General features: G+C 39.8%; 7 protein-coding genes and 2 long non-coding RNA genes across 13 annotated transcripts; 1 reads left to right on the top strand and 8 right to left on the bottom strand.

The window, feature by feature from the left end:
- Window positions 1-14022: 14022 nt before the first annotated feature.
- micall2a (mical-like 2a) lies at window positions 14023-25099 on the bottom strand. The gene is made up of 17 exons (XM_079641979.1): window positions 24702-25099; window positions 24256-24304; window positions 22957-23098; window positions 22647-22807; window positions 22363-22493; window positions 21760-22272; window positions 21031-21215; window positions 20144-20198; window positions 19491-19687; window positions 18446-18553; window positions 18208-18272; window positions 17901-18024; window positions 15544-15646; window positions 15272-15345; window positions 15084-15198; window positions 14935-14981; window positions 14023-14850 (listed from the first exon to the last, which is right to left on the bottom strand). Exons 1-17 carry the CDS (start codon window positions 24842-24844, stop codon window positions 14771-14773), a joined length of 2292 nt encoding a protein of 763 aa, XP_079498105.1. The 5' UTR covers window positions 24845-25099; the 3' UTR covers window positions 14023-14770.
- A 1845-nt stretch (window positions 25100-26944) lies between these two features.
- On the bottom strand, window positions 26945-29365 carry LOC307016061 (visual system homeobox 2). The gene is made up of 3 exons (XM_079645098.1): window positions 29095-29365; window positions 28657-28814; window positions 26945-28266 (listed from the first exon to the last, which is right to left on the bottom strand). Exons 1-3 carry the CDS (start codon window positions 29333-29335, stop codon window positions 27829-27831), a joined length of 837 nt encoding a protein of 278 aa, XP_079501224.1. The 5' UTR covers window positions 29336-29365; the 3' UTR covers window positions 26945-27828.
- An 11141-nt stretch (window positions 29366-40506) lies between these two features.
- Window positions 40507-43208, bottom strand: LOC307017244 (zinc finger MYM-type protein 1-like). The gene is made up of 2 exons (XM_079646804.1): window positions 42990-43208; window positions 40507-42899 (listed from the first exon to the last, which is right to left on the bottom strand). The coding sequence occupies exon 2, from the start codon at window positions 42588-42590 to the stop codon at window positions 41400-41402; it is 1191 nt and encodes a 396-aa protein (XP_079502930.1). The 5' UTR covers window positions 42591-42899; window positions 42990-43208; the 3' UTR covers window positions 40507-41399.
- A 202-nt stretch (window positions 43209-43410) lies between these two features.
- LOC307017198 lies at window positions 43411-44492 on the bottom strand. Its single transcript, XR_013802061.1, has 3 exons — window positions 43938-44492; window positions 43738-43839; window positions 43411-43612 (listed from the first exon to the last, which is right to left on the bottom strand). It is a non-coding gene; the product is annotated as an uncharacterized lncRNA (long non-coding RNA).
- A 5123-nt stretch (window positions 44493-49615) lies between these two features.
- ints1 (integrator complex subunit 1) lies at window positions 49616-87509 on the bottom strand. 4 transcript variants are annotated; one of them, XM_079641972.1, is made up of 48 exons: window positions 87491-87509; window positions 75218-75346; window positions 74462-74749; window positions 74158-74354; window positions 73928-74065; window positions 73682-73841; window positions 73490-73595; window positions 73141-73327; window positions 72757-72902; window positions 71915-72056; window positions 71600-71776; window positions 71409-71517; window positions 70009-70129; window positions 69832-69909; window positions 69567-69724; window positions 69241-69340; window positions 69069-69160; window positions 68911-68971; window positions 68631-68828; window positions 67481-67610; window positions 66917-67096; window positions 66564-66713; window positions 66296-66475; window positions 66087-66191; window positions 65400-65567; window positions 62338-62449; window positions 62098-62256; window positions 61859-62005; window positions 61658-61756; window positions 61290-61414; window positions 60809-61063; window positions 60564-60723; window positions 60346-60477; window positions 59679-59847; window positions 58504-58630; window positions 58278-58393; window positions 57715-57802; window positions 57347-57597; window positions 55849-55978; window positions 53098-53231; window positions 52809-53001; window positions 52582-52706; window positions 52350-52459; window positions 51563-51676; window positions 51404-51474; window positions 51224-51315; window positions 50771-50880; window positions 49616-50641 (listed from the first exon to the last, which is right to left on the bottom strand). In XM_079641972.1, the coding sequence occupies exons 2-48, from the start codon at window positions 75270-75272 to the stop codon at window positions 50526-50528; spliced, it is 6561 nt and encodes a 2186-aa protein (XP_079498098.1). In that variant the 5' UTR covers window positions 75273-75346; window positions 87491-87509; the 3' UTR covers window positions 49616-50525. The 4 variants fall into 4 exon arrangements, with proteins under 4 accessions (XP_079498098.1, XP_079498099.1, XP_079498100.1 ...); XM_079641973.1 differs by having other exon boundaries at window positions 58504-58627; XM_079641974.1 differs by having other exon boundaries at window positions 69241-69337.
- On the top strand, window positions 82113-94483 carry mafk (v-maf avian musculoaponeurotic fibrosarcoma oncogene homolog K). The gene is made up of 3 exons (XM_079641978.1): window positions 82113-82319; window positions 89559-89637; window positions 89717-94483. The coding sequence occupies exons 2-3, from the start codon at window positions 89593-89595 to the stop codon at window positions 90149-90151; spliced, it is 480 nt and encodes a 159-aa protein (XP_079498104.1). The 5' UTR covers window positions 82113-82319; window positions 89559-89592; the 3' UTR covers window positions 90152-94483.
- A 381-nt stretch (window positions 94484-94864) lies between these two features.
- On the bottom strand, window positions 94865-115157 carry tmem184a (transmembrane protein 184a). 2 transcript variants are annotated; one of them, XM_079646889.1, is made up of 9 exons: window positions 114684-115157; window positions 114248-114460; window positions 110271-110436; window positions 109426-109516; window positions 104656-104731; window positions 100526-100617; window positions 98949-99118; window positions 98671-98868; window positions 94865-96651 (listed from the first exon to the last, which is right to left on the bottom strand). In XM_079646889.1, the coding sequence occupies exons 2-9, from the start codon at window positions 114458-114460 to the stop codon at window positions 96422-96424; spliced, it is 1236 nt and encodes a 411-aa protein (XP_079503015.1). In that variant the 5' UTR covers window positions 114684-115157; the 3' UTR covers window positions 94865-96421. The 2 variants fall into 2 exon arrangements, with proteins under 2 accessions (XP_079503015.1, XP_079503014.1); XM_079646888.1 differs by having other exon boundaries at window positions 94865-96654; window positions 114684-115147.
- A 1243-nt stretch (window positions 115158-116400) lies between these two features.
- psmg3 (proteasome (prosome, macropain) assembly chaperone 3) lies at window positions 116401-119156 on the bottom strand. Its single transcript, XM_079645662.1, is given in 4 exon segments — window positions 116401-116791; window positions 116793-116930; window positions 118080-118308; window positions 119000-119156. Coding segments are annotated over 3 exon segments (381 nt in total). The 5' UTR covers window positions 118299-118308; window positions 119000-119156; the 3' UTR covers window positions 116401-116767.
- Window positions 119157-129693: 10537 nt separating this feature from the next.
- On the bottom strand, window positions 129694-135198 carry LOC307015495. The gene is made up of 4 exons (XR_013801554.1): window positions 134697-135198; window positions 134235-134326; window positions 133584-133776; window positions 129694-133412 (listed from the first exon to the last, which is right to left on the bottom strand). It is a non-coding gene; the product is annotated as an uncharacterized lncRNA (long non-coding RNA).
- Window positions 135199-144179: the final 8981 nt, after the last annotated feature.

The raw sequence follows: 144179 nt of genomic DNA, 5'->3' as shown, positions 1-144179 counted from the left end.
TGCATGTAATTTTAGATTATTTTGTATCATATTGGGGTTAAAAGAAAACACGAATATTTACCAAATTTCACATATTAATCTAATTTCAAAATAAAACACTCTTTTGTTCCTAAAATGAAACAAGGAAAAAGCTCCATATGTGTGCTAGTGAGTGGAGGTTGGTTAAAGTGATGGTAATGTAATGGGGCTTCTCACGCAGCGTTACCAGCCCATAGTCACTAAATTCTGCTCATTAAAATGACAAACCCAAACACAAAGTTACTCAGGCGTGATCTTCAGCTGTGTATGGCATCTGGCCCTGACGCACCTCCGCCCCCAACTCCCTAGAGAGCATCACACACAAACACACACGCACACACACACACATATGCGCATACACACACAAAGAGTAACCCCGATCACATTTTAAAACAATCAGCATTCCTTTCATTTCCAATTTAGTCACCTGCCACAGGCTCCTATTAGCATCCGCTATGATACAATATTAGAGGTTTTATAAATGAGGACGGGGCCTTCCTACCCCTTCAGTCTGAAGGAGTTTCTACATTTTCCCCAGTCAGCTTCTGCCTTCATCCGTCAGCCTCTTCCATCCTGATTATCAGGAGACACCAATTTCAAAGAGACATCTTAATAGTGATGTCAACGTATTAATTAGAAGTGTTAATGAGCTAAAAGCAACCCAAATTAAATTAATGCAGCACTAGACAGAGAGCGAAATTAGCTTCAATTTCTGTAAATGATTCTGAAGTGTGCACAACATATCAGCCTGTCTGAACACTCCCATCCCCCAAAGCTAATCAAGAGCTACATTGCAATTAGCTGCTTAATTAAAGCAACACTCTGTTCGGAAAATCCGGCACAATTAAGTAATGGCTGTTATAGCATGAAGACAGACTGTATTTTTCTCCTGGAGAAAAAAAATAAAAATAGAAAACAACATATTCTATCCCTAATGGCCTGCAGGGGATTGAGCCGGCCAAGATGTGCCAAGATGGAGAGGTTTCTATCTCACGCTTCAATGGGGATCTTTGCTCCAGCTGGAAGCCTTGTGAATCAATGACAGCCAGGCAGATCAAACTGCCGTGCCCAGGGTTGCTAAGACATCTGAATTGGCACGGATTCGGGTGACTGTGTCCTAATCACCAGTTCTGTTTTAGCAGCTCAATGGCTTCCAGTTGGACAGAGGAGCTCCAGACTATTGACACTTTGCACATATTTCGGCAGTGGACCTGTTACTGATCCCTGTGGCAGTGGACACTGTTGTCCTTCAGTCCCTGCTGGTGTGGTCCAAAATGTACCAGCCAGCAGGGATAAACAGTCTCAGAGCCAGAGGAAAATATTGTCTATATTTACATTTGTACATTGGACCTTTCTTTTTTTTTTACAATATTACAAATGTTAACATAAAACCAACACAAAGTAGATTTATAATTACTTGTTTTAATTTACAAATATACATTTCAGGAGATCAAAGAAGGCAAGAGGTGTGCTGAAAACTGATCCACCTTTTAACATTGAAAACTTCTTTGTAGCAGGAGGTATCATTAAACCAGGACTGTTTACAGATGTCAAACCTCATACTCACTTTTGGAACAATCTTACTATTAATATTGTAATATAGCTGAGAGTAGCTCATACATTCCCTTTATGCATCATATTGTGAGACAAAGGTTTCATTAACACACATTCAACACAATACAAGATTTTCAATACCCATGTATCATGGCACCATTGATACTTTTTTCAACCTAGGTATGTAGTATGGAATAGGTAAAGAGCTCATGTTTCATCAGTATTTTTTTTAACCCATGTTCTCTGTATATGTGTCAGTAACAGATAGTAATGTCCAAATTATTAGTTCTTTATTTTCCACTGAAGAGTAACAGCTTAAAGAGCCTTCTGAACAGAAACAAATCTAATTTCTGAGAAGACAAAACCAAACACTAGGTTTAAGTGAGGAGCCCCCTCTGCTACTCAGTTATTTTCTGTTTTTAAAAGTGCATGAATGAGTGGTGAGCTGTGATTAACAGCCGTCTCGGAGGCGGAGTCCAGGGACTGTGGTGTAAACGGTATCCTTCAGCAGGTGTAAGCCACAGCAGAGCATATGCTGCAGGTAACCAGGCTGGTTGGCTCTACAGAGACTCCTCTGTGAACCTTTCCCTGGGCCTGCTTCTGCTGGGAACCAGTGTCACTCACAAACACCATCTGCCAGGAAACACATCCGCCTGTTTAAAGCATTTATCGGCAGGTCAAGGAGTGGTGCCTTCCTCTTTAAAAAAAAAAACCTTAACACCTGCTGAAGTAAACAAAGGGAGAAGGTGCTATGCACTGCTTTTATTGCTTCTAATTTCTTCTTAAGGAATCAACCATGTAAACACAAAACAGTAAAAGCACCAGGCACAGGAGATGGCTCAGATCCCACAGTGCTCCAGGATACCTTTCCCTTTGCTGGAGAGAGGGGAAAAGACACCTGAAGTGTTTGACGCTAAATTAGCTTTTCAAAGACAATAATTAGACTTCTCCCCCTAAAGGTAAATTACCTGCTAACCAGCTGAACTGTGTTCTAATTATAGGATCCTGCCTCGGAGCCATTGCCAAGGATTCGTGTTTCTAGCAAGAAGATGTAAAACACATTTTCTTCTTTAAAAAAAACATGGCAAAGCCTACAGAATTCATTGTGGGAACCTGTTCGGTGCTCCGATTGCTCGGTAAGAAAGAGCTGAAAAACTGACAGATCACTTGCATAACTAACCTTTAGAGGATTTAAACAAGATAATTTCCTACAGCAAGCAGATGGCAGCTATCGTTCCTTATGTGCATTTCGACAGCGGAGGTTGACTGAGCAACACTGGATGGGTGACAACTAGGTACTTATCTGTGCTTTGCATATTTTGCAGTTGATGTCATGACACTGCAAATTGATTTGTAAGACACACAGTCAGTGAAAGGATATTGAATATTTACTCTCGCCATGTAATAAAACCTATCTTGGCTGTGATGGGGAGGGTTTCGTTGGCCTTTGGGTCGAGGTAATTTCTCATTGTTCTGCTGGGCTGAGTGCTGAGCCTCCCGCCAGGCGGCACTGTGGCTGTGGGTTGCTGCGAAGCCTCAGCAAAGGGCCACACATTTGAATTCATCACCCGTGCTGATAGCCTGCCACTAATTAATATGTAAATTTAACATTGTTTGTTTGCCGCTGTGTCAAACTTTGATGTGAGGAGCGGCTTCCAGGTTAACAGAGATTTAGAGGAGATTGAGGGCTGGAGACCTGCCACATATCGCGACCAGCCGTGATCTAATATTTTATTTAAATACATCGGCTAATACTGTATGTCTCCACAGCTTAGAACCTGGGAGACAGGCTAATGATATTTTATTAAGCCAGAGTAATTGAGGATCCCATCAAAATATGTAATTAAACACTTAAGCATAATTATCCAACACAGTAGGACCCCGAATGAATTAATTAAAAAAACGTCAATACATCAATTTATTTGAATTCCTTTGTCCCTTTTCCACTTGTAATAATTAACATTTTAATTGCCTTAATTTGTGATGAGTAAAAGAAATTCACTCTTTATTCGACACCAGCAATAAAGCACGAAATGTGAGCTCACTGGAATGTGCACAGGAAAATGATGATGAATGTTAGCCATGTACAGCCGGGAGAGGGAAAACTGTTAAAATGTTGTTTTTTTGTGCAGTTAAAGGGGGGGGGGGGGGGAGCGATGGGTTGTGTGTGTTTTAATATGTGTGTGGCTTTGCTTGCTCGCTTGCCTGGGTATATGTTCATTATCAGCAGGCTGCCTGGGTTTGATGCATACCTGGAGAGCAACTTAATATCCTCAGGCCACTACTACATGTCAGGCCATGAGAAAGATACACACACAAGACAGAGGAACATCCCTGGCCCCGGTGGAGCCATTTACCTTTCTCCAAGTAGGTTCAAGATATTAATTAAGATAAATCCACCTCAATTCACACATTCTGCCATCTGCCTATTTATCAGAATTATGTTAATCATTTCTGTAGGGCAGAAGAATTATTACCCATTTTGTACGTAATTTGCATTAACATTCCAAACTAAATGATTTTGCATTCTGCTCCATATGGACTTCGTACAACCATGACATCTTTTCAGCACACTGTAGTGAAATAAGTGACACATTCATAAACACATACAGAGCGCATGACAGCGCTTTCCCTCTGGTGCTCCCACAAACAATATGGAAATGTATCCATTCTAATCATACGCAGCCTCTCAGGATTTATTCGTCATGATGCACCTCGTGCGTTTGAACAGCTTTAAACAAAAACAATAATCTTATGATGATCCGTTCTGTCTCGGTGGCTGTGATTTGAAGTGATTCAAGTCTGGCTTTTTTTCTCTTTTTTTTTTTTTTTTGGCCAATAGATGAGCTAGTTAATTAAACTCTGAGGAGATAATTAAGATGAGACGGCTGCTTGAACCACTATGGTCATTCTGCCATTATGTGGGGCAGGCCGACAGGTGGCACAGGCCTGCATCAGGTGACAGCTCCGCCAACAGATCGCACCATATGATGGTATTTCATAGCATCCCTCCGGTGCAAGACACTCATGCAGGCACACATGTCATGCTGAATCTGTAGAACTTTAAACGTAGTCAGAAATAGATTTTAGCTTTAAGTTTGTGGCTGTGTTGCTGACGCTGGCTGAGGCACGCCGGGGTCAGTGTTGGGAGGTTAGAGGAGAGGGGCCGGGCTAAAACAGGGCAGACCAGACTCCTGCACAAGCGTTAAGCTAATGAGGGTGAGGACGGGGCCAGGCGATGCTATGTGATTAAATTTAGATCTGGAGGGAGATCTTGACCCATGGTGGCCTACGTCTAACTGACATTTACCCAAGAGAAACACACTGCAGCTGAGGCTTATTAACCTTTTATAGATCTAAGCACTGCCGCCCGTCATAATTGGCAATTGGATTATTAAATAGTCCAAATTCTGATGATGTGATAAAACAACGAGTACAATACCCAGGCTATTTAGAAAAAGTCCGGTCAGTGGCATTGTGTGCATCTGATCCATACGAGGTTCAATCTCCTGAAGGAAATTCCCTCAGTCAATTAAAGGATTTCAATTGGAGGTGTGTCATTAGGTTAACTGTGAATTACACTGTCAATAGTACAGACCTTGACTCAGTTCTTGGAGTTATAAGTCACAGCAGAAATCCATGCCATTATGGAAATTGTGTTGACCACTTCTAGCTGGATCTGCACGGAGGATTCTTTCCTGAGTCTTTCCTAAGTGCAACAACAATTAATTCCTCACTCCGGTTCATAATGCGATCTTCTCCCCATTTAAGACCAATTACAGTGACTTAATGTAATTAGCTGGATGATATAATAGACACAATTATAACTGTGAATATACTGCCTGTTTTGCCGATACATTCAGAATGATTTTCACACTAATTATTGAAATTAAGTGAATTGGAAAAGTGATGTGGCCATATACTGTAAGTGATGTTCCAACTATAAAGTATACTATGGCCTAGGCCTATTCAACACATATATTCCCCACTATATGAAACTGAAAACAAATACTCTTGGTGACCAAAACATATTAAATAATAAAATAAAATAAGGTAGCCCAACAAATTACTGTATAAAACATGCAGTCACAATCAAATCACTAATTGTTTTAATTGTGTCCTTTTTATTTATTATGGATAAACAACTTGCTTTTCAGAATAATTATTCATTCTTTTTTTTTTTATGGTATCACATTGCAAATATTTTGCCATTGTACAAATAATATTTCAACAATGATTTGTATTTCATAAAAAAAGGGGTGCCGTCTCTTTGGTATTATCACGTTCCACAAAAAATGATGCTTTTAGATTAGAAATATGCTCTTCAGGAGATTACAAGCTAATGGGCTATCAAATCAGTAAAGTTAAGTCCAACTCGAAATGGAGTTACAGTAACCTCCACTGTGAGTTGTATCGTTTGATTCTGTATCATATTATATATCAAAAGCAGATTATAATGTGCATGTGAAAGCATTCATGTCAGAGTAAATGAATATTTTATTCTGTATTGAAACGCCAGAGTAGTTTGTTGCTCTAGTTTTGCTGGAGGTAGAGACCTAATGTAGATGCAGCTTTTAATCATCCGTTTAACTGTGATTACCATGTGTTGATAAACTGCATATTTGCTCAATGAGTCTAATGTAAAATAAACAAGAACAAGTGTCTGAGCCAAATATCATCAGTGTAACACATTTTCCCAGCAGCTCTCAAACGTGCGTCTGTCCCGCAGCGCTGATGCCGATATTCACTCCGAAGAAGACGAACGCTTTTATAGACTTCTTACAGTCAGTTAAGATGTCCGACAAGCACTGGGAACATTAGTTCTGTGCCACAAGTCCCATACATCAACTGTCTTGTGACGAGTAAGGGAGGGGATCAACATATTCCAAATGAGCAGACATAATCCCACTGAATGTGGAGTTAAGCCATTTCATAATTAGCAGATTTTCTAATGTATGCCAGGCTTTAATGACCTTTGCAAATGAGAATGGTTGTTTGAATTTCCATCCTTCACATCGTTTTATCCCTGCCATATCTGCCTGATAGAATGAGTGCACCAGTTGATGATATGCATAAGCTTAATGAACAAGTGCACACACTTCTGAATGGAAACTGATGGGCTCAAGCCAGGGAGATTGGAAATGCATTTCCACACCTTGCATATCATCATCATGCCCATAAGTGGTGTCTCTCTGACCCGTTAACAATGCATTTCAAGCCTTTTCCTTCAATTAGGTGCACTTCTCACTCAGATTTCCATCATCAAAATACCATTAGCATAGTATAGTATAAAAATATACCAGACTTATATAGCTTCACAACCTTTTAACTATTCTAAATGACACATTTGTATTTGTTTAACAGTAGGGAGGAACAGAGTAGTGCCTTAGTAGCTAGTTAATATGTTGTTTAGGTGTTACTGTGTAGATTTGTAACCTGAAACTCAAAGATATCAAACTTTAGAGTGTCTTATATTTGTATATTGACAATGGATGACTAGAGTTTGTGTAATGTTAAAGTGGTTGATCTTAGTGATGAGCCGACCAATAAACCATCATCTATTCAAACACAACAGTTCAACCGAGCCTTTCAGCATCTTTCACATTGTTTTCATTTTCAGCCCACTACTTTAGTGTTTTGGTTCACTCTCACTGCTCTAAAGTGTCAATTTTCTTTACATAGAAGGCAATTTCTCCAGCAAAAATAGCTACTATGTTTACAATAAAAACGAAGTAAAGCATTTAGTAGCCAACTTTTTTCAAATAGTGGTGGAGAAAGAATATGGAGACAAATGCAAATTCTCCTGGATGTGTAAATAGGCAAGCGCTTGCTTAGAAGCTTGCCATATGCTTGAATTGCATATATTTGGCAGGGACTTTACTGAAAGCGGGTACATTCCCACCATAAGTTAACAACCCCACAATAAAGCATATACTGTAAGAAAAATATCTACTTAAAATAGGTACGCCTTGTTGTCACTACACCAAAGTTTCCCAATAAAACTGAGTTATTGCAGGTTTATGTAAACACTCATTACTGTTTATTGGACTTTGAAACACATATCAAAGCTGTAATGTTTGACCTTTTCCACATTAAAACATCAGCAAAGATAGTTGGATCACCTATCATTTAGTCATGGTTGTTTGCAGGCCACATCTCATAAACTCACCAGGTACACTAAATGGAAATTCCTTATATTGTATATTGTAACTCGGAAGTGATGATGTTTTGCCATGGCAGATGCAACCTTACACACCTTATCACAATGACTTGGTACAGTATAATTAGAGATCTGTAAATGAGCATATTGTTTATTGTTGGATAGTTTTGTGTTTAAGTCATACTTACACCTCGGGAAAGACACACATTACAGATGTGTCCAATTATACTACTGTAACTAAAAAGCAATGGCCCAGAGCAGCAACAAAGTTCCAAATACTAATATTAGAATTTCATATTCTGCTATAAATGTCGAAACAATTATTTGAACAAGGTTATATACAGACCTTTAGAAATTAACCATTTGTACTTGCCTACATTTGAGCAGAGATCCCACAGAGACATCAAAATACATAAATACAAAAACTCAAACCTGTTTAATTGGGAATCACGAAACAATTCCTTTAATTTTGTGTTAAACAGTCAGCAAAGGAGCCAGGAAGTGACAGCAACAGCAGTTTCTACACTGGATAGAGAAGATCATACAAGGTATTATAAAAAGTAAGTTTCATTAAATTCTACCAGTGATGTATTTAACTCTGCTCTTCCTAACTCTGCCGTCGTCAGTCGCCTGCTAAGAAGCCACGTGGCGGGCTCTGCGAAAAGCCACCAACATTTATCAAGGCTCTCTAATGCTATCAAACTCTAATCTGTCTGGGATTTCATGTGTGTTAACATAGCTACAAATGCAGAGATCAAACACTTCAACAGCACTACATAAATGTCTCAATATATTAACTAGACAATAAACAACCTTTTCAATTCCAGGGATTTGCATGAGAAACGTGAGCATTAGTGAACAGAGACAAGTCTTCTGGCTTTCTGCAGAGGGAAAGGATGGCTTCAAACATGATCCTTTGTGAGGCGGGATGGGAGACAGACACAAGCTCTACTGCTTTTGGCAGCTCTGAGCTCACAATGCCGTAGATTAGTAACAGCCTGACCACAGAGCTGAAATAAGCTAATTGCTTAATTAGCTGACCCAATTCTTTAAGCTTCTTTCAGCATATTAACAAGAGCTATGTAACAAATAGTTGTATTTCACAGAGGTGCTGTTTGTTTATGGAATTACAATAATGAGGATCACACACAAAACATACGGTCAATGGCATTCCTTTTATGGAATCGCTGCTTTAGAAAATCAAAGTATGATTTGATTTCAGAAACACTGAGGCGCTTTTATTTATATAAAACTCAATTCAGCCTTTGTCTTATCCACATGCAAATGATCCGGGTGCTTATTTGTCATCGACATCAATTTATATCTGCTATGTTTTTTGCGAGTAGAGTGTGTTTCTTGTACTTATGTTAAACAATTAAGCTGCTTCGGGGAATAGTTTGACCGCCCTCTCAATGTTTCTGGACATTTGAGCAACGAGGGACAAACGAGAGAAGGGAGGGAAAAAATTATGATTGAAATGGATTAATTTACATTTTCTGCATGCATACTTTACATACATGATCTTTGCTCAACACAGGGAGTTCTGGGCAAAAGAGCACTATTTGTATGAGATGAACTCATCTATATGCTAATTCATTGGCATGTAGACCTGCTTCATTTCTTCCATTCACGACTGTTTACCTATTAGCTCTTATAGATGCAAAGGGAATTGGAATATTAAAACCAAAAAGCTAAAGAATACAGAGCATTAGCAGTACATCACCTGTTATTATATTTATATTAGGGTGGCATTCCTGCCCTTTGTTTAAACTGAAGCAACAGCAACTTCCAAGACACTTATTACAAATAAAATAAGCCAGCCCTTTCACTTAAGTGAGACTTGTTGCCCTGGACAAAGACACACTGGGTTTCCAGAAGTCCTTCAAAGGACCAGAGCGGCTACACCCTGCTGAAAACCAGAAGAGCTCTCCGGGTTGAAATGAGCAATGATCTAACGCTCAAAGACGGAAAACAACTTTTAGCATTTCACAAGTCGATTTCTTGGTTTTTAGCTGCTATAATGATCCATGCCATTTTTCATGTTTTTGTCACATTCAAAAACATGAAATTACCAAGCACAAACCAGACTGGAATGTTCCTTACAAACATTAGCAATGGCTTCATAAGGAGATGCTTGACAGATCCAGTTACAAGCAATGCCTAAATGCTAATGTAATTTCATATGAACCAGGCTGAAAGAGATGCAATCAACCATCCCTGATTCAGACCACTGTTGTGTTTAAGGGGATGACAACCCCCTTTTCTTATTGTCTATGTAATTCACCAAAATTGCCACTTACAGCCGCTAAGAGCAGGATGTTTCATCTCCAAGCCTTCCTCTGGTCTTTGCTACTCATCCCATTTCTACTTCCTCCAAAAGTGCCACCCCTTCATTAACCTTGCCAGGCATGAGATAAGGGAGGCAGTGCATCAAAGCCGCCTGCCCACAGAGAGAACAGAGCCCTGCATGTCTCCACTACACAGCAGCCAACACACACACTGGCACATACACAAACCATCCAACATGTGGGAAAAAAGAGCTTTTGTGTTCCAAACTGTCATTCAGAAGCGTTTCACGTGCACAGGACATCATTATGTTTTAAATATAAATCAGAGTAGTGTGAAAACATTTGCTTTTTCCAAAGGATTTAATGATGTTTGATTAGGAATGAATACAAAATAATTGGTCTGGGTCAGACTCTTCATTGCCTCAGACCCAGCAGACACTTATTTATGGGTGTCACATAGCACTCTGGCAAGAGGAGTTCAGGTCCACAGCGCTGCCATCACTGTTCCCCCCCCCATACACTTAAAACCCTCCAAAATGAGAAAATTAACCAAGAAAAGGATCAAAGCCAACTCAGATGAGTAACAACTCCCGACTTCCTGAAAGCATGAAAGTAGATGGGTAGGAAATGTATTAACTGAGTCACAATATTGTTTTACTTACACCACATACAAATCTCTCTGGTGCATTTAATCCCTCTACCCACAGTTTCTCAGAAAGGAGGATATAAATTATTTTCCTTTGGTGGAAACTGCAAATCCCTGTCTGGATTCTGTTAAAAGGCTTAAAATGTCACTAAATGCCAAGGCTGAGACTCCTGCTAACACGTAGGTCTTTAAGACAAGATGTTAAAGCGTTGAAAGTTACCTGAAATTGATGAGGTTAATATTCTTATCGCAAACCGAGGCTTGTGTGAGAGTGGATATTGAAAATAGCCAGGTAACCCCTTCATATTAAAGGCTATCACAAGGATTAGCAGCATAAACACCAATTACACATTTAATTGTTTATCGTCAGTAGTATTTAGAAAACCTGCCACAGTACATAAATTAAAAGGATTGGGATGTCGAGGGGGGATTTGCCACAATATAGTATCATCATAAGAGGGTATTTCAGGGGAGGAGACAAGGAAATGTTGCTTAAATAAAGAGTCAAACCGCTGCATGCAGGCCTGGAAATGAGTCATTTACCATGAATATCCTTCTCTATCCCTTTACGGCCATAAGAATTTCCTAAACTACGTTATACTAGCATGGAAGGGGCTGTCACTGAAATTTGAAATAGAGGACAAAGGGCCACGGAGCAAATAGGTTTTTTTATCCACCATCCCTGTGAGTTCCCTGCCAATGTGAATCAGAGGTAAAATACAGTGCCTTAAGTCGACCTCTGAGGCAGCACAGAGGAGGGTAGAGTGAGACATTCTGCTATCCATTAAGACCTGCCTTATGTATGTATTGTGTTTTGAAGGAATTTTACTGATCCACAAAACCAGCAGGAAGGGATAAGAGTGAGTCCCTAAGACCATGTGGTAAGCAACTGCAGTGCAGAATCTCAAGCAAGTTGAAAGTTGCTGTGCCGTTAAGGAGAAAGTCTGGCAGAATCCTGCATGCCCGCTGATAACATGGTTGGATTAAGGATGTTTAAGGGAAGTGAAAATTATTCATTTGAGATGGATGAAAGCTGCACTTGTCAAGTCTACCAGTCATGCACTTTATACATTTCATTTCCACTAGCCAGCATGCATAATTTCCCCTCAATGCAAATTTCTACACACTGGAAATTGTGAGCATATTTACCCCGCTCCCTTAACACATTCTCTGACACAGAAAATGGATCATCTCTATTGAACAGGGAACAAAACAATGCAATTTTTGTTTGCAGAGGTGTGAGAATATAATTTTGTGAAGGAAGATAAAGTCACGAGACTCGGTAGAATACAAACAAAAGCTTACATTTTAAAAATACAAAAAAAGAGACAATGTAATGTTGCCCTGTGCTCATCAGAATGACATCTACGGATTATTTTTTTAGCACATGCACATTATCCTTTATGTTTTGAGTGTGATTACTGGTTTTAAGTCAAAGAAAGTCTCAGTGTTTGTCTAGGAGCCGTGTAACTGAGTATATATACTGTATATCTGTCTCTGTACAAATATTATGATCTCTCTGATGAGAATTAAGTCTCCAGCCTGGATCGCCAATAAATTAGAGGCACGCTTCTCGTTTACTCATCAGAGCTAATGAGCCTGATAAAATTACCTCGAGGATCATAATTACAGGCTAGTGGCAGAGACTCTGGCAGGGACTGGAATAAGACGACACACACACACACACACACACACACACACACACACACACACACACACACACACACACACACACACACACACACACACACACACACACACACACACACACACACACACACACACACACACACACACACACACACACACACACACACACACACTTTAGATTGCGTTGCAAGTGGCAGCGTACAACAGCTAACCTAAAGCACCACAAAGCACTCACGTCTTATTAGTAGAATAAAATCTATGTACACAAGCAAAGATAATACATTTTCTCTCAGGAAGTCTAAACAATTCAGCTGCTATATAAGCTTATTTTACTTAACCACAATTTTAAATACATGTACCGGATTATCATAATGTAAGGCGCCGAACAATATTACAATTTCCACCTTTCTGTCAGAGCATTTCAAACAGATTTTTACCACCGTTTCATAAAGATTAAGCACTTCATGGGTAATGGCATATTTTAATGAACGATGGCAGCCTGGACACAAGAGCTCACCTCAGAGGATTCCATTTCATCACACATTCACAGGATGAATTGTTTTACTTATGAATATTAATGTCCCTCTAATTTGAGGCTGTTGTTAATGCTTGTCGCTAGGAGCTTGGCAAATCAGGTCCCATTCCTGTTAAAACCATGTATTAGACACCCCCCTGACACTAAGCCTCGCCTTTGATTCTTAATTGCAGAAGTGCAAGCATTTGCAGTAGATGGGGCGCAAAGCTTTAATTAACTCCAATATCACACATTCAGTCTCGACTGTCACCCACATCACGCGTGGCATTTTTTGTACCAATATCATCCCCAACTCTGCTCAAGTAGAAAGATTGTGTTCCAAGTTCATGATCACAATTTCATGCATCTCAAATTGAGGGATGTGGAGTTTTAAGTAGCAGTAATATATTGATGGCAGTGAATTATCTTGATGTGCTAAAAAAAATAAAAAGCTTATTAAAAGCATACATTGATGCAGCTCTGTGATTGCCGCGCAGCTTTAATGCAAAGGAGCCGCAGCGTTGTTGCTTTCTCACTGAAAGCAGCGTCTGATCTTGGCAGTCGTTGAATCAACAGTCAATGCTGGAGCTTGTATGGGAAGTGGAGTGATAAAAAGTTCAAGGATGTGTTTAAATAGAGAGATGTGTGCCAAAGGAAGCTGTTAAGTAAATAATTCAACCTCACATACACACTAATCTTCAAAGGATTTATTGGACTACAGATTTCAAGTTTAAAAATATTATAAATAGAGTACATACCATTCAGTAACACTTAAAATGCTACATTACAGCTCATTCCTTACAAACACTGCAAATGCCATTTCCACACATGAGTGACTCCACACACGTTTGAACATTTTAATAGCTCAGGTACGGAGCATTTCTGATGCAGATATTAGTAAAGAGTAATGTTTAATTAAACCCGGTTTGAAGATAAAAAGCTCAATACAACCTATAGTTTATAAGCCTTCCCCGGCCATAAGCTACTGCTCTACCTAATCCTCTTTCACATAACATTATTGCATCAGCACAGCTGAACATTTTTGCAGCATTTATAAAATTAGCAAAGAAATTAACTGTCCGTACTGTGGCAAATTGGATTTCCAAGTTCTTGCCTAGTGATAGAGCATACCCAGGCTGCCACCTACAGTACAGAGAGGGAGAGGATGCTCTGCAACATGTGTGGCTCATAGCTTACACTCACACACATTTAGACACAACAGGCTTTCTCTCCTGCTAATACCCTAGTTAGTTAAAATCCATTATAAAATAAATATTAAAATAATTTATTTTGAATCAAGGCTGTTTTAGTATAACACATTTATCTATATTTGTATGTGAAACATCCAGTGTCCCCTCCCCTTAAATCATGATAGCTTATTTGTTTAACACCCAACATCAAATGTGTTTGCCCCAGTGCAAGTTAAAGTTAAACATTACAGATCATATTCCAATTATAGAATACATTAACAGAACATTTAACAAACATATTCATGACGAAATAAATGTTTTCGTGTGACACTCTCCTACTGAATCCTAATCAATACAAGGGAAACGCTCGCGGCTGTGTTTGCCACGTAATTAAACACCATTTTCTTTTGTGAAAAAAACTGTGAAAAACAATAATTGTGAAAAAACAGGACACCCGTTGTGAAAAAAAAGAAAATATTTGATCATAAGCCATTTACAAATTCTCACTTCATTCAAACAACAACAAACAAAAAACCAAAGGTGAAAATAAATATTATACCTGAACCTTTAATTTGAAATATTCTGAAACAACTACAAACATGATTTAATCCATAATTCCTCCTAATAGGACATCTGTTCATTTGCCTTCTTATGTACTGCAGTACTTAAATATAAAAACCTTAAAATTTTTGTTTTAAATATGATAATAATACAACAGTCAAATTCATTTAGTAAAAATTGCCGTGAGGATCATTCCACTCGTCTTTTAATTCTCCGCCTGAATAGTTTGGAGATGGAGGATTTCCTCTTATTTTTCGCTTTCTTTACTCCTAGTCACCAACAATAATGTATATTAGTGAAGAATTCAAAACAGAATGTAATTTAAATGAAGAAGTATCTAATGTAATACTTACCAAGATTTTGCATCATTTCATTCAGCTGCTGATCCTCCTCCACTTCCCTAAAATTCAAAAATAAAATTCATAGTTAAACATTTTGTGTTATATTTGCGCTGCATTACTGCACATGTTAAAAAATAATAATTAAAGACACATTGTGTTACCTCAGCCTGTCTTCATCCAGACCCTCCACTATTGCATTCCTGCCATCCACAATCTCTACCAGTCTCTGCATCAACTTCTTTTCCCGCTGTTGCTCTTCTCTGGATTTTAAATGATCTGTAATACAAACAGACTTTAGAGTAAGAAAAATAAAAACCTGATGTTGAGAAGTGAGTTCGAGATGTCTAACCTGGCTTCTCCAGCAGTCTGCGAAGTTCCCCCTCCACACCGGGCTGCTGCTGCTCCAGCTCCTGAGTCCTGGCTCTAAATATATGCATCAAGACATCATGAACGTATAAAAAGGTAAACCTAATTCCTAATCACATGCATCCCAAAACTGCAAATAATGAACGTGGACCCTTCCTAAAGCTTCTTTCAAATAGCAGAATGCCATCAGAAAATATTTCCAAAACGCTCTCCAATAGATTAATTTGCAACCAAAAACGGTTTGGAAGAACTCACTTGTATACAAGCTCCGACCCCTTCCTAATGTACATCTGCTTCTTTCGAATAAGGTTGAACCAGTCGACCATCAGGGGGTCCATCAATATGTCTCCCTCTCCCTCTGAAACACACAACATAAACAATGTTCAATTAAGAAATACACTGAGATACAGTATGTACATACATACACGTGATGAAACTATAACGCCAATATTCTAGACATTTCTGAAAAAGTGTATTAATCATCCACTTCAACAGGTTATTGCAACTCAAAGAGAGGGTTATGAGTTGATAGTGTACGATTCTACGGGGACAATTGAACTGAGAGGTTCCAGACTGTTCAGGCTGTGTAAAAGGCAAACTGTAGACAATTTATTTACAATATATATCTATCTTTGTTTAAAAAAAATATACAAAAAATTATTGTACATACCGGTAATTTTATTTAAAAAAAAACGTTTTAGTTACAAGTTACATAATAATACAACTAAGCACTAACTAAATAAAGATTTTAGTATCACTATACTGCAGCAGTCAATAATACACAGCCTTGCACATTAGGCTACCTTAAGACTAATACTTTACATTTAATGTAAACATTACAAAGATGTGCAACAGAACAAAGATATGTTCACAGTTTGAAATTGGCTTCATTTACTGTGTAGCTGACATCATCAGCCCCCCACCCCCCCTGTTGCATAGACTTAGCAATGAACACCCGGGGTGAATATTCCATTTTACTCTTGGTTTAATTTATCTTCTAAAATACCAAAATATGGCTATCCTCAACGAAATAATTTCTTAGTCGCTCAAAAACTAATATTATTTTGTTGACCAATCAATCCAAGTAGTTCAAATGTTTTAAATCTTTGAAATCCTGTGTTTACCAAAGATGTTTCTTGTAAAAAAAAAAGATAATTTAGCATAAGAAAAAAAGAATAGCAAAGGAATATTAGATGACTTAGACCCAAGGGACCAATTAGTTAACTAATCCAATAAGAGGGGCCCCTAACACTAAAACAATATTCAATAAGTTAGTTTTAAAGCAGAAACACAAAGATGATCCACCTCCAGTTTCTCAAATGTGAGGATTTCTGCATTTCTCAGTCAAACATGAAGATAAAGACTGATGATTTCACAAAACAAACCTTTGAAATGCCGCCTTAGGAAATTATATTTTCTCTTTATTTGACAGGTTTTGCAGTAAAATCCTGAATTAATTGATAGTTAAAATAATCATTACAGCCCTGGAATGAAATAGACAAGTCCCAGCATTCCCATATAATAAAATGACTCTTCACTTCAAAACGTGGTGTTAATATGCACGATTTAGCATGCAGGGGACGTAGAGCAACACGGAGGGAGTACATGTACAGATTTGTCTTCATCACTTATTTAATAATGATTTACAAAACTCCAATAACTTGTTAACTTGTTTTTTACCCCAGCACATTAAAGCTTTGACAAAGACAGTGATTTATATACATTTAAACATAAAAGGCTGTTTTAATATTTATTTTAATGGTTTAGGGATATTTTTGGTCTAGCTATTTTGTATGTTGTGCACTGCTTCACCAAGTCAGACTGGAACACCCTAAAAGGTGGATCAATAGTGAATATTTGCCAAACCAAATTAGTGATCCATCAAAACACACACCAAATAAGGACAGATCAGGACAAGACGGTCTACATGGTGCCATCACCAGAACAAACATGATTTGATTCCGAGTTGCACTGGAGTGCCAGGGTTTAGTTTTTACGACAAGTTGAGGAGTAAATGATCTCCTAGGTGGTGTGCAATTGGTGTCAAATCCTTGCCAAGTGATTGCATGCTCAGGTTTCCTGGGTGGAGAATAAGAGGGAAAAGTATGCAATAGAGCAAATATATATATTACTATACCCAAGTCATGTTGACCTTGAGCAAAGCAATCAGGCCCCCTACTCATACTACCTCAAAAAGAGAGGTAACCTCCCTGTGGGCTGTCTGCGCCTCTCACCTCATTTGGCTGCAGAAACAGTAATAGAAATGGCAGGTATATCCCCAGAACACACACATACAAGCTCCAGCTGATGGTGAGTGAAAGTGTGTGTGTTTCCTGCACGAAGAGATGCTCTCTGAAGCAGCGGTGGGATTCAGCAGTTTGCACAAATACAATAAAATATCACAGCTTGTGTCAAGGTTATTCACTGCAAGAGAGCAAAATTGACCACCGGCATCTTCCGAATAAGTGAGTTTCTGGGAGTGTTTATTTTTAAAATTGCACAGCTTGTTTCTGACACGTCATCATTCAATTTTGCGGGCAGGTCTAAACAAGGAAAAGGAAGGACGTGGGGAAAAAAGGAGTCGCAGAGGAAGAGTGACAGGAATAAAGTACCTTCCTCACAGCTGCGGAGATTCTTTTCCAGCTCCACGCCCTCCTCCTCCAACAGAGCCAAGTTTCTCTCAATATCATCCAGGTCCCTCTCAATCTGCTCCACTGGAACATGATAAGACTTCACCTGATATAAAACAAAAGAACTTAAGTGTCTCAGTGAAAGTACAGATAATTTTAAATTTGAAAATTCCGACTTTGGACACTTAAACGTAAAGAAGGTCATCCATTTTTTAACTGGGAATATAATGAAAGCATATTTGTAGAGCTGTTAATTAATCTCTTAAGAGACTTAATGGAGGGAACTTACAGAGGGTGACCTCATTTCAGTCCTGGAGGCGTTGGTGGGTGACAAATACTTTCCCTTTTTAGCACCTAAGAGGTAGATAAAATAGGATTAGATAGTCCTTTCATGGCAGCTATTCAGAAAAGCATTGTCACATATGACTTCACCTGATTTATTTTCAGGGGAAAATTACTGCTCATATGAAATCAACAAGATGGCGGTGGACATGTATGTGAAGCTTTAATGAAGGCTGGAAACCAACCTGGAGGATTACTGTGATTGGCTGGAGTCGTCGTTGGAGACCTAACAGATTCCACAGCTGACCGTCTGGGTGGGGATTTTATAGGCGAGTGAGTCCCGTTTTTTAAATCTAAAATAAAAAGAACAAAATACTTTAAATGCTGTACCTCTGCAGATAGTTCATTCTGCTAATGCCTTTTTTCTGTATTTCCCCATAACAGAAACAATTATCAGACTTGTTTTTTCTTTGGCACCATTATCATGACTTTAAAAGAGTCTGTTGTTCCGAGTCCTGATTGAAACCAAAAGTTGAAGTTATTTTACTTACATCACATACTTAACGGGGCCCCATTATGCTTTTGGGGTTTTTCCCTTTCCTGTAGAGTGTTATATAGGTTTGTGTGCATGTAAATAATAGGCAAAGGCTAAAATCCACAAGTTCCCTTCAGAGGGAGTTTCTTTCCTGCCTGAAACACCTCCATTGACATCACTATGTAACACTCCTGCTTCTATTGGCTGACGCACAAACACATTGTACGTGTACGTGTGGCTAAGAGGCGGGACATCGCTAAGGGGTTGACCAATCACAACAGAGCCAGCCAGCTAACCAATCAGCAGACTGGGCTCTGGTTTCAGACAGAGGGTGAAAAGAGGTGCTGCAGCACAGGCAGTATGAGAAGAATAAAGAGCTTTTTGAACATTAAAGCACGTAAACATGTCACAGTAGAGACACTAAATACAAATATGAACCTGAAAACAAACATGATTGAGCCCCTTAAACTAACACTAGGTATGGCACCACTCTCATAGTGCATTTTCTCGCCACAGGAGGCAGTCGTTAGCTAAACAGCTAAACACATAATTCAACTTCACATATAAATATTGTAACATACCACAACCTAATTTTAATAATGGGAAATGCCTAGACAAACCAATATATACTATTGTATATCACACAATACACCTTATTGCCGATACCAAATAGCCCGGTAGACAAAGAGTACATTATGAGCGCAAAACCAATACAAACAACATTTCCATTATTAACATGTACAGAAGGAACTCACCAAGGTTTCCAGAACCAAGCTGGGGTTTCTGGGGTGATTCTTCTCTAAAGGGTGCGGGATCAAACAGAGGGACGCTGACTGGAGGTAGTGCAGGTAACAGAGCAGAGGGAGGCCTTGTAGGGCTGCTGGGGACGTTAGAGCAAGTGGTGGACAAGAATCCAGGTTTATGCTCAGTAAAGCCTTCAGCTTCAGCATCTCTGTAAGCAAAGAGAAAAGGCAATTCGCATTTAAAGTGTGTTAAAAAAGACATAATAAACACAGCTGTTAGATTCAAGACAACTATAGGCTGGACATAAAGAATGAAAATATGGGAAAAGCCTCACCTTTCGTTTTGTTATGAGAAAAGGATGAATGGAGGAATCATCAGCAGGGTTTAGAAATGAGAGAATCTAGTGTTAAGAGTGGGGAAGGTTCAGGCCTGGCACTCCCTGGGGCTTGTTAGGAGGGGGGAGAGAGCTAGCTGCTGCAGTCTGAGCCAGTCAACATTAAGAGAGACGGGAGAAGCTCGACGATTCTGCATTCTGGAGAGTGAATAAGCTCAATGGTCAGGGATGTTTCATAACAAGTCTTTCAAGCAGACTTTCTTCCACCTGTGTGACCTACCCATTTCCACTTAGTCATGAGGGAGTAATAAGATGATTGAGGACACTTACTTTGAAGCTAGCTCCATTTTCACAGGTTTGAGCCTCAATTGCGCCCAGACTGGATCTGCAGATTTAGATAAAAACTGTTTAAGTGAATGAGAATAAAAGCATGATAGCAAAAGAAAGCTTGTCAAAAGCTAATCTGTCACATGAACACTTGTTAAAGTCATTCCTAATTTCAAAGACATTTTATTTGACATCTGCTTTAGCAATGAAGTGTGCTCTCTAAGCAGTTCAAGTTCCTGTTCACAGTAAACAAAAGACTCCCTTGACTCTTCTCCATGTCACACCCGCATGAACAGCTCCTAATGAGCGCAGTTACCGGTTTCATTATCTAGTCTCTCACCACAATGATCCTCACCTGCCCATCTGTATTAAAAAGACAAATAATGTTATAATCTGTGAATCAGAGTAAAGGATAATAAACTATGTTGAATCTGAGAAGAGGTGTTCCTGATTTCCAAAACAAGTTGGAGTAATGTCCATCGTCCATATTAACAGGCAACATGATTACGTTCCATGAAAGGGAGACTTCTCTCAAAGATTTGACGACTATTTATATTAAAAATCAACAGTAATTGTCTTTCTGTCTGAAAAGCTACTTCTGTCAGGATGCTGCACCCATGCATGCATATCCGTCCAAAGAGAGTGACAGTTCAACTATGAAAGTTCATTAAAAGTGTGAGACAGAAATTAAAATGTCAGCACCCAGCATTGAGCCACCATCATGCTAAATTCACTGCCTGTATAAATAGGGCAAAGACGACAAAAGGACTTTGTTTTCTATGAATGCGTTCGGAGACAGACAGGGAGAATGAAGGTGGGGGTGGGGGTGAATATTGGCTGGATGTCAAATAATGGATCAGAACAAGTTAAATGAATTGAGTTGTGCTCGCCTTTGGCGGTTGTGTGTACAGTCGTTGGCCTCGTGTTGTCTTTGTTGATGGCCTTCAGACATGGCGGTTCGTTTTTGTTTGTCTGGCTGGTGGCGGGCTGTCCTGCCCGGTTTCCTGCTGGGTCTTGGCTGCATTCATCTTTTCTCAAACCGGGGCCCTCAGCCGGACTTGGCTCCTCTCCAAATCTGCAGAGAAGGGGAAGCCCTCACTGTCAGCCTTTGTAACAGAAGTTGTGAAGAAACCATACAGACAGTGGGAAAGACTAGAAAAGTCCTCATAAGGCTGTCAGGATATCAGATTTTCAGTACATAATTATTGGTGGTAAAATAAGTCATGATTCGAACTTAGGGTAAACATTTCATATGTCATTATCATTGAACTTTTTGGCATTTCTGTTGTATGTTGATAATATAGAGCACTAAGCTTTCATTTGTGTGTGGTTTGTCTCTTTTTTGGCAAATGAATTGAAAAATAGTGTAAGAAGACAGTTTGTAACCATATATCAAGAATGTATAGTGTTCAAAGAGAACAGTTACACTAATGGGTTTTAAAAAACAACAACCAGATGAATCCACAAGGACAAGATATTACCTTATGTGTATTATTAACATGATATCTATATTTCTTTTTTTGAATATGGAGATGGGTAAGCGTCAATACCGGTACATCTCAACACAAATTATTCCAAAGGAGAATATACTTATAAAGCATATGGATTGCAATTCTCACCTTCTCACGGCTGATCGGACGGTAAAGGGTCGTTTGTTGTTGTTGTTGCAGTTCTCCTCTGCCAACTTCTTTCCAATGTTTGTCCTGGCTGTGTTCTTTTCATCATCAGAGGTCAGTGGGACCTTTGGCCTTCCTGAGACACTTGAAGGGTCTGTCTGCTTCCTGTTCCCTGCTGAGGCCTCTGTGAGTGGCACTGCCGCCTGAAAGAACCTCTGCCGGGCCGTCTGCGTCCGATGGGCGGAGGCCGTCCAGGACTGGGAAGGCGGAGCCGGACTGACTACTGGCTTCAGGAGGATATTCAGTGGAGCTGACAACACAGAAGAGGGGCGTGGTGCAGGCTGGGTCTGACTGGCACTGTTTACCCACCCTGCTGAACCACTGGGTCTGTTTTTGATCCCGAGCTCAGAGGAGGGCGGTTTGCAACTGTTCTGGTGGGCGTTGCAGATGAAAGTGTCTGGATTCTTCCCGGGTTTGTACCCTCCTGCATGAAGCACGCTCGAGCATTCACCGCATCTAATAGAAGTTTTAAATAACATACAAAACATTAACACCATGAACAGCACATGACAGGAAAGCATCAATGAATACAGACTATATTCTTACTTGAAACAGCTTCTGTGATAGAGCTTGCCGTCCACAAAGTGCCTCTGAACCAGATGGACATGGCACTTGCACGCAACACATTTGCTAGTGAGAGTCCCATTTTTGTTAGCGTTCTCTGCCAGAACTGGCTTCTGTGAAAGAAATAAAAAAATAGAGGTTATGCTTTATTCCAAAAGGTATTACACTGACAATAAACCTCATTGTTCCTATGTATATCATCTAGGAAGTAATGGTTAAGACAACAACGATGTCCATCATTTCAAAATCTTTATTTGGACACTGACCTGAACAGCAGCTCTGGCCACCTTGGGGGAGGTCTGAGCCGTGGAAGGTAAACATTTCTCAGTGGCGGTTTTAGACACAAAGGTTTTGGAAACCACTGGCAGATTTTTCTTCTCTGATGGCTCCTCCTTGGAGCCCTCTGCTGGCCTTTTTACACCTCCCACTGAGGAGAAATAAAACACCACCAGTGTCACTCATCACAATTAAGCACAGGAGAGAAACAATATACTCAAGCCTAAAAAAAAATGTAAGAAAGGTCCTGATTTAAAGAAAATATGCATTGTCAGGACATGTAAGGCAGTTATGTCTCACTTGGAGGACGTCCTTTGAAGTAGTTGTAGTACTGGGAGACGTAGGTGAGAATACTCAGCCTGTCTGGGATCCTCAGAGCCACCATGTCCTCTGCGTCTAACAAAGCAGGAATCCCCAACTTCTCTTCTGCAATCTGAAAAGCCTTAACAGAAAAATACATAGTTTAACAAAGAGCCCTCAACTCCTGCCAAGATAAATCTTATGTATGATGCACTGTTTTGCCATTAGAAAACACAATATTCACTGGGCTCAGCATTACAATTACAGCATGTGTAAAAATGTCAGACAATACAATCTACTTGAAATAGAGTGGCCGTACTCAGCCCAGAGAGGTCTGCATAATGAATAGCGAACTTCCTGTGAGCTTGTAGGGATAAGAAAGGGGATGGAGGGAGTAGGATACCGGGCGGTGTTTGGGATCAGCCCGGACATGCTCATTACATTTAGAGCAAAGCCTGACTGAATACCAAGTCTGCTAATATGAAAGACGAGCACAAAAGATAAAGAATGTGAGACTGCTGCTTTTCCTACAAACACACGGTTCCTACACTCATAAAATAACCACCTGTTAGAAACATGACACTAGTCATGAAATATAGAAGAGTGTGAGTAACATTCACAGTGTCCTGTTTCGGCACACCTTCAACAGCTCATAACTAAAAACCTGATCAAACAATAACATGTTCACATCCTGTAAATGTTCTTCTTCATGGCTAACATTCAACAATCCAACAATAACAATGGCTTCAAGTTAACTGTCATCATATAGATCGAGTGGCAGAGGATAGGGAGCCTCATTCAAAATGAATAAACTGAAGAGCCTCTCCCCTTAGCTCAGGTTTTTTGCTGACACTGCCAGGATCATCCAAGACAACAAGGAAGTGCAAACTGTGGCACTGCGGGGCCTTGAACCCTCCAGAGGAAGCTGGTAAAATGGAAGAAGACTGAATTATGAAGGGGTCCGTCCCAGCGGTGCTGCTCGGGTCATGTTGGGGTTAACAAAAATAAATGAGGTCAAGTGGACAGAGGCAGAGTAAAGACTCAGAAAGTTGTATAGGGGTCTGAAAGTGATTGAAATGTACATTCCAACATGCAGCTTCTGCTTAAAGTGCTCTGCTGTTAAAATGTTGAACCAGCTAAATATTTAAACGTCTGCTGCATGAATGCCAAGTGGAGAGCAAACACGGTGAGTGTCTCTGCATGGGCCATTGGGGGTTAATGAAGTGGATGTGCTATATCAGATTTTGCAGCTTGAGTTTGAACTCAATGTGACAAAGGTTTAACAACTTGACATATTACCAGTCTGTTGTTCTCAAGCACATCCTCCTCTTTGAGTGAGTCATAGTCTCTGGAAGACAGAAATACAATAGACAAATAAATTAGACATGCTGTTGAAAATAATCGAATTCAACTTAAAGGGTTTTAGAAAGATGTGTGGAAAAGTACTTTAAAAATGTTCTAATCTCTTCTTTTTTTTATTTTACACATGATAGGTCACTTTAGGAATAACATTGAAAACAGCAGGAGGACATAAACCAACGATAGGATGACTTAAATTATAATCAGAATTTCTAAATTAAATTCACTTTTAGGTCAGTTCCATACACAAAAAAAATAGAAAACCCTTGTGGAAAACACTACAAGAAATAAAACATTTCCCCAGGCTTCCCTAGACCCAACAAAAGTAGCCTACTCAGCCAAACCCCGGCCGAATTTCACCCACTTTTTCGAGATGAAATACTCACATCAGGTCGGGTCTGTACTTGTGTATAAGCGCGCAGAAAGCCATTCCGTTCTTGAAGGAGGTAGTCATGTTGGTGATGGCCACATCTCGGTAACCATCACACTGCAGTTTACACCACTGCTCCAGAGCCTTGATGGCAGCCATGCTCCTAGCGACACACTGCTCTCTCGGTACAAAGTGTGCAACAGGCAGAGGCTCAGTGTGGAGGAGTCGGAGGAAAGAGAGGTACAAACAAATGTCTGTGTTCAGGCTTTGACCGTGAAGTACGGCGCTGCAGCTGCGTCCTGTTTCCTACTCCACCTGAATGACAGCCAGCGGGACGAGCTGCTCACTGTGTCGGCGCTCATTACGCTAATTGACCCTGACTGCTGATTCCACACTAACAACAGTGGAGCACAGCTCACACAGAGAGGTAAATAGCAGCACTGGTGTTCATAATTCATGCACTTTTTTGCAGGCTGTATTGACCCTGAATTAGTCCAAATAAAACTGTTTGTTTTTTTAAAACACTACCCATTTTTACAGAGGACAATTAGAGGTGTTGCACATTGTTTTGCAGTGTTTTCAGTGGTCATACAAATGGATACAAAATGTGCCTAACACATGTTTTATTATTCTGCATTTAGTTCCAGTGTACAACCTCAGTCCAGCCAAAGCTAGGGGACAAATAAAGGTTCATTCATGGATGCCACTTTAAATGTTTAGGACTAAACCCTTACATGTTGGGTTTAGTCAAACATAAAAACAGATCTAAATAATTTATAGCTTCTGGCAGTTAACTCCTCTCAGCTAAGAAAAGCATTTGGAGTTTTATCTATTATGTTTATTCATTTATTATAATTTGTAATTGATTAAATGCATAGGGAAGTATCCCCATGTTAAGAGTTTGATTGATGGGCCCACATAAGACATAATGGTTGGACTTACTATAGTATAAAGCTGACTAATGAGTCCCAGGGTTTTTTGAAACAGGATGTTGCTGAGTTGTTTTTATAAGGGCACTAGTGTTCTAAGGTTTTGAAGGTCTTTTGGAATCTCATCTTAGTACAAGTAATATTCTTTTAATTGAATGCTTCCTACAACTCATCATTGTCCCAGTAAAGGAGGAAAATGCTGCAGCATTTCTGAAGTAATTAAACAGCGGACTTGTTATCTCAGGCAGCATATATCAGGGTCAGTGTGCGGTATGAGGACCAGGAACAGAAGCTATGACATACATTTTTTCCCCCCCTCAGTCATCCTTGTGTGGGGCCTAATTGGGGACTAATTGAGGCCAACTATTGTCATAAAAGGACTCTGCCCTAATTAGCCCTTATTATGGTGTCCCACCATTTTTTAAGGGAAAACTTGTGACATGATTTCACAGTAACTTCCATGAAGTATAGTTATCATGAAGAATTATCCTCTAAAGTTTTTTTACAGAATTTTGGCGGAAGGTTTTAAGTCGTTCTACATAATCAAGGAATAAAACCACTTGTATACTATCTCTATGTGCTATTCTGAGCCATTTTGAAAAGCAGTTACATATTCAACCCTGCTCATTAGTGAGTTGAACTTGAGTCTTTGAAATGTGAGTGACCCACACTGACCTCATTCACTGCAACACATGAATTGTTTATTTGTTCAAAAAACTATGCAGAGTCACATACCTCTAAAAGTTTCATAAAGGTAAACACAACAAATAAGATACGCATTAGTTCGATTTTAAAGAAATTGTCTCATCTCTTCTATCCTGTCTGAGGACATCTTCATGCCCTCTAGGGGGCAGCGTTACAGCACCGTGAGATAACTGTCTCACAACCTGTGTTTCAAGCATTAACAATGCATGAAACGCAGGAAAATACTCTGTAGGACTTTAACTAGAGCTATACCAGGAGAATTGTTTTACAATGTGTGCATTCAGTACACACAGTCAATAAAAAGGACCGTTTAACATCAATGTATTGCATCTAAAACTATTCTATTCATTTGTTGAACTTGTTAATATAAAAAACGCTATCAGAAGATCAAAGATACAAAACAGTTTGAAGGAAATTGAAACTCTTGTGTATTACAAGTTTTAAAACCATGATCATCTCATCATCATGTGTTATGTACTAAGTAAAGCTATGACATACTGTACTTTACCACTCCCTTTTTTATTAGTTTAATATGTTTTCACTTATAATTCCCTTTCATATCCCTCCATAAAATGTGGCCTTCCGTTTTAAGATACTTAAAAAGGCTTTTGTAATCAGAAATTAACATGTTTTAGAAGTTTAGTTTATTGCACCATAACCAGATTGAGGAATTTGAAAAAACTGAACATTTTGTGATTTTACCATTTACAACAGCTTTGTGTAATTATAATTTCACACTGATATAGTATTTTTTGCATGTTTTGATTGTTAAAATGGGCCCTTATAATTAGCAGTCTTTATGAGTCTCTCACTTTCAATCAAAACAAAGTAAAAACAATATATTTTGTTTTTTTAAGAATAGAGTTCAACAATACAATTATTCTACATTGGACTCGCACATTATTTCATTTCTAAGTTATTTCCTTTGTTTCCTTTGAGGACGTGTGGCTGCTTGCAGACATCCTGCGTGTCTGTGAAGGGAAACCCGAGAGGTCAGGGATGAGAAGCTATTAGTGAAATCATTTAGAAATGATTTGACTGACTCAGATTTCAGCTGTGCCTCAACAGGCTGATGGTAAGATGGCAACATTTGTCATTTGTCACTGTAAGCTGTTCAATAATGACCTGTGTGGCATTCATTCAAAAGGTGACAACCTCAGTCACATTAATGAAATGTTAGAAAGTGCGTAGAGAAACGGCAATTGCATGTGAGAAAACCTGTTCTTAAAGTAGATATACAGTAGAGTTTTTACAGTTTTACTACTTAACCTTCAGAATGACTTTAAAAGTTTAATTAAATAAAAAGTTACAGGAAATGTAAAAAGATGAAATAGTGCAGAAAGAAACATACTTATTATTTGAAAGAAAATCATTAACATATAACATTTTATACTAAGGTTAATACTAAAGCTCCTCACCCAAATAGTTTACAAAGTAAGTTCCTGCGCATTAAGTGTCTATGCTGTTTTTTATCATTATTATCTGTACAAACAGGAAGAAGGAAAACTATCAATCACTGTGGACGGCATCATCTTCCTGTGTTTGGGACTGTGTGTCGCCTGCTGACATGTTTACAGAGCTGTGGATCTCGGCCTTGTGCTCTCTGGCTTTGGCCCTCAGCTTGGCGATGCTGCAGGAGCGGAGCTCGTCTGAGCTCGGCCCCCCCGGCCCCCCCGGCCCCTCCGGCCTCTCCCACTTCCCCGACCTCGGGGTCGCAGGCTTCAGACGAGCGCTCAGCGCTGCACTCGCAGCTTTTGTCCATGGATAGTTCTCTCCTTCCTGTCGTCTCTCCCAGGTTTCGTCGTCACAACTCTCATTCTGCCGCGTCAAACTCTTGCTGGCTTTCTCACACATTTCATCACTGTCTCTTTTTACAAAAGGCCCTGCGAGCTGGCCCTGGAGTTTCAGCTGCCGCCTCATCTTGGCACGGCGGTTTTGAAACCAAACCTGGAGACAAATGTAAAAATACTTAATAGATGTAATAGGGGGATAGAAATGTAAAAACAGTTTGTGTTGCACTGTTTAAAATCTGAACAAAAACATTTTGGATAATGCGTCAGCCTCTAAGTTCAAATTCAAGTTCATTTTAGGATGTTATCCTAATTTTATATAAATTGATTTAAAGTTAATTGACTTTTAGTTTAGTTTGCCGTAACTATCCCTCCCATCAGTAACTGCCGTGAAGACAAATCCTGTCATATATATAATTATTTGAATATTGTTTGTCACTACACAGAACTTGGTACTGCTGGACTGACAACATAGTCTGCAGGGCGTAAAAGATTCCTTTGCAAATAAAAATGAATAACAGTTGACTCAGTTCAGTGATCCAGTTACCTGCACTCTGGCCTCGATGAGGTCCAGTCTGAGGGCCAGGGCCTCCCTCATGAAGATGTCGGGGTAGTGGGTGGTCTCGAAGGCCTTCTCCAGCTCCTCCAGCTGCCAGCTGCTGTAGTTGGCCCGTGCACGCCGCTGCTTCACTGGCCTCTGTTCATCTGGAAAACACAGCGCGAGCACCAATTACACAATCGCCAACGGGTGACAAGGAACTAATGGCTCTAGATTGGATAATTAGCACAGCGATCATTAGGCCCGCTTTAACACTGCTTGATAATTGATTGTTAGTTACGAGCTGTTAGCCAATCTTTTGTAAACATTTACACTGCAATCAGATGGTGCTCACTGACTGTCTTAGAGACTGTAGACATGCTGTGCCAGTGTGGTTGCACGTGTCCAGAAGCATCAGCCTGCTTTATGGCCACACTTTGAACTCACCTATGCCCTCTGTCAGCGGCCCTATCCCGACCGCCTGAGTGGCCAGGAGGAAAGCTTCCTTGCATGGATCTGGCTGCAGATAATTCCTCAAGGATTCGTAGCTGATGAAGGGACCCGGGATCAGAAACTGATGAGGAGAGCCCAGCCTGGTTGGGAATGCAGGGAAGAAATGAGCTGCAGGTGAATGGAACAATGCAGGCAGGAGAGTAGATATTAGTTGTCCTGGGCCAAACATGTCCATGATGTTAAGAGTCCAATATTAAGTCCAATGTTAAGGGACAAGTTTAATCCTACAATGACGATGAAAAGTTGCTGAAATGCATCTCAACATCCATGAAGAAGAATAGAAAATGATTGTCCGCATGTATTTGCTGGTTGTTAAAGCCGCAGCATGTGTCTGAGGGGCAGGTATAAGGTGTTGCCAGAAGAGTAAAGGTAACACTTGAGTAGTGGAGGTGGTCTCACCTGTGCTACTCTTCCAAAACCTCCCCCTTGCCTCTCCCAGTCACATGACCTCCAAACAGAGAGCAGGGTTTGGTCTATAGAACGAAAATCCAACCTGTGATTCAGCTCTCAGTGCATTATCCGTACTACTGCATCCGTGTTTGTCGCATTAGTCATTTCTTTCCCAACAATCTGTTTTCTTAAATGAACTGATAGCGCATGGTTCCCCTGAAATGTTGCCCTCTTCTACAAGGTAAAAGTTGCAACATCAGTGGTGATGGACAGGAGCTCAGTGTGTATGGAAACTCATCTGTGAAAATGTGTCAACACATTTTGACACGTTCGCCTTAAAGATTTGCACAACTCTTTCCTAGCCGTTTTCACAGTCATCAAATATATTAAAAACAAATCCTAAAAAAGGAGACAAGTTGTTCAGACCTGTGGGACGAAATCAAACAGGACGCAGCAGACCCTGAACAGCTGTTTCTTGGATTAACACATTTGTCCTGACAAAGCAATCAAAGCTGAAGGCTGCATGTTTATTAAGCCCTCTTTGTACATTTTTGTTTACTCTGTTGGTAGTTATTTTATTCTTGTGTAAAGTGTAATTCTTTGTTGAGCATCTGACAGGCTGTGAAAATCACACTACCTACACTTTTATACAATATTAAATGATGTCTTTAAAAACACCTGTAGAATAACAAACAACTGAATTGTTGTGTTTTATTTCTATGGTAATATTACATTTGCATTTTAGACTTTTCATCCTGATAAGACTTGCTACCATTATACATTCACATTTGACTTGATGTATGGATTCTATGGAAGCCAACAGGTACGCAATCTTCGATTAGGAAAATAATAGCAACTTGAGAAATGGGTTAAAAACTATTGTAATACTTCATCAAAACTCTCACTCAAAGACTATACTGATCATTTACAGTGACATACAGTACATCAAATACTGTGTTGGATTATGGGCAAACTCACGAAAAAAGGCAAAATAATTGTGAAGTATTATAATGATCCAACCAGACCATCTTATCTTATCATATCATATAAAAATCAGGTTAGACCAAAAGCAAGAAGCCTTCTTGACGGTACCCATCGGTTGTTGTCAGTAATTGAGCATGTATCAATATGGTGGAAAGGATATTTTTGAATATGTGAAAAAGTTGTGTGACAACATACGGAGGTCAATTTATGGAATAATTGTAACACTGAATTTAAAATCAAAATTGTAAAAAGTGTACATTTGAGATAATGTACACTTTTCTCCTATAGCCTATTTTTTTACACAAGGAAACCATTTCACTTAGGCCAGAAATAGTCATTATAGCAATTGTAGATGATTATAAATGTGATAGTGATTTTGCTGTTGCTATCATAAAACAACATTTGTCAAGGTGTTGCATGGAAGCTAGTATCGTGACAACAATAATTCTTACCATCGACAGTAGTCAAAGTGTTACCAAACATTTAAGGGATTTTTCCATCTCGGATCAAAGCAAACACATTAACAGCGGAGACAGGAAGATTATTAACACTTCTTTCCTATGAGCAAGGCAGCTGTAGCTTAGTGTTGAAGGATCTCTGATGAGATGCCTGCACTGACTGTGTGAATTAAACACAGGTGTGTCAATTAATCCGACGATACATATCACCTAACAACACATCTCGCTAACTGCTCATCGTGGAGCTGTCAGTGTTGTCAGCGCTGAGCAGGCAGGCTGAGGGCTTTGATCAGGACGTATGCAGCCTGGTGAGTCAGGGGATGGTCATTCCTCTGCAACTCACCTGTGGCCCTTTCATCTGCACCTGCTCAAACACTGCATTAATGCCTTAGTGGAGGCAGTGAAGGGGGCAGGGTTGGTATTTCTGTTAAACTCATGTTGGGACGGAAATAATAGATTTAATTTAAATAAACTTCTCATCATGGGAATCTTCCATGTGTTATCCCATGTGACCAACAATCGATTTTCAGCATCTCTTCATAATGGTGCCATATCTTCTCTTTATGCAAGAGGGGGAATACCTTCCTCCAAGATTTGAAAGGACAAAAAGCGATGTGTTATAAATGCGTTATAACCCGTTTACATGTTAAGGAAACAAAAGCCTTAATAGTAAGAACTGTAAGAATCCTGCACCACAGTGGATTTAAACAAAACGTTGTTTTTTTTTAGCTAAATTATCTTTATATAAGGTTGCCACGTCCTGTCTACAGAAATACACTAAAATATACATTACTGAAAACAGTTACAAAAGTTAAGCTGTGGCAAAGTGCAAAAAAGCCTAAAGAAATCTCAGAATGACCCTAAAAACTGAAAAATATATATATATTTTTTAATTTATAAACGTGTAATATACTGTTGACATGTAGCCTACTTTAGGGTTAAGGAGGAGATAAAGCGATAATAATAAGAACTGTTTCCTGGTTTTTTTTCACATAAGGATGATTTGCAAACTCTCTCTAAAAAGTGTTTTAACCTAATATTGGCAGGAGGTGGTGATTATGCATTTTAATCTGTTCTTGTTTTGGAAAAATAGCAACTTTTTGCAAAATATTGTTTCTTCACTACTAATTAGGTAGTGTGTTTGTTCAGGACGAAGGTAGCAGACAGACAGGGATTGGAAGAAATTACTTCCTGGGTTTGCAAGTTCTGCGGGGAGAAGCAAAATAGATTTAGAGTGTCTAGTTTGAGCTGCGGCTAAACAAACACTATGTGTGGTGGGCCTGACGACTGAGTAGCCATCTCCGTTTGTCCCTGGCACACAGGTAGTTACAGGGATTTATTTTCTGTCTGAAAGTAGACCCCCTACTCCCTACCCCCAAAACTTCTGTGTTTGTCTGTGCCTGGGTCCTTTAATGCCCATTGATCCAGATAATCAGGGACAAGATTGTTGAAAAACCGGTGGGGGAGGTTCTGACAGTAGATGCTCAAAAGAGCTGCTTGTGGATAATTGGAGGAGGCATTAAGACAACAATAGTAATGGCTAATGCCAGGTCTTATTGGATTCTCAGGTATCTCCAGCTCCCCGGATGACATGCAACACTGGAGATCCTCAGCTGAAATGCCAATCATTGTATCATTAGCAGACCTTCAGCTGCAGGGACATTATCTATGGGTTTAAAAAGCCACCAATGGGACGCTCTTCAGATGGCTTTAGTTTCAGATGGACCTGTTTGAGCCTGCATTCCATCATGCAGGTTTAAGAACAGGGACATCTGAAATCCTCCTCAAATGTGTGTTTTGGGATCTGAGATCATTTAATGATTCTCAAATTTGGAAACACCTGAAATTCCAGGTCAGACAAAGTCATACACTGGATATTAGAAGGCAATTGCACATGTATCTCCTGAAGAGGCAACGTTGCTCTGTGCTAAACACGAGGATTGTGAAGTGGAAACGCAATCCTCCTGTTAAATTAGCCATACCTTTGTGGACTTAAAAGCACTTTCAATGAGTTAACATTTGAATTCAATGATGCCGGCTACCTTTCATTGACAGACATGGCTGTATTGGATTCACTTTCACTCTGCCCTCAGTGTGATGAGATACAATCCGACCTAATGGAAATTGTGAACACTTCACATTATTATGCTTTCTCATCCACTACAATGGCACTTGAGCTCATAAAGCGAGAGTTTTTGCCAAATGTCACGCCAAGATTGATGATTATCGTTTGTCACGGGAATATATCTATCTGGTGTGATTTGCAGGCTGGAACAGCAATGAGCAAAGATAAGATCAATATTTAATGAAAGTGTAAGTGAAGCTTAAGGGTTGTCACTTATGCCTCTGCTGTTAATGACATGTCACATTATCATACTTATCAGATTGGGTCAATCTTAACTGCAATTACGGAGCCTCATTTATTTTTAATTCGTCAAATGTTGAATCATTTCAGTCGTCCACTTCTATGCAAGCACACCGAGAATTCATCTGACTGCGTGCTTATGTATTTTAGTGTCTGCACAAACTTCAAACTAAAATCTATTAATGGGAGCGTGGACGGGTATAATTCAATCAACACACCTAAAATGTGTTTGTAACTTGGAAGATAGTGTGTGTCATGGCTGAGGAAGCCCCTATGCTCGGTGCCTCACTCTCCCTGGTAATAGTATCCCACAGTGGGCATGCTGATTGTTTTAGTCCTGGATCACCGATCATGGGACAAACCTGAGAGCCCAGCCTGCTTTTCATGTCAAAACCTTCAAGGGAAAGCGGCCACAATCCAAGAGCAATCACACTTGAGACATCAAAGTGCCACGGAGAAGAGAGGCGAGAGATGGTCCACATTTTTTCCACGCAAGCCAAGCGCAACTCATGCGTGGAGGAAGAGGAGATGATCTAAGGCGAGGGTGCCATTGAGAGGAAGACGGAGAGGAGACAGATGTGCAGGGGCAGGTAGCGGCACATCGGGGCCCCTCCTGCAGCTGAGAGACATCGAGAAGCCTCCGCCGGTCGCATTCCTGCTCGCTGCTCATTCACTGGCCACTTTCACACGGGCAGTAAGAGCTCTGACAACCGTGGGTCTTTGAAACAATATCTCACAATCTAACATTCTCATGGTTAGTGCTGGAAGAAGTATTCAAATCCTGTAGTCAAGTACAACGAATACAACAATGTAAATCAACTGAAAGTCCAACGTTTTATGTAAAAATGAGGAAAATAGGTATCGATTGTTATTTCTTAATTGTACCTAAATAATTAAAAGTGTCTTATGAAGAACAATTTCACTTCCGAGAGAGATACTAATGTGTAAATCTGAATCGTACTGTGTTAGTTGGTCAAGGTGGAGCTAATTTGACATCATTATATACAGTTTGGTTGTTTAATAAAATGGTTGCCAACCTAGGGGTCATGTTTCCTGCAAAGAATCACAAGCTAAACTTTAGGGGTCTTAAGAAGAGTTCCTGGGAATGCAATGCAGAGATGAACCATAAAGTTCTGCTCAAGAAACATGTATTATTATGTTTGGCTTATGAAATATTAAATGGGACCTATCATGCAAAATGCACTTTTTTACGTCTTTTATACATGGATATGTGTCCCCGGTGTGTCAGGGAACTCACCAAGTGTCAGAAAACCAACCTGATCCCACCAGAATGCGTGACTCCACCACGACTCCTTAACACCAGACCAGGCGTGGTGGAGTCACAAACTTTATTTACGTGTCTGCAACACGCAAACAACCCGAATGTAAAGTGAATGAGGCTCCTTTGTCGTGGTGCACACGCGCATTTCTACAACGTCCAGCAGTGAGCTTTTATTCTATAAAACTTTTTAAAATCTACTTTATAGCTTGTAGTAACTCACGGGAGGCTTCTTTTATTTTATTTGTATTCATAATAATTTGTATTTTTCTTCAGAATGTATTATGGCAACCCTGTCTCCTAAAAATTACGTTCCCACAGAACTAAACTGCATTCTGTTGGAGATTTGGAGGATGTTTAAAACCAACTTCGTCTCCGCGTGTCGTTTGATAAGCTGGGTAAATTCGTAAAAAGGAAGGGATTAAGAAACACCAGAATGCAAGTGAAACAATAATCTTGTTTTAATGATACAAGGTAACAATACAAATACAAAGGAATCACGAAGCACTCTGCAGAGTACTCCGGGCTCAGGTTCTACCACGTGTGAGACAGGTCTCAGGAACGGCCGGTCAAAAACAAGAGCGCGAACCAAAGGAAAACACAGTGTTTCATACTAAAAACACAGGAGGAGGAGGTGTACGTGCTTTCCCCCAGAGGTCATCTTATTGGCAGAGACCAACACATCGCCTGTCGCACCCAATCAGTGCGACACAGCAGAAGAAACCCGGAAACAAAAAGTCTCTTTCAGTTTGACGAAGACCAGACACCTTTTGGTGTCTGGTACGAACCTGCTCTAAACAACAAGTTTCCTTATCTTATTTCACATCTTGCAGCCAGCACACACACATCCCCTTTATGGCCCTTTGTCCCTGTGGCCATCTTCCCGCCTCAGGTTACCACACACAAGTTAAAAGTATGTTTTAAGATATAGTTGTTATAGTTGGCTAAATATACGTAATACATGTAAATCCCTTTCATATCAATAATAACAAAGAACACATTACCTATGCTCTTAAACAGTATTAGAGATGCTTTTCAAATAGTCAAACTTCACACAGGCCTAATATAGAGAACACACTCATTTGTCCTACCGCCTTTCCATTTGTTTGAGCTATTGTTCACATCCTTACTTCAAATAAAAGGTTTCACATTTCATATTTCCAGCTTCCTTTACACATACTGTTATTATTAATACAAAGTAATTAACCAGACACATCTATTGAAAACAAGTAGATTTCCCTGATAATTGACATGCTGAAAATGCTCTCTCGTCCCTATCATAAAAGCTGCTTCCATTTCATATAGAGTAATAAAACATGTTTAAGCTAATTTCTCCACAATGTTTGTAGCCATTTAGTACCCACACATGAAAGAATAAGAACAGAGGTATAGTTGAACAGTAATCATGTAGCACATATATTTACTGCAATGAAAACACACATATTTGCCCCAAGCATGTGTAACGCACCCTCTTCTTTTACGAGGGGCACATTCCAGAGTCTTGGAGCTATCCCCAAATTAGGATGTCCCCTGCTTGCATCCCTCTCTAAACACAAAGACTTCACCTCAATATATTGGGGAGGGAAAATATACTTTGTCCCTTCAAATTTAACACACATGAATATATATAAGGTGACATTAAAATGAATATACCAGATTTAACTTTCCTGCCATAACACGTTACTTTAATACTTCAAATAATTCAAATAATCCTTCAATTCTCAATTACGTTTAGCTAGAAACGTATTTTCTCCCACGTTACGTTCGTTATGAAAGTATCTCAAACACGTTTATTTCCTAAATAGGCTATCTTCTAGAAACATGTTTTCTCCCACATTACGTTTCTTATGAACGTATCTTAAATACGTTTATTTTCTACATATCTTTGCCATTTATTGTCTTGCTTATAATAATGATAATAGTCAATTATAAATATAATTTTAGAGCACACATTTGAAATCAGTAGGCGAGGCTGTAATTTCGCCAGCTGTTACTCTCATGAGCGAGGCAGAACATAATAGTTTTATCATGCCAAAAAGCTGCTGTGTCGTTTATTGCACCTCAAACATTAAAACAAATCCAGAGTTACGTGTTTCTTTACTTCCTCTAAGAAGAAAGGACAGTAACAGAAGAGCTCTGTGACGCCAGATGTGGTGTTGTTAATGTACGACGGAGTATTAAGGCCACACTTAGAAAAAAACCCCAGAGAGATTTTGAGAATAAAGTCGTAATAATACAAGAATAAAGTCATAGTTACGAGAATAAAGTCGTAATGTTACGAGAATAAAGTCAAAATGACGAGATTAAAGTCGTAGTTTCATAAGTGACTGGAGAAGGAGACAACAGGAGCGTCCTGCAATAAAATGAGGAATGTGGAGCATCTTGTGAAGCAGTACGAAATACTTAATCTTTTGGTAGTATTACAACTTTGAAAAGGTTGTGCAAGAAACGATGTCTATTATTTTGAAGAAAGAACCAAACGAACTTGGAGGAGATTGTCTCCTTTCTGCAGGAGGACATTTCTGGCCGACTACAAGGCTATCGTTGGTTACATCTACGAGCTGTTCAAAGGGCATTTGTTGTTTCACAAGAAACGATGAGACTTGTAATCAAGGCTTTGGATCCAGAAGGAGTCGAACGATAGCCTTATAGTGGAATCGGAATGAGCTCCCCATTGAAATCAGGACAGCAGAAAGATTACACATCTTCCGGCGCAGACTGAAAACTCATCTCTTTCGACTCCACTTCGAGCGAAATAATTACTAACAAAGAACTGCTAACAGAGCACTTATATACTAATAAAGGACTGGCTTATCTATAGCCAGTTGAGTAGCACTTGAAATGTTTTAGCTCTATGAAACCTGATGTACTTATATGATTCTGTTTTCTTCAAGTTTGTATCTTGTTGGTCGAACGCACTTATTGTAAGTCGCTTTGGATAAAAGCGTCAGCTAAATGTAATGTAATGTAATGTAGTCGGCCAGAAGCAGCCATTTCCTCCTGCAGAAAGGAGACAATCTCCTCCAAGTCCGCTTCTCAAGTCACTTATGAAACTACGACTTTAATCTCGTAATCATGACTTTATTCTTGTAACATTACGACTTTATTCTTGTAATGTTACGACTTTATTCTCGTAACTATGACTTTATTCTCGTAATATTACAACTTTATTCTCGTAACTATGACTTTATTCTCGTATTATTATGACTTTATTCTCGAAATCTCTCTGTTTTTTTTCCTTCCAAGTGTGGCCTTAATACTCCGTCGTATTAATGCGATATGATATCCGAAAAAAAAATCCGTTTAGGATGGCCGAAGACACTACACTACCCATAATCCCCAGCTATCGTTTGGGACTACAGTCCCGTTGACAAACCCCGTGATTAATATTCAAGCTCTGGGATTGGATGTTGGAGTGGCAGTGCGCCAAGGTTACGCCGAGCGTCAAGCTCTTTGAAATGGAACGAAACCACGGCAGACTATTCAAAACTGGACTCGAACGCCCCCCCAGAAATACACATGCTGGCTATTGTGTTTCGTAACATGTTCTCTATGGCATGTCTCTACTGGGAATTGTAGTTTTAAAAGACGTTTTCGTTTTTTCCAAAATTAAAAGTTGACAGTATTAAACTGTGTACTACAGCCCTGGAGGTTTAGGCGATAGGAAACACATTGGTGTGTACAAATTTAAAACATGTAATTACTAAATGGGTGAGAATCGCTTCTATCCATAATGGGCAGCATTTATATATACCCACATGACAGCTCATTGTTACTTTGTAATTCTACTCCACTACAATTCAGAGGTTAACCTGGTATTTTTACTCCACTACATTTATTTTAGTTACTTTGCATATTCTGATTAATGATGTGAAATATAAACAACCCTTAAAGCAGACTTTAGTTACACCTGAGTAAAATTCAGGGAAGGTGATTGTCAAGTGCCAACAATCAGGAGAAATATTTGATAGTTGGTGCTTGAGAACACTAAACATTTATCTGCAGATCTCTATAAAGTATATTAATTACTCGTTATTCTCTAATTATAGTTAATTAAAAACTGTATATAATTGCTATTTTGCACATCCCTTTCAAGATTTCTAAGGTTTATTGACATATCATATACAACTACGGTGTAGTTATGCAATGAATGAAAACATGGGTCACAGGTTCCTCAACAGTGCATTATAAGACATCTATCAATATGTGTGTACACCTCCACCATTAAACTGTCAAATGCTGCACATTTCTTATTCTATCTACATAAGAGTATAATTAATGTGTCATAAAAAAAAAATCCAGCTCCGTTAAAATAGACAAAACAGGTTTTGATCCCTCCTCCCGTGGCCTCCCTGCCACTTAATTCAGGAGTTTACTTGATTGACAGAAAAAACGACCTTTCGCTTTCCAGTCTGTTAACCCAGAATGCAAAGCGATACAAAATCAGTCAAGTGCCGGGAAAACTCAAATTAAGTTAAAGAGACAAACAAGAAACAACTAAATGAGTGCGGGACCGAAAAAAGCTAAAAACATACCACTTCCACCCAGAATGGGAGGAAGAATATTTTGTTGTGATGTCACATTCAAAGGTTATTTGCCTTATTTGTAAAGCAAGCGTCGCTCTGCCAAAGAAAGGTAACTTGGAGCAGTGGCGTTGCTGTGGGTGGGCCCGGGTGGGCCTGGGCCCACCCACATGCAAGTCTGGCCCACCCACAGCCAATCAGCGCTTCATAGCGCAGAGCTGGGAAGCCCAGAAGGAAGTGCCACAAACTGCAGTTCATCTAGTGGCCGACAGGGGATGGATGCAGAAAGGAGCAATTCCCATAGACCCCCATGTTAAAATGCCCAACTTTACAGCAGAAATAAACATGTTTCTAGCCTGGATCCAATAAAACTTATTCTGGATATAGTTAGATTCCACCTTCATGACAATGGAACAGGGAGTGCATTTTTTTACCTTGAGTTTTTATAGTAAGTAAAGTAACTTTTGCCGTGAGTGAATGAAAGTATTATTTCTTCTTGAAGTCTGCAGTTTAGCGTGTACACATTTGCTGAATATGAAAACACTCAGTGTGTGCCCATGTGCGACTGTCAAGGATAAACAACCTGTGGCCGCCGATATATATATATATATATATATATATATATATATATATATATATATATATATGTCATATGTATTATTGCTACACAAACATTACATTGCAGTTGTAGTGTCGCCAACTCCGTTTCTAATTATGCAAAAAGACAGCAACATTCGTCTTTTTGATCTTTCCAGACGAGAGATCTCTCTCCCCCGTCTGTGTGCGAGGGGGGGGGGGGCAGTTTACACACACGCTCTGCTACATGCATGCAACACACACACACACACACACACACGGAGGAGATGGCGGAGAGAACGCGCTCCGAGGTGTGGTTAAACTATAGCCGTGTCGATGTGGACAATGCTCATTACCAAAAGTGCAATAAGAGTTTAGCATGTAAGGGCGGTAACACAAGCAATCTGTCTAAACATTTAGCAAAAGTGCACCACATTCAGACGGAGGAATTCACCGGGTTCGACTGTCTTTCTAGCAGCTCTGTAGCCCCATCCACGAGTAACGTTTCCACGTCAGGTGTTATGTATGCTAGCAGCAAAACACGGAGTTAACTACATTATACAAACATGGGTTAATGATTAGAGGTAACAGAGTTATTTATTTTGTTAAAGTTTCAGCTATTCTGTTTACAGTTCTGTCGCGGAAATAATCTTTTGAATAATTTTTGACAAAACTGTTCTAAACACTCAAGAGTCCTTTAGCTCACCCAGGGGCGGACCTAGCACATTTGGTGCCCTAGGCGAGCTTCACCACTGCGCCCCCCCACAAAAAAATATCAAAACATCTTAACAGTTATACAGTAAAGTACTGCAGCTTTATTTATTACAAGCAAGAACAAGAGCTAAGAATAAATGTAAAGTGCACACTAAAGAATTAAAACAAATAAACAACTTAGCTAACAAACAATAATAATATCAATAACAAACAATAAAAGAATGTGCAAATTTGCTTTCAAAGAAAATTAAGAAGAAATGTAAAGTGCACACTAAAGAATTAAAACAAACAACTTAGCTAACAAACAATAATAATAATAACAATAACAAACAATAAAATAACGTGCACATTTGCTTTAAAAGAAAATTATGTATTGTAAAATATGTTACACATGTCAAATAATCAAAATATAATATGCTAAATAAACAAACAAATACATAAAAATTACAAATTCACTTTGTCTCAAGAACTATTTACATTCCACTCCCTATCATCACACAAGGTTGGCCTACATATTAGCTCCTACTGGTTTCCATTTACAGTGCAATCCTTCTGGCCTTCCTCGCTGCAAAGTCATCAATCACATCATCATATGAAATCTGACCACCAACCTCATGGTTAATACTGATTACAGCCAGACCACTGAGGCGTTCTTGAGCCATGGTGGACCTCAGGTATGTTTTCAAGAGTTTTAATTTGGAAAAACTCCTCTCGGCTGAAGCTACTGTTACTGGTAGCGTTGCACTGATCCGCAGAGCAATACACAACTTGGGATATATTTCGGTGAGCTGCTTTGTATGTATGAATTTCAACAACTCAAGAGTTGTCATGCTCTTTGATGGCAAGTCAGGTACATTTTCCAACTCCTGAGCCAGCTCCTTCCCATCCAAATCAGATTGCCCTCCATGGCTTAAGGTGTGTGCAAGTGCCTCTGCTTGCTTCATCAGCTCTTAGTGTGGCAGGTCTGGGAAGTTGTACAGAATGCCAAACTTGTCTTGCACATGTTCAAGAGTGGTAAACCTCTCCTTTTGTGCTGACACTGCAGCATCTACCACCACGTTAAAGAACGTTACCTCCAGATTTTGCAAGGCATTCCTCAATGGCTCATCAGGAGACTCATATGAGAAGTGCCTCTTTGTTGACTTCAGCCGCTTTTGCACAAGGACTGCATCCACATTCATGTCTTCACACATGTCCTTGGCTGATGTTTGTGCAGCCACAAAGCCTGTGGCTCTGTAGGATTTGAGAGCTTTTTCAGTCTTTTTCAGTAGACTTACTGCTACATCCACTTGCATTGTTTGGGACTGCAGGACTTTGCTCACCTGCTGAATTTGACTTAACATGTCATACCAGACCACTGTGCACAGTGAAAAGCGGAATGACCCCACTTCTTCTGCCAGAGACTGGGCTTCAATCCTGATGATTGGGTCTTTGGCCTGGTTTCTCACCTCAAGCAGTGCCTCTCTCACAGCTGCGGCTTCATATCGCAGAGGCTCCACAGCTTTCACTCTGCTCTCCCATCTGGTTTCTGACCACATTTTGAGTGAAAGGTTGACGTGTTTCTTGAGGATGGCCCATCTCTGTGTAGAGGCAGAAAACAGGCAGTATAGCTTCTGCACAATGCCAAAAAATGATATGGCATCTTTGGAGCTTTTGGCAGCATCAGCAATGACCAAATTGAGTGTATGTGCCCCACAAGGCACAAACAAAGCTCTTGGGTTCAACTGCAGTAGCCTGGCCTGTACTCCCTTGTTCTTCCCTCTCATATTTGCGCCGTTGTCATATGACTGTCCTCTGCAGTCATCAAAGGCAATCTGCAACTCCTCCAGCCTCTTCAAAATCAGGGCGGACAAACTTTCACCAGTGGACTCCTCTGCTACTAGGAATCCCATGAAGTGCTCTTTAATCTGGGGGTCTTCTTCCAGTGTCACAATTCTGATGACTACTGACAGCTGTTCAGTGTGGCTAACATCCGGGGTGCAATCTAAAATGAGGGAAAAGTACTTGCATTTCTTTATTTCTTGCACTATTGTTGATATAATCTTTCCACTGATGCATTCAATCAACTCATTCTGAATGGTTTTGCCCAAGTAGCTGTGGTGGGATGTTTGACTTTTAATCTTGTGGATGTGGTCTTTCATCACTGGGTCAAACTGCGCCAAAAGCTCAACCTCTTTCAAAAAGTTTCCATTTGAAGGAGAGTATTTCTGTCTTTCCTCTCAATGCCATATTTCGCCCTGCCAGAGACTGTACAATAGCAACCAGTCGTGTCAGCACTGCTCTCCACCGACTCTTCTCTGCCTCAAGGAGGGCCTGCTCTTGTTTGTCTATTGTTGTACCTTGTTTTAATCGAACTGCCAATTCTTTCCATGACGCCAAATTGTTCAGGTGTTCCGGACTATTTTCATGGCTGGTCAAAGCAGCACTTGCATTTTTCCAATCCGACAGTCCTGCATTTGTTAAATGAATTTGTTTTGGAGATAAAAGTTGACAACAAAACCAAAAAAGACTGTTCTTCTTTTTTGAATATGTCACCCAACTTCTTTTGATCCTTTCTCCATTTACTAAGGTCCTGCTGAAGTACTGGTGGTGGCAACTTCTCCCATCATCTCTCCTTGGGAAAATGAAATCAGGTGTTATCTGATATGGTCCTCTCCGAACAAACTCTGTCCTCATTGTGTCTGTGAGATGTGAAGGGCAGTCAGCAGGATCGGTTGGTAGTGGATCGTCTGTCTTTGCTGCATCTGGAGGGCATGTGAAGCACATTTTCTCACCTCATATTCACAATATCTTCCCCCCCACACACACACACACACACACACACACACACACACACACACACACACACACACACACACACACACACACACACACACACACACACACACACACACACACACACACACACACACACACACACACACACACACACACACACACACACACACACACAACCCCAATTCCAAAAAGGTTGGGACAGTGTGTAAAATGTAAATAAAAACAGAAAGCAATTATTTGAAAGCATGAGGAAAATTAGGTTTATAGCTAAACATCTTTACATTCATAAGGCACACACCTGAGAAGAGTGTATGGGTGGAATCTGTGGTGCAATCAGGATGAGATACAGCAGGCTGTTCTGACGTTCCTTGCAGTGGTTCTGGGCCTATACATATATAGAGAACACACAAGAGCAAATATATTGGCTGGATTAGAAATGGCACGACAGTCATTTTTACATTCAATTATTTATCATCACATCAGGAACATCTATTGACATATTGTACTCACCAGAACAAACAGACACAGTGGTCAGTGGCAGGGTGGAATCAGTGGTCATCTCATCAGGATGAGCAGCTTGCTGTTCTGACGTTCCTTCATGTGGTTCTAGGTCTATAAATATAGAAAGAACACACAAGAGCAAATATATTGACTGGATTTCACATTCAATTATTTATCATCAGGAACATCTATTGACACATTGCACTCACCTGAGGAAGCCGGCACAGCTGAGGTGCATGGCGGTTCCTTGTCAACTGATGCAGCAGATGGTCCCAGATATTTTAAAAGTGAATCTAAAATGATATAACAAAATGTGTATTATCAACATTGAATCATTTCCATTTGTTAAATGTAGCTATTATTTAGTTAGTAAGCATTAGGACAGCCTGACAGGTCTGATTCAACTAATCAAGAGCTATGCCTATCTTATTAGAACAGTTGAATCAGGTGTGTTAGTTCTGGGTTGGAACGAAAACATTCAACAGGACTGGAGTTGAGAACCACTGAGCTAGTTAGCTAACGTTAGCGCACATTATGACAGGGTTGAATTTGGCAAATGTTTGACTCGGATAGTCAATGTGCTTTCTGAGGTAAACTTAACGTTAGCTAACGTTACCAACTAACTAACATTCCACCACACTGGCTAGCTCGCTACACCAAAACTAACATTGTTTTTATTACTAATATTTCTATTTCATGACACAAAGAAAATAGCCTTATGACAGTTTCGACTGAATGGCAATAACAAACGCTGGCTAGCTAACGTTGGCTTGGTTAACTAGCAAGATTACATGATCCATTCGCTAATGTTGACAATACAATCAAAATTGCATACCTTTCACCTTGGCACGTTTCTCTTCTTCTTCTTTTCTTCTGTTTTTATACTGCGCCCCAGATGGCTTTTGCCTCTTCATAGTTCTCTAACGTTAGTCTTTCTTTCCTCAACGCTCAATTTGATAAACACTTGACCGATACCCATCAATGCACAGCGCTCTAGCATGTTCTGACTGTGAACACCTAAAGCCGAGGCTCTCCGACCGACCGTTTTAGATTTTTGGCTCATTTTCCCTTATGTTAGAATTTTTTTTTTATGTAAGAATAATGGTTGCAGATATAGAGGGGGGGCGCCAAAACTGCGCCAAGCAAAAAAAAAAAACAAAAAAAAAGAAAAAAAGAATTTGTTGCAATTTTTGGCGCCCCCCTCTGGGTGGCGCTCTAGGCAACCGCCTAATTTGCCTGTAGGAAGCTCCGCCCCTGAGCTCACCTGAGCCCCTCAGACTGACAAGAGAGGACTCTCCTCCAGCTTGTTGTGGAAACAGCTCCTTATGTCCGTTAGTGCAGCTAGCTAACCAGATGCTAACATCACGGTCCCCGCTAGCACCGGTCCCTCTCTCTCCCTCACTCCCTCTCTCCCTCTCTATCACACTAAATGCGCTATGGCCACACACACACAGAGCCGAGCTTGAATGACACAAGCACACGTGTATTTCCATGCAACTCTCTGATTGGTCTAGTGTGTTACCTCTGTTGCGTTCACTGAACACGGGAAATTACAGTCCTGCCGTCGTCTCTTGTGTCATGATGAGGTTCACGACACGTAAAGCACGGTTAATGTATTATATTATTGAGGTGTCTCAAATATACGTCAATCAAGTGGCACCTGCTAACGGGGTGGTGGATGATAGGTTTACATCTAAAAACGTATTTTTCAAACATTATTATTTTAATTTTATTTTTCTTTCTTTTGTTACTTTTTTTTTAACGGTCCGCGATCTACCCGCACCACACTCACTGGTTGGCGACCACTACTCTACACACACGGTTCTGCCCCTCACACACAAATGCTTCAAATCAAGTTGCATAAATGCTTGAGCTACGTTTTTATTATAATTACTGTGAAATCTGCCTATTATGTTTTCGTCATTAATACAACAAACACACACTTGCAACTGATAACACTGGCAATGATTTTAGATGTATTAGACTATTAAAAAAAGAAATCATGCTTCAAATAAGTGGGGGTACGGCGTACCCCCGCGTCCAACGCCCACTACACCACTGTAAAAAGGACCGGATCGATAAGCGCTATCGATAAAAGTTAAAACCTTAACGATACCCATCCCTGTCAGTTTTACACACATTCTGAGGCCACCGCGTGCCTATGTTTTTATTTTCACTGCTAATTTATGCTTACGTTCTATTAGTGCATTAAAAAATCATTAAAATCATTAATGAAGTTTCAGCTCAGACCCCACGCTTAATATGTCTCCTCCTGGCCCACCTACATTTCTCCAGGCCCACCCACACAGTAATTCCTGGCTACGCAACTGACGTGGAGAGGCATTATCGGAGTGTTCACAAGATAGCGACTTCCCTCCGAGTAGCGAGTTGAGAAAGAGAAAGGTCATGTATTATTGCTACACAAACATTGTCTCGCAGTCTTAGTGTGACCAACTCGTTTTTAACATGCAAAAAGACAAAACAAATGCGTCTATGGTCGGTGTATTTTCGATCTTTCCGATCCAGACGAGATCTCTCTACCCCGTGTGCGAGGGGGGCGGGGCAGTTTACACACACGCAGCTGCTACATGCAGCAACACACGGCGGGGATTGTGGAGAGAAGCGCTCCAAGGTGTGGTTAAATGTTACCCGTCTTGAGGTGGACAATGCTCGTTGCCAAGATTGTTTAGCAAGTAAGGGCGGTAACACGAGCAATTTGTCTAAACATTTAGCAAAAGTGCACCACATTCAGACGGAGGAATGCACCGGGTTCGACTGTCTTTCTAGTAGCTCTGTTGCCCCCCCATCCACGAGTAACTTTTCCACGTCAGGTATTATGTATGCTAGCAGCAACACACTGAGTTAACACAATTATACAAACATGGGTTAATGATTAGGTAACTGAGTTACTCTTTATTTAGTTAAAGTTTCAGCTATTCTTTTTACAGTTCTGTCATCAGATTATTTAATACGATTTGTTAAAACATTGTTGTTTCTTTTGATGTGAAATATTATTTATTTAATTTAAATAAAAAGCAATGTTAATTTTGTAAACAATTTGTTAAGTTAATTTAATAATAATACAGTAATAGTCCGAATAGTCGATTAACCAATAGATTAATCGATTATCAAATTAGTCGTTTGTTGCAGCCCTATTGTAGTTATCCCATGTATAAATAAAACCTGTTATTCAGCAATCCTTGCAATTTGGGATTTTCTTTTTGGTTGGTAGACCTCGGTGAGCTGGTCATTTCAAAAGTAGCTCAGCAGCCAATCCTTATAGGGTGAGTATTCAGACTTCCTCGTGACTCTGTTGGTATAGGTCATCCAGTGCGAAAGCACCGCCTCTGGCGGTCAGTAAGGATGAAATAGAACGATAGTTACGTATGTAACTACGGTTCTATGAATACTGGATGACCGCCAGAGTTCTTGGTCACTCGGAATTTCGTGTTTCTGCGAGAAGATTCCATAGGACTGAACTTGTTGACGGCACCGGAACTTATGCCTTCCGGGGTCATACGAGGTCACACGTGACTTTGTTGATATAAATATTCGACCTGCGCATGTGCGAGACAGAAGATATCCGGTGCTAAAGCACCGCCTATGGCGTTCATCGAGTATTCATAGAACCGTAGTTACATACGTAACTATCGTTGTTTGCATGGTGCAGACACGTAAATGTAGCAAAGTTTGTGACTCCACCACGCAATGCGGTGTTAAAGAATCGTGGTGGAGTCACGCATTCTGATCAGGTTGCAGAAAACACAACCCTCTCTCTTTTTTATGGTTTTTCTCTGGTAGTTTTTCCTTGTACGATGTGAGGGTCTAAGGACAGAGGGTGTCGTTTTCTCATACTGATATTCTGCACAAACTGTGCTGTTGTATTTGCTGTAAAGTGTCTTCACTGTAGGTTATTTTTTATTATATGTACAGCACTTTGGCTCGACCAAAAATTGTTAAAAAATGTGCTATATAAATAAAACTTGATTAGATTTTTCCTCCATACCCAAATCTCTAAAAACTTCACAGACATGCTTTATATAGGTATGGCCTTACAATAACTAAAATATAACATGATAGGTCCACTTTAAATTAGGTTAAAATTGTTTTGGATCTTGAACAATTATCTCAATACATTTCAGAGAAGAAATCCTTTTATTTGATAGAAATGTGCAGATTATGATAGAAAGCATTGGAATTACACAGGTTGTGTTTTATGAGATTAGCATTTGCCTTTATATTAATCTTTATTTGTTAAATCTTCTAAAAAGCAACCACAGTGGTCAAAAAATGTAGTGGAATAAAAATAGAAAATGTCCATCTCCAAGTGGCATAAAAAAGTAAAGTACAAATACCTCTGTCTCAACTGTACTTGAGTAAATGTACTCCACTGCCCAGGGTTACATGTACTACATGTGTACAGTGAAGATATTTTATTGATTGAAGCTAAATGTTCATCATTGACACATGAGCGGTGGCTCTTCACAGCTGCATCTCAGGGCATCCAGCCTGGTATGATGAATAAAGGCACAGGTTGTTAACTTGTCAGTGGTCCGTCAGACTATTCAGCAACAGGCAGCTACACCCGCCCCCCCCCCCCTCTCCTACCCTCTCTTCCTCCCACCACTTCCCCGTTAGCTGTCATTCATCTCTGTTCCGCCTCACTGCTGCCCAGCCAATAGGATGCTGGCGCCGGACCAAGTGCCTGGGCTGCTAACACTTGTGTTGTAAGTTGATAGATAACCATAAACAGAGCACTCGGCTAGTTATAGGACACCATACAGGTGCAATTAACACATCACAGAGCCAGCAGAGAGATAAGCAGGCATGAGGCATGATTGGTAAGACATGATTGGGTTTACCAATGAACAAGGTAATTATGGGGTTGGATCTATGGGTTGGATGTGTGAATGCATATTCATTAAAGGAGACTGAGACGCATCCTGAGGGTTCAGAAGACACAGGCACATATATAATATATTTTCAATGTATTGGGTTTGAATTATATACAACACTGTTGCAACAACTCAGCCTATTTATATATGTTGTTGCCCAATAGATTAAAAGAATGTGGGTTGAGTTTTTCTTGTCGGCAGTTTTTGAAAAAAATGAAGAGTACGTTGACCTACATTCTCGGATGTTACATTTTAAAAGAAAAAGCTGCACTTTCTGCCAGCCAGCTGAATGCCTGTTATTTCTGAATGAGTCTCCAGTGACCCACAAGTGTGGGCATGTCTCACTCCCACTGAGGATCCTTAACCATGCTGTGGATACGTCTTCATGTCCTCTACGTAACAAAACCCCAGCAGCAGTCTGACCTGTGAAATGCTCTACCCACATGACGTCTTCAAAGCACACTTTGTTCTGTGTGATTGAACAATTACCGCCATGGTTAATTTGCCATCAATGGGGACGACCACTTTCCTGGTTTACCCGCATGCCTACGCGTTGTTTAGCTTATCCCTTTGACTCCATCAAGAGGTTTGCAGATGAAGTCAGTGGCACAGGGCAAAACAACTCACACTTTCATGGCAAAATGGTTTCCATCACAGCATGTGCATCACTATGTTAATTTGTCTGTTACACGCCAATGAAGAGAATGCGATCCACAAATGATTGGAAGGAAATGAGAGGCCATAAATGTTGCGCCATTTATTTTGTTTCCATTTTCCATTTAGTTTGAGGTGCTCAAATATTATTCTGAAAGGTAATAATTGGTTCTTGTGAGATTTGTGTTTCTACAATTTCCAAATGAAACTTCTTTCCAACTAAATAGTGATAAAATGTCTTCATTGAAACACTGAATTTGAACAATTTATAGCTGAACTATGTAACACTATTCACTTTCTACTGGGTAAAGGGGAATACAAAAAAGAAAGAAAAGGGCTTACTCAGAAAGGTATTTTTATTTCAGTTTAAATCATGGTGGCTCACAGATGATGTTAATTAACATGGACATTGTATTCAGGCATTGGCATTTTGGCTGCTTATTCTTAATAGTAAGAAAAGTCAAATGAAAAAACCACATTCAGTGATGCCAAGTTGCTACTGTAACGCTACAACACTGAATGGGGGACCATGAAATATTGAAATATTTGTTGTTAATTAAAAACAACGACATATGAAGCATGTAGTTATTTGATCATACAACAATGTTGACATTTCATATTCGAACTAATACAAATATCAAGCCGAATATAGTGTGCCATTTTCTAAATAAACATCAAGCTTTGCATCTGGTAATCATTTATGGCTGTTATGTATTACTGCAACGACTCCCACGGAATGTATGAAAATGCAATAAAAAGTGATGTTTTTAAAATAATATGTATTATTTTACTGCAAGATTAATTTAATTATTTAGGAGATACTATGTTTTCTTTAACCGATTGTAGAATAAGATCACCTTGTAATATTCCAATCCTAGTTATCTTTTATGATAATTGGTAAATATATCATTAGTTAAAAATAAGTTGCATTTTATAAGATGTTTGAATGATTACATTTTCAGCTTTAGAGGGAGTTTTAATGCATTCTTTGAAGTCACTAAATTTAAGTCATTACATGAATTACTTCTAATTTAGATTATTAGGAGTTATTATCTGACTGTTAGCTAACAGATCACTGATTGGTCCTTGAATCTGTACCAATGAAGAGCCACAGACTTTATACATCTGCCTTGACCTAATTTGACCAATGTTTGAACTAAAGACATTCAAATAAATCCAGCTCTGGAATGAAGAAATTGAATGACGCCATTTTGAACATGGTGTGTTGTAGTTGTGTGCTTTTGGTTGTTAGGTTGTTGATTCCATGTGAAGGACCTTCATTGACTCTGCAATCATGGAACTGGTGTCGATCTGCCCGTAGATCCCCACTAAAAATGCCTTGTGGAGCAAGATGTCTGCGTGTTCTGTAAAGAAAGAAAAACATGTGCAGGCGTGACTGACAGCGACTTTGGGTGCATGCTGTGTTTAAACACTTTGTTCTACTAAGAACTATGTGGTCATGTGACCATATTTTATTTATAGTATGCTCTTACCCTGACAGAGGAGGACATATTCTGGAAGATTCCTGAGGGCCGTCTGCACCACGTCAAATTTACCGCTGCCCATACAGTACATGAAGGTTGGCAGGAAGTCTGTTGCCAGGCTGCAGCAGAGAAACATGCATTATTACAGAGTGAAAAGTAAATAGTAACAGACAAAAGTATGGTGACAGATGGAATAAAGATTGAGTGATTGTCAAACAGCTCGCCTTGCACCATGATTTTAACATTTCCCTACATTCAATCTTTGAAAAATGTTTTATTGGTGCATAGGGCAATGCAAAAACGTGAAGTAGAGGCGATACAATATCACATTAATATATGGAATATAGACAAAATGAGACAACACGAAACAAAAGATAAAGACAAAAAAAGACTGTTTTACACGTTCCCTCTTGGTTGTAGCATGTTTTCTGTATACATTGTCCTGAAGTGCTGCAAACCTACCAGGGATTATTCTGGATGCAGCGCAGGGCCAGACTGAAGGCCAGGTTCCGACACAAATCCTCCGAGGACGTCATGAGCCTCTGCAGATCGTTCTGCAAACACAAGGTGGGGAAGGATGAGTTACAAACTGACAGGTTTACCCCTTGACCTTTTTTTGTGTTCATGTTGTTCATGACTCACGATGAAGTACTGGATGATCTCTGGGCTCCTCCTCGACTTCTCATCCACCTCTGTCAACACTTCCAGCACATCTACAGCAGTGGCATAAGAAAAGAGTGTATTACTCATTATGATACAGGATTTATACATGGTGAATTGCTGCAGCAGTATGTTTGTTACCCTCCACTGCCCCTCCTCTCGACATCTTCTTCAAGTACATCGTCATGTCAGCCGCACTCAGAGACACAGAGGCAGAGATGCTGACCAGGGGCAGGGAACCAGTGGACACGTCGTCTGGTGGAGAGCAAAAGCAATTATTTAACAGAATTGAAGTTTACAAGAAAAGGCAGAGCAGCGGATCTTAAGACTTCATTTGTGCATGCAATGCACATCTTAGTATGGCATAAATATGGGCTTCCAGGAACCTCAAAGCTGAAGACATTTTCTAATCGTTCTAACAGATTGGCTGTAAAGTAGGTTTTCTTTGGCATATGGATCTACTATGTTGGTATATAGCAGTCCCATGTGCCTTAAATATGGTATTGCAAAGAAAATGACTGTTTCTCAGAAACTACAAGGAGCATAATCAAGTATTCTGTTTTATGAAATCATAAGAAGTTGAATAAGGAAAATGTAAAACGTTTTAATATACATTAAATCATTTATTTAATGATTTTAGTTTGATATTTAATGTATATTTTATATATTGTGTTATTTTTGATGCGATCTAAAAATCTCAAAGTTCGACTGTTAGACACTAGCTCATAGTACGCCGCACCAGATTTCAAGGCCTTTGACATCAGAACAAATATGGCTTTTTGCCTTATCATAACACATATGGTCTTTGGACACAAAAGGCTGAATACATCAAATATCACCATGTACCGAGATATCTTTTAACTGCTGCTTTAGATATATGTGGCCACTGTAACAACTCCAATAACTCAAAAGATCCCCCTTTGCTCACCCTCTCCCTCCTCTGGGTAGACCTCTGATGAAGACCTCCTCACCGGCAGAGTGAGTCCAGCCAGCAGAGACTTCAGCTGAACCAGTTCTGGGTTTTCTGCACACAGAACCCTGGCAGGAGAAACAGCAAAACAGACTTTCAACCAAGCAGTTTCTGCTGTAAGTACAGTCAACTTATTACAGTCAGAATATCATCATTTAAAGATATACTGTAGTTGCCCGGATACACTTACTGCAAGATGTCAGAGTGCTTCTGTAAGTAGGGAATGGCGGACGATGCATCGCGGGTGATGTATTTCTGTGTGAACTGCAAGAACTTGGTGATGAAGACAAACGGGGAACGAGTCCTCTGGAAGTTCTACAGGAGGAAACATGATTTGTAGCTTATTAAAATAGGCGATTAGGTCCGATCTGAGTCTTTATCCTATGGTGAAGATGTGACAGTGTGTGAGCCTCCTACCCGAAGAACCTTCATGAAGGACAGAAGGCAGTCCTGAAGCGCCCTCTGGTGCTCGCTGTGGAACACAAGCGGCTGCAGCAGCTCCAGGATGGCCAACACATTGCTAAAGAACGTCATGTGGTTTTGCTGCCTAAACTCTTGGAAGTTCAGGTGAATACGACCCTGTAAGAGGCTTGCAATCATAGGCAGGTGCCTGGGGAAAACATTTAAGAAGAACAGTGTTACAGTCGGTGAATATGTGGACTAAATACAGAAATACAGAACAGAGGACCACTGAGTATTTGTTCACCTGAGCAGAAGGACGGGGTGAGACACAGCCAGCTTCCTGCAGGCGAGGTTGGCGTCTGACACGCGGCCCTCAACAGACTTTGAGTCTCCGATATCAGCCAGCAGTATCACCAGGCGGTGCACCAGGACATCAAGCTGGGGAAAGCACATACCATAAGTACATATCACACTGTGATGAAGATACAATAACTACCGTAATTTTCGGACTATAAGCCGCGCCTTTTTTCCCATTTTTCAACGCTGCGGCTTATATAACGGTGCGGCTAATCTATGGATCTTTACAGCTAACGGCCACTAGGGGACCTCCTAAATCTATGGATTTTACAGGTTACAGTCCACCACCTTTAACTCTATGGGCTCTATGGCCGGTCCGCGGACCCCCACCTTTAAGCGGCGGGCTCCAGCAGGAAAAGCTGGAGGCCGGAAAAGAGTGAGACAGGTAGCGCGCAAAAGTAAAAGTGGAACCGAGAGTGGTACGAGAGACAGAACGAGAGCAAGACAGACAGACATTACGAGAGCGAGACAGTTTGTCCCCGTACCACTGGTTGAAAACCACTGCTGTAGATCACTGCCGGTACGTGCGCTGGGAGCGCACCGTTTAAGTTTGAAAGTTGAAAAGTTTGTGTGTCTGAAACGCTATGTGATACAGTACAGTTTACACAGCACAGCACATGTTCTGTAGCTACTATTGCACTAAATAGTAACACTTGAATACGTTATGCAACTTGTTTGTTGAAATGTTAATAAATGGGAGCTTCCTCAAACAGCCATCTCTTTCCCGACAATCCCCTCTGTGCACGAACCCTTACATATGGTAATTAAACATTAAAACAGCTGCGGCTTATAGTCCAGTGTGGCTTATATATGTACACATCATTCAATGTAGCTGCTGCGGCTTATATTCAGGTGCGCCTTATAGTCCGAAAATTACGGTAGTTTGTATTGGTGATGGCAATGGCAGTGATTTTTATGAATTCAAAAAGATTGGCATTTCTTAAGATCAGCATTATCCATGCTTTCTATGGAGAACAGTGGAGAGTGCAGCCAATGGCGCATGGTGAAGGCTGGAGGTCATGACTTGTGACCTTTTTGGTGATGAGGTATGGATTATGTCAGTGTATTTGCTGCTTGCCCGCTTTCATTTCCAAATATATTAACCCTTTGGAGTCGACCGTCACGCCGGCGTGATCAGATCACATGACCTGTTCAAGCCGGTGCCGCATGAAAACAACAGTCCGGACAGCATTGCCGTGTGTTTCTGTCGAAAGTACCGGCTTGAAACTATATCCCAGTCTTTGTTTCATGAAAAAAGACCCAGTAAACACGGAGATACAATGATATCAAGTTAATACATTTCAAAAGTATGAAAAATGGAAGCACATATTTGAATATCTTCGCCGTATTTTATCATTTTACGAAACGGAAAATACTGGAAAATGTAGATTCTGCTCAACAGGATGTATTTACCAGGGAGGGGGTGAGGTAATCAAGTAAACGGAGTGATACAAAGCGAGACGAAAAGAAACGAAGAGGGACGGCGGGAACCGAAGAGAGACAGCGGGAAATGGAGAGAGACGAAGATATACGAAGACAGGCGGCGGGAGACTGCGATTGAAGTAAAGTGACAGACACACATTGAGAATTTAGATATAGTTAGATAGATTTAGAGTTTTGAAGATTCAACTATGATGAAGAGAACTCTGAACGTGAGTCAAGCTATAAGCTTGTTTTTTGACATGGAGGAGGAGGAGGAGGAGCCTGTGATGTTGCCCTCTGTGTCGCTGACTGAAACTGCTTTGAAGCGTGGCACAGATAAAGACAGAAAAAACTGATTTTTGTACATAATGTGTATATATATATATATATATATTTGTATTATGTTTATAATAACACTTTTGCCTTATCAGAATGAAATCCCATGTACATTATTTAAGCTTTTAAATGTTTTGTTGTGCCTACTGTTGACAGAACTTGAGAAATTAGGAAAAAAAGCCTATGGATACACCTGTTATTTGTTCATAACATTTGTATATAAGTTCATGCTACCTCAATCAAACTTTCACATTATCATAGTGACATCCCATGCATATATTTCCAGCTTTCAAACGGTTTTGTTGTGTATGTTTGTGTTACCTATATGAAAAATAATATCATTTTCAAAATCTGTTTTTATGTTTTTTTGTGATTTTGGGTCCAAAATGTTCATATAGTATCTCAAAATGAAAGAAATAACTATCAGGTTATATAAGTGAGTTTGTCCTTAAAAAAAAGATACCAAACATTGACATGCCAAACATTTCTTAGTAAGACAAAAGTATGCGAAAACGGCCAAATTAACCCAGGACTCCAAAGGGTTAAGGAAAGTCATACATCTAACCAAGGGCAGTTTTCATAAAGCTTCTTAAAGCAAAATTCTAAGAAAGACCTTTAAAAACTATTATTTTCTAAGAATTTCACCTACCTACCAGATTCTGGTAGATACATTTACAATCAATCTTTGCCCTTAAGAGAGCTCCTAAGGGGAACAACTGCTAAAAGTCTCAGTCTAGGACTAATAGAGTATTCCCTAAATGTTTGTGAATATGACCCAAGATATTTACTCCACATGAAGTGCATCTGGTCCATGTACAGTATGACATCTCTTATATTCACAAGAAGAATGACCGAACATATCAGGGCAACACATTTAACAACGAAATCACCTACAATTAGATGGTAAATGTTTATGACCAAACAGGTAAGACATGTTTACCTTGCAGCTGCTGCCGTCCGCAGCCCCCCCACTGCTGAAGGTGCCTTCTGGCAGAGTGACGTGCTGGATGACCTCGGGGAAGTGCAGATAAATCTGCAGCAGCAAGTTCTGACACCGCTTATTCATCGCACTGAAAGAGAAAATAAACAAAAAGGTAAACGTTGAAACCAACTGCAGGAATGTGTCGTTCACACGAGGGGAAATACATTTTATTATTGGCTCTGTGCTAAAGCTAGAAGCGTAGTTACACAGAAATCTGATCTGTAATCCCTAATCGTATTCAGTTGACATATGAGTTGTGCGGCTTGAAGCTATTTCTTTTTTTTTTTACATTGGCTGGTTGACAAATTTTGTGCAGCAAGACAAAGTTTGTCACAGCATTCAAACTCTATGGTGGGACTAACATTATAAAGCTAACTGTGTTCTTGGTATCACGGAAAACTTCACTTTCTTCATCTCTTTTATTGGATTATGAGCAGAGCTGATATGAGATCGCAGATAAGAGCACGATAAAGCATTTTTCTATTACTTATGTCTACAAGCGAGAATAATTCATGTACACTAACACAAACTAGGCACATGAATAGCGTAATGTAATTCTGGGGCATTTGCCTTGAAGTCTCTGTGGTTTTATAAAATCCTTTAAGGCTCTTGTCGGGCTCAGATGATGTACTCTATACTAAATGAAGTGTGTAATACACGCTAGGAATTAAGCAAATCAGAACGACCTTGACCAAGAGTAAAGAGTCCGTCTGTTGTTCAATAGTTGGTGTGTAATTGGAATAAACAGCAGCTTATCTGACAGCGAGGTTTCCCAAGAAGAATGCTCAACATAGACTCAAGTGTGTATTCCACACAAGGCCAAAACCCTTACTTTCAACATGTTTTTATCCTGCTATGTTTCTGCAAGCAACAATTTTTAACAGACAGCTTAGCTGTACTTAAAATACTGTAATTCGGAAGCTCATTTTGCTTGACCTTGGCCAAAGTTTCCTCATTAAAGTGGTTTAATAACCAGAGACATATTCATGAAAGGAGGGTTTGCCTCCACAAAGAGTTGCACCCTGATCTCTGACAGCTAAGTCAGAGCAGGAATTCACAACACAGGCAAGTTTAGAGCTTCAGCCTTAATCCTCTTGGCTTCATTATAATACACTGAGCTTTTAAAGAGATCACAGTACAGACGACTTCTGCTGGTTTTAATTTCACACCAATAGACCTAATTATCGAGTTTCCCCTGCTCCGCAGCATTGTGGCTGACAGAGGATGTCTGAAAAGTTCATCTGCAGCGGGAAGGAACATCTAGTGTGATTTACCCCAAGTTTACCAGCTGACTTTCTGTGTTTGGGCTAATTAGAAAGAACAAAACAATGTGTCCAAATGTATGAGCTAAGTACTTTGGTGACGGTGACATAATGTGATATAGTTACAAATGTAAGACTAGAAGATTAGCATTGAAACAATAAACACACTAAATGACAGGTGATATACTCCTTACCTGTCCTCATATTTCTTGGTGCAGTTAATGAGGTACTCGGAGACCTTCTTGATGTTTTCTAGCTCTCCGCTGCAGTAGGAGTGTAGCAGGGGCAGCCTGGATTGGATGAGGGAGCAGGAGGCTTGGTTCAAGCTGCTTTTGTCATCTTGAGGTGAGTCGCGAGTGTTCAGCTCCGACTCGGCCAGGATCAGGTCCACCAGGCTGATGAGCTCCTCAGAACTGAGGCGCAGCACAAACTTCTCTGTTTTCTTCTGCAGAGATACAAAGAACAATACGTCTGTGATCTGCTGCAGCAGAGTGAACTCTCTCTGACTTTGGTCTCGTTAGAAATGCGTATAATAACTTTGTGTGTCGAATTTGGATCTTACTTGAGGGATCTTCTGGTCACGTCCTTGCCAGATACGCGGGATGTGGCTGCATGCCCACAGGAAATCCAGGGCGGATGATGGGTCAAGCCTAAAAAACGTTACACAGAAAGACACTAAGGATAAGCTCTCACTGAAAGAAACAACACATTACAAATAAATCAGTTAAAAAAAAAGCTATGGCAGATAGAGGGCCCAATTATGCTCAATTTCAGGTTTCATAATTGTATTTTGTGCGTATATGTTTCCATGCTTTAATGTTGAAAAAGCTCTTTATTCTTCTCATACTGCCTGTGCTGCAGCACCTTTTTTCACCCTCTGTATGAAACCAGTCTGGTTGGTTAGCTGGCTGGGTCTGTTGTGATTGGTCTACCACTTAGAGATTCATCCCCTTAGCCTATTATGTAAAATGTGTTGTAGTGCAAGCCAATAGAAGCGCAAGTGTAATGTAGAAATCTTCTTCTGGCGTGAATTTGGGATTTTAGCACCAAAACCTTTATAACACACTACGGTAAAGGGAAAAGCCTGAAAAGCATAATAGGGCCCCTTTAAAGAAATGTCCGTACTTGTAGTCCCTGCGTTTGCTGAGAAGAGCGCCGATACACTGAAGGAGGGTGGACCAGTTTGACTGATGTGTAAGCAAAGCCAGGAGATAAGGTCTGTAGGCAGGGGTTCCTCTTGCCTGGAATAGAGACCAAGTGAGAAAGCATGAATCAGGAACGCCAAGCAGACACTCAGTCCAGTGTGATAAGACAGGGGAAGTACATTATCTGCAGGCGAGGCTTATCTTACCCTGTTGAGGGCAAACAGCAGCTTCTGCTGAAGGTCCGGACACACGGAGGTGACCTCAGGGTCGAGATGCTCCAGCCAATCAACCAACAGCCCAGAGCTCAGTCCAGACTTTGTCACTTCGGAGCTGCTGGCAAAAGTGAAACTCAAAGGTTACTACCTCTATGGAGTCAGATGTGATTGAATACATATTTCATTTCTTAATAAAACCCTCAATAAGATAATGTGCAGTACATCCAGAATGAGGCATTGGCCAGGCCACAATAATAGTGTTTCCCAATCATTAATATATGCTTAAAACTTGCTTTAAAACTGGAATTCCTTCCCCAAACACTTTGTTGAAAAACATTTCTTCGTATCGCTTCACACAGGAAAATCCTTTTTTGTAAAAAAATGTAATCTAATAGACCTAAATAAGCTTATCACAATTAATAAGGTCCCTTGTATACATTACAAAAATAGAACTATTGCGCAAGTCTGTTTTTTTCTTACTTGTTAAAGTATTTTTTAATGCAATATATTTTCCCCTCTCTACTATAGCGGCCACTTGAACAGCTTATCTAAGTCACAATACAAGGATTTTCACAAATATCCTGATAATAGAAATGAATCGCAATCAATTTATTGTGAATGTTTTTTATCCTGACCTGCAATTAAATCTTGTATCCTCCTATATCCAGAATAAAGCTAAGCTAAAGATCTAATGCATGATGTCCCAACGTACTGGTTCAACAAACAAATATTACATTTTGTCATTACATTTGTCATATGAAATCTGTCTTGGCAATGCCAAATGCTATACACAGTAGTAAACTGTGTATAGCAAGGCAGTCTTTTCTAGCAATACAAATAAGATCTCTATCTCCCTCTACTTTAACTGCTTGGAAGAGACCTTGGACGCGTCAATGTCTGAGCAAACTCTGAATGTTTACCTGCCTCACAGGCAGTGATTCTGTAAAGTGTTCTTTGATTTTCACAGCTCCTGAATCTGTAAAGCTGCAAAACCAATTAAACCTTTCCGAACCAAATCAAATAGCATTTTTTCCCGAAGTACACGGCCACCGACAGCGAGCGCCTGCTTTGCTATTTCTTCTGTCACAGGCGTTGGTCATTTAGTCCTGTCACATATGAATGTTGCTTGCATGACTTGAAAGGGAAATAGAATATGCCGTGCTCACTTGTTAGAATCCACTTCCATTTTCACTGCTTGCTCCTCACTCTCCTGAAGCAGCAAGGAGATCACCATGGCAACAGGGCCGGCCGTCCCGTTCTGTGTACCAACAGTCATCAACAGAGACAGCAGCTCCTCCAAAAACGGCGACCTCACCTCCATCAGACCTTGTAACACTGGAAAATATATATATACTTTTTTTTTTAGAGCATTTTAAGTTTGGACAGCCCATTATCCATCGTCATGTAACCAAACCCAAACGTTAGTTTTTGATTACATTCACCTGGGCTATCAAATGTTAAAATGTGAAAAATAATCAGCTACTGCCTTTTTTTTTTTTTTGTATTCTGCTTTTTTTTTCTTTCTTTTTTTTTATTATAGTAAAAGCACTTTTCGTTTGTCAAAGTTGAATTTGTGTTGTCAAAATACTTTATAAATATATATTTAAAAAAGGGGAATTTTAGAACTTTTCCAGTATTAAAAAAACCAAATTCTATTCAAGAGGTCAGTGAAAAGTAAACAATTATACAAAACTGTTGACATCTTTACTAAAAACAAAATACTTTTCACTTCATTAATCAACACTGTAATAAATTAACACTTGTTGAAGCCACTCATTATTTCACAAATGTTTGAAACACTTAATATGATGATAAGTGAAAACACATGCATACCTTTCCCAATGAGCTCAGCTTCTGCATTACATCGGTCTCCAGCTTTCAGCATTGCAATGACGGCTCTCAGTGGCCCTTCAACATCTCTGCGATATGCCAAAGCCTCAGATAGTTGGAGGAAACCTGTACGCACTGCAGGGCACACACACTTGTCACTCTCTGATTATATAGAATTATTTGTTCAACATTTTTGAAAGATGAAGCGTTGAGGGTCTCACCATCATTGTGCCTCTGTTTGCTTGAGTTCTGACCAGCGAAGGATTTGAGCAGAGTCTTCAGCGGCCCCGCCTCCACAGTTGGGTTGTCCAACCAGATCAACATCTCCAGAATGACCTTGAGGAATAGTGAGGAGAAAGCCACGTCCTGGGACACGAGTCGCTGGAAGAAACAAGAAAAGAAATCTTACATTCCAACGTTTTATTACTGAAAATTGAATGATATGCTGATTGTAAGCAAGCCTTACCTGGTAGAGGTGCAGTTGGCGCATGAGAGGGCAGGAGAGGGCATGGCTGTGGTGCATTGACAGGACAATGGGCCCTGCATGAGCAGAGGTGAGCAGGGCTGCAATGGCTTGTAGGAGCCGGAAAGCCAGCCCTCCCTGCTGGATCTGGCCCTGCTTGGCCCGCATCAGCTCCTTAGCAAGGGCCTGTTGCAAGGCCAGGGAGAGCTGGCTGGGAGGGGGGCCGTGCCAGCGAGGGTCCACTTTCATTGGGAATATCTTTAAGAGCAAGGGAAACAGAAACAGGTCAGCTTGACAAACAAGAGACTCAACAGTTTGGAAGAAATCATGAGGATACACTATTGCTATAGTGTGTGTGTTTTTTTTAATAACAATAACAACTGAGATTTAGCCACAAAATTGTCTTTTATGCACATTTTATCCAAAAATAATAAATAATATCATATTGCAGAAACATTTCATTAAAACAGCTTGTACATCCCACCTGAAGCATCATGCCAGTGAGATCGTCATCAGGCCCGACTGTAGGAAGCTGACTGGCTGCTCTCATCTTCACAGAGCTGTGCGGCGTTTCCACGGTAACTTTGGCCTTACTTGTTTCGGCAGCATCTATCAGGAGGGACATGGAGTCATACAATTATTTTTGAACATTTCCTGGTCAGACACTTGGCATTCAAAGCACTATGAAATCAAATCATTTATTCAAGTATAAACATTTTTTATATTGTTAAACATATTTAGATTATTGTACGTAATACTACCTTCACTATGAGAGACAGTAAAATATGGAAAACATCTGTCGATGTCATAAAATACAACGAGCTCATACACAATCATTGGGAGTTCACCAACCTCTGTCTGGTGGAAGAGAGGAGCTCAGTAAGGAATGGAAAGTGTGCCCCCCAGTGGCCCCTCGCTCATGCTGCACTTCAACCAGGTGGGCCATGTAGTCTATTGGAGGATAAATACAAGATGATATAAGTATAGTCCATAAGTCTTAATATCTAGAAATCTTTAACAATTTTAAACGTGAGGTATCTGCAGCACTCTTACGCTTATCCATGATGTTCTCCTCCAGCGTTGGAGTGTCATGAGAGACAGCCTGATCCAAGTACTGCAGCAGTTTGCTCATGCTGGACACAGGGATGCCAAAGGACTGAACAAACAGCAGCAGCTGCTGAGGCTCCAGGTCATGTAGAGCTGAGGGAGACACATGTATGCTTTTGTGAGGAAGTACTCATTTATTTACATGGTGAACAACACCTTTTCTTGTCCACTATGGCAAGTTGTACCTGCATCGACCAATCGAGAAACTTCTGATCGGATCATCCTCAGTTTTAACCAATCAGGCAGCAGAAGGGCTTCCTCTGAGGTATCAACCAGGAAGGCAGTGGGAAGGGGTTTCTTGTCGGGAAACCAAATGTCCAAAAGAGCGTAGAAATCACTCTCTCCTGTAAAATGCACAATGGTAAACACATTAGCAAAGCCCATTTAACATTGTAAACGATTAACGGGAAAGTGAACATGACTACCTTTAGGGGGCCCCAGAGTCAGCAGGATGACCATGGCATGGACTACAAGTATGTGCATGGTAGCGGTCTCTCCTGTAGTCCAACGCAGAAACACCTGGTCCTGAGACTCTGACTGAAGAAAGCACATTTGTCAAGCACATTTTGCCACCCCATAGTGCCTAGTAGAGAGACGCAACTATTTTTGTATATAAATCATCTTTAACCCTCTACTAGGGGTGCAACAACTAATCGACTTAATCGATTATCAAATTAGTTGCCAACTAATTCAGTCGTCGATTCGTTGGTGACGTCATCACGTGTGTTTTACGCGCCGTTAAGCTCCAACGTTATTGGTCTTTTTATCGGTACTGGAGACATTTAAAAAATATATGTCATGTATAAAAATAAAAAACATTTTTTTTAAATATTATTTTTTCTTCCAAAAATAATAAAGGCGAATTGCCATATTCTTATACTATATTTATACTTTTGAATTGCACTGTTAAAATGCGGAAATATATACAATCTCAGCCTGTGCTCCTGACATCGCGTTCACTCACAGCATGGGCGGACTGGCCATTGGGAATACCGGGAGTTTTCCCATTACATTACATTACATTGCATTTAGCTGACGCTTTTATCCAAAGCGACTTACAATAAGTGCATTCGACCAGGAAGATACAACCTTTAAGAAAACAGAATCATATAAGTACATCAGGTTTCATAGAGCCAAACATTTCAAGTGCTACTCAACTGGCATTTAGAAAGCCAGCCCTTTATTAGTATATAAGTGCTTTGTTAGTAATTCTATCGCTCGAAGTGGAGTCTAAAGAGATGAGTTTTCAGTTTGCGTCGGAAGATGTGTAAGCTATCTGCTGTCCTGATTTCAATGGGGAGCTCATTCCACCATTTTGGAGCCAGGATAGCAAACCCACGTGTTTTTGCTGACGGGAACTTGGGTCCCCCTCGCAGTGCGGGTGCAGCGAGCTGTTTGGCTGACGCAGAGCGGAGTGCACGTGCTGGGGTGTACGGTTTAACCATGTCCTGGATGTAGGAAGGGCCAGATCCATTCGCAGCATGGTACGCAAGTACCAGTGTCTTGAAGTGGATTCTAGCAGTTACTGGAAGCCAGTGAAGGGAGCGGAGGAGCGGTGTGGTGTGGGAGAATTTGGGAAGGTTGAAGACCAGACGAGCCGCTGCATTCTGGATCCCGGTGGGCCGGTGCTGTGCGTGGGCCGGAGGGCCAAAAAATTAAAAATTAAGAATTAAAAAATCAACACATTTTTTTTTTTCTTTGCCTAAATCCTACCGGCCCACATTTGTTAGTGTTCCGGCCAATCCCTTTTTCTTTTTTTTTGCTTACCTAGATCCTACCGGCTAGTACAGGTAGTAGCTAGTATAAATGTAACAGGGGGTGTGGGCAGGTGGCTGGGCTGTGCTGGGCTGGGCCGTTTTGATAGGCTACCTATGTTCTATCTATCAGATAGTTTCACTTTCACACATCAGGCCCGTAGCAGCTGTCACTGCGCAGTGAACGATCAGGAGTGAGTGACTGAGAGACCTAGCTGGCAGTTGCTGGATAAACAAGCTCCGTTGGCAGGGAAACAGGGTTCAGTGGCAGTGGCTGTACCCGTAGGATAGAAAAGAGGGAAGTGACGTCTGACTCAGAGGTTGCGCGGCTGTGGAGAAGTACGTGTTGCCCACATTATGTTACTGAGTTTAGGCTAGTTAGCTAGCAGGTTTATTGTTTTGGGTGAGTCACTTTTGCCTCCACTTGCTGAATAAATGTTGAAAGAAAAAGTAAATCTGTTTACAGTTCTGTTTCATATGGGTGTTGAGAGATGTATCCATAGATTTAGTCCATCATTTTGCTCTCAAAGTGCACCAGATTGATGCATTTAACTTCAACATTTAAAAAAAAGTCTTCCCGGGGGAGTATGCCCCCGGACCCCCCTAGAGGAGGTGAGGTCCAACACCTGCCCACACCCCCTGTTAAATTGTCTCACCCACATTGAGGATGCTTCCTACGCCCATGTTTTATTCCATGCGTTAAGTCAGGCAAATTGGGTCCAAATGTTATTGCATCAATGATCTGTTAACATTAAAATCACTAAATATATGCTGTAACTATTTTGCTCTTGGCAACTCAAGGGCTCAGGTAATGTGATTACTATATGAATAATGGTCCAAAATAACATTAAATGCATAGGGTTTTTTGTTAAGTAACATACTTTCGTCGCCGGCCGGCCAATACATGCCGCGCATTAAGTGGGCCTGTCTCTCAATTAATCCCCGGGCCACTTTTTCCTCCCAGTCCGCCCCTGACTCACAGTCACTAACACAAACCGCACGCTTCACCTCGTTTCACCCACAAAATGCCGAAGACTTCAACTGTGTGGGACCATTTTAAATTGGACGACGGTAAGAAGAATATTTGCCAAATATGCGATAAGAAACTGGCCTACCACAGTGGCACAACAACTCTGAAAAGTCACCTGGATGCTGTAAGTAGTAGACTAGCTTAGCTGTTGTCAAGTTGCCATGATGAAGCTGCTTTATCCGCCGTTCAAACAGTAACGTTACACATGATAAAAACGTGCACTTACTTTGCTTGGAAAATAGTTGCAAGCAAGCAACCAAATTGTTTATTTTATTTTATCCGAATAGTGAAAATAATAGGAGTAATGTGGGAACATCTGGGGCTAAGGCAATGGTTGAGTTGAGTAGCTCAGCCTAATAATAACTTGTGCAACGCATCCCAGCCATCAACATCCTCAACAATACAGCAGACCCTACAGTTACCCTACAGAGGACACATTTAGTTTTAATGTTTGCGAGTACTGAGACAATATATAAATATAAATCGTAATAGTATGCTCTTTCTGCGCTTCTGCTTAACAGCGTGTTGTCAGGTGTCTCGGATTCGGAGCGTGTTATGAAACCTTTTTGAAAAAAAATGTTTTTTTGAAAAATGTTTTTATAAAAAGAAAATATAAATCTCTCCGCACCGAATATTCGCTGCTGATTACTACCGAATATCCGGAGCCCGAAAAAATGGTATTCGGGACAGCCCTAATGCTCACCCAGCTGTAGAGATCCTCGCCCTCTTTGGTCTTCCTCATCCTCCTGATGTATGTGGAGAAGATGGTGAGGAAGGCACTGAGCACAGCATTAGACTCAGGTCTGCAGGAATGCTTAGAGAACAGGCTGTTCATGATGGTGGAACGCTCCACAATAAGCCGGGCGACGTCCTGTAGAGGAGTGATAGAGGAACAGATGATTCATGTCAGTACTGCTCCATTAAAGCAAAAATACATAGAAGGGACAGTTTGGATTGTTTGGAGTGTATGAGGTAATGGTGTATGATCTAACTCACTTTGGCATTTTGGATTCACCAAAGTCACACTATAAACACAGACAAATCTAATAAGGCAGATGCAGACCAGGCATTGTGTTTTTCTGCCAAGTTACATTTCAGTTTTAGTCAAAGAAGAAAGCTTGGACGAACACTTCAATTCTTCAAAAAGGGATTTCCGGCAGTATAGGAAAGCATTGCAATTATTCCAAATATAGAGTATGCTTAAACAAGTATTCCTTTTTTAGGTGTTCCTTGTTTTTAGGTGTTTGAATATCTATTACTTTTGCAAACATGTTCCCCTCTATACGCCTGTCTGCATCTCGAAACTCTGGATAGGTGTCTCATTCATCCTATTCAGAAATGTCAGATCCATCTCCTTAAAGAAAAACGATGTGATGGATTTAATGATTACCAGAGCCAGATCGTTATGAGAAGCCTGCTCCTCCACTGGTGCATGCTGGGATAGGTAGATGAGATAGGCACTGATGGTCTGTGGATCAGTCTCCATGTGAATAGCCTAAAAGAAAGCAGAGAGACAAGACAAGTGTTAAACTCCATTATTATAAAACATTTCTTAAAGGTTTACATTCAGTTATTGACAGTTGTTAAGTCATCACCAACCTGCTGCAGGGCGGTGGACGTCATGCCTCTGACGCTGTCAAACAAGGGGAGCTTTGGGAGGTCCTGTAGCAGCCACTGGTATCCCGGCAACAGCTCAGCATCAGCAGAATCTTCTTCCATGGGCTGATCCCGCTCATCTCCATCTTTCAAGCCTCCTTCACTCAGCACCAACGACAAACCCTACGCACAAGAATATCATGTCAAATAATTCTGTTCAACAGTAACACAATACTTCTGAAGCAGTTTTCATCTGGATCCAATACGGTACCTTCATGGCTAGGACTCTGGATGCCACCTGAGAAGAGCTGAGGCGGCGCAGAAAGTAGTCCAGCACTTCGCATGTTGTCTGTTCGTCGGCCTTAGGACCCAACAAAAGATCCTGGAGCCGTCCAAGCAGCTGCCTTTGCTTTTGCTGTCTCTAACAGGAAGACAGATGGTTATGCAAGAGTGAGTAATGAGCTGCTCACAAGAATAAAAAGCTCAAGTTTAAATTTGGCATTTTCATTCTGAGACTTATAAGGACCAGTTATTGAGAACAAATTCAGACGATTGTCAAAGCAGGATTGTTTTTCAGTAATTGCTGCCTGCCAACAGTATGGTATGGTGTAGTAATCAACATACTTGTCTCTTCTTGGCTTTCTGCTCTTTGCTCTCTCCCTCTTCGTCATCCTCTATTGGCAGACTGTCATCCGCTGCGTCATGCAGAAGGAATTCACACAGGCACTGCACTGGAAGCACGTCCAGAGAGCCCTCACTGGACTGGACCAGATCAGCCAGCCAAGGCATGGACTGAGAGGAGGCCTGGGGGGATGGAAAGTGTATAGCAGTTAGAAGACACACACTGAAGACTAAAGCCTAAGAATAATGTGTAGATTTGTTGTATTATTTAAGTCAGGCTCACACTAATCTTGATCAATGTTTTTGCTGACAATAAATAACTCAACATCAACAGGTTTTCTCCAGTTGAAGTTCAACATTGATTGAAAAACATGTTTATAGATCTTAATTTGAATCCAAAGCAAGTCTGTTTCGCAAATGATGAGCTTTTTGAGAAACAATCCCTATTTTAAACGTTTTTTTGTGAGTCAGACGTACATAGAGACAATCTTTTGGTACTATAAGTAGCAGAGATGTGTTACAGTTTGGGCAGTTCTGTAGTGTGTAGTATCGGTCCCTGTCCATTACCTGTCTCTGGATGATGTTGAGGAGGAAGTCAGGGTTGCGGCTGCGACAAAGGAGATGTCCGAGACGCAGAGACTGGTTCAGGGTCTTCACCTGCTCCTGGATCTGAGGAGGGGGTCGACGAGGAGGACCCCTGAACACAAACACAAAACTGTCTTAAAGACACAGCAATAAGACTTGTTTATCAATACTTACAAATACAAGTGCTTCCATTGAGTAATAGATCTTACATAATTGTCTGACAGCAATAAGATGTTGTCATGGTTATGGCTGCTCTATTTTTGGATAAAGATCAGGAGAATTAGCATCTCTTTTTTTCACTGTTTTCATTCTCTTTCCATTTGTTTGGCCCATCCTCAAAGTGGACATTGTGAGGCTTAATGGTGGTTGTGTCTGCTTAGCAACATAGTATTGTATCATTTTGTCATTCTATTATGTCATTTCAGTAGGTTGATAACTCTGTGCACACATGACCTAATGCATGTCCGTCTATTCAGAAAGTCAGATCCTTCCTGTGTAGCTTTTCCTGAAGTTTTTTCCCTATAAAATGTTTTTGGGAGGGTGTTGTAAAAATACTAAAGTCATTTGTATTTGGTGATATTGACTTTTTGGTACAAATCAAATTAGTTTGACTTGTCTTAAAGCAGGGGTGTCAAACTCAATTTCATCGCGGGCCAAATTAGCATTATGGTTGCACTCAAAGGGCCGGTTGTAACTTTTAAGACTATATAAATATAAATATATAATATATATAAAATAATGTATCATATGACATTATTGCCTCTGAATTTGATTATTATGGGATAGGGTAATAACTTCATAATTAACTACATCTGAAAGCAGAAGTCTGGGGCAAATAATTGCAAGTCTCTTCAGTGTGCATCTCACAAAATGAGATGCATCGTGGTACATGTAGTTTATGGGCAACGGGCTTCTGTAAATCGGCATTTAACCGTATAATAAACGTATTATATTCTTTGGAAGCTCTTGCGGGGCCACATAACATGAAGTCGCGGGCCGGATTTGGCCCCCGGGGCCTTGAGTTTGACACCCCTGTCTTAAAGAGTAGGATGGTATAGTTACTGTCCTTGAGGCCTTTTCTTTACGAATACCATTAACTAGGTGCATGACGTAATTCCCCTTGCTCTCTTACTGTGGATCCAGACTGGTAAGCTGAGACAGGAGCAAGCTGTTGCTCTCTGTGATGGTCTGTTTGGTGGAGGCTGCTGCCAGGTGGCTCTCAAAGGCCAGGATCTCCTGTTTCTCTCTCTGGGAGATCTGCAGCTCCCTGTTGATCATCTCCGTCTTCGTGTCCTCGTCCGCAACGGTACAGGGAGGGTAGGTATAGTTACTGTGGAGGAGATACCAGAGAGAGATGTGTGAGTTGTTTGAATGTGTTATCCAGAACTATTCCATACAAAATGAACACCTACTTTGTCATAACCATCTCCATGAGCATTTTCAGTGTAGGGTAGCCGTCCCAGGAAGCCAGACCTAAAGGAAAAAAACATCAGATAATATTAATAAAGAACATTTAATAGTTAGAAATAGCTATTTGTATGTATGCAACATGTAAAAAGGTGTGCTGTACCTATTTTCTGAGGATTAAAAGCTGCCACCACGAGAATTAGCAGCCATGCCTTCCAATACAACGCAGATATGGCCAAATTGGGAGCTTGGTACCTTAAACAATAAAAATGATTTGTTATTTTAGACTGTAAACTTTATGACCCCAAAGTGTTTTTATAAGAAGGTTGTAGTACCCTGCAGGCAGCTGAATGTTCTCCGGGTGGTGGTATGTACACAGATTCAGCACGGCATCAATGAGCTGGATCCTTTCCACCTTCAGGACCTCCAGATCTACTTTAAAAGGGATCATCAAATAGGCCTATTATTGGAAAAACAATTACATCCAAAACCATATTTCCTTTGTTCGTACCTCCCTAACATTCTTTTTGCAACTTGTGAGGATAATATGTAAATAGGAAGTTGGCCTAAAAGATTTGGGTTGCCTGCTCATTAAACAGAGCCACAAGTGTTTACCAAATGTCCAAATATTCAGATACAGCCTAAGTGGACCTTCACACACCATCAGACTGACTTCCAGCAGCCCTTTTAACCAGGTGATCCGCCAGCTCCATGGCATCTGCTGGGCCCAGCGGCAAGTCACGTGACAGCCCGATCACCAGGATGCGCATCAGTGTGTCCTCCAGCAGAGGCACCTCAGAGCAGAGGCGCAGGAAGAAACTGTGGAAACAATACAAATAATCTATCAATCACATTTTATCCGTATATAAGTACAAGTCATATGTAACACAGCATAAGAATCAATCTAAATATTGGGGGAAACTCACTTTCTGTCACCCTCCGGAGGCCAGTTGTCCCACTTGTAGTATGTCTCAGGTTGCTCTGTGAACAGCACTTTGTGAAGGCTGCGGACATGAAAGAGAGAAGTCTCATATAAAGCAGCAAGAAATATGATAAGCTTGTGCAGTTTAACAATAATCACATCAGCGCATAGAGTGACTGACCAGTGAACGTAGTCTTTAGCACCAGTTTTGCTGATGGAGGGAACCACGGTGTGAAGCCACCACACAGCGTCTCTCTGGATGGAAGCGATCTGATTCTGAAACGCCCTCAGGCTCTCCAGATCTGAAACAAACAGACACACATTCAAGCCAAAGCTAATCCAGCATATAGAGCAGGGATGATTTATTAATAAAACCCAAGTCGAAGGTTAGCACCTGGTTCCTTTGAATTGATCACTTGGAATTTGGATTATTGCTGAACAAAGCTCTATGGCAAACAATAGTTAATGATACAAACATGTTTTGTTCAGCAAAATAACTTTATACTTTTGGGATTTTTAAAATTAAAAAGGGCAATCACCAAAAGTGAAAACCTTGCTTTAAAGTTTAAACAAACTACACCACAGTGTCATTAGTTCAAATGAAAGGCGGACAGGTGTTTGTTTTCCCTGAAAACCTGTGCACTCACATTTAGCCACTTCAACCACCATTTTTAAGGGCGCATTCACACCAGCCTTTTAAAGTCCGGTTGAATCGAACCCTGGTGCGTTTAACCGTGTGGTGCGGTTCTTTTGGGTCGGTGTGAACACAGTCCGAGACCTCTGAAGTTAACTAAACAACCGGACTGTGGTCCGCTAAAATAGGTGGTCTATGACCGCTTGCTAGTGAACTCTGGAGCGGTTCATCGCTGGTGTGAAAGCAGTCCGCACCAAAACATAGGAAGCGTAGTATTTACGTGTCACAAGAACGCGGGTGTCTTCATTTCTTTAGTGAAAGAGTGAAGCAGAATGATGTGTTGCACACAGGTTGAACAGTGTCGTGTAAAGTAAAAACAACTATAAAACTAAAAACTATACATAAAAGTCAGAGCCACCTGCCGTCGGTGAAACCCCCTCCTTACTGCAGAACGTCTCTCATTATATGTGTTATAATGTTTTGTATCGCACGTTGTCTGATTATATAATCATATGCGCCGTTGCTGTTGATATGCTCTCCAGATTAACAACAGCATGAAAATAACCTGCCGATACTCCATGGCGGAGGCTCGGGTAGAAATTGCCGGGATTCGCGTTTTTACCCCCTTAATGTCTGACCAATTGTTGAACAGCATTTCCGAGCACATGACATGTGTTTAAAGTTTATAGTCCGTTTGAGTTTTGCCCGTGTGAACGCAAACCGAACCTTCTGAAAAATGAAACAAACTGTGGTCTGGAGAGAAGTGGACTATTAGGTGTGAATACACCCTTAGACACAAAGTTACCTACTTATGTCACACAAGAAGGTCACCACAAATCTATTTAAAAACAGTCAATTTACTTTAAGACAAGGAAAATGTAAGTGCAAAAATGCTAATGATTGCACTAAAACAAATTGCATCAAAACAACAAATATAAAGCACTCACTCTTCTTCTCCCCTTTGTCCCATGCAAGGCCTGATTCTTTGACCTGAGCAGTGATGCCCAGCATCATGGAGACAGTCAGTAAGTCTGTCACCTGGATAACAAAACGCTCCTATGGGAGAGACAAAGGTCATTCACAGCTTCAGAGCAACTGCATGATGAGTAAAACTCAAATGATTTAAAAAAACACATACTTTGAATTCCAGTTCCAAATAGATAGTCTCCTTTCTCTCCTGCATTAATCCGAAGCAGAAGGCCCCGAAGTTAATCTCGTGCTTGGTCTGTTTGATGATCTCTCTCAGCAAGGCTCTGGAGGCACGCAGGTAATCATCCTTATTGGTGAGCAGGTCCTGGAACACCAGCGCTAGGAACTACAGACACAATGGAAGAAAAGGGGAATGTTGATTTAGAGAAACTATTGAATTTGTAACAGATGATAAAGACTTATAATACTATTAAAACCATTTCCAACTGCTATCTGTTCCAACTATTTGAACGTTTCTAGTGACCTTTGGAGCTTGCTCGGGGCTGTGCTGCAGCACTGTGTGCAGGACTTGCATGTTGTTAGGGTTCCTGGCATTGGACAGCTCGTTGAAGATCACCAGCTTCACCATCGTGGCCAGGTTGTCTCTGTTAGCATTAAGCAGCTCCCTGGAAAAAAAACACCAAAACACCAGTTAGTAAACGACCCTTTTCCACCAAACGTAGCACATACAGCTCTGGAAAAACTTAAGCGACGACTGCAAAAGTATCAGTTTCTCTGCTTTTATTATTTATAGATATGTTATTTTATTCTATAAACTGCTGAAAACATTTCCCTGTGTTGGAATTCAACAGACACTGGAATGGAATGGTTGCCATACATGTAGAGATTGAGATTAAAGATAAACCTCTAAAAAGGTCTCTTAATTGTTTTCAGAGCAGTATATGGACGTTTTCTTAAACATTGGAAAAAGTGCAAAAAAATAGGCAAAATAAACATTTTCAACTTTTCTTTTTCTTGTGGTGTGTCCCACAAAGCTAGGTAAGTAAACAGCGGATATTTTAGAGTGGTAACTACTTTTTTAATATATGTTACCTATTTAGTTTCTCTTGAAAACTCTCAACCCTAAAGTAGTGATTGTTGGACTAGTGAGAAGACTAACAAACACACTTGTAATAAGTTGTATCTTTGAGTGTTTTAAAACAATCAGTGAGGAAAAATTACTGCATCTGTCAATGGTGGCTTTGAGGAAAGCATATCAAGTGTACGTCTTGTATTTAAAATCATTTGAATAATTGTGCAGTGGGAAAGGGTCTTAAGTCACTGTGTGTAGCAACAAGTTATAAGTAAAAACAAGAGTCTGCACACCTGACACACAGCATGTAGTGGTTGAGGAGGACTTTGGGTTTGAGTCGGATCTTGATCAGGTTAGAGATCACTTCCATGTCATCTGCTCCCTGGGTGATGCTGTTCATGCACAGAGACATGAGGAGGTCCTGGGCAGGGCGAGTCAGCTGTGCACACACAACAATAAAAGAAAAATAGCTTTATTCATTATGGTTATTGACATCAATCTACATATTCATGATTTCACATAAACAAAAGAAACGTGAAAATTATACAGATGTTGTCATTTAATTTGACCGTGTATCTAGGTCACCAAATGAAGTATTTTACTACAGGTGTATAATACTGCCAATAAGATAGTGGATTATGCAGAATAACAAGTGGTATTCAGGATGTGTTACTCACCTTTGGGTTCTGCAGCCACATCTCCAGCCTCTGTACAGCCATGAGTCGTGCCTCTTTGTAGCCACAGGTGGCAGTGAGCAGACGCAGCAGGTTCCGGGACACGTTGTCCATCGGCTGCCTGCGGTTCAGCTGATCCTTAAGGACCTCCAGCACGTAGTCCTCCACACTCTCTGACAGTTCTTCATACCTACAGAACACCAGAGGGGAAGACAAAGACAAAATGGTGGAGGAAATGAGAAAATGTTTTGCAAATATCTTAAGAAATAAGTTGTAATACATTTATAAAATATCTAAATCTTATTCAATATAATTGTGGAATTGTATCTACACACACAAATTGATTTTGTACCTCGGCATGATCAGCCCTTCATCCTCAGGGCTGAGTTTCTCCTCAGCTATCAGCAGTTCAGTCTGGCAGTCGTCCTCATCAGGGGTTGAGGGATGAGGGCTGCTACCTAAAGACACAATGTAAAAAGCAGCTTGATTTACAGCACTTGTTCACTGCATCAAACAAACGAGCCAGTGTGTTTTCTCAGTGTACCTGCACTGAGATCTCCTGCTGAGCGGCCTGTGTCAGCCTGCAGCAGCATACTCTTGGGAGGCATCTTTGTCCCAAAAGCAGTCTGGATGTTGTCAACAAAAGTCTTGCAGTGAGAACTGTCAACCCAGATTCTTTCCCCCAGAGAATCCTCAATGTACACCTGAAATGACATTACAAATGAATAAACTGCACAAAATGGCTAAGATAAAACTAATTTATAAGCAGGTTCAAGTGTTTGTTTCTCACTTTTACAAAGATCTCTGGCCAGTTCTCGTCCTCCTCGTAAGCTGCCATCAGCAGATTGGAAGCAAGAACAGACACCAGGCTGTTCCCTTTCGCTTTAAAGTTGATAGAAGCATCTCGACGCAGGAGGCTGCACAAAGCCTGAGACAAGAGTCAGAAAAGTCAAATTTCAACATTCACTTTAGGAGGGTGTTTATTTGTGAGACTAACACAGTATCAGTGAGAAATCTTACCTCAATAATTCCTTCGGTAGCAAAAACGTTGGGCTTGATTTTGGCCAGGAACATGAGACTGAGGTACAGCGTTATGTCAGGTTTTGCTCGGTTCGATTTGAGCTGTTTGACCGCTCCACACAGCAGTCCCTCGATGTGGTCATCATTACCCTCAGACTCTGCAGCTTCAATCTCATCAAGAAGCAGAGATGGTGACACTACAATACAAAAATAGAGTTTAAACTACCTTTGCTTCTTTGACAGTGTAACAGAATGACAGAATAAACATTGTGTTTCCATTTGAGTGAGGCTTTAGTAAAAATACCTTCAATAGGCACCACTGATGGCTCCTTTATTGAGGGTGATATCGCCCTCTTGTCCACAGCAGCAACATCAGCAAGTCGTCCGAGAGCACTGACTGGGGGGGTGGTGGATAGTTTGGGTCGCTTGGTGAGTCCAGATAGACCTGCAGAGGGCAGAGCGGAGGAAGTCTCTCTCTTACGGTCAGCAGTTGAACTTGTGGATGCTGGCTTCAGCAGGACAGCGGGGGGTTTAGGGTCTCCACTCTGGTTTTTCGAACCGAGAGCAATGAAGTCTCCTGGTGGAGGGTGACCTGGGAAAAGCAGATATCAAAGTCAGGCAGGGATGTGCATTTGGGAGAACATTAAATATCATGATATTCTGGAAAAATATTGCAATTATATTGAAAGGGTGGTGCTTTCACAAAATATTACACAATAATATTGTTTGCTAAATAATCATCAGTAATTCAGATATATAAATATAAAGTGGTTAAAGGCAATATAATAGTCTAGCACATTTTTGAAAAGCACATCACCATTATGTAATGCAGACGCTAATATTACAAAATATGCCAAATCTAGGTAAATGTTTCTCATATAAATCATCAATCAAACTTATTTATAGAGCCCAAAATAACATATTATCTTAAGGGGGATTTACAATCTGTACAGCATACAAAATATAGTGCCATTAGACTCTTGCAGCGTACAAGGGAAAACTCCCATCATGGAAAAGAAGGTAATGCTTGTAGAGAAACACTAATACGGCACTGGATTACCTGATGGTTTTGCAGCACTGGGGCGCCTGAGAGTTGTTGGCTTTGCACGATTCATCTTGACCAACAAGCACAAAGCAAAGCCAGATTCACTGCAGGTCAAGCGGGTGACATTACTTAGCTTGAAGGATTCTGTGTGTGAGAAAATCATCAAGGAACATCAAGGAACACAAGATTAGCAAACGTAACAACGTTAATAAAAGTGTAATAACCCTAGTTGAAGTAATTTAACGGTTAGGGCTAACATCCATTACATTTTAGCGACCCCAAATCGCACAAACTAAGGACTTAGCAAGGCAAACAATACTAAAGTTACAGACTAAACTGCACACTCCAAATATATCCACGATTACACACTGGACAAAAACTGCTAGGCTAACGTCAACAAATGCGGCTAAAGCTAGTCATTTTAGCTAGTTGACGGTGTCAAACCCATTAATGACACTGAATTAACATTATTTGGCATGCTTATTTAATTAAATGTGACTCACATTGTTATTCGGTCCCATACAACGGGTCGTAGTTAGTCTAAGAGATGCAATTTTAACAACAAATGACGTTAGCCGGCTCAAAAGCTATCAGACAGAACCATGACGGCTTCTTCTTCTCCCTCTCTGCATCAATATTGTTGGCTAACTAAAGTCACAGCGTCACCTACTGCCAAGAGAGTCTCCGGTGATGATAACGTTAGACTGAACGCAGTCTAGGCGAAATAAATTGACTTCAAAGCAGATATTAGATGCAAGCTAGGCTATGCTTAAACCCGACACGCTCTGCTTAGAGCCTTATCGCTATTCTGCTGGTTACGGATTGTATCTAAAAACGTGTTATGTTGTATTTTGTCCAACGGAAGCATCGTTATGTTATGTCTAACTTGACGCTTGAGGAGTAGCTACTCACTGGGACCACCAGAGGGCATTACAACTCATAATAATACGTTAGCCATCAAAGCAGAAAAGAGTAATACAATAGTTTACTAAGCTCTTGTGTCACTCGAGGTTGGTCACAACTTAATTTTCTGTTGTAAAAGATGACATTAAGTTTTCAGGGAAATGTGCTATGGCCATCCAACTAAAGGGCAGAGGACTGTACACAACAGTAAATTGTGTTCTGTTGAACGATGTGTGTCATCTGGAGGTTAAAGCAGGTAACTGCACTATCAAGTTGAACGACCAAATAGCATAAACTTCCTGTCAACACTTTCAAAATATTTTTTTTTTTTTAAATGGGACCGGTAGTTATTCATTGCAACCACTGGGTGGCAGTGGCACTAAGGACGGCTTATTTGTGTAACCGTGCGTTGCATTATGTAGGTTCCAAACAAAACTGATCATACTACTACTATCTATATGCTACATCTCTATGATCATACCAGGGATAGAACACGAGTTTTAAAAGTAGTTCAAATAAATATCTATAAAGAATATGACCTTCACTTAAGAAAAACACAACTGGTGATAAATGTGAGTTAACTTATTTTGACTCAAAATGTTCAAGCAAATACCAAAGAGGTATCCAGCAGATGTCACAATTATTGACTGTATTACATGTTTTTGTTTCAGTAAGTGTTTGTTTAAAATGTTCCCAATCACTAGTGTCAGTGTCAAGATATATTTTTGCCATCTCAATTACCATCTTGATCCCCATCATTTTTTTATCATTGCACTTAACTACAGATTTAGACAAGTTTACATTTCTTCCCCATGCAATCATTTATAAATCAATTATTTAAGAAACAAAACGAATTGTATACAAATCATCTGCATTAGTTTTTGGAGCTGTAAATGAATTAATAGAGCACAAATAAAACACAAAAGATGATACATGATGGCGATTTTTGGTATATATTTTTTTCTGTTTATTTTTCTTTTCTTACATTGATGAATGGATTCACTTTCTTCTCCATATTAGTACTTTGTCCACTTTACTTTTTTATTTATGAATAGACTAGATTCACTTTCATTTCCTGTGAATACACTAAATTCACTTTCATTTCCTGTGAATACACTAAATTCACTTCAATTTGAGCAATGTACCACAAATTGAACACAGGGTGGCAGTAGTCTACATTATTCTGTATTGCAACAGTAACATTAAAGGTCTTGTGTGTTATGAAGGTTTTTCTGCATGTAAACAGTCTGCAAAGTCACAAACCAGCTCACACTGTCCGCTCCTCGCAGCAGCGAGCCGCGCAACGTCCCGTCAACACGGGACCCAGACCCCACGCAGCATTCTCATCTGTTTGTCATTACTGGTGTCGTTTTCTGGTTGCTAACGCCATTGTAACACATACAGTAATCACTGATGTTCCGCTGTAACGGTGGTGGATTCATCAGAACATAGTGGGCGAGCTGACCAATCAGAGCACAGTGGGCTCATATGGAGAGGGGGGGGGGGGGGCAGGAGCTCCAACAAGCCATGTAGGACAGAGATCCTATATGAGAAACCAATGTGAGTTTGGAAAATTGCACAATATAAATCTTCTATATATAAAAATTCTAGTACACGTTAGTTTAGCTGCTATAGGCTTAGACTGTCGGGGGACACCTTACTTCTTCCTTCTGTCTGTCTGTACCTACTCTCATGTTCCGAATAACCCAGCTTCCCCCAGATTTCTTTTTGGTGTCTATCTACGCCGGGATCCTGAGTCGTGGCTGATCCTGTTGCTGCGGTCCTGTGTCCTGGATCCTCTATCCTGAGTTCTGGATTTGAATCCTGGACTTCGAGTCGTGGCTGAACCTATCTCTGTGGTCCTGCCTGACTCTCATCATACTACTTCCCTGATGGCTCCCACAGGATTGTTGACATCCTTGTGGATTCATCTTCTTATTATAGACGTCCACCTATGTTGTAAATGTATTATCTCTTTGATTTACACACGGCATCTATTGCACGTCTGTCCGTCCTGGGAGAGGGATCCCTCCTCTGTTGCTCTCCCTGAGGTTTCTCCCCTGTTCCCCTTTAAACTGTGGGGTTTTCTCTGGAAGTTTTTCCTTGTACGATGTGAGAGTCTAAGGACAGAGGGTGTCATATTGTCATACTGATATTCTGTACAAACTGTGAAGTCCACTGAGACAAACTTAACATTTGTGATATTGGGTTATATAAACACAGCAGGCACTAGCACACCATCAGGTCCAAAAGGGAACAGGATGCAGATTCTTTAAGTCTTTAGTCATGAAGAACATTTTAAAGTATAATGTGATGGTGAGTCAAAAAGTAAAGCTATGTAGATGCAAAGTTTTTGAGAATTACAATCTGCAAATGTTCAAGCAGCTGTTTTCACTTTTTAAAGAGTCTATGCCTCAAGGGAACAAAGTCAGAACATCAAAGCTGTACCACCCCTAATAATGTCCATATTTAGTCCCACCCATGGTCAGCGGCGGTTCTTTGTTCATTCCTCAAACATTACTAAGCACTCTCAACTACTTTGTTTACAAGCTGCACTACTACAGCTTGCTGTCCTCAAAATCCCAAACTTTTACTTTGACAATCAAATATTTGTCCACATTCTTACGGAACTAAAAGATGTTAAACAGCCGGTGCCATCACTACTACTGTAACCCTGCATGTTCCTTTCCATGCAGCCCTAAACTGCCAGCCGGGTTACGTAAAGTGTTTTCATATGAAACACATTTTGGTGAAGTCAGTGGAATGTCCAGTCAATGTTCCAAATTAAATCTTGTGTCATAAGGGAAGTCTACGGATCTGCGAAAACAATCCTTTTACTTCTGAAATTACTTTGGTCCGAACTGTGCCAGAGGCAGCTGTCCACACCTCAGTTATAGATACTCCTGAACAATGTGAGAACACATAGAAGACGAAAAGGTGATCAATACATTTATGTGTTATTTTATTCATTTAAAAAGCAGTGACATCATTCCTTATTTTGATGATGTATTTTTCAATCAGCATGACGAATAACTGCCTTTAACTCACTAATCACTTGGAGCATTTAGAAGAAAATAAAAAATGTCCTCTTACAATAGGGGGCCTCTCTGTGCCAGATCACATTTCTGAGTTCAACAGTCTGAGTCACAAAGAAGCAAGTATAGTTACTTCCTGTAATCCTAAACTGCCTGTACTCAGACCCCACAGTTTGTTGATCTAACAAAACACCGATAAGTCTGCCGCACATGGTTAGCTGTTTTTATTTTGCTACACACAATGGGTGTACCTCAGGTCAACTCTGTACACTGCTGCCAGATGGACAGTAATTGGGTGGTGTGCTGTTGACTGAGCAGCTGGATGTTTGACAGGAGTATCAGAGACTTTCCCTCCGCACTGCTGGCATCTCACACACAATAAACCTCAACCAAAGTCTTGATTCTGGCTCATTAGCTTGTTTTGATCTCATATAATTTCCTCTAACCTTATTCTAATCTTCAATCTAATCTCATTTTCCTAATTTAATCTAATCTGATATCTCCTCTTATTCTCACATCAGAGTGAAAATAAGAGTTGGAGTAATGTCATCCAATCTCATCCCATATCATCTGATCTAATCTCTAATCTCATGTTATCTGAGCCTAACTAATTGCGTTTGATGTAATCTCATCTCTATTGTATTGTCTCATCTCAAATTTACTGTAATTTAATGTAGTCCCATTAAATCCTATTTCTAATCTAGTGTAATTTGAAATTGTATGTGATGCCGCATGTTTCTGCACACTTAATCTCTAGATTAAAGATGAAAAGTTAATACTATCTAATTTCAATCAAATTTTATTTGCTCATTTTCAGGTACATATTTGTTTTTGTGCCTCTTCTCTGCTTGTTTACATGCTCTAATGTTCAAAAAAGGTTTTTATTTTTTCTCATACTGCCTGTGCTGCAGCACCTCTTTTCCCCCTCTGTCTGAAACCAGAGCCCAGTCTGCTCTGATTGGTTAGCTTGCCGACTCAGTTGAAATTGGTCAACCGCTTGAAGATGTCCCGTGCCTGAGCCTATCACGTACAATTTGTTGGAGTGCTAGCCAATAGAAGGAGTGTTACATAGTGATGTCACAATGTTTCAGGCAGTAAAGCTGTTTTATCCCATCTCCTTACATTTTTAAGATAGTGTAATATAATGTAATCTCATGTCATGTTCACATCTCCTCTCTAATCTCCTTTAAAATCTAACCTGATCTCAAAATTATTCCTGGTGCATTATAAAGCTGTTGTTGAAGAAAAATGTTTCTACAAATCATGCTTGCGTTTAACTCATTACAGGAAGGCTACGCAGAGAAAATTATGTGTTGTTGTTCGGGGTCAACACAGATGTGATACTAACTAACCAGAATACAAAACAAGTTCTTAATCTGATTCAAGATTATTTGCTGTTTACGCCAATTATTCAGATAAAAATCAGCCCAAGACCATCTCTGGTAAGTAATTGATTCCTCGTGGGATTCAATGAAATACCTCCATATGTTGAGTCACTTGCTGGTAATTATGTGAGGAAGACAAATCCACTCTGATCGGGTTGGTTTCTGGCACTTAGTCAAGGTATAAAAGAGGATTTTTCAGGAGTTAGTCAGACTCGCTGGAAGCGTGATATGTGTCTAACGTCAGTACTTAGGAAAAAAAGTGGGGTACATTACGTGTGCAAAGTTTGATTTCATCTAGTCACACGAGCAACATCCAACTGAACATTTCTCATCTATTGACTAATCAAACTTTATCAAAGGGTCATCACTACATCATGCAACCGAGACCATGTATGTGCTTTTTATTCGTGTCCCTCTCTACTTCCTCTTTTGTGTCTCTAGCTGCTAAACATAGCACCATTACACGAAACCATCATGGCAATGATGCAATAATAAAAATTACTTTTGGCCTAAGGCAATTAGAAAGCCTGATGTCTTAAACCATGGGTCCTTGGTTCAACTTTATGTCTGTCTGTATTTGGCAAATGGAGCAATGCAGTTTCATTGTGATGGGATTTTTCTGTCATGCTAGACTTTTTAAAAGAAGATAATGTGACCTTCTCTCTCTATTAAATCATTTGATCTTGTACCCACCTACTAATAAAACTAACCAGCATACATATGTAATTAATTAATTTCTGCCACCCCTTTTCCATATGATGTGATCTAAACTGTTTTTCAAATGTTTGTTTCACATTTCTGCGAATGCACATACACGCAACATCTCACAACAGTATTATTACACAAATAAGTTATGATTAACCAGGCAGTTGCTATTTTACTTTTTGTAAAAATCTGCTCCAATTCAACTTGGTCCAGTCAGCAGAAAAAAATGTGAAACTGAATTTCCCTCCTGTTTTGAATCCTTGTTTGAACTGTGTAGCCCACAGTGTTTATAGTGTAAACACACGGCATCTGTTTTTAACAGGCACTATAGTCTGAAGCAACCTCAAAGCTGAGGTCTTCGGATACATGAACAGGGGAAAATCATAAGAGTGCAGCAGCCCTTAAAAGGCTCCTGACTTAACATATTTACATTCACTTAATTACCCAGAATAACTTGTGACGGTACTGGCAGCCGAGTAGTTAAATTAAGAGAAATCCTGACTGCCGAGCTACTACGCCACATACTTTCCTCAGGAAAGGAATGCTGCTGAAAGTTATACAGATCGGGGAGGAGGGGGTCGCTGTTTTCTCTCAGTCAATGCACATTTTTGAATACCTTGTAGAGTAGACTTGACCATAAAGGAGTTTACTCACAGGGGAGGGTCAGCAGCACTCAGGGAGTTCATGACTTCCTTTTAAAACCCTTTCTCTTGTCTCATAGCAAATGAGCTGACTTCGTACAGATACATTTTGTAAAGTAAGCAAAAGCAGTAGCCAGCCAATATCTATCTTCTATTTCTGGCTTCCCCCCATAGCCCCCCCCCCACCCCCTTCCCAGACTGACGTCAGCAGAAAGTTATTTTCATGAATGGAGGGGGCGGTCACGAGGAATCGGTGACGTGAGTGCTTGCGGAAGCAGAGCGTGGAATGTTGGTACATTGTTGTTGTTTTGTAGTTAATTCAGTACGAGGATCCTCGGCTGGCTGGACGCTCTATCCCCGCTGTGTCAACTCAGTCCTCCGCCTCCATCCGAAACCCGCTCTGCCACTTTTTACTCATCACGGTCCACAGATATCTGCGTCCACAGAGGTGAGTTTATGTTTTTTTCCCTTAGTAAGATGTTTTGAAGTTACTTTTTTTAAATTGCTGAAGTTTTCCCGGTGACGTATTGTAGCACGCAGACAGGATTATGATGGCCACACGCGCCAGTCACGTAGGATACGTTTATGATCCGGGTTATGAAAGTTGATGTTGACTTGTAGATTGTTTCAAGCGCGTGGACACGTGTTGTAGAGTAACATAACACAATGCCCCATAGGTCTCAGAGATCCGTGTAGTCGCGTGGAAGAGCTAAATTGGGAAAATACGTTAAAAAACATAACATAAGAAAATCATAATAAGTGTTGAAACAATTGCTTATTTTGTTGCTTCCGTGTGTGACTTTTATGTGCCGAGTTTTTATTCGAATCAGCCTGGTACACACTACATATTTAAAAAGAAGTCAAATTGATTAATTTACTAAATTAGCGGAACTGTGTAGGGCGCCCTTTTATAAAAATTAAACAACAAATAACTGAAGCATGCACGAAAAAATATTAATATTAATAATTTTCATATACATAAATCTGACTTTAATTTCCCGAGGTAAATTCATGTTACAGTTACAACGGTACTTATGTGTTAGAGTCAGGCTACTGTTTACAAAACGCTCTTTAAAAAAAAAAGTGATTTTTGTTTGTTTATTTATGTCCTATAGGCCTACATAGCAAGTCACTCGATTGAGATTTAGTTTTGCGAAAGGAAGTGAAATTAACTGTTGCTTTTATACTTGTTCATATAAAACACTCACACCCCTTTTTCAATTCTGCTACTCTTGCTCATTTCAACGCGGGTTCAATTTAGACTGCTATAGTGCAACATACCAGCCTACTTTTGACATTGGAAACAACACGTGGTCTGCATTTTAGACATGTGGGACAAAGGGCACGATGAGGAGGGAGACCACCGGGGCTGGGTGGCCTCCTCAGGAGAAACCAGCAGTCAATACACAGCAGGGGCTGCACACATTTCCACAAACAATAAATCACTGTGGAAGAAGGAAGCTTGATCTTATCTGTGTTTCTGGTAACTACATACATCTTTATGGTTGAACACAAGGAGCCTTTTGACATGAGTACAATTTTTTTTTTGCACAATTAACTTATAATAGTACTACAATACTACTCTATATATTTAATAGCCCAATGTTATCTCAGAAAGAATACTTTGTGACTGTCTTGTAAACTTACACTTTCATTTGGGCTGTTAATTTATAGAGAAAATCGGACTTGTCAGATTGTATGGCAATTGTGATTAGAATTTGGAAAATATTTGTCTTTGAGCAATTTGTGTCACTTAGATGGTGACAGACTTAATATCTGAGAGTCCTTTGTGAATCACTGTTGTTTTGGGTGGGTGCTTCAGACCGGCAGTGGCAGTGGGTGTACTCCTCTCCCCTGTCATGAGGTTAACATGTGGTTTAATCACCAAAGTGATGATGTCTTTTATAGATGGAGAAATAACCCTGGCTGACTCATTGTACCACCACTGGTGTGTGACAGTAGCAAGGCACATGGGGAGAAATTCCCCTGAAAAACATGGGATAAATCATATTTGTCATCACATATACAAACATATACTGTTTTGGTCTGGTCAGTAGTGATGAAAGCGTATGCAAAATGTGCCTGTGGTTGAGTGTTGTGAAAGTGAAATAGCTGTGGTTTGTGATGCTATGACTCACAGGGTTCACTTCACCATGATGTGTTTTTGCTCCTCTCACTGGAAAAAATATGTCAGGTTTAGATTATTGACTTTAGAAGCCAGTGATTTTATCCCCATCTGAACATGCCAAACAGAGTGCATACAAGCAATAACAGGCAAGTGTGTGAACAGGCTGTGGTGGTCCGTCCAAAGTGACTCCCTGACAGTTATATGGTATCTGAGACTGCTCACTCTGCCACCCACTGTGATCCTGGCTATCGCTGCTTTTCTATCAGTGACCCAATCTCACCCCGCTGCTTTCACCTCATTATGCACAGAGGTGTGGCAAGTGTCAGGATTACTCATTTATTTATTTATTTTTGTGGGGTTGTCGTGTTATTTGGGAATTCCATGATTTGTCTCACATGCGGATTCAATTGTTGATGTTTTTCCTTTGGTAACTTCCTGATTACACCGTGACTCAAGTTGGTGGTTGACAGCAACAAACACAAACACTTTGTAGCTCCACGGCCTTCAGAATGTATGCGTTGCTGTCACGTCCTGTCTGTCTATCTGCACGTGTGCCAGACTGTTGTTTTGAAGGAGAATCACTGAAATCCTGATAGTGCTTTTATGGTCAAAAAGTCTTGTTTTGCTTTGATTTATATTTTTGGGGAGTAAGGGATGTGATCTGATACAGCTCTAATACTTTCCTATTATTCACACATTGTTGGTTTCCAGGTCGTTTTGGACAGCTACGTCCTTGTTTTTTGTGCATTCTTGACATTTTTTTTACTCCCAACGTCCTTGGTTGGGAGAGTTTCTTTGCTCAGATATTTTTGCGAGTTCTCCTCCCTTTTCCACACAACAGTTCTGGTGTTAAAGCCAGTTATTTCCAAGGTTCTCTGTACTTTTCCTTCCTCCTTTGAAACAACGGGATTTTCCAGGAAACGTCAGATGGAGAGGGTGTGATTCCCTGCCGCTGGTCGTCGCTTTTACCAGTAAACAGCATGACTCACTGCTCAGCTATGCTCTCCATTTCCTTCACATAATATCCCACCAAATGTGCTGCGCTGGAGAAAGAGCAGAGAGCAGAGCGCAGCAGTCTGTGGAGAAATCTCCCCTCCTCCCTGAGAAAAATGCAAGAGCTTTCTCAGAGGAGTGTATCAGACTGTCAAGGGCAACAACATGTCTGCTTTCTGCTTAACCTGCTCCCTAAAACAAAAAGGGAAGATAAACAATGAGTCCAGACAAGCCAGCTCTGCATTTATCACTGCAGCATGAGCACACACGTCTTTGATATGCTGTTTATTTTAGGAGGAGGCTGGGCCCCACAGTTACCTTCTGTCACTCAAGTGCAGCAGCCTTGAACTTGACCAGATGCCTGACTTTGAAAACAGCATAAACAGAGCAAAAGTGGTACAAAGGTCAATTATCTGACTCAAATGCAGATTACGGTGTTTACTATGTACACTACTTAATCAATTTGCTTTGTAAGAGTTGTTTTCCTCTGACAAAAGGCAGATTTGTACCCATGTAAAGAATTGTTTTTGCCTAGTTCTGTGTTTTTAAAATCTAGGCAACCCAAATAACAAAAACATCATCATGTGGAAAACACCATTTCCACATCAAATAACACACATCGTAACCAATACATGTGCGTATAGCCTTCGTAAGGAACACCTAGTTGAGTTGTGTCATCCCTTGGCGGCTTAATTCTGCATTTTTGTGGCACTTTTCCATAACTTACTGATGACATTAACTTGATGAGGACATTTGTGGTTATTAGTCAACAGAGGATTGCCTTCAGGAATGAAACATTGTCGGTTGTATGAGAACGAAAGAAAAAGAAAAATGAAAGATAGTGTGTGAGTGAAGCTGAGTCCTGACTTCCACACGTGTGCACACTGATTTGTTCGGGCAAGTGAACGATGTGAGACACTGGTGAATTCCAGACATTTTGTACATTTTGCAGCCGTTGTTTTACAAGTGGGATAGTCTGAACTCCACCCCCGCTGTAGCCGAGTGCATCGCAGGACAGATTCAGACCCAAGGATCCTTCTTCAGTAAAGATGTGCATGTGAGGGTTTGCACATGTGTGTTCACTCAGGAATGTGGTTTTTGTTCTCTACCCGCCATCTGTTGCTTTTCTCTGAGGCATTTTCCCAGACTCCTTTTCTTACCCTTGTGAGAGTTGTTTTCTTGACTATATCACGAAGCTGTGACTTGTTGTGATATATGCATGTCCTTTCTGAATGGCAACATTATAAACAGTGGATTTGGCTCCGTAATAGAATTTCAGTTTTAAAGAAATGTTGGTTTCTCATGCTTTTTGAGTTGCAAAGACATCAGCACATGCCTAAAGAATTCCAGGGAAACAACCTGGCCTCTTGCTTGATGCTGGGGGCCTCTTGTGTGCAGAAAGGGGGGGGGGGGCACATTACTTTTCCATGATCTTTGAAAGGGATATACCCAGGGACCCCTTCTGATGCAATACCACATAAGTAAGGCTGTTGTGGCCAACTTTCTGCCTAGGAATGTTGTATTGCAGTTCTTCATCTTTATCTGATGCTTTGGAAAAATCTCAATTATGCAATCTTTGCAAAAATGTATGAAGGACACCAGAGAGAGCAGCAGATGTTCCCCTTAATGTCTAAACACGAGTTTATGTGGCTCTGGGTTTTGCTGTCTGGTTTCTACATGTAGTCTCATCTGTTATTGAGGTTCATCTGCACAAGACAAAAACACTTTCTCTAGACAGATATGTAGAATATAAGCTATAAAAGTCTCATAAAAGAGTAAAAGAGGGTGTTTTTCATATCGATTGCACTTTTTCCGGTAATCCGCATCTGCAAATCAAAAGCCGAAACGTCCTGTATTAGCAATACACCCATATAGGATGTAAAAATGTTGTAAACATCCCAAAAGCAGCCACACCCAGAGTACTTTCTCCCATGAAAGCTGCAGCCAACAGGACTGCAAAGGAATATTCGCCCTCTGAGGTTTCTCCTATCGCATGCTCAGTTAATTTGTTTAGTTGGCAGAAATTTGTGTCAGCACTGAGGGCTAAATATATCCTGCCAGAGTTAAATAAGGGCATGGAGCGGCTCAGGAAAGCCCAGTGTAAGAGGATCCATCCAGCGAGACACAGGCCCAAATCCACAGACTGCATTGTCTCACACGCAGCAAAAATACATCAGTGACTAAAAAGGAAAGTATTCCTCTGTGACACTCTATCTGCAGGAATGTTCCACATGCGTATCAACTACCCTGTAAAGATCAGCATAACTGTAAATGTTATGCTGACGTCATTTTTAAAGTGCGATGAGGAGGCAGAGTTGCTGTAGACACCATATTAGGGGAATAAACAATCTGAATTACACTGGATTCCCCAGGATAAACAGATAGATAAACTGGAACTGTTTGTACAGTGGATGCCTTTTAAGTTGTCAGCACAAGTTAGTGCTTCTCATTTGTACTATGAATAGGCTGTGTTGTGGTTATGAATGAGACTTGTTTACCCTTTTGGTGACCATGTGACTCACACTCCCACGCCCATTTGCAGGGCATTTCCATGGCAGCAGTCGAGCATGGAACAGTGCACTTGTAGTCAGGCTGGTCCGAAGGTCCTGAAATGGAGCCTGGGGGGAGGATGTGTGCCTCTCACAGGATCACAGCCCGGCGCTCTTTCACTTTTTTTGGCCACGAAATCAGTCCGGAAAGCATGTGGCTCACTGTACTGAGTACAGAGAGGCTTTTCTTTAAAAAACTGACAAAGCCCGGAGAGCTTCAGCACAGAGCAGGATGAGGAGAGAGGTTGCCTGTTTATAATCTCTCTTGGTCTACTGAAATACATTGTCAGGGCACTCCTCCCTCAACAAGTAAACACAGTCGCTTTGGTTTAATGGTGTCGTGCTGCCCTCTGCTGTCATCTGAGGCCCTAACATGCAAACATAATATTGACACACATGACTTCATCCTAGGAATGTTGTTGTTAACTTTGAAAGTGCATGTGTAGGGCTGAGTGCCAAGTTGAACATCTAAATATAAAAATAAAATGTGTGGGACAGTAGCCAAAGTATTCAGATCTGTTACTTAGGTCGGAAGCAGTGACGTGGGGTGAGGTTCATGGTTGTTGAGGCACTGACTCTTTCAGAGTCAGATTTACAAATATTATATTTTGACCTTAATCAAAATATTCGGTTATTTTCAAAAGCTTTTTTAGTCTGATGCTTCGATTCATTTTAAACAGACCGTTCAACAAAAGGATACCCAAAATCCAAATATTGGATTGTTCTTTCTTAGTAAGATCCCATTTTCATTACAATTGTGGTCTTACCTTGACTTGAAGATTAAGTCCATGCTCTCCTTCTGGACAACATCTCTATGAGTTCATTGTAAAAGTCCTCCTTATCTTCCTGTAGTTTCAAAAGTCTAGTTTGTTGTTTGTGTCTATCCGTCTCTGCGTATAATAACAGTAGCAACAAGATCCTGTGGGCTCACGTGCGCCCCCTTCAGTGCGGCAGAGGTTATGGCTGCCTCTCCTGCTGCTTTTTTCATTGCCGTTATATGATGAAACCAGCGAGCCTAAATATCATATATACGTTAAATAAGTTATTTAGAGACTATGGATGGCGAGGATAAATGTAATAAAGGGATCTACAAACATTACATTGGTGACCTACAGTGAGATGGTAACAGGCACGCGCTTAGTGCCCGCTTTCCAGCCAGTTTCTGTGGGGTGACACATTCTGAGGTGAGGCACCTCACCACCCCACAGTAACTGGCTTGAGCGCGGGCACAAAATAAGTGCCCGCGCTAAATTAGTGCCCGTGCTCCAGGAAAGTTACTGTGGGCTTACGAGAGGCAGAGCTCGTCCCTGCCTCAATTCTCATCGCTACCTGTAGTTGTAGCGGAGCTCGGCAAATTGGCTGATTTTGACTTTAAAAAGCGATTGGAATCATACATAAATCACACTTACATCATAGATCAGTGGAGACATTTTATTATTATTACTATTTAGTTTTTCTTTAGTTGTTTTTCCGTTACATTAGAGTATGACAGGTGAGGCTCTGCCTCCTCTGCCTCCCCTGACTGCACGTCGCTGGTCGGAAGTATTAATAACTCACTGATTCATAAAGATGTGAGTAGCTTTTATTGAGGGCTGCTTTTTGGGGTTTTCCTTTTCCTGTAGTGGTCGGCAAAGGCTAAAACCCCAAAGTTCACATTGAAACTCCTTTGTCTACTTCTGTAACATAATGACATCACTTATTAACACTTGCGCTTCTGTTTGCTAGCACTCCAACAAATTGTACGTGATAGGCTAAGGGGCGGGACATTTCCAAAACATCTCTAAGTTATTGACCAATCACAAGAGTGCCGGCAAGCTAACCAATCAGAGCAGACTGGCTTCTGGTTTCAGACAGAGGGTGAAAAGAAGTGCTGCAGCACAGGCAGTATGAGAAGAATAAAGAGCTTTTTGAACCTTAAAGCATGGGAATGTTACATAGTGGTGGCACTATGTGGCACTATTTGTAATATATTGTATTTGAACTTAAATTAACACTATTTGTTTTTCTTTCCTCATAGTGTGTCTTCTGTGAGATTCTGGCCTGTTGTCCGCATGCAGGGAATGACGACTCAGTTTAAGGCGAGCAAAGCTTTAAAGGTAAGTGTTTGAGAAGTTTGAGAAATGTGGACCTGTTAAAAGTTCCGACCTGTTCTTCATTCACTGCTCTATCCTGCAGGTCAAGAAGGAGGGTGAGAATGCCCCGGCGGTCAGCGACGACGAGTTGGTGGCCATGACGGTGCGGGAACTTAACCAGCACCTGCGTGGGCTCACCAAGGATGATGTAGCGAAGCTGAAGCAGCGGCGAAGGACCCTGAAGAACCGGGGCTACGCCGCCAGCTGTCGCATCAAACGCGTCAGCCAGAAGGAGCAGTTGGAGAGACAAAAGATAGATCTCCAGCACGAGGTGAACAAGCTGGCCCGCGAGAACACCAGCATGAAGTTGGAGCTTGATTCCTTGCGAGCCAAGTATGAGGCCCTGCAGTGTTTCGCCCGATCCGTGACCCGCGGGCCCCTCTCGCCGGGCAAGGTGCAGAACACCAGCGTCATCACCATCATCAAGTCCGCCCATCACAACAACTCCAGCCCCAACCCGTACTCCACCGTGTCCTAGTGTTGACAGGACTGGGCTCTTCTCCTCCTGCCTGGTCCTTTCCGGTTCTGACCCGGCCTGAACCCACTCGCCCTGCACTGAGAGGACGCTCAGTAGTTAGACTATGGGATGGAATTGGGTGGCAAAGCTTGATGTGATGTTATGCTGCAATCACAACTCTGTCTCTCACTTTATGTCTCTTTTACACATTGTCTGTGCACTGTGCAAACCCCCCTGACCCCCCAGCACCGGCAGGGCCCCATGTGACCCTTCCTCCATGACTGTAAGCAGAGATTTTTCTTTTTACTCCAGTGTGGAAAAGTATTTCACATGCCTTAATGTGGCGGCAAAGGCCCTGCTCTTATATTAGTAACCATAACACTTGAGATTTAAGCAGTTTATGTGACAGAAAGCTATTTGCAAAGCCAATGCCAAATCATATTACCTTAATGTGGAAGTGCCTCAATGTAAAATGAGCCTTTGAAGCCGTTGCCTTAAAAAGGACCCATAAGTGATCCTATATAATTATTATAGAGTTCTTACATGGATACTAACACAAAGAGGATTTTTCGATTTATCGCAAGCTAAACACTTTGTATTTTGCCCATGTCTATAATTCCTTATACAAATAATTATGTAATGCGTTATAATAAGCTTATAGCCCTGTACAATTATAGTTAAAAGCACTTATTCAAAATGCTTCATAACTTCATAATTGCTGGTCACTTATTAGTTTTTTTTTGCAAGACCATGTCAATTATGAATTACAATATTTGTGTCATGCCTTGTGATAATACTTCATATAGTATATGATTATAATGCATTATTGCACTTATAATACCCTATGAACATTGTCAAAAACAGTGAGTGACTAGTAGTTATAAAGTTATATGATACCTGACCTCCTAAGTCATTATAGTCATATGCAGTTTCATAAAGGCCTCTACTCGTGATGCGCTATTGTTCATATTTCGGTCTTGGTTATACAAAGTATTACACATTTTTACTTGGTGGTCAATACCCTCTCTAGGAGGTGAGACAGCAGTAGGTACACTACGGTAAAGGCTTTCATACTAGTGCTGACAGTGCTCTAACTTTGGAGTTTTGAAGTAACACTTTTCATTTGTGTTTGAAACCTTCGTCAGGACAGAATTTATATGTACCGGTAAGACTTTCGCTGGATGAAATTGACTCCTTTTGTTACATATTTTTTTTAAAAGACCAGTGTTTCTTACTGTTTCTCCTATAGCCCACTGAAAAGATTAATACATCACATCCACAGGGTGTCTACATCAGGTATAAAGTATAAGCTTCTAAAGAGGCGAATCTGATGCACCTTGAGTTTGCTGTCATTGAAGCTCATCCATGGAACACTTGACGTGCTGGCAGTTTGGTTTAGAAATTATTTTGATTTGTATGAGGGCCTGAGATGAGGTGTGTATGGCTAGGGTGTTTTATGCAGGTGCTGGGCGTGATTCTATTGGTATATTGTGACCATACCACAGGAGAATTTAAAGAACTGAATACTTATTTTCCCCAAATTGGAATTTATTTATGATTATGCAGTTAAATTTGGTAACAGAACATTTTGAATTGGAACGTGATTTGTTTGGATTAGAAAGGTCATCCAATTTCCATCATTAGTTAGCACTTAAAACTGTTAAGATACAGTATAAACAAATCACAGGGCAACTGATTCCTAGACTTGGAGTTGAAAGAAAAAATATTGAGTTAGTTGGTGAGATTAAATATGTGAACATTTACTGCCACTCAAGCCTTATTGAACTATTGGCTCTCTGAGATGTATGTCACAGCACTTACTGGGTGATGGTTGGCCTCTTCCCTTTATATGAAACTCTTTGGTATGTTATCCATATTAGATGTAGTGAAAATGAGAGTGGTCCCTTCAAGTGAAACGCAATTCAATTGACTTCCTTTATGTTAAAGACTACCAAAAGCTCCCACTGCCTTCTTTGTCACTTAACATCGAGATCTCCGTCCAAATAGAAATCATTCCTACTGCTGGTGTTGATATCTCTGAAGTCCTAGCTATTAACCTTGCTTTTGACACACTCTTCTGCAAGAGAACTCCTGACGCCCATCTCTAGAAACAGAGGTGTCATGATAACTAAATGCAGTAACACCTTCCTTCTGTTGTCATTTTTTAAAATATTTAAGTATGAAATTCACTTGAATTAAAGCCGTCCTTACCAATGATCCATTCCTAAGTTGGAGTGAAGTCCATAGAGATTGTTCACGTCAGGATTTTCTCTTTGCCAAGAGGACATGACCGTTTTTCCCTGTTCCATAGCTGCAAAGAACATAAAGGGGAACTTTGCTGCTGTACAACCTGCTGTGATTTCTAAGCAGGGGCAATGCTGTGCTCTTACTATTTTTGTATTTTCACTTGATTTCTATGTTAATACAGCCTATGTTCTTTTTCTGATACTTAGTTTATATGCATATACAGTATATATGAAAATATATATATTACATATTTTACTATATTTATGTATTTTACTATCCTGGGAGTGGTGTGATTATGTAATCTTTCTTAAGACGTCAAATTATTTTTGATGCTGACCGTCTTCGGCCACATTTACAATGAGATAACTATTTGAATAACTTAAAGTCTTCTTTGTGAGTTTTTATACCACATAATTACGTCTTGTCAGCACATTTTTTCATTTTGTCTCATTCTGAAATTGGACAGACCGTGACTAGGGTTACATACGGGCTGCTGCTTTTACCTTTTTTGAATATGTTCTATTGTTATGAACAATTCAAAATGTAAGAGATAGCCTGGAACTCAAACTAGCTAAACAAAATGGACCATACATTTAATTTGGCTAATCAATTTTCTTTAACGTACACAATTCAACACCCGTCTGATGTGATCAGATACATTTTCTTTTTTTTTATAAATGATGACAATTTATTCAATTTGGGCCTTTTAGGGTCCATTAGTTTAAGAATAAATGAGAATAATTTATGAAGTAAAAATAAAATGTGCTCTTAGGTTGAGTATTAACCTGGATGTAAACCTAGTCAGACGCTCTGGCCGCAAAGACGATAAACTTTTCTCAAGACATTTTGTCAACAGTTTAAAATAATGATGGTGGTAAAGATTTTGTAGTCTTGATGAAACCTTACTGAAAATGAATTCCAAAGCTGCTAGAGACTGTTATCCCAGACTTTTTCAAGAATTATATTTGAGTTGAGGTTGCAAAAGGTTTCAACGTGTTTATATAATACAGCTTGAAGATTTTTCACACTTTTTACAGTGGCCTCTTGTGGTAAAGTTTAGAACACAATGCTGTAAAATGATGCATTGTTTAATTTGAGCACATATCACTGTATTTTGATCTGAAGTAGTTGCTTTTAGGCAGCACACCCTAAAGAAATACTCAGATATATTCTTCAAAGTAATGTTATATTTCCGTACCGTGCCATAATAAGACAAACCTCTATCCGGGTGAATTAAGTACTTAATGTTTATCTTACATCAAATGTGACCCAGCAGAGGTCCATTCAACCTTTGGGTATTTTACCACACCAAATATTCTCCAGATATAATCATTTACATGTTCAACAAGCCCCATGTTTCCCGCTTAAATAAAAGAAGACGTGCAAATAATTGGAGAAGTTTCTGGGAGAAAAGAGGTATAAGCGGTACCTACCGTGGGAGTTTCTTTCTTCGTACAGTTGAAGAGATGGCAGCTTGTTATACAGTACCTAGGAGCTGTTTAAGAAATTGTTGGTTATTATACATTTGTATATGAACTATAGCAATGCAAATGTATGTATGGAAATGAGGTGTCTTGTATATTGTTAATTTGGTGTTCAAGTTTTAAATGCATTTCCATGAAAACACATGTCCTTGATTACATATTAAGCTGCCACAAACAAGCTTTTGCCAGTCCTACAAGCTACAGTATTTAATTTTAGACATGTAGAAAGTCAGTTTTAGTATTGTAGAGGTTTTGAGTATACATTCAGAAATAGCTCAAGGAATGGATAATAGGGTTGTGGGTTAAATGTTAATTCAACGGCAGCAATTCTATGTTACGTTTTTTACTTTTTAATGGATTTCCTTGTTCTAATCTCATAGCATCATGTTGAAGCTAAAACAAAGACAGAAATATAAAAGGCAGCATAAACTGAGTATGTATCCATCACACCTTTTCACTAGTCTGCTCATATACAGTATATTTTATATTTATTTCATTGAATTGTGTAATTTTATTAAAAAGAACACCTAAATTATTTTTATTTTAACATTCATTTATTAACATGTTTTCACAATGAACTACCCTCATGTACAAATAAAGTCTGTATTTGTTTCTGCTCTGATTTAAAGTATTGTAAATTATTCCTATAAATAAGTCTGGTGTCAGTTTTTTTGTACCTTGAAATAAAGCTTTTTCCTCATAAAGAAGTGCAGATCAACCACGAAAACAAGAAAAGGAATGTTTAATTATGTGTTAATAATTTGAGAGCCACAAAAGGACTAAGACACACAAGTCAACTATTTATCATTTCAAATTTGTAGCCGCCTGTAAATTAATTCCTGCTTTCCCAGAAAGACGGCTATACTTGGCACACGAAGGTATGAAAATTAAAACAAACTATGACTGATATAAAAAATTGGTCTTGAATAAGTTATGTACTTATAAAGTTATGTCTCCCATGTGGTGTGGACACAGATGATAGCATTTCAATCAGGAGAGACAGTTTTGATGGAAGAATACATATTTATTGCAGAGACACACAAATGAATGTAATGGTGATTTTGGCGATTAGGCCCCGTTGTGCAGGAAGTATCATTCGGGAGGGTAGAACCGAACCGATCCGATCCGATGAAACCCCCCTGGGGTCTAGACCCTGGTGGTGGTGAATGGATAGTTGGGTCGGTCTGAAGGGGAGTGGTTTAGCTTGACCCTGGATTCAGAGGGACAGGGGGTGAAAAGGGGTGGAGGAGGGTTGCGTAGAGTCACCTGAAATGACAGCTGTCTGAGGGGTGAGAGCAGACTTAAAAGGTTTGGCAGAGCGCTATGATAGGCTCTTGGGAATAGACCGAAGTGATTGGTTAAGCTGGAGAGTGACGCCCCAGATCACTTATTGAGAGGAGAGATAGTAGTTACATGGGAATAGTAAATGAAGAGTAAAGACGGTCTTCCTGGTTGAACTTGCGCTGAGCTTAATTTTTAAAAAGGAAAATAAAAGTTGAAGAAGAAACTAGTACATTTCTTTTAAAGCAAACAGAATTGGGTTTGGCCTGACTACGCCTGAACTACACACTTTAAATACGTTAAACTCTTCCCCAATTAAAATCCACACAAGTTTTGTTTCTTACACAAATATAACACAACTACCATAATTTACGGCAATTACATTCTGGCCACATTTCAAAATCTCTGAAACATGATTAGTTATGGGAACACGTCAAACATAAAAAAAGCATTGTACAATAGTGCAGAAGCTGCAAAACAACTGATTGCTAGGGTCTGTTGAACGGCTGTCTAGTTGCACTGAATGAAACTCTTTAAAGCATGCTGGGAAAATGAATGAGAAGAATACAACTCCCACTTTGAAGGAGACAGGTTTATCCAATTTGTCCATGCTACGGTAGATACAAAGGATCGCAAAGTGCCTTAGTCTGCAGTTTGAAGTGCCTGCTCCAAAACGAATGTGTCGGCGAACAAATCTTTCCATTTGTCAGGAAACCATGCAGGAGGATGCTCAGTAAATACTTCAAACAAGCAGATGCGAGAGACGGTCCATAAAGTGTCATTCCCAGCCATGGCTGCCTCCCTGCTTCCCTCCTGCAGTCACATATTAATCATCCCCTCTTTGAAAGTGACATGAACCAGAGGGAGCGCCCTTCAGACGGCCACAGAACCAGCACTGACATAATGAAGGAAACAGAATCAGAGGCACTGCTCAGCATCCAGCAGCTTGATTTAAGGGAATTGCATTGCTCCAGATGTCTCCGATACGGTGAGGGTGACATGTCACTGTCCTGTGATTATTACTGTTCGGATGGAGACAGCTCAGTGTCCCTGGTCATTGAGCCATCACTTATAAAAAATATGTATTTCTTCCTCTTGGTGCTTGAATTATTAATTAACATCAGGACAGAAGCAATGTGTCCATCTTAAATAATGGGAAGATGAAAATGAAACACCTGGATTTTATCCAGTTCTATGCATTTATGGGATACAGTTTCCCCCAGGGGGTTAACGATAAGGCAGCAAGGACACAAGCAACTCGATCATGCTGGAAAGATGGCTAGAACTCGTCATCAGAGGTAATCAGCATGATTTTGTCTGACTTGCGGGTGCTCTTGTTGCCTGCGGCCACTTTTCCATTGGCGCTGGGCTGGACCACCTCCTGCGTGGACTGCTGGGTGTACTGCTGGTAGGCTGGGGAGAAGTTGTGGATCGCGTCCTGCACCATGTCTCCTGGGTTCATGGTCTCCTTCAGACCGCTGGAGATGCTGTGCATGGGTGGGTGGTTTTCTGCTATTGGATCAAGGACACAGGGAGATAAATGATTAGACAATAATGAACTCGTAAAAGCAGTAATTTGAGGGTGACTTCCTGGAGTCTCTTCTAGTTGTGTTGGAATTGCTTCCAGCCAAGAAATCGACTAGCATTTTAAAACACATTGTAAAGAATAAGGGAAGTTATGGATCTATGGTAGTCTTGCTAACGCAGGTGAAAAGAGAATTACTCATTTCTAACTCGGCAGTGGAGACAATTCCATTAAAATGAATTAATCTGAATACAAATAACAGGGTGTGGTGGTGTGATTTCTTGAAGACTAAAAAGCTAGCTATGAAAGAAATACTGACATTTTGTGGCATCTCATTAGTCTCATTACATGTGAAAAAGTACATAACCTTGAGTTTTTTGTTCATTCTATAGTCAAAAAAGTTCCCAGGGCCCAGGGTGTAATCTTCATGTTGCTCTTTTAGAATCAACTTACTATTCATATACAACTGAAATGCAGCAAAAAAGGTTCTATATTTTTGATAGGGCTTAATTGCTAATAACATGCTAAATTAATTTGCCTATCAATTATGCCTACCTATTTAATTGGTAGGATAAACCACATCTGTGAAACTTAATAGCAGTATTTTTGTCAATATTGAGAAAAAAGAAAATACAAGAAATAGGCAGAATATATTTCTTTCATCACGGCTTTTCCAAAGGCTTCAGACTAGAAACACATTTCACGGCCACCCTTCCACTGATGGTCCCTTAGCACCCAGCTGCAAGCCAGGTGGAGTTTACCTTACAACTAAAAGGGTTTTCAAGAAAAAAAATAAAAATAAAAATCAAGGCAGAGATCCACAGTCTTCTGTTTCAGGGTTACTGGCAGTGCTGTGTGGATCGGCTTATGGATGTGGCAAAGAGGAGGGCAGGAGGGCGAAGATTGGGTAGGAGGGGAGGGGGCTCTACAAGGCAATTAGAAACGGTCTGCTGAGTCTCTCCTTACTGCAGCACCCTACACAACACTGAGGGAGAGGAATGGCAGACCAGAGGAGTGGCAGTCACACACGTCAACACTGGGTGCACCAGCAGAACTACATTGTTTGGAGACTTAATGATGTGAATCACATAGGAACTGACAGGCTGGTGGAAAAACATACGTTATATTCAGCTGTCAAATACGTAAGAGGAATATTGGGTTTCTTTCCATATTGGAAGGAATAACAGGTATAGGATGAAAAAGAAACATTTTATTGTATTACCTTCTGCGAGTTAAAAATAAAAAATGGTAATATCAAATGGATACAGTAATGTTTCAATTTTATCACCACCTCCAGCATTTTTGAATTATCAGCAGCTCACGGGAACAGAGGGTTTCCTACAGTATAGCAGAAAAAAAATTGGCAAAATGATTGATATCGCTGCGGAAGGCTTTTCACATGGCTCCCATTTGTCTTTGAGTTGAAAGCAGCTCTGACGTCAAAGAGGTGCTGCTCGCTCGCTGATAGTTACTGTTCTGTATTCCTCTTCATCTACATTGTTTTACTATCAACTGCTGTCTGAGCCACCAGTTACGATGTGTGCAGATGAAAGCGACCGCCCACTGCCAGCCTGACTGCACTGCTGATCAGCGTGTCATTTCGTTCAGAAGAAAAAAAGTAAAAAAAGTGTACATATGGACATTGCAGCTTGTGCATGTGTTAAAAAGGCCGATTGAATATGGAATCAAACTTTAAAAGTGTGACTGAACTAAATGGCTGAAAAAGGCACATAGTTAATTGTTGATAACACATACAAGTCCGGTTGTGTCTTTTCTCTGAGGGGGAGAAGGGACATGTCAACATATATTTTCTTGTTTTTATATTTGTTTGACAACCAGTTACTTTATTGTAGAGACAGAATTGAAAGGGGTTTGGCCTGAATCTTCCGAAATTAAAATCCAACAGGTTTTCTTTTAAACAAATAGAACACAAACACCACAATTTACAGCAATTAAATTCTGGGAATATTTCATAATCTCTGGGGATGACATGAGCAGCTCACCTGGCACTTCATTCTTTTTCTCCTGGTACACGGTGCAGGTGAAGGCATATTTGAGGGCAATGGCAGCAAAGAACATCTCAATGCAGATGATGAAGTTCTGCCATCCTGCTGCCACGGTGCCCGCGCCGACCTCATGTCCATCGATGAAGAGTGCGTTGGGAATGACCCCCCAGCGCTCCAGGATGGCGAGGACCATTCCTACAAAGCAGGAACACTTTCATCAGCAATTTATACTTTTTATGTTCCGGGTTCTGATACCAAAAAAGTAGATGGCTTACCTTGCCAGAATGACAAGAAGATGACAGATTTGATGGTGAGGAACTTCAGCACCGGTTCGAACGGCCTGAGCAGGTCACTTGTTGCGAAAAAGAAGATGAAGAGGGCGTAGAGAGACAGGCTGACGGAGAAGTTGTAGATGATTGTGATATACAGGTATCCTCCATTTATGCTGCAAAGACACAAAGAGTGTTAAAAGACACAATGATACATTTGGTACATTTACAACAAGATGACATTGTTCCATCTGTGATCATATGGAAAGCCTGCTCACAGCAAATCGCCTATGTTTTTTGACAGCGATGATTTATTCATATCTTGAATCCATTTATTACTTTTTTGCCTTGTCAGCCTGCATTTGATGACATTTCCAGCCATATTGGAAGAACAGCTGGAAATGGAGCCTGTTGTGTTCCTTCTTTAAAAGAGTCGATAAAGCCTGTGTGCCCATGTCCTTCTTATTTCAGAATGCATTTGATAAACAGGCAGACTTGTCTTTATTTCAAAGTCAGTCCGCCTTTCTACCTTCTTTGCATTCAAGAGAGCCTCTCTGAGGCCTCAGCTGTGACTATACTAATTACTCCCACCCAGTATAGAGCGCATGGTTGGCTGAGAGCGTATAAGTAAACAATCTAGGAATCATCACGGTCTTGCAACAGACCTTAGAGAAAGACACGGAAAAGAGACACTTCTGCTTGCTAATTGTGCTGTTGAAGTATATTGAGAAATAAGGAGGACGGGTTTAATCATGTCTATCTTTTGGCTCAACAATAAGAGGGTAATGATAGAAAGCTGATTGGAGATGTCTGTGTCGAGCCCTTGTTGAACTCTCTGCTTTTTCTGAGTACTTTCAAAATGGTTGTCACAGCTGAATCCTTAGAATGAAACAGCGCTGAGAGGCAGAGAATAGCACCTGAAATAAGTCTGAATAATGAAATAATGGGCTGCAGATTTGAAAGCTTTTGATTGCACACTAAAGACACATTTGTTACATGTATTACCCTCTCCACATTCTGTTAAGACCCTTTATTGGCTCATCTGGTGGGACTGGAAATGCTCTAAAATTAAGTTTATCTGCAATTTCCCCCGTCTTTGTATCCCATCCAAAGTATGAGATTAAACAATACATCTCTTATAATACTGTGATCCACTGAGTGCAGCACAACATCAGAATTAAGGGTCTTCATTCCAGGACACTTATTACATTTGGGGAAAACTTATGAAGAAGTACACATTCTTTAGTTCAAAATACATTTAGAAAAACTTGAATTATTGGCAATACCAACAATTCCCAAATGCTTTTGATAAGGATTAGGAGGGGACACAGCTGGGAAGACATGCAGTAAAGTATCTGCACACTCTCACTGACAGGACAGTTAAAACCCTGCTGCACTTACCGTATGAAATGAAACCATTTTGTCTTAACATCTTCACCTACTGTGACGCCGTGCAATAATGATCTCCATTTGCAAGCCATTTCCATGTGCACATGAATGGTATACAAGCCTGCTGGCAAGTACGGTACATGGTATGTTTAAGATACATAAAGAATGAAATGGAAAGAGAGGCGCTTGCTTACTTAAAATCTCCATCGTGGTATTTGCCATAAGCCTGCAGAACGATGGTGATGACGGCCATGATGGGTTTGACAACGCAGAACTGGAGAGTCGCCTGGAGAACACATTAGAATCAGACTGAGAACCAAAACAAACAAGGATGCCAGGAAAGTGTAAGAGGATGAGGAGGGATGTCAGAATCTTTTTTTACATTGAATTAGCTGTAAAACTCAGACAACAAGCATAGCTCATAGATATATATTGCTTCTTTAATGCATATTAAAAAAAAGTGTAAAGACTTCAATTTGGTGTTTCACAGTTTCTTGGCCGGGAAAAATCTTGTGCATAACTCTTCATAAAAGAGCAAATTAGGTTTTTAAGCTTTGGTTTTTAGTGCAGGATAAACCAACAAAAATATAGCAGGTTATAATTGATCTTTAGAGGAGCTGGAAGATGGATTCTGGACAGAGCGTGGCTTGTCATTTCTCCCCAGTTTCCTTTCCTGTCTTTGTGCTAAACTAAGCTACTTAAATAAGCTAAGCTAACTGTCTACTGGCAGTAGCCTTACATTCAACAGGGAGACAATAAGTGGTATCAATAATCCAAACAACAAAGCAAATTGGCATATAAATGATGACATAATAAATGAAGACATAAATTACCTTTGAAAAATAGCAAATACAAAAATACAATGCATGCTTTGTTAGACTTGTTTTTCATTCAGGTGCAGAAAGCAAACCGTCTGACACTGATGTCTTCATGCTGATAGCGACTGGCTGGAGAATGCAGTGCAGGTGTAGACCTGCATACAATATAAGACTGGAGGACAGGTGTCCTCTTTGTTGTGTATTGAAGCCTGAACCAAGCAATTTGACAGAGGCTGCTCTAAACTCCCATCAGTGCTGCAGCACTTGAAAGCAACAAGCCATCAGCATTCAACTTGATAAGCCAGGGGGGGCTTTTTAGAAGGGCCAGAGTGGGTGGTGGGCTTGACAGGATGACATCAATAATAATTTAGATTACTGATTTGCTTTGAGAATATTCAGAATGACAGTGTGGCACTAGAACATAGGGAAAGCAAACACTGTCGGCACTAAAAGCTTCAAAGCCAATCATTTAGCATACCTCCTGCCATGCTTGATATTCAGAATACAACACACATTAATAATGCTAGTGCCATGGTCAGATGATTTGTTTTAGAAACGAGCGCCCATGCATAAAGATTATACATGATACACTTTAATACAGAGCTACATGTGTGTCAGTGTTAAATGTAAGATAAGAGCACATGTTAAAACATTCTACATACGTGGATACCATTTATATTACAAACTGATACATCAAAGGGCTATGTGAATTTAGGAAACCGTGCCCATCTGTTATACTCACTACATTTGATATGTTTCTGTAAGCAACCTGCCTGCGTTTTCTATTACATTACTTGATAGTGTCTTGTGGAGATGTCACAGCTTGAAACGACCCCGAAGCATTTTCTTTCAGCAATAATTTTTTTATCACAACAGTTCCCTGCAATAGTTCACGGATGGCAGATATCGAAGGAACTCGTTTTTAAATTTCTCCTGAGTCCCATTTCACAGAAGCACCTCTCTACCTCGTGTATTTCAATACAGATGCTCCATTCGTTCCTTGATAACTTTAATTAGCAAATCGATGTATCGGACTATAAAGCCATTGTTTTATTGTCATGTTGTCTCACCCTTTTCTCCAGGCATCTGTGGTGCTGTATTCTCTTGGATATTTAATTTGTTCAAGGCAACTCTCAGAGGCTTTTCTGATAAAACCTCTGCCTGACACTAGGGCTGCACAACTAATCAAATATGAATTGCAATCATGATTTAGGTCAGTTAAATGAACGTGAGTGACTGCAATGGTTTCCTTTGTTGGCAACTGTCACAACACCTAATTTCCCCCGGGGATTATTATAGTATTTTGGGTCGTTTGATTGAATATTGACGTTTAAAATACGTGCTAAAAGAGTAATATTGAACAGAAAGCAGATGGGAAAAACTAAATATTGACTACATTTAGAAGAAGAGGAACTTTTTTTTTGTATCAACTGCTTGTGTTTTTTGCTGCTGTTCTTCCGCTTAAGGAGAAAAAAAACCAAATAACTTTAATACAAACACCACGGCTTAGTGATTACATTTGGGCAGGGAAAGTTTGTAGGAAAAAGACATGTATCAAGGATGTTGTGCTTGCGTAAAGCCATGAGTTGAACAGCATTGACATTTGCCAGATAAAAGTCTATTATTTTTTTACCACTCTTTCCCATTGTACTTTAACAGCTTAACAGATGCCTAGGGTCCAAATAGTTCAATTTTTGCCAGTTTCAGCTAAATAAGACCCTGAAGTGTCCTACAATATGATAATGGACTCAAACTGAAGGAAAAAAAACAGTTTGGGATGCAAGAGCAGCTTATCCTCTAACCTTATCTCCAAGAACCACAATTACTCTAGGCAGCTTTTCCATATCAGTGATTAATTTGTCACCCGCCTTTAAATCACACACTAAAGCGTCTCCAAGTTATGCAAAGAATTTCAATGTTTACCCCCACCTTCCCCCAAAATGGATCAAAGCCTTTTAAGAATTGTGCTCTGTGAGGGCGCCATGTGAAAGTTTTAGTTTTTGAATTTGAGGTTTTAACTCAAAGACAACCACAAGATGTGTTTCCCAAGTGTATGATCAATACAACTGATCGAGAAGTCCAGTAAAGAATATATTAGAATGTCCCAAAGCAGTTTCATTACTTTGAATCCAGTGAGTCAGTTGCTCCGAGGGAGTTGACCTGCTTAACAGAGTTTAATATTTTCTGAAATGTTCAATATATTGATTTCTGACATTTTCGTTCATGAATCTTAAGGAGGTTGACTCATTTTGAAGGATCGGAATAAATTATTGCTAACACTTTGAGTCCAACACTTTCATTGCACCAACACCCAATGAATGGACTCTGATGATCTTTAATTGTTTTTAAGAGTTTCATCACAGCCCCTGCAGTCAACATGTCCTTGGGCAAGAACTTAAAGGGGCCCTATGATGCTCATTTTTAGGTTCATATTTGTGTTTTGGGCCTCCACTCTGACATGTTTACATTCATGTTCAAAAAGCTCTTTATTTTTCTCATACTGCAGCACCTCTTTTCACCCTCTGTCTGAAACCAGAGCCCAGTCTATACACTGGTTAGCTTGCCAGCTCTGTTATGATTGGTCAATAGCTTAGAGATATCCTTCCCCTACCCCATCACGTACAATATTGGAGCGCTAACCAATAGAAGCACAAGTGTTATGTAGATATGTCACTGTCGCATAAGTAAACAAAAGTCCAATGGATGCATTCAGGCAGTGTGTGGGACAGAAATTCCCTCTGGAGGGAACTTTGGGATTTTAGCCTTTACAGACCATGTACATGCACACAAACCAATATAACACACAACAGGAAAGGGAAAACCCCACAAAGCATAATAGGGCCCCTTTAACCCCAAGTTGCCTTCGATTGGACGGCCAACAGTGTGTAAATGTGTGTGAATGTTTACTTCCTTGAGCAGGTGGCACATTAGATGGCAGCCTCTGCCTCTTTATGATGGGTGTTAATGGGTAAATGCTGACTTGTATACAGCGTATAAAAGTGCTTTGAGGGGTCATAAAGACTGAAGAAACGCTAAAGAAATGCAGTCCATTTACCATTCAGATGTCACCATCTTGCATGCTTTAGTTCCAAAACACTTCACGTAGGATTACTTTGAAAGCCCATTGAGTGTTTATCAATTTCTGCATAATAAAAAATCCTCCCTATCATCATGTGTTTTGTTTTCAAGACATAACTCATAGTTTCAGTTTGATCAGCATTAGACTGAGAGCCTGTGCAGCATCCCAAGACACTGAGAGAGCTGTGCTGACAGCTCATATCGTCTTTTGCCGTTTATTATCAAACTGTGGTCAATTGCTTTTGTTTCCTTTTTCTTTTTTACACCAGTTGACGTTATCCTCTGAAAAGCTCACAGCCAATTATATCAGCTGTCATTTCAAGGTAGTCAGGAGATCTGGGCAGAGTAGTTTTCTTCTTTCAGTGTTTGCAAACAATTTCTGTGGTTTTAGGAACACCTCTATAGATAAGGTGAAGATGAAATCTCACCTGTTTGCAGAATCTCAAAAAGCCGATTGAGTAGCTTATTCCACCGAGGCAGCAGGTACCATACAGACAACTGGACCTGGGAACACAACAATAAACAATTAGATATTTAGTGATGACAACACAAACACCATATACTTAGCATGTGATAAAAGAAACAAGTTTAACTAGAGTGTTCGGAGTAAAATAGGAATAAATACAACAGCCATACAATAAACAACAGCTGGTTAAATGTTCAGGTTTTCTTTTACATTAGAGCTTATAACCAATGATTGACAAGTCAATCAATCAACGATGATTAATCGATGACCATTTTTTCAATCAATGAAACGCCTGAGTCCAAAAAAAGAAAAGACATTTGCTACGTCCAGCTTCTCAACTGTCCTGAGGATTCGTGGTCCTTTTTTGGTTTATTTAACTGCCAACTGATTTTTTGACTGTCTGACTGACAACGCAGGACCATTTCAAAATGTCACCTAGGGCTCAGAGGAACTTTGATGGGTAGTTTTTAGTATCAAGAAAATTCATTGGCAGATCAATCAATAATGCAAATTGTTGGTTTCTGCCCTAGTTGACATTACTGCTTAACTGGGATGTATTTTGGCCAACATAAAACAACATAAAATGTATAGCGTAAAACTTTTAAAAACAGTTTTGTAAAATAATTTACCCAACTGAGACTATATTGTTGATGCAAATCTGCCTATCTGTCAAAACCCAAATGGGAGTTATTCGTAGCCTATATTCAAAAAGGAATCATGTAAACCTAAGCCGCTAACACCATAATGTTGTTGCATATATAATACATTTGAAAAAATCGATTTATATACAAAATGTATCGCCATAATTGTCAATAAAATAACACCTGTACAATAGGTCCGGCAGTAATGTGAGACAGTGGATTTGAAGACTTCATGGTATTAAGGTGTCTTTAGTAAATACACACATTAGTACTGGCCTAATCAACAACAACAAACAGACTGGTCCGACAATACTGAGGATCGGGACACAAAACGGTAGATTTGACTTTTACTTGAAGAACCTCTAGTTTCAGTGAGTTTTCAATAGTAATTAAATATTTTTGTGTTTTGTATTATTGCTCTTAGTCAGCAGTTTCGGGTTCAGGTGGCAGTTTTGGGGCCGGGGTGAATAACATAAGTAAACTGGTGAGGAAACTGGCTTTACTGTAGGAGTGAGCCTTGAGGCAGCAGACAGGAAGATTAGGTCTAAACTGAGCCTCGCCCGGGCAACTTCCTGCATGAGCAGCACGTCTGCGTTGCAGAACCTGTTATATTTTTGCTTGCCGTTCACAGCTTAAACCGTCGATAACATTTTCATTTGACAGTATTTTCACATTATACCACAACATTACTATGGTTTACGTACGTACGTACGTGTGTGTGTATATATATATATATATATATATATATGTAAATCGCACATACATAGCGCAGCATTATTTTCTTTACTTAACACTTGTAGAAGTTGTGACAAATATAGGCAAACAACTTCTATCTTACTGTGTTAGGGTGAAGGTAAAACATTGCTTGTGTTTAATCAGTCATGAATTATGTCCTTATGAAAAAGGAAGTGGTACACACTTCCTTTTTAAAACACCTTTCCTTTAGTGATTATCTGTAGATGTAATCCATTCGTTTGTCAACAAGGTTTTTATTCTGAAATATTAGCATTACACAGTAATGTGGAAAATGCAGTGACATGCAGAGTTCTATTAATTAATAAGAGTACCGGCTTTTATGTTTGAATGAATTTATATTATTTCCAAATGAACACACACTACTTAACATGCAAACTATATGTAGAAGTGGCAGCAGAAGCGCCGCTGCAGAGACGCTGGGAACAGAGCGCAGGTCAGCGGAGGCAGTTTGGCCCGGGCGTAATGTCTACGCGTCTTATTATTTCAACTCATCTGTCTTTTTCTTCTTTGTAGATAAGCTACTACTCAAACTAGACAATCAAAGGTATCGTCATCACTTGCAAATGAGAGCATAGATAATCAGTCAAAGTGAATTTGAGAAGCAAATTGCTTGCCTACAGAGCAAATGTTTTTACTGCTCTCAGAACCTGAGGTGTATTATTGAAGCAGTTAAAACTTAAATGCGGTTTATTAATGGGGACATGACATATTAAATTTAATCTAAAACTGCTATACAATTTTAATAGGAACTAGAGAATGCAATTCCTGAAGAAATTGCTAGTGGGAATGCTTTATGCTGAAAATCTGACGCTAAACTGCTATGCTGAAATGTAATGTGTAAGAAGAAAGTGAAGAATTTAGATTGAAATTATACATGAACACTGGGGGGCTTGAATGTGTGATGAGAGAAGAAAAGAAAGTAAAAAGGCTTGGAAAAGCAGCAGAATATTTGAACTGCAAACTTCTGAACTAACTTGATGGCGAATGATCTGTCGCCATGGCAACGGCATTTGATGACACCCCATAATACGCTTAGATGCGTTGATGGCTGCATCGTTACCAAACCTGTGAAGTTTTGGGGCGTTTGGAGCAGTTTCATTGAAGTTATGAGAAAACCGTGTTTCAAGACGAGCATTGTGTTGCCATGGCAACGGCATTTGAAGAAATCTCAAAACTGTCCCGTAGATGTCTTCACGGCTGGACTGTTAGCACACGTGAAGTTTGAGCACTTTTTGAATATTTTCATAGGAGTTATAGCGACATCATGTTTTATGGCGAGGGATGTGTTTCCATGGAAACGGCATATGGTGAGATCTCAGAATTGGCGTAGAGGTGTTGAGGCATGGACCGGTGATATTCAAGTGAAGATTGGGGGACGATTGGACCGTGTCGATGGGACTTACAGCCACATTGTGTTTCATGGCGAGTGGTCCGTCGCCATGGCAACGGCATTTGATGACACCCCATACTACGCTCAGATGCGTTGATGGCTGCATTGTTACCAAACCTGTGAAGTTCTGGGCTGTTTGGAGTATTTTCACTGAAGTTATGAGAAAACTTTGTTTCAAGGCAAGCATTGTGTTGCCATGGCAACGGCATTTGAAGAAATCTCAAAACTGTCCCGTAGATGTCTTCACGGCTGGACTGTTTGCACACTGCTATCTGAAGTCTGCTGCTCTGAGCATGTCAGTTGGAGTGATGACATCATCGTGTTCCATTACACAGGTTTTTATAGTTGAGCTAACGAGCTCTGTAGAGATCAAAGGCTTCATTGTTCTGAATGAGAGATAAACCTCTTACATGTGAACGTTTTGTGGAAGAACCGTAACAAATATCTTTGAAATTTCAAAACGTGAAGCAGGTCAAGGAAGTTGAGTATCTGAAGTGTAATTTTTGTGTACTTTCGGGTTAATAATGTGGCCTTTTTGGCTGTTTAACTAAAGGTGTGCGGCTGCTGCTGTGAGGAAATATCTGCCTGAAATGACAATGCGCTTTAATGGAGACATGTCGAACGTTTTTGTCACTTCATGCCCTCAAGAGGCACTTTGTTTAATTATTTTTTGCTTAATTATTTGTCATTTTTCAAGCTACGAGATGTTTTCCTACGTTTATCATGATAAATAATGTCTCAAGAATGTAGGGTTTGGGAATTATGGCAGTTTTAAAAAGAAATATGAATGCGAATTTCAAGCTGTCCTCCACTGTAGCTGTGACATCACACACTCTAGTTAATGTTAAAATGTGAAGAAAACCTCTAAAACAAGGTCTGAACAATGTTTAATATCTCTAAAAGTAAGAATCAGATTTAAAAGTTGTTTTACACGAATGTCAGAAAGATGTGTAACATTTTAAAGTTGGAATGAGGAGTCTGAGTGAAAGTATGAGGGAGCAGTTAGCAGTTGAATTGCATGAAGATTTGTTGAAGTCTGAAGATTTTCTCCATTGACTTCAATGTTAAAAATGTGATGTATTATGGGATGTATCTCTAGAATTGTGAAAGTTATGAATGAGAAAAGTAATAGCCATCGATTCCCGACCGAGCTGAACGTTTTGATGTTTGAACGGAGTTTCTGCAATGTTCAATGCGGGAGAAGAGGGCCAAAATACCGGCGGAATAATAAACTTTTCGTCCGTAGAATAACAGTTAGTTGGAATGTTATTAGGCTTAAATGTTCTACTTAAATGGCGTGACCATGTTTGGTACATGCTAAAGCAACTAGCTTTTAAGCATGGTAACAGTGTATAATCTATGTTATTTTATTAATCTGCCATGGGGCTGATTAAAACCTACTTAACTTTATGAAGCTGCAATATCATCCACAATATTGGATGTTATAGGAAATCCTAAAGGACATGCAACATGGAGGCAGTAAAGTCTCATACAAGCCGTTGAATTTATGCCTCGTCTCCAGTTGCTGGTGTTGAGCAATGCCACAATTTATCAAGGCCTTACATTAGTGTCTCTACTGTCTTAAGAACCTGGCAAAGAGCAGCTGCCCTGTGGCTGAGTCAGCCATAAAACACAGCCCGTCTAAGGCTGCTCAAAAGCTCTGAGATAAGGGATAAGTGGCACAGATTAACAACGCACTTGTTTATTGCCTGCTCTTTCTCTATGGTGTTCAAACTAAATGCTAATTCAAGGGCAGCAAGATGCACTTTGCACCATTTGTGACTGTAAAAGTGAGGTTAATTCATATTGTGGTTTGACCCAGTCAAGTTGAAGAGGAAGTGATACTTCTGTCAACTTGAAAAACATTTGAAATGTCAAACAAATGCTACTTTGAAGTAGTACGAGCTTGCATGCCTGAATGGAGAATTGGAATGAGAGCACTCACTGTATGGGCTTCCCTCGGATCTCTGACATGATTGCACTCTCTCCTCCCAGATACTCAAAGGACAGGCTCAGGAAATTGTAAATGACAAAAGCTGTAACAGAAAGAAAAGAGTCTTAAAACCCTGAACCACCCTAGACTGTAGAAGAATTTCTCATCACCTTCAAGTTTAAGCTTATTTGAAAAGGTCAAACCATTTTAGAGGAGAAAACTTCCACATGATGAAAAAATAATTAGTCCTACAGTTTGGAACAATAAATGTTTCTGTCCTTACATTAAGAAGCTTCCAAGGGTTCTGTGTCTTGGAAATCCCTTCCTAATCCTTTGTTGCTATTTAAAGAGGGATTAAATGGAGCTAATGCAGATGGTGTCCAGTCAAGAGAAGGTTCATTATGTTATAGCCGGAGCTGCTGGTCCACTCTGCCTGCTTTCTGATGCGCTGCGCTATCAATCAGCCACAAAATTGGCCTGCAAACTGGAAACTAATCTCCTGAATACTGTATTTCCTACTTTTCTCAAATTACTTGTAATACATTTTGCGAGTGATTCACCTTTGCAATTGGTGAAGTGATTTCGTCTGAAAACTAACTTCCAATTCAAATACATGACAGTTGCAATGCAAAAAAAGGCATATTGAAAAGAACACTTTAGTTGTCTACTTCCAAACACTGAAACCAGTGCACTAAAAAGGATGCTCCTAAAATAACTCCACCTAGTAATTGAACACCTGCGATAATGAAGTCTACCTACATAAGAACAATGACTGCTGTGGAAACTAGTTTGGTCAGTTCCTCGTCTTTCCTGCCATGGCAGATATTTAAAAAAGGCAGAGTTATTGTGATACTAACCTTCGTAGCAGTCTCGAATTGAATCAAAGTAGACATAATATTGGTCGTTGCTGATGAAAAGCAGACTGAGCCAAGAATCGAAGGAATAAACTGGCACGATAAACAGGATGCGGATAATGTAGCGCTGCTCATTGGGGACACTGTAAGATCGGAGGTGTGTATAGATCTGAAATGAAAAATATACCATATGAAAAACATTAGTAACAAGAAAATGAAAACTTGTGGAATATAGTTATGGATTAAACAACTCATTGTTGATCATGAAGTACGAGATACTTTAAAAGAGAATAGTGTAAATTGTTGCACCTGTAGCCACCAATGTTTCGCATTGACTCTGAAACAGTTGATGTTTCAAGCACCAGAGAACCCATTGCAAATCAACTATTTACCAGGATGATATTTATAGCTCTGTCCTTGTAAAGATCTGTCACTATGAAACACAGCAGCACGTTCTACTATAATAGATAGAGATCACGCAACTCTCATTTTAAAGGGGCCCTACTATGCTAATTTTAAGGTTTCATATTTGTATGTTGTGCCTCCACTGTGACATGTTCACATGCTTTAATGTTCAAAAAGCACCTCTTCCACACTGTCTGATACCAGAGCCCAGTCTGCTCGGATTGGTTATCTGGCCGGCTCTGTTGTGATTGGTCAACTGCTCAGAGATGTCCCGGCCCTTAGCCTAGCCTATCATGTACAATGTATTGGAGCGCTAGCCAATAGAAGCGCGAGGGTTACATAATGATGTCACTGTGTGACGGAAGTAAACAAAGCACTACATTTGAGTTTCCGGCAGAGAAACTCCCTCTTGCAGGAACTTTGGGATTTTAGCCTTTGCAGACCATTACATTCACACAAACCTAAATAACACACAGGAAAAGGAAACCCAAAGAAGCACGATAGGGCCTCTTTAATGACCTTCCAAAACATTCCAGCGTTAACCCGACTGTTCACATTTACCTAATATTGTACAGCTTGAACTTCAAACACAGAAGCAGACAATATGATCAGTAAATATATATTTTCACTGAGCTGATAAAAGGCCTTAACCTTTACCTTTCCCCTATACGGCCTCCATAAGAAGTAAAGTGGTACAGCTGACAGCCTTTAACAGAATATGGCAGGGGATATGATTATCATTCTTCCCAATGACCTTTAGTTTCATAAACAAGGCGTATTTTTTATACATGCCAAAACTAAGACCCGATATGGCAGTTTAACACATGAGCCACATCCAAATTATTATTTTTGTTATCATTAAAGGAATGTTGAGTTACTTTAAGTGTTGGCTTATCCAATCTGATCCCAAGCAAACACAGCTTGTCATGATGTGGAGGTCAGTAGAGGGAGTTCAGTTTTCAACAGTGTAATTAAAGTACAGTTAAACTGCCTCTAAGTTAATGCGGGCAAATTGCTACAGGTTGGCTAATCTCATCAATGTTAACAAATCAAAAGCCGAGCTGTCGCAACATAAGGGTGTGGGTGAACTGCCATAAACTAGAAACGTCTCTGATTCAACAGACAATAAAGAATAGAAAAACATCAACACCTATAATATTGCACATTTAGTTCACCCTCAAATACATTCAGTTGTGTCCGACTAATACTCTCACAGATGCTCTTCAACTAAACACTCAATTCAATTGGAAAATCTGTCAAATTGTTTTACCTGTATTATTTTTCATGTGCAGATGATTACAGTCGTAAAGAAAGAGCTCTTAAAATGTAGCGCCCATTACAGACTGAAGCATATCAGGGAATATCATTGAGAAGCACAGATCACTGGCAATTGTTTTCTAGTAAACTGATGACTCATTCTTTGTTGAGACACCATTTAAAACAATTATAACGAGAGAAAAAAATGTTTTCATTTGAACAAGATGCTTATCATAAGCCGTTAGTTCACTAATTGAGCCAAGCCAAGTAATAACACCATTCTCATTGCTGACTCATACCTTTGATGGGAAAGAAAACAAACCAAACATCGCTACCATATCCATGTGCTACCTCATCAAACTTTGTACCCATTACTGCAACAATTAGATCATTATTGGATGATTATATTGACAGACAATTAACAAGTCTAACAATCAACCAATTTCATTTCTGTCTATCCAAGAATCGATTAAACTGTTGCAGCTCTACAGTTCTTTATCCCATTTTTGGGCTAACTTTAATAGCTTTAATTAAAGAAGGGTAACATTCGTGGCTAGAATATTTTAATTCTAAAAACCTCCATTTGTAGGATGAAGCTAAACAACAACAACAACCAGTCTTTCTCTGTGTGACACATTCAGCTTGATTAAATGCCCGTTGGAGGGTCCACATTAAAGCCTGATTACTGCGAGGGTGGGGGTGTGATGCATTCGGCCATCTCTCCATGTGAAGTGAAGCAGACTGGACTGATGTCCTCCATTTGCCTGCATGCCAGAAAATCCTTCGTCCTTCCTGAATCTATATGCTGCTGCTGACCTGACAGTAATGCATAGATGTATGCTGCTAAATAATAGCTTCAAGCACAAGTAAAGCTCAGACGTATTTGCCATAACAGCAGAGTCAGAGGAACCACGATTTGGAACACATATAACCATCAGCAATAGAGAGTGTACGTATTGGGACCAGATGTGAGAGACGCAGCCATACAGCCCAGGATAAATTGAGTCTTCTGCTCTTAATCCCGAATGCTCCACGTTGCAAAGGGACCAATAAGCCCACGAAGAAAAAGTGAGGAACACTACACTGACTACCAGCCCGGGAAGCAAAGAGGATCTAAGGTCATTGTCTCTCGTGTTTAGTATTCAGAACGTGAGTTTGGGAGTCTATAGCAATCCTCTAGAGCCAAGTCAGATGAAACACCACCAGCATTGCAACACCAGTCCTGCAGACCATTTTATTCTTCCCCTCGTGACGGGATGCATGTTGCCATCCTGCTCCATCTCCCTGCAGCACACTTGCTATTTATTTGTTCAATTAAAATGTCTTGTAGCAAGTGTTTGGCCAAACAAGTACTATATTAAAAAGATAGAAACCAATTTGCGGGATATTGAGTCACAAATCCCTACACAGGCATTGTTTTCAGACTCATAATAACATGATGATGCTTTGCGAGGCTGCTATGAAGATTATAAAAAAGGGGGCAAAACAATAACAACACTTCCTTTAACTACACAAAAAAACAAAACAGTTCGTTTTAAACGTGTTCACATAAATATGATGCCTAAGGATGTATATTCAACACAAGGGTTATCGACTAAAACTGAGAACTATTACAGCTACTCAACATAACCACAGCAAACAAGAAAACAACAACGTAATTCTTAATAAAGCTGTAAATGTTATATCAATATCAATTGATTTCCCTGCTGATAATACACTGCACCCTACCGCATTCTCTCCGAATGATAAACCATAATGATAAGTTATCATCTGTGCACAGTGGGTAACTCACGCTCACAAGAGGAAACACTCATTTACAGCAGTGTTGAAATTGTTTCTGGGCGAAGGTGGTCTTTTTTGAGCTATTTATTCTTCCAACCTTCCTTCCCCTTCACATGAAGACAGCTTGCTGAGGATTTATTGTCCTTAATATCAGCTAAAATGTTTAATCTGCTGGTCACTGTCAACTTTAAAGTAAGAAAACCTCCCCACAATGCAGTGGGAGAGTGAATGGATAATACCTGCCTGGAATACTTTATGACTGACACAGTGGCAGTGTGAGTATGAAAATAACCGGTGTGATCTGCTGAGACACTGAATTTACAACATTGTTTTGTAAGGTAGCATAACAAGCCTTTATGGATATAATAACTTGTTTCCGTCCTCTGGCAAGGGAGGTGTAATGTGTCACTCTGCACCTATCTCAGATGACATTTACGTTACTGAGTGCGCAACGCTTTGAGCTGCATTACTCATAGTGTCATGTGGTGCACTGATTTAAATCAGCTATGGGTATTTGGAAATATTCACACACTCACCTGGTGGCATGTTATGAGCAAGGCAGACCACACAAATATCCCTGTGAGGGCCTGAGCTGCCAGTGTGTTCAGAAACATCTGGTGTTCTATGATTGTGCCATTGCTTGTTCGAATAATTGTCATATTGGAGACTTCTGGGAGGATATGTGCATCAAGGTGAAGGATAGAATTATTCTCATTTGATGAATCCATCTCTTCCAATGAAATATCCATCTGAAAAAGAGAGAAACAACCAGAGGGTTTACAGGTAAAATGTAACAACACCCCCATGGGTTTGACTTAATGTCAAATTATTTCATGTCCCCTGCTGTGAACACAAAATAACTCGGTTTTTATAACCATACTAAAACATTATGAGAAGAAAAAACAGTAAAAGAAAAGTGAAAGACTAGATGATCCTGATATTAAACTTTTTAACCGTTAACAAACAGCTTACCTTGTCTCAGGAGGTAGGAAGCGGCTTTATCCTGTTTAGTCGATATTGTCCTCGAGGCCAATGTTATAGGATCAACATGGAGAACAAACTCGCTTTTCAAAATAGCCAACTGACCTAATTCACAGCCATTTACAAGCGGCCCGTCGACTTTACCATCGACGGGTTCAACAGACTGGACTTCCTTGTTTGAAACAAGTGCAACACCGAGGTCGAAGTCCACGTATTCGGAGATGAAAACTCCAACAAAACCTGTGACAGAAAACTCCAACAAAACCTGTGACAGAAAACTCACAATACACTAGCCTGGTGCGTTAACTTCGTGTAATAATTGGACAAAAATCCTACTTTCAGTGTTAACGACGAGTATGTAATATATCCTTCGGCGGCGTCTCGCTCAGAGCAGCAGAGATAAAAAGGTTGGGCACAGGTGAACGGGTCACGTGTCCACAGCTCCACGAGTGACGTCACGTTGTCTTTATCTGAGAGAATACCTTTAGACTGAGAGTGAACAAGAGAGTATCCTTTGTTTTTCGGTCGCCCGTATAACATTTTGACAAGACTTTCAATTAGAACAAATGTGCAAGTATTATTACTTATGTATTTAAATAATATAAAGGAGTTCAATGTTACAAAAGCAAATACAATATTAAAGAAGGTAGGGCCCTTAAAATCACTCAAAAAGAATCCCAAGTATTAGAAATGTTATATTGATATATATACTGATTAGATTCAGCCCCTAGTTTTGCTGATATAGGCTTAGTTTGTCGGGGGACATCTTACTTATTCCTTCTCTCTGCCTATACCTGTGTACTCTCATGTTCCGATTAACCCAGCTTCCCCAAATGTCTTTCTTTTTGGTGTCTATATACGCCGGGATCCGGAGTCATGCTGTGTCATGGATTGCGAGTCCTGGATCTTGAGTCGTGGCTGTGGTCCTGGATCATAAGTCCTGGATGGATATACTCGTGGATTCATCTTCCTATTATACACACATGCATTTCCAAACATTTGGACTACCTATGTTGCAAATGTATTATCTTTTCAATTTATACACGGCATCTATTGCACGTCTGTCCGTCCTGGGAGAGGGATCCCTCCTCTGTTGCTCTCCCTGAGGTTTCTCCCATTTTTCCCTTTAAACTGTGGGTTTTCTCTGGAAATGTTTCCTTGTACGATGTGAGGGTCTAAGGACAGAGGGTGTCGTATTGTCATACTGATATTCTGTACAAACTGTGAAGTCCACTGAGACAAATGTAACATTTGTGATATTGGGCTATATAAATAAACATTGATTGATTGATTGATTGATTATATGTACTTTTATTTATGAAATTTCACACAATACTGATAATGTTAAAGCAAAAATATATAACTGCTAATGTATCTGAAATAATGGTGCAATTCATTGATCAGTGTTTTTTGAGTGTAAATAGCTAGTAGAGAAAGCTTTTAAATCTGTTTAAAATGTCCCTAAATTATGATTTCACTGAAATGTAACACATCTCCCACAGCTATAATTGATGAAATAGATACAAAATATTATAGAAGGCATTAGCCATTTCCTCAGTTTAATGTGAATATGTGTAATGTTTAAAGTACTTATGTGTTAAGGCTAAACTATCCTTTACACCAACTGAATACAAATGTTTTAAAGACTTATAAAAAGGTACATTTCAGAAGTGCCCTGTTTTATTTTTCAAAAACCGACATGCAACAATTTCAAATATTTATCTTTATTACAAATCCAAAACAAACAAAACAGTAAGGTCAATACGTATTTCATACAATGATGAAAGTGGAGCTATCGGCTATCATTTTGCAAACACACTGCGAGCGAGCACAGTGGCTTGCAGAAATTTCTATACAACCAAATAAACTCCGAAGACATTTTTCACTGTCTGAACAAATCAAAAAAGATCAGTTACTGAAATTGGATTTATACATGTCTCTGTTGCAGCACAAGCTATCACAGATTGGCATTCAGTAAGTATTACATTATTTTCAGTTTAAAAAGATGCATGAAAAATGTGACATTGGGGACATCCTGAAAGACTGTTTCGCCCAGTCTTCAGGCTTCATGTCCATTATGACTTTCTACCAGACTTGGCAACTTTTTACGATCTCTTTCATTTGTTTTATTGAATCTATGGAGGAATCCTTGAGCGCCAGACCCAGTAAAACAGGCCTGTTGCCGGCTTCTTGTGACACAAAAGTGGCCAGGTTTTTGGCACAGACATGAGTAAGAGGCTGTAAAGAGAAGAAAATAAATCAGGCATCAGATTATTACACACAGAAATGCTGCAATATAACATGTTATTGTCAGAAGAAAATGAACGACAATCGTTGCATGTAAAAGGGCTTAAGAAACTGATGATAAAAAGATGAAATTACAGATATAGCACTTTCTTTGCAAACACATCTTTCCCTTTTACTCCAGGTTTTATTTTTACATCAATAATCTTCTTTTTTACTCAACAAACAAACCAGTTTTCATTGTTTTTAGATATGCTTTTTGGTATCAAAACGATACGTGTTTGTATGGTAAATAATGTTTAAATCTCTTCAGGTTTGTATTGAGGTATTAACTCACTTTTCAAACTGTGAACAAGTTGTCCAGGAAAAAAAAGAATTCACTTTTCCTAACACATTTTGTGCTGTTTGCATTGCGTATGTGGTAAATAGTTACATCTTGCCTTTACTGCCATGCTGAATTATTGATTGGGCTATATTTCCAAACACACTGAGAAAAGTCATTTATTTTTTTTGAAGTTCTCCCAAAGTAAGAAGCGCTTGTACGTCTCATATGTGATCTTATATGACTTACAATATGATTAGATTTTAATGAATCCCCTGATGTTATTGTAGCAGGTTATGTGTCTGCTGTGTAACGCAGTAAACTTCACAATAACAGAGATGTAGACTGGGCTGTTGACATAATGCTTAACCACATTACAGACACAATACTCCATCATTGTGTCTGTGTTTGCTTTCACACTGCATCCTTCCATGGCTCTAAAACCACACACATTATAAGAAAATGCAAGTATTATCTTTTCTTTAAAGACTATAAGACTTAAAAAAGCCTCTTTTCCACTCGGAAAGCAAACATACTTACAATACATTTCTTTGTTGATTATTCATGTCTGGCACTAAACGCCAATAAGTAAATCACATGCTGAGGCAGAGCTGAAATAAATGTTCTGGTGCAAACTTTAGCAGGCCGCTGAACTGATACAATTCCTTCCATTCCACCAGAGCCATTCAGAACCAACCTTATCGGCCCTTTCACAGCATGAGATGAGTTATCCTGTGTTGCAACAAGTCTGTGTGATGTCCTGTGAACAAGTCTTTAATGCACTGATACAATATTAATCTGAACAATTTCATCGAGCCTACCTCGTCTTTGCCCAGCAGTACTTTGGTGGAGAACGACGGGGTGCTGATGTCATTAGATCTGGAGTCAGGTGTGACAGATATCAATGTCCCCATTTTGCCGTACTGAGTAAGTACTATGAATATGTAATTACTGAACTCTGTACAGACGACCTGCGTTGAAATTCCATTTACTTCTTTCACCGTCTGTTTTGATTTGATGACCGGCTGAGCAGAAGACATTTTGGTGATCCTGGGGGAGAAAAATAAACAAGGAATGGTTATATGTAGGGCAGCTGCTCAATATATTACCATTATTGATTATTCCACCTATTAGTTTCTATGTTCTGAATGTATCTGATCAATACATTTGGCTATAAATTAGTAAGTATAATAGTTACATAATGGCCACAATTCCCCAAAGCTGCTAAATTGTATTATTTTATTATATATGATGAGGAAAAGCTTGAAGCTAAATGTATCATTTAATTTTAACTACTGATAGACAAATCATATTACTTCTGGATAATCAACAATATTTGTTTTCTCCAACTTTGGAAGTAATGACAATATACATACGTTATAACATGTTATTGGTTTAGGTGTGTTATATTACAACCTATAGTTACATCTACAAACATTGCAGAGTCGCAAAGGATACCTCTCAAGACAGCTATCCCTGTTTTAATGTAAAGAGAGAATACTCTTTGTTGCATACTTTAGATAGGTCTATTAATACATAACCTCTGCAAATAAAACACATCACTTATTTGACAGATATGTAAACATAACTTTCCCAAAATGACATACTATTCTTACTATACGTTATCTTATCTGGGAATTTAAATTAGGACAAGACAGGACATTGTAAGCAGCTAGGTACAGAAATAAAAACGACAGAAGTATTTCAGAATCGTGTCCCCAAAAACCCCACCTTCCATCACCTGCAGAGAAAACTGTAAGATCGATTAACGTCCTACTTTTACTCTCCTGGGAGTGAAAAGTGAAAGGAAAGCTAGGTGATGCACAGGCTACTGTTAGCCAAACAGCTAATGTTATCTCCAGTTGTAGCCTTCACAGCTGCATAACAATGAAGAGATTATCAGCGTCTATGTTACACGAAGAGCCTCACCCTATTTCCTCGTCGGTGGACAAAGTAAAGCTTCTTGTGAAATGAATCCCTTCACTTTCCGCAACTTTTGTAGTGCTATGTGATTCACCAAAAACAAACGTGCGCCGTTTGGTTGGGTTGAACGTAAGCTATCCTGCTGTGCTGACGTGCCTGACGTCACGTCTGACTTCCGGGTTAGTTTCTGCTCAATTTAAAACAAGTGAGAGGTTTTTATCTCCTTTTTTCCCTCTTTAAACATCAATAGATTGTATTAGTCTTTCATCATCAAAAGCAGAAGAAATAATTTTTATGTTATAAATCGTGCCATAGTTGGAGCTGATTATAATGTCAGTATTATTCTTCTATTAGGACTGGTGTATTAATCAGGTTGATAGCAATACTAGTTTCACCTAAATATAACTTGTATTGGATTTTATTAATTTTAAAGGTTTTGTTAAACTTATTTTGGAATCACTTTTCCTAGATGTATACAAAGGCTTTGGTAATGTGCAGCATTATATCACACAAAGGATATTAATTGAAAGCAAATCATAGGTAAAAAGGCTATCCCATTAAATACAACCTTTAGAATATTTTTTTTTTTTGACATACTGTAATTGTTAGTTTGATACCTTTTCGCTTCTTAAAATCACAGAACTGCTACCGTTAATATTAAGATGATGATTTATTTTGAAAGTCCTGCACAAAGATTGAATACATAGAACCTGCAGCGGATTGGGTTAATGCTGTCTCAGAACAAAATCTATCATGAGGGTTTGTGTCGGAAAAAAGGACAGGAAAATGATCCCTGAAGTTACTACTTTTTGGTAAACCACAAATATACAAAAATACAGTAATACAAACTTTTAAAGTGTTCAAGGTTCAAGAAGTTTTCACAACGCCTAAATATACTGTGCACAGCTAATGTCCCAAAACACACTATGATGCAGTGAGGATGATTCAAATTGACTTTCAATAAAGTATTTCTCAAGAGTGCATTTTATAAAGTTTCAAATGAGGCTGATTCTCTGCCCTGGAACATTTCAATCAATATTAAGCAACATAAACAACTCTGCCAAAGCAAGAAACCACAGAGGCAAGATGTTTTTTAATTAATTGTCAATGGAGCTTTAATTTTAGGAGCAGATAAAGTCTTGTTTTTCATTTATTTTTCTATTTTTGTTTATAATTGACCATTAGCAGAGATATTTATTAAATATTAGCACTTTCACCCCAGGCTCAATGAACCCTCTTTTGAATGAGATAGATGTAACATCTCCATGGCTCTATGCCAGTGTTTCTCAAACTTTCTCATACCAAGGACCAGTGTATAGGCTACAGCCATACCAATAAATCAAGAAATGGCTTAGCCCCACCTTAGCCCCACCATGAAAAATGATGTTAAAGTAAGCAAATTCAATTAAATAATAAGCAAAATGCTAAATGCTAAATGTTGAGGAAACTGCTTGCGAATATATACGGGTCGTGTCCACACAACACACAAACTGATCCTGCTGTAACAACAAGTGCTTATACTGATGCAATATGGTTGAGAGACCATTCAGGCTTATGCTAGAAGAGGGGTGCAAGTAATAGTCTAACACAGCGCTTTGGAAAAAGCTTGCCGGCGGGCGTGTCTGAAGCTCGACCAACAACCAATCACATGAATCTCCCGCCCCTTACACACAAGCAGCGGTTTGATTGGCTAGAGCTTGTACTGGCATATTTGATAGGCTGACACTTCCACCGAAAGCTTCAGAAGCTTCAAAAGTTTAATATTGCTCAACTTTTGCAGGCTGAAACGCCAGGAAAGCTCCGCTCTGCTTCCCACAATGCAGTTCGGCGAAAAGTGACGTCACCCGTTACGCCCGTCCACACAGCGGCATTGGAAGAAGCTTCCAACACCGCTGTGTGGACGGGCCGTAAGTAGTGGGGGAGTTTTATACACTAAAGATGTGGAAATTATCTGGCCTTATAATATCCGCGCGGCCGCGGTCAGATCAAAATGCCTCCGAATGCAATTTGAATAGTCAGACCTACAGCCAATCAGAGCAACGAAACGTTGGGTCTGCGTCATGCATTACTGATTGAGATCAGTCGGAACCGCCATTCAGTATCCCCATTGGACCTTCAACGTGTTACGTCACGTTCACAGTGATCCCTTTTTATTTACGACAACACAAATGTGCCGTTTTATTTCATACAGTTCCATTTTGATTGAGACAGGGAAATCATCTAAACCTCACATGTGGCGTTTCACTGTCAAGGGGGGCGATATAGCGTGTATGTAATTACATTGCAAATATTGACTTGAGCCCCACCACCGTATGGGTTAGCCCTACCATAGATTACCCAACAAAAATACTCTGGCGCCGCCACTGCCAAGGACCAATTAACCAATGAAAAAAGACTCGCGGACCACCTAACGCTTCAACGCTTCTGCCCATTCACTTTGAATGGGGTGACGTCACGATTCACCGAACTGCATTGTGGGAGCAAAGCGTAGCTTCTCTCGCGGTGCTCGCTGCAAAAGTAGAGCAATGTTCTACTTTTGCAGCCTCTACGGAGGCGTCAGCCAATCGAATCATATGCCAGTACAAGCTCTAGCCAATCAAACCGTGTGCTTGTGTGTCTGGGGCGGGAGCATACTTGTCAACCCTCCCGATTTTCGCGGGAGACTCCCGATTTCATAGCCCTCTCCCGGGGTCATATTTCTCCCGCATTTCTCCCGATTTCTGACTAAATCAGATTTACACACGACTGTTTCCACTCTGACTTTAATACAGCTACACCATTGTTTGGTTTCCATGGTAGCGCGTCTCTTTAGTAGCGTGCGCAACTAGATAGTCACAGAAAAACAGAACAAGAATCGACAACTCGACCCTCTGCTCACTCCTTTCCTGGTCCAGCCCACACATATGCTCCATCAAGGATGGTACTACAGGCCGCAAGGCATTGCACTCAGAACTACAACAAGCATGTTAATGTTAATCTAACAGCTCCGGCGATCCACTAGCACCCCCCCCCCCTTTCTGAGGAAGTATGGGCGGGAGATTCATGTGATTTGTTGTTGGTCGAGTTTCAGTCCCCCCCCCCCCCCCGCCGGCAAGCGACAACGCACGCCGCCGTGTGTAGGGGCCGTAACTCCACAAATATCCAAAAACACATCCTTTTTCTAGAACAGATTACAAATCGCCTGAAAATTGTACAAACGAAGGTGTTGCGCTGGCCTATATCATGCAATCGTAGAGCAAGTTTAATTCAATTTAAGCTTGCTCCATTGCGGAGATATTCTCACGAGAGTGTGGAAAACTTAAATGTATTTATTTATTTCAAATATGAAATTTTACCAATATACTCAAGGACCACTAGGGGGCGCTCACGGACCCCCAGCGGTCTGCGGACCAAACTTTGAGAAGCACTGCTCTATGGCGTTGGAAACAATAGATGAATAGGTCAGGAGAAGCTTTTCCTGACAGCTTTTATCTGATGATGCACACTTTTATGATTGACAAATGAAATGGAAGTATCACGTTTTCCTGTGTGTTGAAACTGAAACACTATTTTTTAGCCCAGCAGTGGTGTTTACCTGATTTGAACTCCATTCCGATCTTGTAAGCAACGTAAGGACAGGTTTTTAAGGACTTTTGGCTACACATTAGCCAACTACAGCTGTCCCATCTGCATGTACAGGCACAGGAAAGATGAGCTGCAGAGGAATTTTCACTGTTAGCAAAAGTGCTTGCATGACATTTATTTCAGGTGGATGTGAGGCTCCACTGAAGTCTGCGAGTGCTGCATCAGGCTGTTCCAAAAGAAGCCATCCTTATGAACATGACACACTCACAATGTCAAATAGAGCCGCCTCAGCAGAATTGCTATGCACTCGGAGTATGCAGCAGTAGGTATGAAATTGGTTGGACTGCTCCCTATACTCTGGCTGACCATCAGTGTCCTTGACCGATCATTTTGATCTAACAAAACTGTGATGAAAATATCAATAGAAAATATTTGAGCACTGCTTGTGTTATGTACTGTCAGTCACATTGGATAGTATGCATGTCTATGGGAACAAGCAATGCTCAAAAAACGGTTTAAAGGCCACAGCAAGGGGTAGTGAAAAAAATGATTAATATAAGCTATGTGATTATAATATCTGAATGGTGGTTTTGTTTTGTTGCACCTGTTCATGTTTGCCTGTGTTAGCAAAGTTGTTTTGATAATTCATAAGTAATGTGATCATAACAAAATCATGTGTAACTTTACCGTATTTACTATGGCAATATATAAGTGCTAAATCATAATTAAAACAATTATAATTTCATTGCATGTTTCTTGCAATTAATATGCATTACTACACGATAGATGTAATTCCGTTTTTTAAATTCTCAACAATACACAAACAGCACGTCCCCTTGACACCTTTAAACATCATAATTCAATAAATACAAGAACAGTCTAATAAAAGCTACATGACATGTTCATGAATGTTTTTTCCATATCAGTTTAAATCAAGTGTCCTTGTAGCACTTGTTATTTATTGACATCATGTCTGTGTATAAACACAGGCAGGCACGTGCACACAGACATCAAAGTGGGCTTGAACCCCTGCCCTTTTTCTTCCTCCAGAGAAAGTGCCCTTTTCCCCCCCTTTTTTAGTTTTTAAATAAATGAATATCTACTGCTGTTTGCGCAATTTCCCTTTCAAAAATATATTGATTAAATACAAAATAAAAAGATCAGGTCAAGAGATTAGACTGTGAAGTTCCGATGCTCTCTCTACCCTCCCTCCCTCCCTCCACGTGTCGCGCACAGCGGTGCGGACATCGGTAGTCACTTCAGACCGACAGGTAGCAGCACCTCCCACCTTACAGTCCCATGATATCCCAGCTTTTCTTGGCTTATTTTGAAGGCGAGTGGTGATGAACAAATTACTAAACTGCCAGTGCCTCGAGTTTACTGCTAATTAGCTAAAAGACAAAAACAAATGGAGTTAACTAAGTAGGCTACTAGCTAATGGATAACTCAGCTCAAGGTTTAGCTAAGGACATGTATCATGGGCATACATGCTAATGTAGCCTACTGTACTTAAGGGGAGACACTAAAGGTGAATACAGTCAAATCTGTAGGCCTATAACTTCATCACAATCGCCACATTGATATGCAAATTAGGCGTTAACTAATAGAATAGTAAGTACTATCTTATTTCTTATCTTGATTAAAATGTGCTCATTTGCATGCAGTTACCAAGGCATTGCAGTTGAAAAGAATAAAACAAAAAACAAACAAAACAACATTTCACCTAACAACTTCCCCAGATAGTTACTTACGTCAAGTCAGTATTTTCCCCTGAAATGTTGTGTTTAAATATGCAGATTACCTCTATCTATAGATAACTTCATGATTTTGATTGTTGGCTGCTCATTTAATAACTATTAATTGTACTAGTTTGTTGTCTGCTCTTGTGCGTAGTGAGTATAGAAGACCAATGTCTCTGTGTTAACTATATTTAACTTTGTGTTTTAAATTTGTTTTAGTAAATGAATGTGGGAAGTGCCCTTTTTCTCACTTGAGCTCCGGCCCCCCAAAATGTCTGTGCACGTCAGGGGTTGAGAAGCTGGGTCTAACATTCCCCCCCCCCCCCCCCCCCCTTCATTTTCAACATAATTGATTTTGGTAAAGCACTGACACATTCACAAATACCAGCTGCTATTTAAAAAAATGCTAAAATAGCTCATATCAAGTTGATCCGATGGATCATAAGTAGGTTTTATGAAAGAAAATGTGTTTACCATTTTATCATTCCACGTAACAATTCTTTGTGAATAACTAAGGACTTGTTTTGCATCATGAATCACAATACACTCACAATAATGATTACAGTGGTTATTCAGGGCTCCAAGGGTCCTTGAGCTGTTTCCAGTAACAATGAGGAGTAGGTATTCATTATAATGTGATTCATATGAAAACGTTCTGGAATAATTGTAAGCCCTTGTACTTTTTGGCTTGCTACCTAACTTATTCCCCACTCATCTGCCATGTTACAGATGCCTAAAGCTACAGTATATTTACATTAGCTCATCATCCACACTCCACCATCATAATCGTTTTTTTTTTTTCTGTAACTGCATTTTCTTGTGCAACCCGGTATGGTACAATGTCACTAAATTAACATTGAACATGCATTGGAGGACCTACAGAATTGTTGGATTAACATCAAAGGAGGGCAGGAGTTTAATTTCCATAGTTGGCTATGTAAATAGATTTGTAATCATCAACATGCACTTTGGATGACAGTTTGACATATCAAATGTTAAAACCAGATGCCCCTTTAAACTGTCTTGAAGGACTGTGAGAGATGATTAGCTTTCTTTGGGCAATTCAAAATGTTACAAACACCAGCTGGATCCCAAAAAGTGTTGGCGTCACCCAAAAAAAAAAAGTCAACTATCACACATTTCTATAAGACTTGATGGTGCTTAAGGGTCCTTAAACACATCCCATCTCTATCTGCATCACATACATACCCTCAGTGTCAAAATGTCATCCCAGAGAAAAATATCCTTTTTCCTGGATGAGGCAGCTCCCATCACCAGCCCTACATTTCTTCTTCACATTCAAATTGACTGCATTTGTCTTTTTCTCTTCACGTAGCTTTGGTATGCACTGAATACATATCGTGAAGACTCATTCTCTCTCTTAACACAATTTGAATAATAACCACCTTAATATAATGTTGTCAGACAAAGTGGAATTGAAACATGATCCTCACACCTGCTTTGTCAAATCAGAGAGAGTCCCAGAGGTGGATAAGGGCAAAAAGGCAGATTCATGCCTCTCTAGATTCCTTAGTCACACATTGTCACACTCACTCACACGTACACTAACAATTATTACCCTTGTGGCCACTAGAGTGCTGTGCTGTATTACAGATAAAGCTTTACCGTGACATTTGAAAGTTGCACTCATGCCACATCAGATTAACCCCTGGGGTGAGTTCCCATTAAGTTTTTTTAAAATGCAGGCACAGACAAACCAAAGGGGAAAACACAACCTGTTCAGAGCATTTAATAGAAAGCGTTGATTGACTGTGATTTACCCTTTCTGCCGGCAGACCAGCCATTCAATCCTTTTTGGTTTAGTGTTGTATGGTTTCTTCGAGTTTGGTTTATTTTGTCGGTTTCTGTTTGATAATTTAAAAGTCATTATGAATAACACAAATAAGCAGTAGATAATCTGTAAGGGTGTGGTATTAATTGTCAACCACAATTACTTAATCAACAAAGATTTATTCACCAAAAGAGAATCACTTTCCACAAAAAAAGAGAAAACCCATCAGTCTTTTGCAATCACATGCTTCACCATTATCCCATCTACTTCCATTTATTTTCAACCATTCAACAATAGAGGACATTAAGAACAAGCACATGTGGGGAATTGCAAGACAATTCCTTCTCCAGAATCACCTAACATAAACCTTTTATTCCAGTATTTTGCTCCATTAACGAGGTTAACAATTTATTATGTTTCACATGTCAAAGGCAGCATGCTTCTATAGATTGTCTCCTGGCATGAATGCACTGTGGCTGACAGAAAGCTGTGACTAAACTTTTAAAAGGAAAACAGAAATCACAGAGGCAGCAAAGACACTCTCCCTGTCTGATTTCATCTCTTCAGTGTTTCAGAAATGCAAACATGACATCAAGAACGTCTTTCAGAGATTAACATTGTTTTGTTTAGGGACTCCATGCTCCTCAAATTTCAACGTAGACATGAGAACATAGGAGATACATAATCAAGAAAAACATATTTCTAACAGATGCATAACCACATTTATCATGGCTGATTTTGGGACAGTGTTTAGGATTTAGCGTAATCTAGAACTGTTGTTACAGTTTGTAACCAAATGAATATTCTTACACTCAACAACAAGCAGCCGAGTGCAACACAGTGTTATCATCGTGGTCACTTTCAGGACTTAATCCTTAATGAGCATCACACTACTAAAGGAGCAACAGAATTCAGGCAGCAGCTGACTTCACTGCAATTGTACACAAACTTTACAGTGGCATTCAATACAAAAAATGCAAAAGGCCCCATCTAGAACCAGCATTTGAATTTCAGTTCTGAGCTAAAGAAACATGGAGGTTCAACATCATCAAGATATTCAAATTCAATGTCTTTTTTTTTTAGTACAAAGCGTATAGTTGATGGCATGATATGAAGTTCTAGGCTCTTCCAACAGTATACATTATATTTGTATGACATGATATGGTATGAATGACTCATTCCAAGATATGGAAAATATGATTCTGAGTATAAGGTGAGCGGTGACATAGTTTTATTTCTGCTAATGGATCCTCTTATATACAGTACTACACTCTGGCCCTTTTAGTGCCGTTGCATTGGCGATGTCCATCTGTAGCATGTTAGAAAGGACTCTCTTTCATTCTCTTTCCATGTTCTTGGATACAGATCTTGTACATTATTAGTTATAGCAGTGGTTTATGAACTTGAGAATGCACAACCCAATAGCCAGCTAGTAAAAGCTTCCCTCTGAAGTTGATGGTGAGACAGCCATTAATACATTCTTTGGAAGAAATAAACAAAGCATGCTGAGGTAATCTTTTAATCCAACTATGATCCAATAAGGCTACCAGTCAAACAAAATAACTTCCAAATCAAAGTTTCTCTATACCAAACAAAGCAATATCAGTTCACAAGTGTGTTAGAAGTTATGCTTGTCACATTTACATACACTGTATGAATATACATCTTACTGGACCCATCATTTGCTAAATTAATAGCTTTTAGTGCAATAATTAGTAATGTAGATGTGAAATTTGAAGATTAAGCCAATACTTGTCCTGTGTTATCTACAATAAATAAGAAAAGGAATCACGATGGGGGTAGAAATAATGTTTCAAAAAAGGATTTTATAGTTACTGAATCAAATAAGTGTTAATATTATACAATATAAAGATCTCCATTTGAGTTCAGTTAACATATGAGTGCAATTATTAGTGTCTACATTATTGAAATATCCATACTGAAAGGAGGAGGTGGTGGGAAGTCTGTGCACCATTCATATTGAAAATGAAACCTTGTCCTTCGTTGCAATATGTTATATAAGTACCAACCGTTCAGCACTTGTGTATTCCTCAGTGTTCATCCCAGCAGTGGACATACATCGCTGTCCTTGTTTGTAGATTACACTTAGAAACATCCATGTTAGTCTCCTCTGCAAAAACCTGCTTATATTTAAAAATTCTAAATGGAAATAACATACATTCTCACCTTTAAGCAAGAATATTTGAGTAATTAGCCGGGAATAATTATTGCTTTAAAACAAATTGCTTTCATCTCAGGGGTACTCAAGATATTAATTGCTTCACATTTTCCTTGTTCCCACACATTAAGTGGCAGTATTTGGTCCTTAATCTTGTTTTTGTGATCATTAATCATTACTAATGACCTTCATTATGTCTTGACTTAGTTTATCTTCGTCTGTACATGTTTGCTATGCAGACAGAGAGCCAGACTTGTCCAATTATGAAAAATATAATAGTTAATACAAGACGGAATTAATGTCATCGGAGTCGCCACATATTGATGGGTTTCACCACCGTCTTAATAGTTGAGCATATTTAGTTGATGAGTTCATTAATGGTAATCAGTTTCAACTGCCTCTTGACACGTGCATGTACATGAAACATAAGTAGCATGCCCTTTAGTGTTGTTTAAATTTTTTCACAATGTATCACCTGATTAATTCAAATAACTTTGTTCATTTGTGCCACTGATTATCTGCCCGGACTGTGATGCAGCACCTCATTAGATCACGACAGCCAGAAGGCATTCATATCAGTCTGGCTGAGAAATTATATATTCCAAACTAATATTGATATTCAACAGCATGATGTGCGGAATTATTATCCATAATTGAATTATTAAAAGTACACGGAAACATAATTGAAACTTCAGTAGACATCTACAATGGAAATGTCCAAGGAGTGAAGGCAATTTTAAGGTATAAGACATTAAATTAAATGTATTTTTACAGATGGTAAGAGGGAGTTATTTTTTCCTTATGCCTCAGGTACTAGACTCAAATGAAATCCATTTGTTTTCCACAATGTTGTTGAGTATTCCCCCCACATCTCCAAACTCCATTGATATCAGAACATGCAAAGCCTCCTGAAAAAACACTGTATGCATAAAGTGAATTTTTTTCAGATCACGTCTGCGGTTGGACTCTGCAAACTCTACACAACCTGCACCAGAGATGGCCATTCATCATGAGTAGCACATATCTCTTAGAAACTTTGTTTAACCCTTTGGAGTCGACCGTCACGCCCGCGTGATCAGATCACATGACTTGTTCAAGCCGGTGCCGCATAAAAACAACAGTCCGGGCAGCGTCTATCGTTATTCCAACCCAGTTTAGATTTAACCACGCCCACTTCCGCATTACGCAAGAACGTAGCTTTAGCGTCATAGACTTCATCTTCGGCAGTTATACACAAGTTATTGAGCCGTTTCCGCTCTACATCCTGAACTCCTCCCTTCGATGCAATGCACTTCCGTTTTGGCGGACTGGGTTTGTTTTGCTAGCTAGCTCCGTTGTGCCGACAAAGCACTGATATCGCAGAGACAAAGAGGATATAACAATTACAACATGAAAAAAAGTGGTTCGGGAACTACGTGTGCGGTAGTTGGTTGCAATCACTCGAGAAAGCACCTGAACGAGTGGTTAGATAGAGAGTGCTACGACCACAAACCAGCACCCAGCCATGTTGTTCATTAAATACAGATAAACACAACAAATACTGCATGCATTGTATTTTTTAATATTATATATGAATATTTTCATAGTGATGTAATTGTGTGGGCTGCTTTTATATTTTAATTTGTAATACCTGTTAGGATTAAACATGTGATCTTTCTTGTTGAAGCCATTTCTTTAGTTTCCTCTAAACAATTAATTAATTCAGTGTTATTTATGTACAGTATGAGCTTAATATGAATGATGAACTGTGTTAAAAGAAATTGTAGCACTCTAAGGAACATATGAAATGCAATAATGCAATAACAGTGCAATAATGAAATTAAATTACATCAAACTTTATTTTCACTCAAACAGTACAGGCACATATGATATATTGCACAGCATAAAGAGATCATGTAAATTGTGCATTATGTAAACAACAGACAACTGTTGGCTCCTGTGGGCATGACCTAAATAAGGCAGTTTATTTTGGTTTTAAAATGCTGAGATATTTACTGCAGAACTGTAACCTTCCCTCAACAAAATCGTCAACAATTTTCGGGAGCATGTGGGCAAAGTAGAATGCGCGCAGCCTTATGATATGCCTTCAGACTGTCCATTGCTTTTCCATCTATTGCCATGGATTGAACGAAGTAGGAGCAAATTTTGCTGTACGTTATGCTGGGCCACGTCGTCATGTTATCCTCCCAGTTTTGCACTGAATTCGGGTGGGGGAGAGTAACGCCATCTCCAGTCAAAGAAGTAGAATCGTGTTCCCAAGCTAGCATCACTGTTAGCATCGAAATCGCTGTGTTTACACCAGTGCCCGTCTGACTGTTTACACCGGTTTACACCGACAGACGCTGTGCAAAAGACTTCCGGCGGAAATGAAGTGCATTTGTGTAGGGTTATGGCGCTACCCGTGGTTTGGCGCGTAAACTTGTCTATAGCCATAGCGGTCGCGGTTGGAATAACGATAGACGCGTCCGGGCAGCATTGCCGTGTGTTTCTGTCGAAAGTACTGGCTTGAAACTATATCCCAGTCTTTGTTTCATGCAAAAAGACCCGGTAAACACGGAGATACGATGATATAAAGTTAATACATTTCAAAAGTATGAAAAATGGAAGCACATATTTGAATATCTTCGCCGTATTTGATCATTTTACGAAACGGAAAATACTGGAAACTGTAGATCCTGCTCAACAGGATGTATATGTGTATTTCTGTCGAAAGTACTGGCTTGAAACTATATGCCAGTCTTTGTTTCATGCAAAAAGACCCAATAAACATGGAGATACGATGATATAAAGTTAATGCAAATATATTTCAAAAGTACGAATAATGGAAGCACACATTTTAATATCTTCGCCGTATTTTATCATTTTACGAAACGGAAAATACTGGAAACTGTAGATTCTGCTCAACAGGATGTATTTACCAGGGAGGGGGTGAGGTCATAGATATACACTAGATGACTCACCCGCGCTGCTGGCCAATGGAGATTGACGTTGCCACATGGCCGCCATCTTGCTACAGGCAGTGCTCTCATTCATAACATTATGGTTTACTATTTAAATAACCATAGCTTGCTCAATTTTCAACCAATTTTCAAACGGTTTGGTTTTTTATAAACATGAAAGATGTAGTTATGATACTAAATACTTATAATCATGGACTTTCTTATGAAAATAACATTAAGCAAATAAAGCAATAGCTATACACACACACACAAGGTATTTATATTAAATATTTGCCGGTGTATATATTTCCATTAATTTTATTATATTGTTAATATTTAAAATAAATTATAAAATTAAAATATATTTATATTTTATATATAAAAATCGGTCTCATGTTACCACTCTGTAAGCCAAGAGTTGTTAATTTAGCAATGCCTTAGCTTGAAGAACAGGGACACAACTAATGACAATAGCATATGGTGGTATATTATTTAGATATTCACCCCTTTATCAGAAGAACCAAACCAACATAAAATGAGCTCACAGACAGGCCAGTTCTGTCTCATTTATCACAATTATTTTTGACATCAGATCTTCATAACCTCCTAGTTTTGTATTTAGTTTCTAGATTTGTAAACAAATCCAGAACCTTTGAAATACGTTACCACTTCACAGCACGGTGCGCTGAGTTCTTGTAGTCGAAAAAAGCCCAAGAATAATATAAACTGTACCCTGTGTCCTTTTGTGTCCTTCTGTAGTCCAATTACTGTTGTTTGTCTTGTCTTACCCCGGCTGATATCTCACTAAATCCACTGTTTTAATTGTTCCCTATATTGCTCCTATGCCCTGTAAGGTGTCCTTGGGTGTTATGAAAGTGTTTGCACATGTTTATTCAAGTGTATGAGTGACATAGAGCAAGTGAGATGGCCAGTGGTTCTCAAACTTTTTACACAGAGTACCACCTCAAATTATATTGGGCTCTCCTAGTAACACCATCATAGACCTTCCTGGGTACCACCGAGATAAAGGATTTAATATGACAAGCCATATGATGCTCTCATTTGTTAGTGACATTCCACATGCAAATAAGATAAGATGGTACTTTATTGATCCCAATTTGGGAAAACATTTTCAGTTACAGCAGCATAAGGGAAAAGGCATTTTACAATACATTAGAAATAAGCAAGAAAAAGAAAGAAAATAAAGAAAGAGGAAAAATATACATGTTGGATTTGACAGGATATTATATATACATATATATATATATATATATAATATACATATACATCAATATAAGGCATATGGAATATTAATATTAAATATTGAACAGATGATATATGTGTAAAATGTACAACGTGGTTATATTCAAGAGAAACTATGGAGCAGAGAGTTATCTTCCAGCCAGAGGTGATTTATTGTACAGAGTTATGGCACTGCGGAGCTGCAGCAGTCTGTTGGAGAAGGAGCTCCGTTGACTGTCCAGCTGCAGGTGGAGAGGATGGGTGGGGTTATCCATGATGGACAACAGCCTGTTCAGTGTCCTCCTCTCCACCACAGCTTCAAAGGGGTCCAGCTTGATGCCGATGACAGACCCAGCTTTCCTGATCAGTTTATTGATCCTGCTGGTGTCACCGGCTCTGATGCTGCCCCCCCAGCAGACCGCAGCAAAGAAGAGTGCACTGGCCACAACAGACTAGAAGATCTCCAGCATCTTGCTGCACACGTGGAAGGATCTCAGTTTCCTCAGAAAATAGAGTCTGCTTATCCCCTTCTTGTGCACAGCGTCAGTGTTGATCCTCCAGCTCATCCCATTGTCTAAGTGCACTCCCAGGTATTTCTAGTCCTCCACAACTGCCACATCCTCTCCCAGAATGCACAGGGGTAGAGGAGACCTCCTCACCCTCCTGAAATCAATGAGCATCTTTCTGGTCTTGGCCACATTCAGAATACTCACAACATTAGGCTGAGGTTCATCCTCCGCTCTTCTAGAAGTGGTTGTGCTTCTTGTTGCTTCCGGCTAAAATAAACATAATTAAAGACATTTTGAGTGTTTAAAAATGCGCTGTAATACACAACACATTATTTTTCCTAAACTTGTAGAAAGAAAAACTAAAGTGAGACATTTAATCACATATTTATATATCAATCTTATACACCTTGAATTCTTGTTGGCCAATGATACACATACCCTTTGAAGATGAGCTGGGAAATTGAATACTGTTGGCACAACACCATCTTTAAGCCGGACAGTCTGCCCCGTCCTGTCAAAGTCCTCACTCCTGAAGTGATCACTGCAGAGCAGTGTCCTGCCACAGGAAACAAAACCGTCCCTTCTTAGGGCAACTTCCCACTGCCTCCTCCTCTCTCCGGTTTTGGGAAACCTTAAAAACATGAGAAAGGTAGCCAGATATATAAATTATTGTCAACATTGTCCTCCCTTCTTTCCTTTAACATTAAGGGTAAGGACAAAAATACACACCGAAATTATCATATTTTTGGGGTAATTGTATGTATGTATGTATGTATGTATGTATGTATGTATGTATGTATGTATGTATGTATGTATGTATGTATGTATGTATGTATGTATGTAATGTATACTTTAAGAATAAGACAACCACACTAAGAGTTATAAAAAAGGTGTCCAAAAGAAAGATTAAATAATTTTGTAAAGAAATGGTAGCAACATATTCTAATGAGGCTGGGTCAACATCAATCTTGCAATACTATTATCTCACATAGCCCCACTGATCCTGTATAGCAGGACTTGTAATGTACATACATCCACTAAGTAATTAACGACTATCCTAATTATAGTCATAATATTGTCATATCTTACACGTGAAAGGTGATTCCACGGGTTCTTGTTTGCAGACTGCGGTGATTAGAGCATCCGTAGGCTGCACAAAAGTCAGGCATATTCAGGTACTTCTGTAAACACAAAGCCAGCAATTTCCTGTATCATAATGTATCTAAAATGTAAGATGTTTTTAACAAGCCAAACCACTTGGAAGAAATCATGTGTAACTTAAGTTATGTTGAAAAGAAAGAGCAGTTCTGCCTCTCCCACTGGTGTAAAGTTGCTGGGTCAACTTTGTAATACTAGGTCTCACTCACAGCCTCTTGTTATTAGCCAGCTAATAAATACAACCACGGCACATACACAAAGAAAAGCTCAAATTTCAACATGTCCAAGCATCCTGTATCATAGCCATGCTAATAATGTTTATAATAAACCAAACCGTTTGTAAATCAGTCAAGATTTCAGCGAGTTAAGAGTATTTTTGTGCAGATCACTCACCTTACAACAGCTACCATAGCGCGTACCAGAGTAGCTGTTGACTGAAACAAGATGGCGGCCGGTCAGCTACGCTGGAAAATCTCCCATGAGCCATCTAGTGTTTATATATATCTATGGGTGAGGTAATCAGGTAAACGGAGTGATACGAAGCAAGACGAAAAGAGACGAAGAGGGACGGCGGGAACCAAAGAGAGACGGCGGGAGACTGCGATTGAAGTAAAGTGACAGACACACATTGAGAATTTAGATATAGTTAGATAGATTTAGAGTTTTGAAGATTCAACTATGATGAAGAGAACTCTGAACGTGAGTCAAGCTATAAGCTTGTTTTTTGACATGGAGGAGGAGGAGGAGCCTGTGATGTTGCCCTCTGTGTCGTTGACAGAAACTGCTTTGAAGCGTGGCACAGATAAAGACAGAAAAAACTGATTTTTGTACATAATGTGTATATATTTGTATTATATTTATAATAACACTTTTGCCTTATCAGAATGAAATCCCATGTACATTATTTAAGCTTTTAAATGTTTTGTTGTGCCTACTGTTGACAGAACTTGAGAATTTAGGAAAAAAAGCCTATGGATACACCTGTTATTTGTTCATAAAATTTGTATATAGGTTCATGCTACCTCAATCAAACTTTCACATTATCATATTGACATCCCATGTATATATTTCCAGCTTTCAAACGGTTTCGTTGTGTATGTTTGTGTTACCTATATGAAAAATAATATCATTTTCAAAATCTGTTTTTACGTTTTTTTGTGATTTTGGGTCCAAAATGTTCATATAGTATCTCAAAATGAAAGAAATAACTATCAGGTTATATAGGTGAGGTTGTCCTTTAAAAAAAGATATCAAAACATTGACATGCCAAACATTTCTTAATGGGGTTTAGTAAGACAAATCAAAAGTATGCGAAAACGGCCAAATTAGCCCAGGACTCCAAAGGGTTAATGGACCTGGGGCCGTATTCACAAAGGATCTTAGGGCTAAAAGTAGCTCCTAACTGGCAAATTTAGGAGAAACTCCTAAACATAATGGGCGTGTCAGTCTTACATTTAGGACTCCTAATTTTATTCACTAAGAGCAATTCACAAAATATTTTAGTCCTAAAAGTAGCACCTAAGTCTGGGAGAGCTTAAAAGTCCTCGAGAGGACTCCTAACTCGGTAAGACCTATTCACAAAGAATCTGAAAATGGCTGCTAGACGAAATGTTTTGGAGACAATGGAAGACTGTGAATTGATCAAGAGATATAGGCTAAATCGTGAGGGTATCAAACTTGTTGTGGAATTAGTGTGGGATGCAATAACATCCACGACTAACAGGAATAACCCGATTAGTCCGGAAATAAAATGTTTGGCAACACTACGATATTTAGCAACAGGGAAAATGCAACTTTGCAATGCCGACGATTTAGGAATATCGCAACCATCAGTCAGCCGTGCCATAAACCAAACCATCAATGCGCTCTCTAGAACACATATCATCCAACAGTTTATCCGGTTTCCTTTGGACTATCAACAACTACACAGGATCAAAGCCAACTTCATGGCAATTGCAGGTATGCCCGCTGTGGTCGGTGCTATTGACGGGACGCACATAAAAATAATTGTGCCATCAAAAGATGAGGACGTGTTCGTCAATAGAAAGAAAGTACATTCCATCAACACGCAGATTGTTTTCATTCATCATGATAGGGGGACTTGAACGGCGGTATGGGCTGTTATTGAACGTGTTTAAGTGCTGGAAATATGCTCATTGGATAATAGTTTGCAGGGTGCTTTTAATTGCCTCCTTGATTTAATGCAATTTACGTATTTTTATTGTTTGCTCTCTCTCTTTAACGTGCATATACAACGTCATTATCGTGGTCTGCACAAACGTGTATTCTGCTAACTGCACTGTCCATAACTATTTGATAGGAATACATTTCTAGCCTAGGCTATTTCCTTGTTTTTCGGTGATTTAGTGGGCTCGTTTGTGGGATGTTGCGGATGAGTTTCACCGAGACCGCCTGCTCTGAACAACCAATCACCGTACTGACCGCTTCTAAACTCATGCACGAGAATCGACGTAATCCATAGCAATGGCGCGTCACTCTTAGTTCACTCTTAGTGATTTATCCTTAGTATGAGTAGGTCTCAGCGGCTTTGTGAATAACTTTTAAGAAAAAAACTCCTACGTAAAATGTTTTAGCGCGAGTTAGGAGCACTCCTAGCAGTAAGATAAAATGCTTTGTGAATACGGCCCCTGATGTTTAGGTACTTTATTTTTGATATGTTTCTAAAGGATGTGCAGAGCTTAAACATTAACTATGTTATAAGGTTATTTCACTCAAAAGGTATTGAATTAATTAATATTGTCTTCATATTTATTTGCGTTTAGTTGATGTCTGTGCTGATTCAAGATTTCAAAGGTAATTTTCTGATTAAATCATTTTGTTGTTTTGGTGTACCCATCGAATCCTCTCTATTAACTGTAGGGACAACATTTCCCAGGATGGAACATCTCTTAGGGAAATGGAGATAAACTCAAAGATCGGTGAACAGTCAAGTAAAAACACCTCTTTCCATTTCCTTATAAGGATTGGAGTAAGTCTAAGGTATGGAAAGCTGTTTAAAACATAATTTCACGTGTTGAAAATGGTGGATTTTAGCCTTATTTGTTGAGCTTCCACTTTGACATAATAACATGCTTTAATGTGCAAGACGTGCTTTATTTATCTCACACTGCCTTTGCTTTGAATCCAGAGCCCAGTGTGCTCCGATTGGTTAGCTGGCCGGCTCTGTTGTGATTAGTCACCTTTTTAGAAATGTCCCACCCCATATCACATACAATATGTCATAATATCAATAGTGCTATTTGTTATTTTAAATAGCCAGCCATCCAGCCCTCCTAGATAGTGTAGGAGCAAGACACCCAGAAAGAAAGATACCATCTGTGGTCAATTGCTTTCCCTAGAGCATTGCAGACTAAAAATATAAAAGTTATTTAAAATTGTCTTATATTTATTCAGCTTTCATTATCATTATTTAGTTCTACAGCAAACAAAGACATTTGATTATTTTGTTGATTTGGCTGTGACTGTTATAAGGTCCTAATTAGTTTGAGTTTTCCAAGCACAGGCACAATCATCCAAAGGCTAATTTACTTGTAATTGTTTTTGTAAAAAACTATTTGAGAATATGGACAATTAGAGCCATGTGCTTTGATTTGTGTGCTGAAACACCAGGCAAATCCAAAGCTGCTCCCTCCATGGCAGTACGAAGCTGAGTACATATTTAATGACTTGGTAGCTAAGACATTTTCAACTCTCTGAAGAGCTTGGAAATGAGAAACCTTACAATGTGAAGCGGTGTGAAACTCTCTACCTCCTCCTCTGACACAAGAGGGATAACTTCCTGAGATTAATTTACTGAATACCCTGCAAACAAACAAAGACACAAAGATAAGCTGAATTACGCAGGTTAATTAGGCACACAATGCAATATACTGTAGCTTGCAAGATCTCTCACAATCAGGCGAGGAAGGGGTGGTATTTTATGTTGGATCCAAACATACATAACATTCATATTTTAGAAGGCGGAAAGTTCTCACTCAAGCATTACAGTTGAGAGCCAACTCACATCTGAATACTTCATTTGACGAAGTGATCCCATTTGTCAGCACATTTGGTTGGATGCAGCCTGAAGGTTCAGCCAGCCTGAGCTGAACCTCATAACAGTTACTGAATAAAACAGCACTTATGGCTTCTGTGAGAAAGGGGGCTTTTAATTTTCCTGTCCAGATCAGCCTCTGCACAGCACTCCAGTATCAGTATTTCCGCCTGGGAGGAGGCTTGTCACAGCGAGATATTGTCCATTGCCTTTCTTTATGCATGATGGCAGTACAACAGAGGAAAGCTTTTGTCAGCAGACAAAACAACCTTTTAATCACAGATGTGTTCTGAATAGAAAGCCCAAGCAGCAGGTTCATAACTGTTTGGCTGCTCCAGGTCCTCATTTCATATTCCTAAAGGTGGAACACATTGTGAATGGGCTTTGGGCTGAGCAAGGGAAATTAAATCTGTAATCTACAAGCAGTCTCAACAAGCATCCTTCATTTCAGCACAGACCTTCTTTTGAGAGCTGGTTTCCATTTTTTGTGTTCTGGTGGGTGTGTCAGTGCTGCTCTTGTGTGTCATTTTGCATGATTTATCACCAGAGAGATGACTGCTCACACACTGGGAATGGTGTCAGGGCTTGACTGAAATGAAAATGCTAAAGAAAATAAAATGAAATGGGCCTACAGTACTTCTTTGATACGTGACATTTAAGTCTTTTGAAACACCAGCTTTTATTGCACTATTTTTATGTTTAGCCCACCATCGTATATTTCAGCATTAATCTCACATTTTGCTGGTATTCAGTTTGTCGCGATGAAAACATCACCATTTGTATTATTTTCTTGAGACATAATGGGCACAATATTTCACAATGACATGACAATGTCTTTGTAGGTCCAGCCTAAATTCATTCATCAATCTGAGTCTCTGTGTTTGATGACTGGGAGGCATTTTGATAAGACTGAGAGCAGCTATAGTGGCAGGGCTGTGATTTTGCCTTGGCATAATTTAGAAAAGCAGGAGGGACACAGATACATTGCAAACACCTGAGAAAAAGTCACTGAGAAAAATGGAGAATAGCAGCAAATTGCCTCTCCGTCACATTACTAGTCTTTTGTTACCCAGCCTGCCACACTGCAGGGCCTACGTGAACTATGGGCTCTGACTTAGGCCCAGAACTCTGACTGTGCTACATTAATCTGGTCTGGATCTTCTCGGGAATAAGGAATACTAGAAGGAAATTATTTATTATCAACTGTTTTTTTTTCTTTTTACTTTACATCAGAAGTCCCCTTTGTGCAAGTGTTCCTTTTTGGTTGTCTGATGTTTTATTTGACATTTAAGGCCACATTCTTAAAATACATTATTGAGCTCTTGCTTGTTTTTTTTACTTTAAAATGTAACAGAAGATGGATTTTTATAGATTTGAAGTCTTGATCTTTAGTTATCAGAGAAATAAGCTGATCAAACGTTAGCTCATAGCCTGCATCCCCCTGCCCTGTGTCCGCTTTATTCTGCCGTTTTTAACAGGTGTTAATACCCAGGTCCTCTTTTTTGGTAGGACTAGAACTGTGCAGATGAACGAAAAAGGATAACATTTGTTCTGCTTATAAAAAAAACACTTGTCTGCTTGTTATCTACGATGGGACTACGGTAGAGAGAGTCAGCAGCTTCAGGTTCCTCGGTGTACACATCTCGACAGCAGCTCTTCTTCCTCCGCAGGCTGAGGAGGTTCAACATGGACTCCAGGATACTCTGCAACTTCTACAGGTGAACCATAGAGAGTATCCTGACCTTCTACAGGTGCACCATAGAGAGTATCCTGACCTTCTACAGGTGCACCATAGAGAGTATCCTGACCTTCTACAGGTGCACCATAGAGAGTATCCTGACTGGCTGCATCACGGCCTGGTACGGCAGCTGCACCGCCCTTAATCGTAAGGCTTTACAGAGGGTGGTGAAAACTGCACAGCACATCACCAGGACGGAGCTGCCATCCATGGAGGACCTTTACTCCCAGCAGCTCAGGAAGAAAGCCCTCAGGATTATCAAAGACCCCCATCACAAACTGTTCAGTCTGCTGCAGTCTGGCAGGCGGTACCGCAGCATCAGGACTAAAACCACCAGACTCAGGGACAGTTTCATCCCACGGGCCATAAGACTGTACATTTGAAAACAACATCCACAACATTCATCTGGCTGCAACTTAGAAATGATTTATCTAACATATCATATTCAATCACTGGTTGTATATACTCTTATCGCACTATTCCACTATTTCACTTTTTTACTATTTTTCTTTTTGTATTTACTTGGACTATTTTTTCTGTTTTTCTGTTTTATTGCGTTGCACTGTTGGAGGAGCCTGTGACCTAAGATTTTCATCATCATAACTACACTAGCTATGTACGTATGACCAATAAAAGCATTGAACGTTGAACCTATCCCTGCTCTCTGGAACTCCACAACCCTCTTCAACACTGCAATGTCAAAGATTACCCAACTCAAATTTTTCTAAAATGCTCAATGTTTTATGTTTCAAAAGATAATGAAATACAGTACATGTTACCACCAAAAGTCCATGGCACATTTCCATCCGTGAATAAGCACTAACCGTAATGGTATCCATTAGGGTACTGTTTTTTTACAGCACTAAATCAACAAAATAGCTCTGAGTAACTCAGAGCGTAATACCCGCATCATTCACAAAAAGATCATGGCATTAATAAAGCACTGTGTGAATGTGTTTTAAGTGTGTTTGGATATGCAAAGAGTGAGAGGGTAATGCCCGATGAGGTTAGGGAAGTGTGAACCTCTGTTGGTCTCCATGGTGTTTGCTGTGGTTTACAATCTCTTTTTAAAAGACTGTGAAAGCCCCAAATGTTCAAGGATGTGTTTCTGCGAGTGTACTCTGTGTCCAGGGCTCAACAGGCACAAAGAGAAAAAATATGCCAGTTTAATGTGCTCACTGAACAGGAACATTGTGTTTGACTTCGGCTGTTCTTATCTGCCCCTTGGTGGTGTCCTTCTCATATTCTAATTTGCTTTCCACTGAAAGGCATTTTTGTTATTAAATTATTCAAATGAAGACTGCCACAGTATATGAAATAAACGTTAAGAGAATGGGTTAAGAATCCACTTTAGGCAATAATCATTGCTCGCTATTTTCTCAACGAAAAAATAAATTCAAATCAATAGCCTTCAATCCCTAAAGGGTACAAAGAAGCAACTAGATTATTTCTGTTGTAATTTAAAGATTTTTTCACACAACAGGAGCTGATGGATTTAACTTTAAATTCCACATGGAGAACATTTGCCTCTGTATTTCACTCTTGGGTGACATTTGTAGTTATTGGGAAGTAATGCGACAAACAGAAATAAGTCAACAAACCAAAAAGACACTTTACAGTCAGGAAGAAAAGCAAGCAGGCAATCAGACCGAAAGCAGCCCGTTAATAAATCCACATACAGTAGAGGCCTCATTCTCACAATTACAAAGTACAAATAGTATAAATAAAAGGAATCCATAAAGAATAAAAAAACAAAACAGAAAGTCAACAGTTTTGCATTGCAGTACTGCCGGTTGCCACTAGGAAAAAATGGAAGCAAGGCACAGGGATAGCGTGGTGTCGATAGTTTTTAAAATACCTTCATGGTTTCGACCAAGGTTTGCTTCCTGTTACAGCCTTATTTTGTCTCATTTTCTTTGGATGACAATTTCCTCCTGAGCTGAGCTTAGCTGAACTGTGTTTGTCACATGCAGACATTGTAGTAATAATTAATATGAGAAGTTATCAATCTAGATTTGGCATAATTGTCATTATCAATATTAGATTTGATTAGAGTAATGGCAACTCCCATCCCAATAACGCCAATGCATTACTGCATTTGCTGGTAATATCCTTAGACTTTATATGTAATATCATGTTAAAAGTCTCTTCTGAATACCTCCAACCAAATGGTTTTAGAATCCCGAAAGGCAAATGCAAACAGTTTCTGTTACTAATTTTTAAAACACTTTATCCAAACGAAGTGTTAGGAAAACTTTGCTCGGGCTGATAGTGAGTTCAGGCCCCAGAGCACTTAATTAATGAGATATTTCTGATGATGGAACCCTATTCATGAATAATCCATGACTCAAGCTACAAGAGTTAGCGTAGCCTTGGGGGAGATCAACAAGCAAACTTATTGAAGTTATTAACATTAATATTTCATTTATTTATTTTGCATCCAATGAATATTAACCTTTGCTTTGTACCATCTGATTAAAACTAACCTGATTTCAAGACTCAAGTCAAGCACTATCAATGAGGAATGATGATCCTTTTTCTTAATTTCATCTCTTGTGTCCTATTTTTGGATTACATTTATATTTATCCAAATATATATGGTCTTTTTTCCCCTTTTTTTTATCTGTATGTTAATTTATTTTCTAAAGAGGAAATGGGTCTTGCAGGTACAATCAATGGCTTCCAATGACTTTAAGTTAAACTACAAATAGAACAATCACTACAAGGCACTGGAACTTTTTGACATTAGCTCCTTGTACAGTATATGTCCAAATGTGCAGCATCATGACGTGTTTCCATATTAGCCTCACAGGAAGGATTACTGTTGTGGAATAGAGGGGCTGAGTCATGAGTGGGTTGAGCAGGTAAGCAGAAGTGTTGCTATGGTGTTTGACTTGAAAGTACTCGTTATGTTTCAGACCATCAGACTTGCGTGGGCAAAGTCGGCGCAGTTGTCATCAACCCCGGCCTCCGAGCTCAAGTGACTTCTCTGTGCTGATGTCAAATGTTACGTCTCAAAATGTATTCAAGAGAGAATGGTTGCAGGAACAAAACAGTCTCAATCTTTAATAGTTTATTTGCTAACTAGGTACAATGAAAAACTGTATATGAATTACTTCTATAACTAGGTCTAGATAAAAAAAAAGGTTACTAAGATTAAAAATACTCATGAAAATAATATATTGCTTCATTATATTAAAAAAGGCAAGACCAACACAAAAGGACAATGGTCATATTAGAACCACGCAGTAAAATGACCTTCCAACAGTCGAAACCCATTTTAGAAATGCTAATTGCCTTCTACTTTGTGTTTGAATTTGATCTCTTTCACATTACAATGTAACCTCCCATTTCAAAAATAGTCCATTATATTGACAAGAACCAATCTCATTAGATTTGATGTGAGTGTTTACCGTAAAATGTAAAAATGGCATAATATTATCGTTACCAGTTCAGTTTAATGGGAATATGTCATTCATGCAGCAGCATGTGAATGTTAGTGAGGTAATAAACAAAAAAAAGAGATCAAAGTGTTGCCACATATTTTGTCATTTGCAGAAATATAAGTATATACAGTATCTTAGTAACAACTAACATTTGAGTTCAAAGCCCTTTTTAAAGCTGCAACATGAATATTTTCTCTTTTAAAACAATACCCATGTGGCTTTCAAAACAAAGAGCAGCTCCCATCACAGGGGATGAGAAAAGGCAACAAAACGACAATTAAGAAAAGTACAATGTTCTTTTTGTATACTTTATAGGAAGTATGCCATTGCTGAAGTAAACATGTTATAATACTACTTTCTGCAGACACAATGTGAGCAACCCCCATAGTTCACTTTTGGTAAGCAAAAGGCTAAAGCACACACACACACACACACACACACACACACACACACACACACACACACACACACACACACAACACACACACACACACACAACACACACACACACACACACACACACACACACACACACACACACACACACACACACACACACACACACACACACACACACACACACACACACACACACACACACACAAGCTGCAACATTCAAAGCAAAATGTGAACAACCT

This window comes from Notothenia rossii, assembly GCF_949606895.1.
Source record: "Notothenia rossii genome assembly, chromosome: 8".
Lineage (NCBI taxonomy): Eukaryota > Metazoa > Chordata > Actinopteri > Perciformes > Nototheniidae > Notothenia > Notothenia rossii.
This window is presented reverse-complemented; position numbering and strand designations above follow the sequence as displayed.

Bases quoted from the DNA above. Each gene is read 5' to 3' on its own strand.
- micall2a (XM_079641979.1), bottom strand. From the start codon at position 24,844: ATGGCTGCCATCAAGGCTCTGGAGCAGTGGTGTAAACTGCAGTGTGAT. The intron at 22,273-22,362 runs GTAAGAATATAG...AACTTCTATTAG, and splicing joins TATCACAGAAGCTGTTTCAA to ATGCGGTGAATGCTCGAGCG. The intron at 14,851-14,934 runs GTAAGTATTACA...GTTGGTGACTAG, and splicing joins TGAAATGATGCAAAATCTTG to GAGTAAAGAAAGCGAAAAAT.
- LOC307016061 (XM_079645098.1), bottom strand. From the start codon at position 29,335: ATGGACATGTTTGGCCCAGGACAACTAATATCTACTCTCCTGCCTGCA. The intron at 28,815-29,094 runs GTGAGTTCAAAG...TGTGTTTTCCAG, and splicing joins GCCGCTGACAGAGGGCATAG to ATGAACAGAGGCCAGTGAAG. The intron at 28,267-28,656 runs GTAACTGGATCA...ATTTGTCTCCAG, and splicing joins TCATCGAGGCCAGAGTGCAG to GTTTGGTTTCAAAACCGCCG.
- LOC307017244 (XM_079646804.1), bottom strand. From the start codon at position 42,590: ATGAAAGACCACATCCACAAGATTAAAAGTCAAACATCCCACCACAGC.
- ints1 (XM_079641972.1), bottom strand. From the start codon at position 75,272: ATGAATCGTGCAAAGCCAACAACTCTCAGGCGCCCCAGTGCTGCAAAA. The intron at 69,910-70,008 runs GTCAGTCACTCT...TCATGTCCGCAG, and splicing joins GCTAAAGACTACGTTCACTG to CCTTCACAAAGTGCTGTTCA. The intron at 65,568-66,086 runs GTAATCATTAAA...ACTCCTCTACAG, and splicing joins CTCATAACGATCTGGCTCTG to GACGTCGCCCGGCTTATTGT.
- mafk (XM_079641978.1), top strand. From the start codon at position 89,593: ATGCAGGGAATGACGACTCAGTTTAAGGCGAGCAAAGCTTTAAAG. The intron at 89,638-89,716 runs GTAAGTGTTTGA...TCTATCCTGCAG, and splicing joins AGGCGAGCAAAGCTTTAAAG to GTCAAGAAGGAGGGTGAGAA.
- tmem184a (XM_079646888.1), bottom strand. From the start codon at position 114,460: ATGGATATTTCATTGGAAGAGATGGATTCATCAAATGAGAATAATTCT. The intron at 104,732-109,425 runs GTGAGTGCTCTC...TTGTGTTCCCAG, and splicing joins ATCCGAGGGAAGCCCATACA to GTCCAGTTGTCTGTATGGTA. The intron at 96,655-98,670 runs GTGAGCTGCTCA...TTGATCCAATAG, and splicing joins GAAAAAGAATGAAGTGCCAG to CAGAAAACCACCCACCCATG.